Genomic DNA, 136,276 nt, shown 5'->3' with positions numbered 1-136,276 from the left:
ACCAGACCTGTTACATGGGATGATAATTAAATTATTACAGCAATGGGCTGATAGAAGAAGCAGGCTATGGGGCATGGCTGTACAGGTGGGAGAGGGACAGGAGCAGCAGGAATAGAGGCAGCAGGCAGGTTGACTCCCTGCAGCAGAATACTACATTTTTGCCTCGTCAGTCGCTTGTTGTGCCACCGTCTGATTCACATCAAACAACTGCAGAGTAGTGTTGTGCATGACCGTACCATTACCCAGGACCAGCTGCCTGATCTTGCTGTAGTCTCTGAGAATCTGAGTCCATCTTGTCAGAGGTTAACTGCCTGTTTTCTAGGGCTCTTAATGTTACAGAGTCTGACAAAGTTGGACTCTACGAGACGACAACAGTCTGGCCACTTGGCAGGGGATCCTGTTGATGCTCAGACACAACATGTCATGCTCTCCACACCTGGTTTAAATTCTTTTTTACAACACCTGAAGTGTCCTGTTGTCAGACACACGCAGTGCCATGCAGTGTATGCCACTCGCTGCTGGTGGCATACGCAGAAGGTTCTGCCACAGGGCTTTGATGGTGGTGGCCTGCTGGTTGCTCAGTGTTTGTCCAGTTTGAGTCCTCAGCCCCAGCAAATACTCTGCCAGGCTGTCCACTCGGTCCATCCCTGGGACACTGCGCTCATCTACACCCTGATAAATATAAGAGTACAGCAAAATCAAAAACACACAATATCACAGACAGACAAATAACACATCTGTCAGAGTGTAACTTCTCACAGCATCAGATTATTGTATTTCTGGATAAGAAAAATAACCTCATCATGATAACTGACCAGAGTAAACAGCAGGCGGCTGAAAAGAGGCCCCGCTTCCTCCCGAGCACCCTGACGCTGTAGATGTTGACACAGTGAAAAGGGTCCCCTGAGTGGCTGAAAGCAGTGAGGGGGGCTTCACTACCAGGGATGCAGCCTAACAGTCCTGGTTCATCTATGGAGGCCCTCCGGAGCCACAGCTGGAGATTCAGGCTGTTGCCTTCAGATGGTAACCACGTGATCAATAACTGTAGGTTAATTTGTTGTGTTTGGTCATTTAAAAGACATTCATTGTGTCACTATTTCCAGGATGATAATAATAATCATCATCATCATCATCATAAGCACAATAATGATATTAAGAAGAACTGCAAGAGAACATGCTCTAACATTATAACGTTACTGTAAGAACATTGAGGCTAATAAAACGTTAAGTTTATGTATTGTTCTTTGAGGAAAACCAGCATAAAGTCTAAATTTAACTTGACTGAAATCGCACGCTAATATGAGGGTTATAATTATGCGTCGCTCTATGTGATTTTATCTGAATCTACACAGACCAGGACAGTAATTAACAGCGACTCTCTCTGCACCGACGTGCACCAAGACAGTAACGTTATGCAACGGCATTAATGCCGATATAGCGCTCGTCATATAGCGTAACAGCGTAAAGAAGCTAGCTAGCTCGTCGTCAAAACCAAATAAGCGTAAAATAAGTTCGCCAGCAGCAGAAGCTCACCTCATTATGTCGGCGGATGAAACCTGAGAGCGGCAGAAGCGGACCGGGACACTTGAAGCGGCTTCAGCCGTAAACACCGCGGCCGGCTCCCGTTGCCGGGTTTATTTTCGTACTGGCCGGAAGCCGGCAGGGATTGGCCTCGGGGAAAGATGGAAATGGCGAGCCGCGATTGGCCGGGGGAAAAGATGGAAATGAGGCGCCGCGATTGGCCGTCGGCCGAAAGATGGAAATGGCGAGCCGCGATTGGCCGGGGGAAAAGATGGAAATGAGGCGCCGCGATTGGCCGCCGGCCGAAAGATGGAAATGAGGGCCCGCGATTGGCCGGGGGAAAAGATGGAAATGGCGAGCCGCGATTGGCCGTCCGGCGAAAGATGGAAATGGCGAGGCGCGATTGGCCCGCGAAAGATGGAAACGGGGAGAGGCGATTGGAGGAGGGGAGCCAGTCTGTCGGTCCCCGGGTAGGGTAGAAGCTGGGGAACAATAGTCTGTATGGCCGGGGGAAGAAGCGGAAAGAAGGGGAAGAAGGGGGAAGGAGGGGGGAAGAAGGGGGAAGGAGGAAAAGGAAGAAAAAGAGAGAAAAAAGGAGGAAATGAAGTGAAATGACAGTGATTATCGACTCTGTTGCCCGCCGGAAGTTATAGGAGTGAGTTTTTATGGTGATAGTTTGAGAAATACGTCCAAACGTGAATTTTTGCTGGCGTACAGTAGGGGGACTCTGGTTCCAAAGGTCGCCGGTTCAATCCCAACATGGACCATATCTCCACAAACCCAAACTCTTACAAAGTGTTATGAATCGTTCAAAAATCACTTAAAAATGAAACGCAAATAGGAACATGGGTTATTTTGAATAGCAACATTTGAGAACCACACATACACACATGTAACTTTGTGCGTTTTCTTTAGAAATAGATGCAATTTAAGGATACAATCTAATTAACAACTAATGGAATAAAGCACTGCAACAATGCAGCTGCCTTGTCTAGCTGACTGTACAATGTGGAACTACTTTTTGGTTCCTTTCTTGTTATTTCATTGTCTGCTTGAGTTTGCAAAAAGCTAAACTTTACCTGACTCCTGTTTTTACAGATATGTTTAGTAGAAATGATTTATTAGTCCTGCTGTAGAAATATACATTTTATTAGAAAATATACACCTTAATTCTCTCTCATGCACACAATTGTAACCATAACACACACACACACACACACAAAGAAATTAATGAAAGAAAATGTATAAATAAACTGAATACAAAGTATAATAATTAAAGCTAGAAAACACTGCTCTACAATATATATACTGCATATACTAAAACACAATATCGACAGACTTTGCCAGGAACACACAATATTTGTCAGTATATACAGTATGTTATTTCTGTAATGCTGACTTTCCTGAAATACCAGACCTGTTACATGGGATGATAATTAAATTATTACAGCAATGGGCTGATAGAAGAAGCAGGCTATGGGGCATGGCTGTACAGGTGGGAGAGGGACAGGAGCAGCAGGAATAGAGGCAGCAGGCAGGTTGACTCCCTGCAGCAGAATACTACATTTTTGCCTCGTCAGTCGCTTGTTGTGCCACCGTCTGATTCACATCAAACAACTGCAGAGTAGTGTTGTGCATGACCGTACCATTACCCAGGACCAGCTGCCTGATCTTGCTGTAGTCTCTGAGAATCTGAGTCCATCTTGTCAGAGGTTAACTGCCTGTTTTCTAGGGCTCTTAATGTTACAGAGTCTGACAAAGTTGGACTCTACGAGACGACAACAGTCTGGCCACTTGGCAGGGGATCCTGTTGATGCTCAGACACAACATGTCATGCTCTCCACACCTGGTTTAAATTCTTTTTTACAACACCTGAAGTGTCCTGTTGTCAGACACACGCAGTGCCATGCAGTGTATGCCACTCGCTGCTGGTGGCATACGCAGAAGGTTCTGCCACAGGGCTTTGATGGTGGTGGCCTGCTGGTTGCTCAGTGTTTGTCCAGTTTGAGTCCTCAGCCCCAGCAAATACTCTGCCAGGCTGTCCACTCGGTCCATCCCTGGGACACTGCGCTCATCTACACCCTGATAAATATAAGAGTACAGCAAAATCAAAAACACACAATATCACAGACAGACAAATAACACATCTGTCAGAGTGTAACTTCTCACAGCATCAGATTATTGTATTTCTGGATAAGAAAAATAACCTCATCATGATAACTGACCAGAGTAAACAGCAGGCGGCTGAAAAGAGGCCCCGCTTCCTCCCGAGCACCCTGACGCTGTAGATGTTGACACAGTGAAAAGGGTCCCCTGAGTGGCTGAAAGCAGTGAGGGGGGCTTCACTACCAGGGATGCAGCCTAACAGTCCTGGTTCATCTATGGAGGCCCTCCGGAGCCACAGCTGGAGATTCAGGCTGTTGCCTTCAGATGGTAACCACGTGATCAATAACTGTAGGTTAATTTGTTGTGTTTGGTCATTTAAAAGACATTCATTGTGTCACTATTTCCAGGATGATAATAATAATCATCATCATCATCATCATAAGCACAATAATGATATTAAGAAGAACTGCAAGAGAACATGCTCTAACATTATAACGTTACTGTAAGAACATTGAGGCTAATAAAACGTTAAGTTTATGTATTGTTCTTTGAGGAAAACCAGCATAAAGTCTAAATTTAACTTGACTGAAATCGCACGCTAATATGAGGGTTATAATTATGCGTCGCTCTATGTGATTTTATCTGAATCTACACAGACCAGGACAGTAATTAACAGCGACTCTCTCTGCACCGACGTGCACCAAGACAGTAACGTTATGCAACGGCATTAATGCCGATATAGCGCTCGTCATATAGCGTAACAGCGTAAAGAAGCTAGCTAGCTCGTCGTCAAAACCAAATAAGCGTAAAATAAGTTCGCCAGCAGCAGAAGCTCACCTCATTATGTCGGCGGATGAAACCTGAGAGCGGCAGAAGCGGACCGGGACACTTGAAGCGGCTTCAGCCGTAAACACCGCGGCCGGCTCCCGTTGCCGGGTTTATTTTCGTACTGGCCGGAAGCCGGCAGGGATTGGCCTCGGGGAAAGATGGAAATGGCGAGCCGCGATTGGCCGGGGGAAAAGATGGAAATGAGGCGCCGCGATTGGCCGTCGGCCGAAAGATGGAAATGGCGAGCCGCGATTGGCCGGGGGAAAAGATGGAAATGAGGCGCCGCGATTGGCCGCCGGCCGAAAGATGGAAATGAGGGCCCGCGATTGGCTGGGGGAAAAGATGGAAATGGCGAGCCGCGATTGGCCGTCCGGCGAAAGATGGAAATGGCGAGGCGCGATTGGCCCGCGAAAGATGGAAACGGGGAGAGGCGATTGGAGGAGGGGAGCCAGTCTGTCGGTCCCCGGGTAGGGTAGCGCCATGAGATTTCTTTAATACAGAAACACAAAGTTGGTATCCACAGTCTTCCTTTTAAAAGTGTAGTTTTCTGAAAGCTGCTGAAGCACGTACACTTCATTTCTGTAGTTTTAGCTTCTCTCATGCCGCAGCTCCTTCATGTGTATCACATACTTTATCAACAAAGCACTTAATGCCCCAAAACTGGCCTTAACCTCAATCACGAGCACGCAGGGAGCTCCCATTACTGTTGCCCTGATTTTGAAAGACATTAATATGGGGCAATATGACAGATGAATAAAAATAAACCATCTATTTGAGTGGGTAGCAGATGTTAGCTTCCTCGCTGCGTATTTGGCCCGTCTGTGTGTCTAAAAGTGGGCTGTACAGACCTGTCTCTTCAGAAAGTATTAAGCACTTCCACACTGCACAGTAGGAATCTGCCTATTTTCTTTAAGAAGTAAAGGTGTGCGTTTTTACTCAGCGTTAGCCAAATACACTTCATTTTAATAACTTTAAGTAGCATTAGCTAATGTATGCTATCAGTAGCCTGCTGGTATGGCTGTTAGCCAGCAAAGATGTTAGGCAAACTACTAAAAAATATCCAGAAGCGTTGAATCTGAGAGAAGCCATGGAGCAGTTTCTGCAATACTTTTACCCTGCTGTTTGCTGACCCACCTACTCTGATACAAGGAACAAGACATTTTCAATTGCCTGGAAATATTAGTTAGACGGTTAGCTAACTAATTTGGCTAACGTTAGCTAAAACTCCTTAGTTCACTTTAGCTAAAACTACCATCAGATAAGATAAAACTGTATTAATCCCACGCTGGGGAAATTAAATTGTTTCAGACAAGAATAAAAGAGATATTGAAAGATCAAAAAGACAATAAAAAAGCATACAGAGTAAAAATTGATTGTGTGTGTGTGTGTGTGTGTGCGTGTGTGTGTACATTATGTACAAGCGTATAAGACTACTATAGCCATAAAAATGCTATTGCCATATTAAATTGCACATGAGTCAGATATGGATAATGAGTACAGTGTTTTGTGCAGTTACACAGTTGAAAAATATATATATAAGAAGTTGCATTTAGCAGACATTATGGGGACATGCTGTATTTGACATGCTGTCTGCACTAGATTCCACACAGTAATTTTTTTACTAGTCGATTTTTTTTTACCACTGTAAATCACAGGCCGTGCAAATACCCAAACCTACATTACATTTTATTGGAGTTTTCTGGCTTTCCTTACATTCTGATATAATACTTTTTGTATGATAAGATACAGGTCATAAATAAGCTATTTGAACTCCTAATATTTGTGTAATTCCTGTTTGCTTTTCGTGTGGCGGAATCAAGCTTTAATTTATTGGACTGAAGATTTGACCAGCAAATGAAGTTGTAGTAAGATTCTGATCAAAGTCCTAAAGTTGCAGTCAATATGCGCCGCGGCTCGGTGCGCACACCTCTCCATGTGACCGCCGGTGTGAAACTCCACCTGTTGTTTGTGGACTACACAAAGGGCACTTTCACCCTCCAGCAGCACGTTCTGGGCCGCACAGCAGCGACACCCCTGCCGTGTGAATGGTGACAGCGGTCAGCAGGACAGAGGAGCTGTGCGTTCACACTTCCAGCGTTTTCATGGCTGGTTCTGCGCTTCTGTGGCAGGTTTGTCAGTCGTGATCATGGTTTGTTGTGGAGTGTTCAGGAACACAACGTGTGTTGTCAGTCAACAGGTGTGGGACATTTATGGGTGCGTGATTTTCCCCGCTGCTGGGGGTCTAACGTCTCACTGGAAGCTGGAAAGGTGAAGCGACTTTACGCGCAAGCTTTTCTCCGTATACGCAGCTGATCGGAGTGCCCGGAGGTGATTACTGCGCAGTGGGATGGAAGAGGAAATCAACAACGATTCCTTCCCAGATCTGAAAGAACTGGAAAACAAGGTTGGCAGGAAGACACCGGAAAGCCTTCTGATTTGGATGAGAGATGCTGCGGACTGCGAAGATGTTTGGAGGTCTGATGTGCTCGACAGGGAAGACCGCAGCTCTGCCTTCAGCGACAGCTTCTCTGACAAAATCAGCAACTTAAAACAAGAGATGGTAAAGATTCCCATTGTGTTCAATGGTTTAATATTCATATTATAGATACAGTGTGCTTGAAATGTACAAACTCCCTCTGCTTTGTACTGAGTTTATACTGTTGGAGTGCGTCTTGCGCATACCTGCGCATCTTTTCATATTTGGGCAATGCCACAACTTGCGCAGCCTGTTTCAGCAATCATTGCTCTGTTTATTCTGATCATGTGTTTTCCTTTTACCTGCAGAAACGTCAACACCACTGAGTTCCGTTCTGGTCCACTTCACCACTCATTTAAATGTCTAATGACAGACATTGTCACCTGTCTCTCCACCACACCCCTCACCTGGCCTCTCTTTCATTCTCCTCCAGTCATTTAACACATTCTGATGGGGTTGCTATACTCATTCCTCTGCATAACACTATTCCCTCATTCTTCTGTTTTTTTTTTTTTTGTTTGTTTTTTTTTTTGCTCTTTTCTTCTGCTTCATGCACTGTTGTCAGAGGGGCCTCACTACTCGGGCAGAATGACTGTCTGGGGGCCCCTGAGAGAGGTTAAGTGCTACAGTGAACATACATGCCTCTCTCAGCTCTCCCCATACATACAGCACACACACGCCAGTTCCCTTATTTACACCTGCATCATCCTTATCTACCCTAACTCCACGCTATTCTTGCAGAGGTGGCTGCGCTCTGCCGACGTGAGGATTCTTCGCCAGCTGGTGGCCGTGCATGAGGGGATCGAGGCCATGCGTTGGCTGATGGAGGAGCGGGATGCCTTAGCCAGCCGTGGCAGCAGCTTGACGGGCAGCCTGAGCAGCCTTGTGACTGTGGAGGAGCACGGGCCCTCCATGTCCCCCTGCAGGTACAGTACAGTGTCTAGTTTGGCAGCTGTACAGGAACCGGCTCTCTTTTTCATACAAACTAATATCAGATTATATGTCTGAAATGCATGAAAAAAGTAATAATAATACCAGGACTAAAATCTTTCCTTAGCTCCAACCACAATATTGGTTTAGTGGAGGTGAGCCTTCATTATAAGCATCTAAACTCAGTCAAAACAGTGCTAGCTCACATTTAGTTATCATATTTGACAAATTCATCAGTGTTCTAAATAGTTCTGTTCTAGTCTAAATAGTACCTGACTGAATTTTCTGGTTATGAAAAACGTGTGCCTTTCTTCATACAAACTGCTGTGAGAATACACGAACCAGAAGTCAAGTAACACCCTTGAACTTAAACTGAGATTTTCCTATCATGCCGGATGTAGATTTAAAGCATTTAAGTGTCAGGTCTCAGGCTTCATGCAGCTCAATATTTCTGCTGTTGCTCCCACAGAGAAAGCCTGAGTCCCACTCAGGGTTTGACTGAAACCGCTGGTGAGGAATCAGAAGATCACCTGCCACTCACTGACCATGGTGATTCAAACCACAACATGCTGAGCCCTGAGTCTACTAAAACAAGACCTCCTAGTCTTTCCACCTCCACATTTGAAGGCAGACATGATCAGGCATCGTCCAGTCCTGCAAGCGGTTTGGTTATTGCCAATTTACTAATGTCCCAACCACGGGACTCAGATGTAGCTCCGTTACAGGACATCAAATCCGGTGCTGACACCATCAGGAGAGCTCTGCTCAGATCAAACAGGGCAAGAAGAGCAGTAAAAGTGGATAATGATGCTGAACAGTCAGAGGGGACACGGGCAGAGACAGAGGTCCAAACTCAGGAGACTTTCAGAGCCTCTCAGAACAATACGATGGAAAAGGAAGAGAGTGCACCTAATATAGAGACAAATCTGCTAGGATATGATACTCAGTGGTGCTGGGTGGAGTCACAGGATGATGTGACGTTTCTATGATCTTCTATAAGCACAATTTTAATGTATGATCTTTGGTTTAAAGCTTTTACCCTCAACAGTTAACTGCCAGTAATACAGCAGGATTTAATACGCACTTTGACTTATGTATGAACAACGCTTAAAGATGAATGTGTCACTGTCTCAGTTTCCCTCCTCACTCTGTCAGTGCGTCTGGTCAGGATGTATGCCATCTGATAATGTTTTCCCCTTTACCTGTATATTTTAGGAATTCCACAAGAAAATCGACAAAATAAATAAATAAAATATTGCAAATGAAGGAAATCACAAATATGTACGAGCTCTTTTTAAAAAATATCCAGACATACAGTATTATGTCCTTGTCTAATATTTTTTTACACACTGGGAACTAGAATTTTAGAGAGACAGATCATGACTTTGAGAGACTTTGTTTTTTCAAGCAGTGGGCCTTCTTTTTTTCATTAGACTGCACTGAATTTCATTTGTCTGTCTTATTGTATTTATGAGACAAGAATGGTCATATTTTGTGCTCATTTCTCACATAATGTATTGTCTGGTCTCCATGCAATCTCTCATAATTGTGGATATACTGCAACAATAACCATGTGAGGATTTTAAAGATGATTTGTTCTGCCTTTGTTGTGCTTAAATTGTTATGCAATGGTGAGCCTAATATTCCTGCTGGTAATAAAGAAGACAAAAATACTCTTTATTCCTATCTCTCAACCTAAACAGCAGAGACGTATGAATGTGCCAAATTAATGCGTGTCTGTGTAAAGGTAACATGTCCTCACATGGGACAGTCCTAATCATGATGGCTACACATAGTAAAATTAAGGCACTTCAGCACTGTCTTGTGTTCCTGTGGGCCAGGATTGCATTACTTGTTTCTCTCAAGCTTTTCTTACAATGTTTAACATTATAATTAACAGAGATAAAAAACAATTGTTATGTCACTAAAATGCTATAATGACACAAATTTTGAATGCAATTTCAATTCGTTACAAATAGGCGTGTATAATGTTTAATGTTTCCGACAGACCGCAAAGGCAGCACACAACGTCTCTTGGAACGTCACGTATTTACATAGAAACCAGGAAGTGTACAGGTAGAATGATTTCCCCATAACGATAGATTAGTGTGACATTACGGGTAGATAAAGGACGATGTAATGGTTCAGACACTCGTAAAGGAAACATGGAATTTTGTTTTTTACGTGGTCTCCTTTTCGTCGCCCTGACGGCTTGGACATTCGGAGACGGTAAGTGTTTTCAGCCAAAGGGACGAAGTCGGAGGAAACTGGTGTTAGCATGTTTGCTAACTATCTCGACTTGCTAGTTTACCTGCATGCGAGAGACCTTCGCACTGTACAGTTGTCACGCGTTACTCTTACACTCACATGCACATTGTTAGAGAGGTATTTTGTCGGCCTTGTACGAGGTCACATCATGGATCTTTATACTATATATCATTCAACCATTCTGATAATTGGTTATTTCACTTTGTACAAGTCTAAATTTACACCACTCCGTAAAGAAACTGTGTTTGTGCACTTTCATACAGTGAAATCTTCCGCCCTACAGATGGACAGGTGACGTTTGTATCAGAGCTCTCATCCAAACCAGCTCAGAAGCTGTCAAAGTACGGCTGGTACGGCAACGCAAGGCTGCAGAGGTTTCATATACCAGAGGAAACTGCCATCGCTCGCTGGCTGTTCTCTGTCACCAAGGGCCACAGCTTCCACTGCGGACAGCACAACGTCACCATGTGAGATATATGAAGCTCTGCATCATGAAAACATCCCTGCTTGTTGTGATGGAAATGATCTTATTTCCTGTGAGAAACCTTTCTATAGAAGACGATGGGAAACACTTGTCTTTGTATTTCATAGTGAATAAGAAGAGGTTTACAGAGCAATCAGGTTTACAGCCCTGATCAAGTTTCAGCTAAAAGGACAGAGGTCATACACCAGAGATTTATATTAGAGGTCAGGGTTCAAGACTTTTATTTTATCCTGTCTTATTTAAATGCTGCTTTCAGTTTGTCATAACACCAAGCGGTACGGAGGTGTGTTGTCTCCTCTTATTCGAAACACTTGGTCAAATTAAACAGGAATGCGCGGTAAATAACACACAAAGTTCATCTGTCATTTCAGGTCACAGACAGAGTAAAAATATGGTAATATGATGACATTACACCAGTTATTTCAGTCTCTTCTACCCATGTGACTCTTCTTTGCCTCCTCTGCTCAGCCAGTTTCTCTGCTGAATCTTGTGCCAATACTCCTTTTGTTGGCTCTGAAGCATATTTTTCTCTCTTTTGCAGTCACATTCGATGGGGTGCCCCTCCAGTCATAAACCCAATAGGGTCGGTGTTTCCCAATGCAACGCTATGGAGCCCCTGTCTGTCTCTGATCCTACCAGTGACATCACACAGCTCCATAACCTTTAACCTCTCCAATCCCGCTCCTGGTGATTGGTACGTTGCTGCCCACTTGCCTGAAGATGATGGGCGCATAGAGCAGAAGGTTTGTGTAGACCTGAATACGGGACTTGTTTGTTACTGTCTGTTACTGTTGTTGCTGCTTTGAGTCTTTTTTTCCCGTTCCATTTCTGGCCACTGTCCTCATAAAATTGCTGCAGTTTTCATGAAGACCGTTTTTAGAGTTTGACACCAAGATTGATATCACCTGTCCATCCAGATTTGCCTGGATGTGTTAAATTTAATACCAACACAATGTCGCAATCTTCCAATCATGCTCTACTTAAAAACTTCCCTTTACCTCAACCTGTTTGTCCAGAGCAGCGGGTAGATGGATTGCCTCTTACCTAAAGTAGCTAAACTACATTCTTCTGCTTCTTGATCTTAGCCTCTGTTCAAATTGCACAATTGCTGTTGGTAGTGTAGCCTTATTTACCAATGGCTCACCTTGAAAGAACATTTCTATTTACATTTTTATGTTACACCTCTACATTATTATTTTTTTGTTAGTTTGCCAGTCACCTGTGAAACACTTTCAACTGTCTGTATGAATGGTGCCAGGCAAGGTTTGCTTGATTAACCAAAGAGAATTATGCGCCAGTATATTTACTGATATGACATTTTTCGTCTTTATCTGTTAGGGCTTTCCATCCTGCTCCTACTTCTTCCAGCCTCAGCTGTCAGTCAGGAGAGCGGTGGACACACCCACATTGCAGCAGGGCACATTCCTCCAACAGACTGCAGCCCCTGACAGACCTGCACGCCTTAAGTAAGAAGTGTCTGTCTTTTATTTCCTGTAATGCCATCCTTTGTTCTGTTGTATATTTTTCTCTATATATATAAGCACACCTAATTTATTCTCTCTGGCAGGTTGTATGTTCCAGAGTTTGCCTCTTCTCTCTCCGTGTCTGTGGCGGACTGTTCGTCAGGGGAGGGAGTAGACAGTGGAAACTGTTCACTGGTCCTCAGGCTTGGCTCCGTCTCTCTGCAGCATGGCCCAGTAACGGTGAACTGCTCAGGGACCGGCTGCTCTGCAGCTCTTTCTAACCCACCTTGGGACACCTGGTTACGAGTTGTCGTGGAGAGTAGCCTAGACAACCGTACCATCACCTTTAGTATCGTCTCAAACTACACAGGTGAACCCAGAAACGTGGTCACACAAGTGTCGCACATTCTAACACTGTTCATTACGTGTGTGTATCTTTTTTCTAATCTGTGTTTGTCTGCCTCAGTGGGATGCAAGCCAAAAAGTGTAGGCCTTACAGCGGATGATGACATCAGCAAGCTCCATGGCAACAGCAGCTATACCAACTCGACATCAGCAGGCAACAGCTCAGTGGTTACAGACGCAGTCGCCTTTAGCAACAAATCAGCATCTCTGTTAACACCGTTTTCGGCGTGTGTTTGGAGCATCCCTGTGCTGTACGAGGAGGTGGATGTTCTGTCGCTCCGATTCACTCCAGTCAATGGACCCAACGTCAGCGTTACACGCACACACGCCACGCTGCTCACCTACCCCCTGCACACACAAGCCACTGGTGGTACACTCAACCTACAGCTCACACTCAACACTGTGAGTACCACCCAGTTACTGCACACAGGCACAAACACTGATGCAGCGTCTGATCTGAAGCCTGTTAGAGTCAATTTAATTTCTGTTAACTCAAGAGTTGTGCATTTGAGCCTTTTTACCTTGATATGTGTGTGTTTGTGTGTGTGTGCAGACTAATGTTACCCTGGGGAACAGCAGCAGTGTGGTGGCCTGTCTCTCTCCCTGGGCTCCAGTCCTCGAACTCAACCACTCTCAACCTTGCCGCACAGGTAGCGCAGCTAACTGGAACGATTTATCCACACGGACACGGGGGAATCGATGCATTAAACACCTGCTGTAGCTTAATTAAACAGGCGACATCAAGACAGAATACCAAAAAATGGGGATTTAGAAATAATAATAAATGCTACCTTAGAAATGGGCAATAAATCCCACCACATGCATGAGGCCAGACATCAGCTAATTAACTCAGACAGTGTATTTTTATTCCAAGGCGTGCAGTGTAAAAAAGCTCTTTTGCAGGTGTATTACACCAGCTCAAGTTTATGGAATAAGACCGACAGCCCTTCACAGGTGTTTCCCTGCCCTCTGCCAAGTGCATGCTGGGATACATTCCAACTTTGCTATGACTCAGAAACTGTCACATGGATGTTTTAAAAAGCAATGAGGAAATAGGTGTTGTTTTGGAGTAGTATGTACTCTTGGACAAAAAATAACAAGAAAAATTACAATTGATATATAAAGGAATGAAACATGATATTTTCTGCTCTTGTATCAGATGCATATTGATCAGATATCTTGGAATTTCACTGATCTGCTCCCCGTCATTACCAGCAATACATAACTAAGCAGGAAACTTGACTTTGCATTGCGAAAATAAAATTTGGAGCCACTTCTTGTGTGTATCAACAGCTCTGTTTGGAGGATATGGTGTTCGTGTGAATGCCAGTGTTCCTAAAGCTGTGGTCAGGCTGCCTTTCCCTCAGTCAACAACATGGTACCTCACCCTGCAGCTCACGTGTAACAGGTAATCATACAACGCAGCAGTACGCACTCACAACATTTTGCATATTTAAAAAGCTTTGTTTGAAGCACCTCTCCATGGTTGTCTGTTTGAATTTGAGTTGGTCTGTGTTTTAAAAGCCTAATTTGGGTCACAGAGTTTCTAAATGGTGGGAATTGAAGTGCAAAATTGTAATCCACATTTAGAGGTCTCAGCATGTTGGCATTTATGAGCCATATCTGTCTTGTTCATTATTTTGTGTTTTCTAATAGCTTTATGTGTGTGTTCTTCTTGCAGCAGTGACTGTGGTAATACATCATTGGTGTCTGTGGTCCCAGAGGTGTTTATCAGTGCCTGCGTAGAGGACTGCGGGACATATGGTGAATGTAGACTTCTGAGATCCTACACCTACCTGTATGCTGCCTGTGTCTGCAAGGCTGGTAAGCGACTCTCTCTCTCTCACACACACACACACACACACACACACAAGGGTTGGTTAAGTTTTCACTTAACTAACTGCCTATGTTTTACTTTGGTTAAAATAATTGCATCACTGTATCTTTTGTTGTCATTATTGATGAATGTATGAATTAATTCATTTGGTTTCATTGTGTGTGTGTGTGTGTGTGTGTGTGTGTGTGTGTGTGTGTGTGTGCATGTGCACACAGGCTGGAGCGGTTGGGGCTGCACCGATGATTCGACAGCTCAGTCGTACCGTCGCCAGTTGATGGCAACCCTACTGCTCACGCTCAGTAATCTGTCCTTCCTGCCTGCCATCGTGGTGGCCATCAAACGCTGCTACATCACTGAGGCCTCCGTCTACCTCTTCACTATGTTCTTCTCCACGGTAACACACACAAACACACACACAAAAGCACATGTACATAGCTGTGCTTCTAGAGTACTGTTCATATTCTTTTTGACTGGGAAGGGAACTTTCAGGAAATCGAAACAAGGATCTCTTTTGTGTTTAACACAAAAACGTCCTCAATTTCACTAAAACATGTGAACATGAAAAAGAGTTCATGGGAGCTTAATGGGAGACGGAAACACCCTTTTAGAATAAGTACTGATGTAGCAAGCATTTAACTCACATGACTGTGAAGAGTATGCAAATCCAAACGCACTAAACATGGCTAGTAGCAGCGACCGGTACGTGTGGACTATACCGCCAACTTCTCACGACACTATGCTTTGCATAACCTAGTTTATTTACAACAAACAGTTCATTTTTTTTCTTTTTGTGGCATCTTAAAAGTTCGATTCACATTCATGTTACAGTTTTACCACTTTCAGGGCGTAAAATGCAGTTTTTTAATAATGTGAGTAAACCTTTCCCACTGCCAGTAGACAAGTTTTCTGGTGTGTCGCATTCAACATCACACCTGCCAACGTCAACATCATCACGCTGGAAAAGGACCAAACACGAGCGTGTCCACCTGGGTGTCATGTTTGAGCCGACAAATACCCATGACTACTGCAGAGCCATTTCACCCAGGAATGAATGTCGATTGTACCCTTTCCCACTGGTGACAAATGCCAGATGTTAATGGGTGTTGGTGGGTGTTTTTGTCCAGTGTGAAAGGGGCTTTAGATGGAAACAGGACTATTGTTCGAACGCTTGGGAGCTCAAGCCTAGCAAGTGTTTGCTTGGGTCAGCACCCTGTCAATGAGCCCAGGTGACCTGTCGAAAAAAAACCGATGCTCCTCTCGAGACTGTGAACACTGTCAGCCACAGATTTTAAGGCTGAGAATGTAGAGTTAATTTTGTTTTTATGAACCTATTGTATGTAACACAATAGCATATCAATTATGAAATAGGAATTTAATAATCAAGACTTTTGTAATCAACTAATAATGAATTTAAGATTAACTTAATTAGCTTAATTACTATCAATTGATCATATCTATCTATCCATACATATCTGATACATATCATCCCTGATAGATATGATCAATATGAAATAACTGATCATATCTATCTGGGATGCAGTTAACTGTTGACTCACTTTACTCACTTTTTGGTCACCATGGAAACATCTGTGTGTCTGTATGTCATTTGCTTTCTGAGCTTGTAATGTGAGAGTTAATTCCTACTTCTACTGACTGGAGGGGTGGACAGTTGTGTAGCATCACAGTGACTCGTCTTTATTCCATGTTTTTTCCTTCTTTTGGTATTCTAGTTCTACCATGCATGTGACCAGCCTGGCATAGCTGTCCTGTGTATAATGGACTACGATACCCTACAATACTGTGACTTCCTGGGGTCAGTCTGTTCCATCTGGGTCACCATCCTGTGCATGGCTCGCATCAAGGACACTTTCAAATATGTAAGAAGCTGCCTCTGTTTCTATAATACTATTATCACACGTTACTGAGGTTTAATATGATGTTTTAAGACTTGTTTAATATTGTTTTTTTTTTAATACCTGCAGACTCTGTTTATGCTCGGGGCTCTGCTCATAGCCATGTCAATGCAGCTGGACCGCAAAGGTCTGTGGAACCTGCTGGGCCCCGTCCTCTGTGCCATACTGTTCATGGTCACTGCCTGGGTGAGGCATATACCACAGTTGTAGATTAAAATCTTGGCAGTCACGTTTGCTGTTGCTGTGGTTTGCTGAATCCAGCCCTCTGTTGTCTGCAGGTGTACCGAGGGGTGCGGCGACGACACTGTTACCCGCCTTCTTGGAAACGCTGGGCCTTCTACCTGATCCCCGGGGCAATCTGCGCCCTGATCGGCGTGTGTTTGTACATTTTTGCCGAGACAGAGGACAATTACTACTACACGCACTCGCTGTGGCACATCCTGGTGGCCAGCTGCGTCGTGTTCCTGCTGCCGCCTAAGGAGAAGAACAGGGAGGCGCTGGGCTGGAGCAGGGGCTGGAGCTGGAACTGGAGCTGGAGACCACGGGTCTGCGGGTACACGCTCTGTCAGAGCAGCAAGGACGAACTCTACACTGTCACGTAGATGGAGCAGAGATTCTGTAAGGGAGCAAAGCAACTAGGCATTGATTGTTCAACAGCACTATAAGCATTCACATAAGGTAAAAAGACATACACGAACACAGGGTGTCGAAAGTCTTCAACTTTTGACACTTAATATCTTGAATTTAAAATCAAATTTAAACCTATATTCTCATAGGTCTACCATTTGCATGGTCAGATTTCACATTAGCTTGCAGACATCTTGAAATACACACACACACAAACAGCCCATTTAACCCTGCTGAAACCTCCAAGGTGATCCACTGCACCAGCTTCGGTGTGAACATCACAAACTTCAGGTAACACACCACCTGACCTTTGACCTCATGACCAGGAGTTTGTACATATTGTGTATGTACGTATTTTACTAGGCTAGGACATTAATGTTTATTAATATTTATAAGGAATAGCACTTTCTGGAACTCTTTTAAATCTTTATCGTTGAGTCTGCTATACAATTTCTAGCTGATGTAAACACTCCTCGTTCTTGTGCCCTCTTGTATTTTCATTTTGTCCACATGTGCTCGATTTCTATCCGCCAGGTGGTTTTAACAACCTTCAGAATAGTTTGACGAAACAATAAGAAGTCCACTTTTTAGCTTTGTTCTGGAACTTTCAATCATATAACATAACATGGTCTTCATCAGCAGAGGAGATTAGCTTTTGATCTTCAACATGTATCACTGCGGAACACAAAAGAATCAGAAACATCTAAGAGAACTATTTAAAACAATAAACTGCACTTTATGTTTTCACATCATGTCAACTTCAGCTTCTCAACTTTCCGCGGCGTTTCTGTGCAACACATTCTCAGCCAGCAGCCAACTGTAAGTCAGGGGCTTTTCGTCGAGAGTGCACGTTAATGGGTGGACGAATGAAAGCGTAACAGTTCGGGATACAGGTGCCTCCTTATTTCTTTGAAAGAAATCCACATAAAGTACTGTACATGACAGGATGTTGTGTTCATGTACAGATATATATGCAGCTTGTACTGATGGATGACTCAATGTCCTTCCTTTTCTTGTCTAGTCTCTGCTCTCTTTCTCCCACCCTGAAACCTTACCAGCTAACACTCATTCTGAAGCACTTTTATGATTAAAAAGCTGATTCCACTATGTAATGTACATAGCCCATATGTGTATGAATGGGCACTTTATGAATGTATATTCAAGTGACTGTGTCCAGTGCCTCCTCTTGTCTGTATCTTTCTGTGAATGCACTGTATGTACTGTATGATTGTGAGTAAATGTGTGTGTTTTGTCTCACTTTCCATGCATTTAAGGCATAGAGTTTATGTGTTGTCTATTTTGAAGTGTTCCATACTGTGGTGATTTTCTCATTGTGATTTTGCACACAGGTTCAAATTGAACGTTTCTGTCACACTTGCGTCGCCTTCCTTTCTTTGTTGAGATTTTTTTTTTGTGAGGGTGTGAATCACGCACTTCTTGTTAAGTGTGAGTATGAAGAGGCATTGTTCCACAACAACATACTGTAGCTGCCATTGCTTGTATGGATGAAGAAATGTAATGTTTCATGTAAAACATGATTTTACTTCCTTGTACTGGACAACTACCTTTCAATCTCTTAAAAAAACCAAACAGCATTTATCCCACCAAAAATAAATCATGTATAAAGAGAATTGTATCATGTTTTGTTTTTTTATTGCTTCTTATGCGGTCTCGTACTGTTTTTCTTCCCTCAGGCACTCACACTCTCACACACCAGCAGAGGATGGGGATCGGAGGGAAGAGGATTACCGTAATCCTCAGAAATATAGAAAGAGCTTGTTTGGAGTGTTGAAATACACATTCCACTGTGTGTGTGTGTGTGTGTGTGTGTGTGTGTGTACATAGCTTCCCTCCATTAGTAAATTTGATGGGCTCTCAGCTCACAAAGCTCTGCAAAGCTGACACACATCAGTGCTACAGATCACAACATCAAGCCTAACTGCTCATTGTTTCAGAATCAAAGCAGCACAGGCCAACGTATCCTGACAGGAAGTGCCCAGTATGAGTCAAGCTGTTCTGTTCAACATTTGAACTCACATGCAACTCAACACTTTATACAGCTCCTCAACAGTCACAGCAGATATTATACAACTGCTTTCACAGGTTGAGCAGTTCTCCTTATGGCATTCAAGATCTGTGGAGTGCCCCTTTAACCTGAATTGTCATCTAACAGGGACCCATACTCAGTAGAAGTGATGATATGTTATCAAAAGTCCTATTCATGTGGACCTTGAGTTGTTGAGACGTGCTGCATTTACAGCAGTGATTTCCAACCCAACCTGTTTAATTCTTCTAAATATCCTAATCTCAAATTCTAATTTTTTCGCGTTATGTCGTACTGAATAATCTCTTCAGCCCTCCGCTGTAAATAAATCACACTTGGGTTGAACTGCTCATAACTTTTGTTTGCACTCAATAACCTGAGATGAAGGGTAGACATGTGGTCATTTTTTGGCCCAAAAGGATGGAAAACCACTCATTCACAGGAAGTACGAGAACACAGCCAGTAGAGGGAGCCAGTCCAATAGGAGAAACTGCAGCTGCCACAGAACCAATGGAGGGAAGAAGGGAGGGAAATAAAACCTGAAAGGTCATTAGTTGGAGAACAAAGGTGTAAAAATGTTCAGAAACATTAGTGCAGGCAGAATGGCGCTGTAGGAAACAGATGTGAGCCGATGTAGCGGCTGGTTGATAATCTTCTGGCAGCAGCTGTGAGGTGGGCAGAGTTACTGAAGCTCTACATTTCACTGCTACAGTTTTCAGTGTAACTGTGTTTGATTCACTTTTGTCTGATGATAAATTCAGTTGCAGTTCATGTGGCAAACGTCTGGAGTTCATAAATGCTAAAATAAACCTTCAAAAGGTTTTGTGTTTAAAATAGACCTAAAGGCTAGAGAGAAACAGAACACATGAAAGAGAGAGAAGACAGAAACGAGGGGAGGCCAAAGGAGAAGTTTTAAATATAACAGCCTGATCACTGGTCCACACACACTCACAGTTTACCGCAGCATGCAGAGCTGAGAACACAACACAACACTGAATGCTGTTGTGACATTTTATTGGGATGAAACATGCTCGAGCAAAATTGACAGCAACCACTATCACACTGTGAAGCTCCAGCATGGAATGAACAAAACGAGCAAACTGTACGATGATCACAGACATGCTGAGGCTAATTCTTGACTAAATACATACTTTACATCTCTATTGCTCTATAAACAACTGGTTTTCCTAAGCCTGCTTATCAGAGACAGAGCTGATTCTTTAGCTGCTGAGGGAGAAATGAGGACTTGGGGTTTGGACTCAATATCAAGAACAACAGGACGGACTTTCTGGACTGAGATGGGATGTAGATGCAGGATGACTATGCAGCACTAAAAGCTCTTTTCTCTGCTGTTCACTGCTCAGGGAATAAAGTGCTGCTGAGGTACGCATTAACACCTGTGCTCTGAGAGGAAGCTCTAATGTGGAAATCCTAGCTCTGGTAATGTTGCAGCGGTGAAAGAAAAGCTCTGGCTTTCACACTGACAGCTTGGCTCGGCATCAGGCATGGGAGCCGGCTGCAGAGTTGGTACCTGCTTGCCTGGCCCCCTTGGCTTGTCCGTCTTCCTCCGTCGCCGGGGTGACAGTCTGAGCTGGGGAGGGGCTAGAGTGCCGCTGGCGTCTCATGAAGGGGAATACGCTGAGAGGAAGGAGCGTGATATTAGAGAATGACTGTATTAAAGTCAAACCAAAGTATGAGTGATAACTAATGTGAATTTTTACCTTTTCTTTGTCTCCTGGGGGACGACAGCTTTGGCCAGCATGTTCTTGTACAGGTCAGACTTAAGATATCTTGGGTAAGAGTCCTATATACACAAACACACACACAAATAGAATGGCATCACATAACTAATAACTGTCCTAATTACTGTCAGCCAACATTAAAAACTTTTTAATGTTGTCTGTTTTTAGTTTATGGAAGGGAAAAGACAAACATTTATGTGTTGACCAAAACAAAAAAAAACGTGCTTGATTCTCAATCCATCTGAATGGATGACATTTTTTCATTTATCTTTGGGGTTCTACACCTAGTTGCACACCACATGTGGTATCCCTTAGGGGTCAATACTGGGTCCACTGCTGTTCAGTCTGTAGAGTTTGCTTCTAGGTCACAAAATCCAGACACATAGTGCAAGTTATCATAGTTACACTGATAACACACAATTATACATATCCTACAAAAGTGAGACTCTTGTTATTGGTGTTACAACCCTGTGCAAATAATTTATCATTGATTTTTGTCGTCAAATGGTTTGACGACACTCTGACGCATTGACCAATGCCAGATTTGAGTTTGACTTTTGTTTCAAGAACAGCATCACCAACATCACAAAAACTGCCTTTTATCATCTAAAAATATGAGGCTTCTTGTCACAGACTGATGCAGACATGCATTCATCTCTCATGCTCTTGTCGGTTGGATGATTGTAATGCCTGTCAAGTCATCTAAATGCACACTGACTGAAAAATTCTGCACTGCATCACCATACAACAATAATGGACCTTTGACAACTTTTAACGCAGACTTGATAGTCCTTGTACAGAAAATGGTTGCACCATTTCTGATTTGTAGCAAAGGAGATAAAACATGCAAAACCACTGGTATGGTTGTGCAAGACATTCATCCTAGCATAGCAGATGAATGTCCGAAGGATGACATAGCAGATGAATGTCCGAAGGATGAAGTTGCAAGTGTAAAACTACAATGGCTCAGAGTTCAAACCTTCTTCATGAGAAAGTAGATGTGCATTTGTGCGTCGTCCATGACAAAACGATGTGGGTGTCTGATCCCCTCTAGAGTTTTATCCATCGTCTTACTGTCGATGTTGACCCACCGGGCAGCTCCAGGGGCCAGGAAATTTCTGAGTCACACACAGAAGAGTGGCTGTCATCTGGCAGTAACTACAAGCGTGTACTTCTGCATGTCCGTTTGTTTGCACACTTACTTGTAGATCTCTTCCACTTTCTCCACGATCTTGGAACTTTCTCCGTGTCTGACGTCCTCGCAGGCCTGCCAGAAACACAGGTTCTCCGCTGGCAGGGACAGACAGACGGAGACAGACGACGAGGTGTGTACGAGGTATGAAGACGATGCCAGAAAAAGTGACACATGCTGTAATTAGGGGGTATTTATAGCATGGCTGGCCTCTGCAGAGCACCTTAGCCAAGGGCAATATTTCATATGTATATGACTTACACCGTCCACCTTCCTCTATTGTATATCTCACTCTTAAATCTGTCTTGGACTTTCCTCTCTCCTCTCGGTTCTCCTTCCTTATCTACTCTTTCCATCCTCTCAGCTTACAAACTCATGAAAGTAATCTTGTTTTCCGCTGCCTCAACCCTCACATCTCTCACCGCTGGGATTGGAAAATGTCATTAGGGAAGATGATGATAATGAAATCTGAATAACAATTACACGTATCTTACTCTGGTCATTATTGTGATAAACTTCGCCATATGAATAATAATTCAGTTTGCAGCATTTCACTGCCACACGGCTGTGATTCAAACTGTAAAGCAGAAGTTTGCTTAGAGTAAAGATAAGAGGGTGGGACAGATATGGGATGTTCTGTGTTTGAATTGCTCACATCAAGCTGGACTCGGGTCCGATCATCAGGCCTGATCACTAAATGTTTTCACCCACATCAGATCTGATTCAGGACATGCACACACACACACACATAAAAGTATATGTCACTCCACCTTACCACTAAACTCTTTCTCCAGGTAGGTCATGAACTCCCGCCTCCCCATGGAGTCGCTGAGCAGCTCCATGAAGCTGAAGCTCCAGCGTTCCACTCGAAGACGTGTCGGTACAGGCACCCTGCTCACACAAACACACCAACAACAACACAGATCAGACACATGGGCATTCACATCGCACACTACAGTGATAACTTTAACTGGAACATTTTGATTTACGTGTCTAGAGATGCTTCCAAAGCTGAAACTAGCTAAATTATTCCTACAGTGGGGGCTGTATAGTTTGGATTGGTGATGTGTAACTGTGTTTATTTTCTCACACTTCTGCATTCATGGTCCAGTGTGCGGTGTCATCAGAGATCCAGGGGTTACTGGGAAGGGAGCCTTGCATGATGGGATCGTGGTTCAGGTACTGCTCACTGTATTTCACGAAACTGCACATCCATACACAAATGCAGTGGCATGCACACAAACACACAAACAGACACACAGACACACACACACACACACAGTATTATTGTATTAGTACTGCAGATCATAAGAGGTAATGGCCACTAATTCCAACTTCCCTCAGGAAGCATCCATTAGTGGCTCTTACAGTGGGAGCACTAAGCCTTATGTGCATGTGCGTGCTAGAGACATAGAGTTCGGTTCAGGCGGAGTCAAGTCCATTAGTCCTTGTGTGTGTTTACACGTGCATGTGCATGTGTGAGTGTGTCTATGTGCGTTTATCACACTGACACATACCCTTCTAGGCAGATTGAAGACTTTACACGATTTCTTCCAAGGGCCCTTCTACAGGTTTCAATCTGTAAACACAGACAAAGAGCTCATGTAAACACATATGTAATGTATAGTCAACATGCTTAAAGTGACAGTGTATAATTAAATATCATGTTTACCTCACTTTTGTAGTAGTCACTGTTCTAGTTCTGTTAAGGAAAAACAGTGTCACACAATTGCTGCATTATACATTCGTACAGTCATTTCAATAGCAGGCAGCTTTCCTGTGTCTATACACTCTCACCCATACAAACAATGGCTTTAAATATTAAAACAGGATGTATTCTGACAAATGAGGAGCATACAGTGTGTACTGGTTATATACTGGTCACAACATCATATATATTTAATTTTCATCACACGTGAATATTTCTCTGGATTGCTGTTAATTAGAAATAGTTCTACTCAGTCATAATGTCCACGTCACACAAGGGAAATGGCTTTCATGTAATGTCAGGGCCTCAAATTATAACCTCTATTTACTGCTATAAAAACATTGGACTATGCTGTCATTGTCACAGCTCACTCGGACACTTACTTCAAAACAATCCCAGCAGCAAGAAAGAGGGAATGCGACAAAACCAGGAGAGATGAGATAGATAGCAGACGTGTTATCACATTAGATTTGTTTCAGAGGAGGTCAAGAAACGTGATGATGTCACTGACCAGTGTAACGCGTGAGCTGAAGTTGTTGGGTCTCTCCAGACCCATGTCCAACACATTATGAGCCCCAGGCTGAGAAAACACACACACATACACACACAAATAAGTAAGTGTAATATGTTTGTCATTGAGTGTGTGTTTATGTGTGTGTGTGTGTTTGTGTGTGTGTGTGTGTGTGTGTGTGTGTGTGTGTTTGTGTGTGTGGGGGAGCACTTATCCTTCCTTGGGCTTTCCACTCCACTAGCTCTGACTTTTATTCTCGGGTTTCTCTTTCTTTTTCTCCATTCCCTCGTCCCTAATTCATAGGGACAAGACAAGATGGAGTCCTTCCTCCCTCACATTACCTCTACACCCGCCGCCCCCACCCTCAACATTTCCCTTCTGATCCTTGTCTCTGCCTGTCTGTCTGTCTATCTGTCAGATGCACTGCTGCTGTGTGTAGGAAACATAAAGAAAGTGGAATATGATGATAATTATTTTTCTCTCTGTGTGTTTCTCTTCCTCTCTGTCTTTCCCTGAGTCAGAGGCTTTTACCAGATGGGTTGAATATTTCATGTAGGAGGCAGGGGGGACTATGAGTGAACATCACTTAAATACTTCAACACACATTTCTATAGTTGTGTACTATGATCAAGCAAAGTCTAGTATAGTATAGTATTGCATTATATAGTAAAGTACAGTAAAATGTAGTATAGTGCAATATGGTATAATATACGTAGAATCACTTAACATAGTATAATATCATACAGAATAGAACAGTATAGTAGAATAAAGTGTTGTGCAATACAGTATACCATGTATAGTATAGTATAGCGTATATTCTATACCAGTATAGTATATTATTGAATAATGCAGGTAAACTGTAGTATAGTACAGTAAGGTATGATATATGTGGAATAGCATAACACAGTATAATATAATACAGTATAGAACAGTATAGTACAATAAAGTATAACGCAATATATATAGAATGAATACAACATATTATGGTGTTATATAATAAAATATGTAGTCTAATACAACACGGTAAAGAACACTTCAGTGTAGAACAGCATCATATATCATACTATAGTAGAGCACAGTATACTACAGTATAGTATAATACAGTATATATAGTGTAGGGTAGGGTGATGTGGTATAATACACAGTCTGATGCATCACAGCAGAACACAGTGCAGTGAACCTACCGGGGGTCTGTTGATGAGCCAGTAAGCCTGCTCCTGACACTCTAGCACAATGCGGTCGGCCTTCCTCCTCTGTTTGGACGCTCTACACATAAATCACACCATAAGTTTGCATGTGTGTGTTTGTGTGAGTGTGTGCAGGCGCTCATGTGCGTGTGAGCGTACCTGAGTTGCTCTCTGGCTTGCATCACCACAAAGTCCCAGGTGTGGTTAATCCTCTTGTGCAGCACGCTGTACCTCTCCTAAAAAGCATGGAGGGAAAAGACAAGGCGTGACTCAGAGCAGAAAGACCACACACACACACACACACACACACACACACACACACACACACACACACACACACACACACACACACACACAGAATAAAGTAATATTGACATACTGTAGGTCTGTTACTCCAGACTTACTGCTGCATAATGCATGATATACGCACACACATTTTCTCTGCGACTCATACAAATAGACACACACTTTCCTCACCTTTTCATATTCCATGAGTTCTCCTTGTTTTCTTATGTTCCTTTTAGCCAAATAGATCGCTGTTGAGATATAACAAGAACAAAAACAGTGAAGAAAACCCCGAGCTGCTGTAAATGCTTATCAGGATCCTTTGTAGCAGGTGATGTTTGGTAGTTTGTCAATTTTTATTGTGTGTTGCTGGATGATAAATGGTAGCTTTCCCTCACAATAAAATATATCATACATGAAGGGGTTTTACTAATGCTGACAATGCAGTTTGTTTTTGGCATTACCATAGTCCAGCTCCGAGGCAGGCCACCGGGTACTAGTCCAGAAGTAAGGAGTCTGAGGAAAAACGAGTGACATTTTTTAACCTTTCTGATGGAGGTTAATGGTGAGGCGGTGAAAAAGTGGCAGCAGAGAGTGGCAGATGGACGGGGGATTAGGAAGAGGGCAGATGGAGAGAGATGGAGAAAGGATGGATGGTGACAGATAGAAGGGGGCGGTTTGGTCGAAAGTGGCAGAGCGTTTCAAGTGAAAGGAGGCCAGTGTTTTTTTACAAGCAGGCAGCATGAACAAGCTCCACGAGGGACGCTCAACTTACCTGGAAGCGGTAGGGCGACTCATCAGGCCGTAGCACAAGCGATCTGGGCTCCTTGAGGGGGTAAATATAGCCGTATCTCACCAGCAGGCCGCCGACGTGCAGCGCCTCTGTTGAAAACACCACAGAAGAAGCTAACCACTAGACTGCCTCCCAGTTTCAGCTTCTTCCGGTGATTATCAGGGCTGTGAACTTAGAGACGTTCATCTGGCTTTTTGCTCAAGCTTAAACACCCGTAACACAGCCATGTTTCTGATGTATATTCATAGGGAGCATCATCATTTGTGGGAAAAAACAAGCTACACTAAGCCACAAGAAAGTACTCTTCACGAGGGCTAAAGTTCTCAAACTGAATGTGGAAAATAAATAATAATAATGAAATGAGTACCACAGGCTGTAATTTGTCATGCTTTTTCTGAATCAAACGCCTGCGCCCTGTCAGCTGTGCTCCAGTGATGAAATGCTTCATCAATCTTCAGTCGCTCCTCATTTGTTAAAGAGCCCCACTTTTATGACTGACAGCTCCCAAAAAAAGCTGTGTGATGCATTTTAATCAGCTCTTACTGCTCTCTCTCCCTCCCTTGCCGTCTGACTCCACTCTCTTACTTTAGACTGGCGGACTCCTTTTTTTTTTCCAGCCTCTAATTTAGTTCAGGTACGGTAAAGTCTCCTGAGGTGAAAACCTCCACACGGGCACTAATCAAACACAGACCATCAGGTGAGCTAATCAGACTCGGATCCTCTGGGGCTCACCCCATTCCTGTTTACTGGAAACAGCAGCCCCCACAATACACACACACATACACACACACACAAACACACACCACTACCACGTCAGCTTGAGAGGACACACCATATCCTGGCAACACACTAGCAACGCCACACACAACAAACTAGTTATAGTGAGAGGATAAAGCAGAGAATCCCAGCAAATATTCTCCCCATCATACACACACACACACACACACACACACACACACACACACACACACACAATATGTAGGTATCAGTTACTTACCCTCCTCGCAGATATTGTATTTCTGGATCAACCAGTCTATAATATCACGGCCTGAAGAAAAAAGAGAGAAAGGAGACGAGAGGACAAAACTTCCTCCCTCTGCTCTGCAAAGCACACACTATTCTCCAAAACTCACTGCTGCATTATGCATGACCTCCGGGACAAACACAAGCTGCAGTGTGCTTGTTCACACATGCACACACAAAGATGCTGATGCACACTGACATGAAGGGACACACACATGAGCGTGCGTGCACACACACACACCTGTCATGGCGTGTGGAATGACAGTGATAAGGAGCCTCTGGTTTCTCATCTTCACTCCCATGTCAGGGTCCTGCATGGCCACAATCACTTTCTCCATCTGGCAGGGAACACACACACAAATAGTGACACACACATCCACACAAGCAGATACACACAATATAGATAAACAGTAAAAACACACAAACATAAGTCAGAAATTGAGGAAAAATAATGCATTTATTAAATGATTAAATGTTGCACCGTTTGATAATTTGTTTTCTTCCTGGCACCCGTTCACGTGTATTGTATGTTTTCTGATTCACACAAGCTTCTATCAACAAAATAATCACATTATCAGAGCAAAGAAAAGGAGACAGAATCACAGCATCTTACCTTCCGGAAGCATGACATCTGCTCCCGGTGCCAGCCTCCTTTAGCCAGGGTGTTGATGGTCATCTTGCGGGCTGCTGGGGCTCACTCGACGGGACGTTGAAGTGCAGGACCGAAGTGGTGACGGGAGCGCGCCACGGAGGGTGCGCGCCTTCCTTTTCGTCCCACCGGGCCGTCCGGAGCCTGGAGGCAGCCCCGTCGCGGGAACGCGCATTTGACGATCGCCGTTTCAAAACGACAACCAAACGCACAGAAAACAACCACAATAGTGGCACTGACTATCCCATGTGTCAGCCCGTTATCCTAAAGCTTGATTGGCTATCTGATCAGTAAGGGGAGTGTCTGACGAGTGTTTTTGAATGTGCATTGTTTTCTTTTATGTTCCAAAAACACAAAGAACAATAGGAACATTGGTAGTCAGATCATTCAGAAGTAATCTATGTCTAGGGCTGTCCTATAAATGCAACCTTGGCGGGGATATGTGCTCTAACGAGTGCAATAAATACATCTTTTATTATTGATTATTTCATTTGTGTTTTTTCTAGAAAGACAAAATGTTTTTTTTTCTTTTGCTGGTGTTCGGTCTTTTCAAAGTGGTGTTTTAATTATATTAAATTCTATATATAGCATGCTCCTAATGACGGACTTAATGCATTTCCCAAAAGAAAAGTTGGGGTGAACATGTGTAACCACTAAGCCTGGTGAAATCGTTTTGACGCTCTAAGGGACTACCTTCCGATGCGCGTTCCCGCTACGGGGTGCCGTTCATAGCAGTGGTGCTTTTTACGGCACAACTTTGGCGCGCGCCTGTGTAGATTATAAGGGATTACAGAGTGGCAAAGTGATTTTCCATTTGATATACTTTTGTTACAGAAGCAAAAACAACAACTCTTCTATATCAGTACATTCTCAAAGGCATCACATCATACTGTATGTGAAATGTGATGAGGTCTAGAAACTCAGTTAAATAAGGTATTTTGTGACATGATACAAACCAATAATGCAGGTTTATAACGCAATGACAACTAATCACAAACTGAGCAGCATTACACTTTACAAACCAGACATTCAGATTTATAGTTTCCACTGACTGTACGTTAATAGCCTACTAAAAACATTTAGTTCATATAAAGAATATCAAACTAAATATTCAAGACTATTAAAAAGAAAGTAGATTATCATTTTCCGATTATCTAATACTGTGTGAGATAATACAAAGGTCTGAATGACGAAATTGAGGTTGTTGTTTGTTGGGTAAAATACTCTAACTTTCTACTATCAACTCAGTAAGTCAATACACAAGTCTTTGAATAAATAACAAACAAAAACGCGTTGTCCTTTATATAATTCTGACACAATAATACAATCTGTTTAAAATATCTAAAATTGAATTAATTGAAAAAACGGAAATGTAGAGGACTTACGAATGAATGTAACAATAGTTTTTCCTTTTCTGAAATTCTGCGTGACATAATACAAAGATGTCTTTTTAATTTTGGAAACCCTTTAGTTTCCAAAAAGGCGCATGCACAGACTCCACCACGTCTATGGCGATAGTTTTATCCCACGCAGGCTTCCGTAGCAGCAGGAAGTGGTTCCGTCGTTGTTTAGTGACTATTCACTAGTCTCATCACTGGCTCATTTCTTAAGCATATTAATAGATTTTTGCACAGGTAAGAACTTAACTGAATATATGTTTTTTCTTGAAAAGGCGGCTCAGATGATGGCTAATGCACTTAGACTTGCTGCGGAACAGAAAAGTCTTTTGAGCTAACCTTGCTAACCCTAGCTGTAAGCAGCACGAAGAACGAGTGGCGGAGGAGCTGGTCCACTTTAACAGTGTTGAGTTGCAGCGGTGAACCCACAGTTTGCAGCACTTCTCTAAGACGTAGCGTCAAAACTGGACTTTGTGATTGCTATTCTTGTGTTGGTGTCCACCATGCAGTCGTTTTTCTTCTTTCGTATATGGACAAGTTAACGGGCTGAGGATCAGTACATTGTTGTGCCATAGCTAGATGTATTATTGTAGTTTTCCTCTGCAGCATATGTGACACATGCCCAACAAATAATTCAACAAAGTCCACAACGACAAGTCCATGTCGCCTAAGTTCAGTGTTGGAAATCTCATTTATACCAACATTTTTGTGAAACAGGTCTTTAACCTGTCACCCAATAACAACACATTTAACTTGTAAGTTAAGTAAGCAGCTAATTTTTTAAATCATTTAAAGTTTATCAGATTTTGTATGGGTCTCTTCTAGGTGGTGATGGGTGACATTCGTCAGTCGTTGCTGCCTCGCGATGTGCTGAGTGCAGCCAAGGAGCTGCTGTATCACCTGGACATCTACATCTGTAACCTGGTACAGTCAGGACGGCAGCCTCCACAGGTCGACTCCAAAACCCTGGAGCTGGTGGAGGAGTTCATTCTGCATGCCCCCAAGGACAGAAATACCCCAGCCAGGGTATGGCGTGACCCTGAACTGCTCGGACACCAATATACAGAATATACACACCCGAACGTGGACTGCCATTAAAATGTCTGTTTTTCTTTCAGCGGATGAGCGCTCTCCAGGAGCTCCAGCTGCTGGAGATCATGTGCAGCTGTTTCCAGGAACAGAGCCGGGATACCGTCCGTCAGCTTATGTTCTCCGCACTCTTCAGTCTCCAAGGCAACCAGGCAGATGAAAGTCGCATGGCGCTGTTAGGCAAACTGGTCTCCATGGCTATCGCTGTGGGCAGGGTTCCTATCTTGGAATGCGCTGCTACCTGGTTGCAGGTGAGGATTCAAACAGTCACGTGTGTGTGTTTTTATATTCCTATGAGGCTAGTCCCATGAAGTATTTTTGTGAGTGCTTCTCTCTGTGTGTGTATATGTGTTTGTGTACTGTGGATGTATTGAACATGTGCCTCTGGATGTGTTGGTGCCTTGCAGAGAACCCACCGTGTGTACTGTGTGCGCCTGGCTCAGGTGTTAGTAGACGACTACTGTAGTATGGTGCCAGGCTCGGTGCCCACCCTGCAGAACATCCACAGCGCCAGTCCACGTTTCTGCTGCCAGTTCATCACTGCTGTCACCACCCTCTATGACCTCACCTCAGGTACTTTGGTTGGAGAGCACAAATGTCTATAAACATCTCACAACTGGGACCTCCTTAAAATGAATTTCGGCAGAAGGATTGCAAAAATCTTCTTTTTAAATGTCTGGAAATGTAAAATAACTTGGAATGCTTTCTCTCTCTTAGGGATGCACGATAACTGTTTTTAAAAACCGATACCGATAACCGATAACTTTCAGCTCCTAAAGGCTGATACCGATAACCGATAACACACACATATACCTAACATCATGACATCAATACCATGAACAAAACCAAAAACAGTTTTGACTCTTTAAATGAAGAGATATTTATTTTTCCAATGAAAAACTACTGGTAAGCCTCTCAAACATGTTCTTAAAGCTATCAAACAAACCTATTTGATATCTCACATCAATTTAAATAAGGTGCATTACTTACTGATATAAAAAATAAAAAGGCCCCTTGATCAGGATTACAAACTGAAAAAGTGTATTCCAGAAGTTTACAAATATATATATATATATATATATATATATATATATATATATATACATAGAAAATTAATGCACTGGCACAAGTTAGATTCAAACATTCCTATTTAAACAAATTGAAAAAGTGCATTCCTCAATGACAACAAAAATAATGCACAGTGCATATTGTACTGACAGAAGTTTGAAGACGGCACTCTTAAATACTCAATTCTGATTGGTCAATCGCGAAAATTCAGCGGTGTTCCTAACAGTCAGACTAAAGGGGCAATCCCTTAATGTACCAAGCTCAATAACAAATCGCCAGCTGATTTGAGTGGCATAATATGGAGCATTTCCGTACATTATTTTTAATTTGTTTGGAGAGGACCAAACACTTGGCTGGAGAATGATGTCCCCAGCAAAAAAGACGAGAAAAGTAAAGAACAAAGCTGGACCGACAGCAGGACCGATGTTAAGACACAAAAGACTTGAGGACGCAGAGATTGACCAGATTGAAGCCGACAGACACGAAAAAAACACCAAAAGAAACACAGCATGGACGATTGGTCTGCTAAAAGACTGCTGAGTGGAGACAAAACTGGAGACAGATTTTTTTATGTCTGACGCTGAAAGCAGAAATCAGCTGATGCAGGACTTTTATCCATCAGTCCGAAAAAATAGCGGTAAACCAAACTCTGTCTCCAGCTACATCTCTCTCAGGTCTGGGATATCCCATCACTTCTCCACATTTGACATGATTTCGCTGAATATCTTTAAAGAAATAAGTTTTCCTGCCTGCCGGCGCACAGTGAGAGGCGGTTGCTAGGCAACGTACGTGTTTTCTTTCAGAGCCGCTGCGCAGTGAGAGCGGTGACAGGCGAGAGTAGACTCATTTTTAAATCAATAAAATATGTTTTAATCAGTATTTTGTGTCACACTATTTAATGCTTTAGTAATAAGCCGTGTTCTAAGCGGGATAACGTATAGTGAGCAGTTTCCCACGGAGAAGCATCGCGTCGGGCTTCTACGTCATCCTGAAGGAAGATACATGATCCCTTACTTAGACTTATCTATATAAACAAACTGAAGAAGGGCAGTCCATAGTAAGTGAAGAACCATCACGTCCATGATTAAATCTTCAATAACCTGAGCCCGTGGGTCATCTTTGGCAAATTTCTTGGACTTTTCGAAAGCCTCACCGACGCGTAAGTCGCGTCTTTAGCGGGCCGGGCGTCCTCATACGCTTTCCAAACTCCGTCAAAGCGGTGGTCATGTTTCAGGCGACTGATCAGGTATTAAAGCTCGTGCAATTTCTCGCTCCTAGTGGAACTCGCTTGGATCATTTGTTACGAATAACCAGCGAACAATCTTCTTCAGAAACTTTAAAGAAGTCTGAACTCTGTTTTCATAAGCACGCTGTGCCGCATGCTGCATTCAAGGTGTAACGTACATTCCCCCGTTTCCTCGTTTGCCAGTCGTTCTTTTGGCCTATTTAAGTTCATGTTTCTATTTTTTGTGTGTAACATGTGAAAAAATACTGCAAATATTAATTCAAGTCAGCAACTAGCAAAATTATGACCGAGTTAATGAGTTGTTTTCTGGCATGAGGGGGTATTCTTGATTTTTCCCAGTGAGAGAGTTTTTCTGATTATGCCAACGTCACTTGAACGCAGCATTCACTGCAGGCCATTGGGGTCTCATAGTGGGAGCGAGGCACTGCCGTGCTGACAAAAACACATATGTGTCATCACACTGTGACATCACACACTGACATCACAGTGTGACATCACACAGTGACATCACACAGTGACATCAGAGATAACACAGTGACATCACATGCTGACATCACACGCTGACATCACATCACACGGTGACATCACACACTGACATCACAGTGTGACATCACACAGTGACATCAGAGATAACACAGTGACATCACTCAGTGACATCACACGGTGACATGACACGGTGACATCACACACTGACATCACACACTGACATCACACACGGTGACATCACACACGGTGACATCACACTGTGACATCACACACTGACATCACACACTGACTGTGTGACATCACACAGTGACATCACACAGTGACATCACACAGTGACATCACACAGTGACATCACACACTGAGACATCACATCACATCACACGGTGACATCACACAGTGACATCACACAGTGACATCACACGGTGACATCACATCACATCACACGGTGACATCACACAGTGACATCACACGGTGACATCACACACTGACATCACACACGGTGACATCACACACTGACATCACACACGGTGACATCACACAATGACATAACACACTGTGACATCACACACTGACAGTGTGACATCACACAGTGACATCAGAGATAACACAGTGACATGACACGGTGACATGACACGCTGAGACATCACATCACACGGTGACATCACACACTGACATCACACACGGTGACATCACACACTGACATCACACACTGTGACATCACACACTGACAGTGTGACATCACACAGTGACTTCAGAGATAACACAGTGACATGACACGGTGACATCACACACTGACATCACACACTGTGACATCACACACTGACAGTGTGACATCACACAGTGACTTCAGAGATAACACAGTGACATGACACGGTGACATCACACGGTGACATCACAAACTGACATCACACACTGACATCACACACTGTGACATCACACACTGACATCACACACTGTGACATCACACACTGAAATCACACTGTGACAGCTGGCCAAAACAACAACAAACGGCTGCGCGTCCACGAGTAAACGGCAACTGGTGGTGTTCTTGTGGACAATGTTCATTGATGACAACAGAGGAGGAATGCCTCTGTTGCTCAGAGTGGGACTTGTGGCCAGGAGATACGCGTTTGTTGTTGTTTGGCCCGCTGTTCCTCTCTCTGCCTCCGCATCCTCCTTTCAACTAGCTCCTCGTCCGTGTACTCCGGCTCAAAACGGTAAGGACATCCATCGTAAACAAAGTCATCGTCCACCACCTCAGAGTCGGAAAAATATTCATCCATTTTGTGAAAAATAACAGTGGCGAACTACAGCTAAACTAGCCGACAGCCGCAGAGTTAGCCGTGTTGTGGCTGGTTGCTCGCAGCGCGCGTCGCTCGAAAATGACATCATCCATGTTAGAGGTAGTTTCCTCGAGACGCTGTATATTGATAACATGCCACCAAGGGCTCAGAGGGGAATAGCATATCACAACAAAATATTGGAATATGAATGAGTTTCGCCGCAGATTATGCGTTTATAGAGGCTACGCACGGGTGCCCCGACTACTCGCATTATACGGATATACGCGCCGCTCCTCTCCAAATGCCACCAAAGTTGTCTGGGTGTCTAAATGGTCGTATTTATTGCTACAAATAAAGTCCAGGTTGTAAAAAACAAAGTTATCCTTTAATGTACCAAGCTCAATAACAAATCGCCAGCTGATTTGAGAGGCAAAATATGGAGCATTTTCCGTACATTATTTTTAATTTGTTTGGAGAGGACCAAACACTTGGCTGGAGAATGATGTCTCCAGCAAAAAAGACGAGAAAAGTAAAGAACAACGCTGGACCGACAGAAGGAGCGATATTAAGACACAAAAGACTTGAGGACGCAGAGGTTGACCAAAAACACATATGTTATCGGGGCTGTTCGTCATGATATCGGACTTATCGGAATGACATCATAATTTCCTGTTATCGGCCTGATAACTATCGGCCCGATAATTATCGTGCATCCCTACTCTCTCTAATTGTTCTGCATATATTTAATGTCATTTTAACAACGACTTTGTGTTTGTGTGTTTATGCGCGTGTGTGCTTTAGAGGAGCTCACTCCTCCTTTAGAACTCCTCCAGATGATCGCATCGTGGATCCAAGATGACCCTCGTCTGGTCCTAATCACCTTCCTGAACACGCCCCTCTCTGGCAGCCAGCCAATCAGCTCACTCGATGTCACGCCTTTAGGAGGGTTGATGCGCTGGTGTGTCAAAGCACCGCTGGCCTATAGGAGGGACAAAAAGCTGCCTTTGACCAATGGCACCACTGAGAGTGAGCCGGAGGTGGGGCCTCTTTTCTCTGCTCTCCATCTGAGTGTCCTGCAGGTTTGTAGCGTGTTAAGATATTTGCATACAGCGTACATTTACACGCAGTATACAAAACACCCCTAGTGTACACAGTGAAGATAACCAAGCCATTTTCCCATGCTGTTGTCCATCTCCTTCCAAATTAAGGTCTTCATGCTTTTGCCAAACGTACTAAATGAGAAGGGGCTTTTTGGGCGCCTGGCACTGCTGCAGATGGAGTCCCTGGCCACGCTGACCTCTGACCTCTCCAGGCTCTTGGACCAGGCTGACAAGCAGACACACACATCATCCTCCGATACACACGCACTGTCCCAGCTGACCCTAGACCGGCTGGCACAGGCCTTGCAGGTTGCCATGGCCAATGGAGCCCTGCTTTGCTCGAGAGGTAAGCTTGTGAAAAGGCGGAGATGGAAAGATAAAAGTGTCAAATAAGTTAAGTGGAATTAGATGCACATTTTAAGAAAAAATCCTGCCTTGTCCTTGGTTGACTCAAAGTACTCAGTAGCTGCATTATTGTCCCAGAGATTGGAAATTAATATATACTCATAGATATTCAGTGAATGTGCTCCATTTGTCTTTGTCAGTTTCTGCTATGCTGTCTACTAAAGACAATGAACTCAACGTCATTCAACGGCAAAGACTTAGAATTTCATGATATTACTGTACATAAAGCTGATATCTGTATCTTTTTAAATTACAGTTTTCATCTCTTGCACCACAGTGCTTCATTTATAATTTCATGTTATGACATATTTTACCTTTATCAAAAAATTACAGCTCCCTGTAATATTTCGATTAATTGTTCAGCCCTGGTCTTGGGATACATTATCTTTTTACAAGAGAGACCTCAATAAATCCTTCTGTCTGGTGGAGTATCATAAAACAAAGTGGCACTTCAACGGTATTTTGTGCTCTGTTTGCATTTTCATGAGCAAGCCTAATGGGATGACAGTTGCTATTGCATTTTCACTTTTTAAAAGGAATTGAAAATCAAATGAACAGCATCTCCACCTTCTTTGCTGGAGACCTGCAGGATCCAACAACGTGTGAAAAACCTTGAGCTTTAAGCACCGATAACTGATAAATTGGTTCGGTCACTTGTCATATGTCATCATGCTGTGGTGTCATGTCTGAGTGCTTATTTCATGCTGCCTTTTCTCTGCAGAAGACCTGAGAGCCATCTGTTCCCGCCTCCCACACAACAAGTAAGAACCATTACTATTCATGGCCCTTTCACCTTGTAACCATTTCCGCTGCTTACTTGGTTTCAGAGAGAACCATATAGTAGAAGAGTATGACTAGCACAGCATCAGGTTTTGGTTTATCTATGGAGAGAATAATCCCCACCCCCATGTGAAGAGCAAGCCTCTTTTGTGCCTTTGTCATACTGTGGACATTGCATGATGCTAGACTTAGGTCTAGTATAGTCATCAGGTAGTTTAACAGACTAAAATGAAATATTTTGAATTATTTTACATGGATTAAGTGGTGTAGTTAGGAACCAGTTTTGAAGCCAAACAATTTGAATTCCCTTGTAAGCCAGCCATGTGCAGCTCTCACTGCACTCATACATTCAGGTGGAGTTTTGATGGCTAATTTATTGTGGATGTGAGTCAACTCTCAGATATTTGTTGTGATGTACAACCCCAACTTTTGTCCAATCAGGGATGTAAATGTGCCTGACATGACTTGTATTTGATTTTTTTCTTCCTTCTCTCCTTCTTCTCTTTCTTCTCTTCATCATCTCTTCGTGTCCTTCCATCTTTCTCTCCAGTTTGCTGCAGTTGGTGTTGTCAGGCCCAGTTATGTACTACAACAACATCCACACCCCTCCGCTGGCCTTCAGTCCACACGCAGCTCACTCCCCCATCGCCTCGCACCCCACACACCCTGCACACGCCCCACACACACCTTTAGCCACCCACCCCTCCGCTCACCCTCAGTACCCCGCGCAGCCTTTCATTACGGGGATGCCATTCCCCTTCCGACCCAGCCACTAAAAGAATCCTGTTTGCAGATGTGAAGTTGTGCGTTTATGTGGGTGGATGTTGGGCAGTGCGGTTTTTCTTCTGCTTGTTGGTGTGCGTGAATTAATGTGCGAGTGATGTAATGTGTATTATGATGCGAAGCAGATTTGCTTTTACTAAAAGTCTGACATGTTTGTCCAATAAATATTTTTTTACCTCGCTCTTGGTGTTGTTCTTTATACTGACCACTTGTGGTCACTGTTGTCCCAGCTGCAAATACAGCTTTCAACTGTCACACATACATATTTCAGGGCTTTATTTGAATTATTGCAAAGTACAAGATGGCACAGGAACACTGCTGTAGGCTTATTTATGCTTTATGCAAATTGTATGTGCTGTACTCTATTTTTACCCTATCAACAAGAGCTCTTTCATGTGGAAAAATATATTGTTTGCATGGGTACAAACAGAATCATCTATGGTGGAATAAACCAAATTGCTTGTTAGAATTGGCACCAAGAAAGACTGCATTTAAATTGCAAAATGAATACACATAAAGGGAGATACAAAAAAGCTCCAGCAGACTTGATCCATGTCAGTGCAGGTAAACACACCACCACAGGGCTACATGACTGACACTGAGCAGAAAAGACAAATACCCAAAGGTACACTGTACACCTCTGTCCCAAACCAACGTGGGTCATTATGTAACCAGAGATGTCAGAGCCAAGCCCTGTGTTAGCTTGGCCCCTGTTATTAGACAGATAACATATCGGTCGTCTGCAGCACAGCAAAAAAAATATGTTCAGCCCTCCCCCGGGACCCCATCTGCCTTCATCCAGGATGAGAATTGCATCATCCACAGTGGTCTCTGCAGAGGGTCAGTGATCTCTACCTTTACTGCAACATTTAACACATTGCACAAACGTTTAGTACAAGCATAAATTAGTAAGGGTAGTTGGGTTTTGGGGATCCTAATGGACATGCATGTGTATACATCAATCTTTTTTACCTTACTTCCTCATGCTCTAACATTAGCTGGGAAGGGATTACTCATCCGAGAGATGTCTTTGTTTCCTCCGACACAGTATTGTTGCCATGATTAGCAGTTGCTACTTCCTCATGTGTTTTTATTAGAAATATCTCACGGTGGTGCAGCTGGAATTTCTTAATGACACCCTGGCCTGGAACAACTGTTCCAAGATCAGCTCAGATCACGGTATACATGTGACAGCATCTTGGATTCCAGCTGTCACTTTACATTGTCTCTCACAAGTGCACAGTAGGCGCTGTTGAAGGCTGATTGTTCTGTGTTCACGTAATGTAGACTGTACTGTCTGTGGTCACCCCCCTGCAGAGCTCATGGGTGGGACAGTGATAAGGATATCTGTTCTGGCACAGAAAAGCTGGAGTTACTGTTAGGCAGAGGGACGGTGGCAACAGATAATATTAGAGTGAAAAAGGCCGGATCGAGGATTGAGAGTGTGTGTTCATGCTGAGGAGAGTGTATGAGGTTTGGTCCCAAAAATCATACAGGAGCTGTCAGTGGTGAAATGTAACCAGCACATTTAGTCAAGCATGGTACTTAAGTACAAATCCGAGGTACTTGTACTTTACTTGTGTGTTTTCCGTTTTATGTTCCTTTATACTGCTCCTCCACTGCATCTCAGAGGCAAATGTACTTTTCACTACAGTTGCCTGACAGCTTGTCAGATTATAGTGTTTCATCCCCCTCCTGTCCAGTGAAAACCATGCGTATCCAAATGTGTTGATGATTAATTTGAATGTTTCTGATAAAACTGATGTAGTAAGTTTTCCTGTACGGGTTGAGAGAATTCTCCCACTTCTTTAGATAAATAGACTAAACGCCCGCTAAGAGTAGCTGTAAAATAAACACACTGAAAGCAGGTTTTTCTGAGCTCATGAACAGTGGGCTTTTTTTAGATACAAGACAGCGCTGATCTTACAGAATGTGGTGCATTGCTGTAGATTAAATTACCCAATATACCCAGTATATAAAGTTAAGGTTAAAATGAGCTCCACCTCAAATATCTACAGCAGTAAAGTGCATACACATTAATGCTGCAGCAATATTAATACAAAAACATCATATATAACACAGTAAAACACTGACATGGACCATTTTACTGAACAATGAGTACTTTTGCTGTTAACATGCTTTTATTTAAGTAAGGTTTTGAATGCAGGATTTTTACCTGGAGTAATTAGTTCTTTTACTTGAGTGAATGATATGAATACTGTTTTTACCAGTGGGGGCTGTTGGGTGGACTCCGGATTCTGTACAAAACACTGAATCATTTTTTACTTTCAGCCTAACATTTGAATGTTTTGTGGTCATATGTGGCTTTGACAGTGTGAACAAAGCTCACAGTATCTCAGTTAGTCTTCTACTGCACCTTGTATATGATCTTGCCAGTGTTCCATGAGACCAAATGTACTGGCCACAACTGGTTTTGTCTGCACGATTCTATGTAGTTATAAGTGGGTTCTGGAAGAAATCTTGGTTTGGGTGGGTCCACGTCCCCCTTGCAGGTGTGTGTTGTGGTTGCGTAGGACTGTCTGGGTCAGCAGCTGCAGAATCTTGGTTTCCTATAGAAAAAAAAAAACCTCTCAAGGCTGAACACCAATTGTGATTCACAAAGAACCCTATTTTCCAAGCTAACCCTAAACCAGATGGCTGAACTTTAATGTTGAGTCACTCTGAATTGCAGTCAATCATTAGCCTGTGATAATCGGCTCTGCTTGAGCATTTATCAGATGAATGTCACAATGAGGTTTTAAGCTTCGAGCGTGAAACCCTAAAACTGATTCATGCTCGAAATAACGTAAAGCAGAAATAGAGAAAATACAGAACTGATTTTCACCTACTCCTTCCCCTCTGTGTTGTGATTTTGCATAACTACAACACAGGTGTTCAGTGGTTTGTCGATTTATACTTCCTGTCATCAATGCAGTGAGAGGAAACAGCCTGAATAGTACCTGCAGTTTCAGAATGAACTGAGCATCTGTAGATTCAAAAGTATAAATTAGTGTTCGCAAAAGGAGGAGACATCAAAAAGATCAAGTAGAAAAAAGAGCCTCTTTCATCTGGAATTGTGCATCATGTAGCTGACTGTATTCTGCCAGTGAATATGTATACAGCATAAGGTGTCATTAGCAGGCTTGTTTCGTCAGATCCTACAACACAGAACTTCATCCATAAAGGATTTTAAGTCCAGCTGTGGTTGACGTTGATGCCAGCCTCATTTGCTTTTCTCAAACGAGGGATCACTGCCACTCAGTTTACATCCTGCAAAGCCTGATCTCATAATTGACTTCAGCTTGGGAACAAACAGACCTGAGTGTTAACTGTTGTTGAGGAGGACAGTTTTTAAGTGTGATTTAGCAGCATTATGGGAAACAGAAGACATTTCTCTCTCATCCAGTCCTTAGCTCCTTCATGAAACCGAAGACTTCTCAGTAGGTTTTATCAGCAGCGGGACATTTATTCTTTTATTGCATTATAGCTAAACTCATCCTGGTTTAAGCCTGGTCTAACCCTCTCTTACAAACTGTTTAATTTCCTTTTTTGTGTCATCATTTGTGGTTCATGGTGTGTTTTCGACAAGGCACAAGAGAGAGTATGCTAACGCGCTAACAGTGACGAGGCTAGCATGCTGTTCAGCAGGTAGCATTTGCCAGATTCGCTAGCTTCATTTAGCACGTAAGCATGTACACATTTGTTAGTTAGCACTAACCACAAAATACTTGCAAGGCTTTGGTCATAAACAAAAGTGAAAATTTTACCTGATAATGGCGCTAGAGAGAAGGTCAGTAAAATTTCACTGAATGAAACGTTTGAGCTGCTGGTGTCACAACATGAAAAGTCATCAATTTATCCTCTGGGGAGCCTGAAAATCTGTAGCAAATTTCACCACAATCCTTGGAACAGTTAGCCTGACTCACTGTAGACTGTGAATATAAAGTTGCTAGCCGCTGTTACCTTTTCCCTTGTGGGAACTTAGCCATTTTAATGCCTCACCTCCCCATGTGTAAACACCTGGGAGGATTGTGATTGGTTTACAGAAATACAAACACACCAGAGTGTTTTTATCCTATACCAGAATGATAATGGCTTCAGTCAGACCTTCCTCCAGCACTGCAGAAGTAGGTCTAGCTATGCAAGACTATTGAATAGTTGCACACTACAGTGCTGTACAGTCTCATGCAACCCAATACAACTGTTCTGCCATAAAGTCCACTGTGTCTATAATACTGAAATCCTGTTTAAACTATCTCAGATGTGCTAATTAAATTCTATATTTTAGTGCTGAGGTTGTCGCTGGTGATAGTGTTGCATGGGAGTGCATCACACCAAGAGGTGTTTTTAACATTCTGGCCCCATCATGTATGCCAACGCAGTCCGGTACAACACCATCACAAACAATGACCCCAATAAGAGACATATTGTCGAATTTACATGTTTCTGACAATCAGCAAAAACCTGGACTGAAGATAGATGTTATGGCAGGGCTGGTGTATTGGCCTGCATCAGCTTGTACAGGTGTAGCCTACCTCGTAAAGTGGCCGCTGAGTGTATTTCACTCTGAACTACATTGTATAGTGTGTGGGGCAGAGGAAAGGTCAGGATTCATCCTATTATAAGGAAGTCAGGACCTCCAAGTTCCTCAAAGATATTAACAGTTAACAGTATGACCTATTATCTAACATCTCTTTGTCAGAGTGGGACAAGCTTATTTCTTAGTTTATGTAGTCTACTTAGTTGGTTCCCTGTTAATATTTAGATAACGAATACATCTGGGCTTCTGCTTTGGGCTACGCTCAATAGTTAAATGAGAATGCAAAAACTTCTACTTCACGATATTTGTCAGTAAAATAGGATGTTTTCACATGTAAGGGGGGAACTAAAGTGTTGCATGAGGTGTTTCTTCAACGTTTCAGCACAGTGGTTTGGTCTTGCAGCCTCTCGAGTCTGTGTGTGCATACTGTACACATGCTTCTTAGTACATCTTAAAAAAAAAGTCTAGACATTTCCAGTGAAATTTCAGAACGACCTCAACGTTGTATTATCACTATTATTTCTGAGAAAACGTTTCCTCTGCTGTTTTTGCACAGCTGGAGTATTGTTACAGTGTCATGACTGGCAGCTACAGATATTGTGGGAATCTGTTAGCTTGCTGTGCTGCTCACCTCCAACACACTTGCCCGAGAGTTAACAATTCATCCAAGCAACACAGGCAAGGGCCACATTACATGTTGCTCAACGCCAGCATGATCACATCAGTGTCAAGTAATGACTGCACAGAAAGAGGAGACACTTAAATCTGCTGGAAGTCTCTATGGTGACTTTACATTCTTGGCCTGCGACGGCATGAAACTACAACAACGACTTGCTGTAAAAAATGTGGTTGAACTTTCAGAACTCTAAATTCTTGACCGTGAGATCGCTGTTTCTAAGAGAGGACAGAAATGAATTCCCATCATGTCCACTGGTTTGTTTAGCAGGAGATATACAGTGGCTTTATAAGTCTAATCTAACCTGTACGTTCTAAAAAAAACAGCAGACTTTACAGTGGCTGGCGTTGGATATAGAAAATATAGGTCTTCTAAACCATGTTGGCCCCCACTTAAAATGTGAAATGGGAAAGTGACCCAACATGTGGGAAAAAGATGCTGTGGGAAAATTATTAAAACCTGAGCTCAGACCCCCCCAATGACTGGTTTGCACAAAATACACGCTAGCGGCCAGGCAACAGGCATAAACATGTAATTACTGAAGATACCCAAAAGAGCAATTATAGAGACAGTAACACGGCCTTACTGAGGCTGTTTTGGTTAAATAATCAATAATTAAGAGCAGAGGTAAATGAAGGGGATTGCAAAAGCAGCTATCAAAAAACAAAAAGAAGCACCTGTCTACAAAGATTTACTAATAATTTACCACCACTGGCGACTGCTTTGCTCCTGCCCACCACAAATGCCCAATCACAGGGCTGTTGGTTTGTCAACCATGTCTGTATGAACATAACACTGAGTGTTATGATAACTAAATGATCAACATTGTCTCCACCTCTGCCTTCGCTCTAAATAATTTACCAGAGTGTCTGATCCAGGGTTTCCAAACTTTGCACTGTAAGCTTAAATTGCATACGAATGCATTACTTCTGAATATTAGAAAAAGGAGCCAGACAACTAAACTGGAAAAAATCTGTGTGTCTGACTTAGTCAGCACACTGGTGACCAAACTAAACAGGCCTGCACTTCCTTTCCTAGAGCTGATATTTTCACAGCTGCAGCATAAAGAAAACACTATTTTGTGGATTGTGGGGTCTGAAACGTTAACAGTCCTGGGCACGCGGGAGTTATGTTTGTTCTTATTTCAAGGTGAGCAGCAGATGGAAGACGCCGATCTGTCTGTGACACACTGGGGGGGGGGGGGGGTCATTCAAGGTAATCTAATCTATGACTGATGTGAACCACAGGCTTTTTAATAAGAAGTTTATTTATGAAATGCAACATAAATTGTTAAAGTCTCACTATTTTACTTTTTGATTTGCTCGATTTTTCTCACATGGTATGGCTGTAATATTCATATGGGCTTTATAGACTATATTTAAGACAAAGCTGTAAAAATAAATGCACAGCCCAAAGTGCAATATTTATCAAGAAATTTTGTGAAGAGTTATTAAGTGGTATACAGTGGAAATTATTCTGGAAGCTGAGAAAATGTTTACAGGTACTTTCCACCCCTGACAGTGACCTCAATTGAACTTTATGGTTTATGGTTTCTGTTTATCTCACATGGAGCAGTGTAGTTCTAATTACCCTAAAGCTTTGCTGCTGTGGTATGTTATCTTGTCGAATATATAACTACTTTACAAAAGCTTTCTTTTTCATTAGATTTGTGTAAACATAAGTGGCAAGGAAACGACCCTTCTGATACATATATAAACCACGTTAAGCAAGCGCGTTTAACCCTCACCCACAGCCGGTCGGTTGGCTACACAGGATCTCGCGATGGCCAAAGATTCGTTTGGCGCGAGAACCAGACGCTCTGTAGGGAAGTGACGTTCAAGCTACGCCTTTTGTCGACTCGTAGCCAATCCGATAGGTATAACTGCAGGCAGCGTGGTCAAGGGCACCGGCTGAAAGAGACCAGATAGCAAGGAAGCTGCACGGAGAGGGACCGCGTGTCAAAGACTGTCACAGAAGAAGTCAGAGAAGGTGAGACTTTTATCCATGACAGGAGGCTAAGTTAGCAACAATAGCTGAAACTGAGCTGGAGGGACGTTAGAGCGTGTTGTACTGAAATAACGTTCACTATGGTTACTTCAAAGACTGCTCTGTGGAAGGACACATGCCGTCGCTTTTCTTTAGGGAGTGTGTCAATGAATGCCAGAAATACTCTATTTGTACCATACCAATTTTACGTAAATTACCCTTGTGAGTGAAACACTAACGTTTTCGTGTGCTAGCATGTTCTACAAAGCATACAGCAGCGGAGGCGGTTACGCCACCTGTCACTTGTTTTAAGCCACGTTTCCGCTCTGCTTCGTTATCCTGTAGATGGGAATGAGTGTTCACTATGCCGGTTGTCACGTTGCCCACGCAACAAGGGCGCCATAATGAGGAAAGGCTGTAGTCACGTTCAGCAAGTCCTGCCGAGCTGAGTGATCTGCTCAGTGCTGCTGTTAAATACAGCTCCCACTCAGTGACCCGTCCTGCTCAGGGGTAACCGTGTCACTAGGTAGACATGACACTGTCCCTGATACTGACCTTGACAGGCAGCAATAGGCTGCTGCTCAGATAAGTTATCTTTACTGGAAGATTCATAACCATAAGCTCCTGTCTAGACGGTTTTCAAATAATAAAGGCTTCTGTGCAACATTTAGGTGGAGCTAAAAGGCGATTTGACGTGCAGCATGCCTGTCAGGGGACATTATGGTGTGCTATATGGTGGCAGGACAGGAACTAGATTTGCTTATGGATGAGTTGTCCCTAAGGCGATAGTGTGCTATTACTCATGACTGAAATATTCAGCATGCTGTTCAGACTAGCAGCAGGTGAACTTGACAAGCCTAACTGTCCCTTTTGCTGGAAAGCACCCTTGGTTATTGGCTGTCATTGCATTTCAAGTCACTGTAAAGCAGGTATAATTAGTTATTCTTTAGCACAGGAGTGATCAGAAGAGACCTGCTGGCTGTTTTAGTGGTATATCATACCTATTATTAAAGCCCAGCTCTGTCATAGTTCTGGTGGCGAGATTATCACTTCACGGCTGTGTTTTTATTATTCTTAATTTATTGTTTTTATTGTTGTATGTATTGGTGTTTTGTATGTGTGTTGTATGAGCATTTTCTATCTTTATGTCTATCTAGTCATTTTAGTGAGTTAGTCTTTAACTGTGTCTGCTACAAAGGTTTAAAGACATTCATACACCACAGTGGTGCCATCTGGCGGGTCCCTGTATATTCAGGTTGGACCCACTAATGAAAAACTGACCACCTGAACCTGCTTTATGGTTTTAAAATGGAAAAAAAAGACAAAGATGATTGCTGACAGGTCATTGTTGCCTCTGCAACTGCATTGATTGTGACTGAGTTGTTGCTCATGTCTATTAAATTAAGAATACGCTGCTGTTGTAGCAATACTTGTGCAGACCTAATAAATGGGATTTGCCTGCCTCACTGTTCTATTTCATTTTCCCATGAGCTAGTTGGAGCTTTTCCCCAGTGTGACTCTCACATGATTTGCCACTGCACAATGACTCCTACGCACCCCTGACCCCTCTCCCCTTCTCCTCTCATGCTCCCACTATCGTCTTCTCTTTTTCCCACCATTTCCTTTTCTCAGTTCTGTTCTCTGAAATCTGTAAGATGAGATAAAATTCTGATTTGTTGTTTTTCTTTTTTTTTCGTAGTATTAATAGTAGTACTAGGTGCGCTGACTAGTGGGGATTTTGGTCAGAGGAGAACATGTAGAATTAAACTGCTAAATAAAGAAAATGATCACATTTAATCAAGGTCTATATTCAACTGCATTAAGCAGTATAATTGTCTCTCAGAAGTGCATTTGTCTGTGAATTTATTTAAAGTAAACAGGCTACTTGAGTTATATGAGTAACTGCTGTATTTGGTGCACCACACTGGGGTGGGTTTAATTGAGGCAGGGGCTTTGAGCTGCAGGTTGTTCTATTGCTTTATATGATATCTATCATCTTTCGGTATGCTGTGTTAATGATTAGGGGGTTTTGTTCATTTTGTTTGTTTTTGCTCAGTAGACCACTAATTTTAAGCTGCTGTAACATTTTTAACATAAAATCAAAGCTCTTACTGTAACAAGAAGACTTGTTTTTTTATCAGTAAAATCACATCATACAATTTTATAAAATGTGTGTGACAGATTGTTCTTGCATGAGCTGAATTGCTTCTACAATGCCACGTTAGTAGGTAGTTTATCTTTTGCAGCAATTGCTGAGTCTACACATGAAGACAAACAAGGTATTAACAGCCTGACCATTTGCTGATTGCAAATGCCCCATAATGACAGTTATTATGTTATCAGTGCTATGGCAGGTGTATTTAAGGTTGCGCTGACTTGTAGTAATTTGGTAATGTTGTTGAAGGGATCATTGGTAAATGGCCATAACAGCAGTTTAAAATATGACTACATTTGATTGTTCATTAACAGTGGAATATTACGTGCATGTTCATGCTTGTCCTGTTGGTTCGATTAAGTTAATTCAGTGAATGAGTGTGATCGATTCAGTTACTGAATGAGGGAAGGGCATTTTCACCTCTAACTTCTTTGCCTCCTCTTGGTGACCCTCAGCTGAGTCCACAATGGTGTTGTAATGTTAGAACAAAGCTTTCCACAGCTTCAGTAACCTATTTATTAAGCAATGGTTCCTTTTTTTTCTTCTAAGGCATTTCTTCAGTTACTAAGAACACTATGAGGAAGCTACTTTTACAGCATGCTGGAATCAGAGGAATTCAACTTTTAAACACTGACAGCCATATTTAGTTTGTCGCCAGGCCTGTGAAGTCCTCTTTTTTGTGATGGTTGCGTTTTTCTTTGATTCAGCCTGAATTATTTTAAGAAAAAACATCCTGATAACAGGTGAGACTGGCAGGCTGTTCCACACCTTTTATTTTTTTGGCCTCCTCTACAAGTGCTCAGTGTGCAGATGAACTCTGTACAACATCGTTAAAGCTTCGGGGACTCATTTAGCATGACTGTCTAACAGGTCATGCCTGTGAGTGCAGTTTCCAGAAGGGCGTGACTAAACTAGGCTCTTACTATCTCTTCCACACATGTGTCTAAAAATTTTTCAATGGAGATACGAGTCTTGCCTCATAATCATGATTCAGAGACTCCTATAGGCAAATGTAGGCCTACAAGGACAGCACTTGCTGTCACGTTTTAGTGCAGTTTTCTTCAAATATGTTTTTTGCGTATGTGCCTGTACTTAACCATTCTTGATTTGTGTTCTGTTTCATATCACTAATATCTATAGGTCTCTCAACTGCAAGAGTAGCTAATCTGATTAAAGTATTAAGGCCCGGTATGTTTGGTATGTAAGATTATAGACATAGCTCTGCCCACCTTAGCGAGCAGTTAGCTTTACAGAGCAGCTAAGCCTGGTCTGAGTCCTTTTTTAAAGTCCATATTATTTAGGTTGTGTTAGCAAAGCGGCCTATGCACAATAAAAATGTGAGATGACTATTTTGTTTTTTTAGTTTGGGACTTTTATGTGTAATATACTGTGTTTTTAGTCGGGTTGTATAACCCCTCCAGGTTATAGAAGTCAAGGAGGACTGGGGCAGTCTGAGGTCAAGCCAGGTTCTAAAGTTAGCTGTACTTCATAATGTGTTTTGTGAGCTAAGCTATTGTATGGCCAGGTTCCAACATGTCCACGCCCTCATTGGCTTTATTGAAATACACTTGGAGTTCAAGGTTAGGCTTTTTATCTATGCTGTCTTGGAAGCATGCTGTTGGAGTGTAGCAAGGCCATGCTTTGGCCCTGCAAACTAGGACAAGCTTGCCTGCCTGCCTGATCGTTTGTGTCCTCTTGGCATTTGCCCACACAAGCTCTCCTCACGCAATGTCCAGTTTGGGATCTCTGTCCAGTGGAGCTTGTAAATTGGCCTGTAGGGGTTTATTAAGAGTTTTTCTCTGCCGTCAAGCTTCCCAGCACACATCATAGTCACTCCAGGCAACCTAAGTGTCTTTTTGTCTCTCATATTTAGTTTTAGTGTTAGTGTTTAGTTTTAGGTTTTTTATGACTTTGTTTACACTGACCAGGCAGTTACAGAATACATTGAACAGATGGTGCACACACAAAGTGAGCTAAATTTGACGTTCATGTTTTGGAGTGTGTGGTTTGTAATTGAGCCTACAGTCAATAAAGCGGCGTTTTATTCAGTCCAAAGTTCGGTCAGTGTAGTGATAGTTTAACCCCTGAGGCCATATACCTCTCACATACAAGTTGATTAAGAGCTTAACTCAGGGCTTGCAGGGTTGCTTGAGAACTTTTGGTCTGTTTTGTTCTTCTCTGAAGGTCAGACAGGGTAGGAGAGGTCATTGGGGCTCTTTCAGTCAAATGATTGTGTCTGCTCACTGGAACTGGGATTAGGGCTGGTGAAGAGTTGCTTTGCTTAAGAAGTTAATTGGTTGGTTTAAGGTGGCACTAAACAGAATACTTCTTGCTCATCATGTACTCTCCTTTGTTCAAGGATTTCACTATCATATAGTGACATATGAAAGTAATTTGCAATTGCTTTGAATGTGTAGGCCTCCTTTGGTTTGCACCTGTTTGGTGAAAATGATTGCTGCTGGCAAGAGTTTGAAAATATCATGAGTTGTTATGCAGCAGGCATTGGTATCTCCTGTCCGTCCAATGCATATTTAAGATTGTGTTTAAAAAAAAAAACTGAGTTGCTCCATGTGAGCAGAGTCCCCTGTCACCAAGATGTGGAGATGAGGCAAACAGGAACAATTCTCTGACCTGGTTATGTGGCCTTTTGTTGTCTATTTTTGATGCCCTGTTAACTGGTAGACAGCATTGTTCCTGCTCCATTTGTTGTAATTTTTTTTACATTTGTATTGTTCAGTGTGTATTGATGTAAAAACATAGTGTACCTTTGTACTTCGTCTATTGTTAATACCCTTTTTGTATGAGCCACATTTGAGCAAATGTGAAACCGGAAATGATGTCACTCTTATTTTTGTTTAGCAATGTTGTTCATTGAGTAATTTCAGAATGAGGCCTTCATGTCACTGCAGTAGAGTAGTCCACTGTGTTGTTTTTACAGGCCTGTGATTTAACAAGTGAACTTGCAGTGAAGAAGAGCTCACAGTTACAGTTTCCACTGTAGTCACATACACTGTCTACTACTAAACCACAGCTAAATTCTATGTAAGTTAATATAATAATTACATTGTATTATGAATTTAAAATGAATTTTCTTCATTATTTCTCAAAGGCAATCCTTAACCAGCTTTCAAAACAGCAGTAGAAGGCCATGAGGAGACTATGCATTGTCTAAGTGTCAAATATCAGTGAATCAATAGAAAATTCACTGTGGTGAGAAATTCTACACTGTAACATTGTTTCTCTCATAGCCTAATGTGCATTTATAATAGAAATGGCGATTCTTCTGATATATGTATAATAATAGGTATAAGAAACGGGGCAGAAATGTGTGATATATGAAAGTACAATAGTGTTAGTTATCATCAAATGTCTGTTTTATGGTAAATGCATTAAGAGATACAAGACTGAGCTTCCATAGCTGAGCACATGCATGGCTCTTATTCCACTGGTAGTGCATTGCAGTATTAAAGAAAATAAACAAAAGAGTTGCATTTCAGGTCTTGTTCCTCTGTTAAATTGAAACCTTGCTTTGCTTGGCTTGCCTTTTAAATCAAAGCTAGTGGGAAGCTAGTTATTCAGTTATTGTATTCTTCTGGCAATGGAGTTCACATGGAGGCATGGAATCTGTGTTGACCTGTACTGGACACTGGTCTTTTGTACCCAGAAACAGTGCTGCCTTTCTAGTTAGCAGCACAGGAAACCCCATGGATGTTTGGACAAGAGGTGGGACGTGTTCTTTGGACACCCCATTATTCCCAGAAGTGAAACAGTAACACACTGTACCCACTGTACAGAAATGAGACCTTTAAGTACATAAAACTGCACGTAATACATATCTGATGACTATAAAACACTCATCCCTTTGGAGACTTGAAAGGTGGCTGTTTAAAAAAAATTGTATTTTATTTATAACCATGAGGTCTACTGTGGTGATTGTTTCATACTCAAGACAGAGTCTGGGTTGTCATTTTTAAAAGCAAACTGACGACAACCATCAATCTCTCAGCCTGATGTGTCAGTAACAGATTTTCCATTTTTATTTCTGTTTTTAGAGTCCTGTGAAGCAGCAATGGACCAAGCAAGGTCAACAATATCCAAAATTGTGAGTATTGTAACGAGGATTACAACCTCAATCCTAAAATAACAAGGTTTGCCACAATAAATTATCCTCCCTTTATTACCGCTTCAGAAATGAGTGTTATTGTAACTGCCTGTGTTCCGTAATTGAATGTTTTTTCTTTTCATCTTGGGGAACAAATACTTATTATTTTACATCACCACCATGCAGTTAATGTTGCATATAATTTAAGCCTGGTAAGTTCATCCTTAGTTAGACAAGAGATGTGATTATTTTCTAATCACCGCAATGGACAAAAAAATGCACCACCTTCAAAAAAGGCATACTTTATAAAGGGTTTCTAAGGTATACTGCTATTGTTAAATAATATCTATAGATTAGTAATGATCTATTTAACACAACTTTGTTTGGTTGTGAACATTTTTGTAGTTAGTTTATTTTTGGCTGTCTTAAACTCATAATTCGAGTGAATTCAAGTTAATTCAATCAACTTTGACCACTTTGAATAAAGGGCCGCAGGCATTTGAACTAAAATCTATTTTGGTAATCTTGGCAATTGTTACAAATGTAGACTTATTGGATGTTTGGATTGGAAATCGTGGAAAAATTTGCATCCTTTACACTCTGTACACTTGATGGCTAGTCAATTTTTACCACATAAGAACCTACAGTCATTTTTTTAAAGCATTTTTTGAAGCCCAAGTAGTGTTGCAAGATAAAGTTACTTATCGTACACCCAATGGTTAACCTTTAACAAAGCACAAAGCACATAATCTAGAAAAACAACACAATCTCATGTGCCAAAAGAAATGTCCCTGCAGTAAGTCACATGCTAGCCAGAAGAACAAAGCAACTAATGCATGGAGGAGGAAAAGGGATTTTTCACAACCTGGCAACCCAAAAAGCTGGTCTTATTAATAATCAATTCAAGATTTCTTTATTGTCATTGAGCATGACATGTCAATGAAATTTGCATTGCAACCCCCATGTTAGAAGCAAGATAATAAAAAAGATAAGAAAGATTATAAAATAAAATTAAGATACTAGAATAAAATAATTAAGTATTAACAAAGGATTTCTTAACATTGGGAAGTCATTAGCTGTATTAGCAAGCATGGCTTATTAAAAAGTGGTACCAAAACTGTATTTCCTATGATGGAACATTTAGAAATTAACTTTTATACATTTACATCCATAATTCCTAATTCTGTGCCATCTCACGTGAGTAAGAATTGTAAAACACACTACAAAACCCCATTGGTCATAGATTCCAGCTTATGTCCTTCAATCATAAGTTCCAAAAAATATGTTCTTAACCAAGTAATAACCATATTTTCTCTTCATATCTGCATTGTTTTGTCATTACAGTTTAATGGAGAGCCACACTCCTACACACGTTTCAACCTGACCCAGAACATGGAAGGCGATAACAGCCAGGTGGAGATGAAGCTGTCGTCTGACATGGATGAGGAAGTTGGGGGAAATGGCGTTGGAGACCACCTCAATCACAACTCCAACCGCAAACCTTACATGGCTCAAAAGCTTGGCCGCACCCCCAAGAACCTCTGCTTCATGGCAGCCGCCACCCTCCTCATCTTCATCATCGGTAAGAGGGGGCTGTTGAATGCAGCAGCTGGCTTTCAGTCAAGTTTGGATCACTCTAAAATAACTTGTGGAGATCCTCAAGGATCATTCTGAGAACCACTACATTTTAAATATTTATTGGTTTTCTTATCAGGACAAAACAAATGCTGATGACACTCAGCTTTATGTGGCTGAGTCTCCTGATGACACAGGACCAGTTTGTGCTCTTTTTAGATGTATTTTAGATACAGGTGACTGGCTGATAGCTCAACCAGGATAAAACTGAAATAGTAGTTACAACTCCTGAGACTCTGAAAGACTTGGTTCCCTATGACTTACCACAAAGAGAGCCTGGTGTACGTAACTTAAAGGCCCATGTAGGGAACTGTCACCAGTTCTGCTTTTTATTATCTGAAAACCATAGCTCAGTTGTGGCCTTGTCTCTCAAGGTTTCCTAAAGTAACAGTCAGGCTTTGGCATGTGGTAGTCGATGCAGTGAAGTGTAATTTACTGGATGTGAGTCAAAGAAAGGTGGAATAAGGTATGCATTCTGTACAATACTGTCATATTCACTTGGTGGCATAGCATTTCAAAATGCTGACTGTTGGTTTAGGCAGTAACTTGATACCTTTAGCCTATCCCTGGATGTTTACTCTCTGCCTCTCTGTCTCTGGTTGTTTCTCATGTGAAACCACTGCTACCTTTAAGGGTACTTGATTGGCTATCTGGTTCATCGGAAGAAGGACTTGGCTCCAAGCTGTGCACCCTCCGTGCTCCCTGTTGAAGAACCTGTTCCCCACGAGACAGGTGCTGCCCCCCTCATGGACTGGGACGATGTGAAAAACCTCCTCGCTCAAAAACTCAGTCCATCCAAATTTGAAACTGTCTTCAGGTAAATATATGTCCCACACACTGCCTGTGGAATCTGATATGTAGTCTTGACTTATTTCCAAAATTGCTATTCTTGTAAAATGTATTTATTTTCCTGTTTTTCTTCTCTCTGTTTTCTTTTCTCGTGTTTTTTTCCCCTGTTCTAGTGAGTTTTCCAGTTCAAGCCATCGGGCCGGTTCTCCAGGTGATGATGATCTGGGTAACCAGGTACTCAGCAAGTTTAAAGAGAACGGCATGAACACCTGGACTGATGAGCACTTTGTTAAGGTTCAGGACGCCCCAGTTTCTGGCTACAATAGATTTGTTTTCAAGAATGGGAATGAGGAGCGTCCAAATGGATTCCTGTCCTACAGTGCCAATGGAACAGTAAAGGTAATGTACAAGCTAAATTAAGAAGAGAACTTTTTAAAATTAAATAGAGAAAATTCACAACTTTTTTTTTCTGGTTCAGGGTGCTGTCTTGTATGCACATTACGGGCAGGAAAGTGACTTCAGGATGCTGCGGGATAAGAACATCAATCTGAGCGACAGAGTCATTTTGGTCAGAGCTGGTAGGATCACCTTTGCTGAGAAGGTGGGTGTTTGTAGTAAAAATTGCAGTTATGCAACTCCCTATTTACACATTCTTTTGTTAGTGACAGTCGTAGTTGATGAGCTGTAGTGAAGAGTTTTGCTTTTTTCTTTTTTCTTCATGCATCCCTTTTAATTACCTTCTCCTCTCCCCCTTTTTCCTTACAGGTAGCCAATGCTGCCAAAATGAATGCCTCTGCTGTGCTGATCTACCCAGACCCCGACGATTACTCTATAGAAGCAGACATTCAGCTCTTTGGACATGTGAGTGTGGACCATTTAGAAGTAATGCTTGCAACCCACTGGGGAAATGTCCATATTTAGTCTGGTCAGGCTACTGATGATATGAAATACATCAGCTACAACTTTAAAGGTACCTTTTGGAGTTTTGGACCACTGCTGGTGCCATAGAGGAACTTATGGATGACTGGTTTCATGTTTTGTTTCCATAAGAGGAAGCACATTGCTTACTTTTATGAATTATCCGCATCGCTTCTGCAGTGAATTTTATCTTGGTGCTCTGCAAAAAAAGAAATACAAAGTAAAGGAAAGTGCATCAGTAGTTCTGGCAGTCCGGTTATCAGTGAATTTGTTTTTGAGAACAATTAACAGACAATTGAAAACTCCCCAGGAGACTTTTGAAATAAATAAATAAATAAATAAATAACTCCCAAAGTAAATGCCATTAAAGCAACAATAATACTTCAGCAGGAATATTTGATTTTCAGTAAGCATATTCTTCGGTATAAGAATGCAGAAGTCAATGCGCAAATTGTATGTAGGCCTTTTTCATATAATTTTCTTACTTTCAAATTTAGAAGCTTGAGGGTAATTCTCCAGCCTGCTGGGAAGATTAATCTGGGACACAAAAGCATTCAAAATGTCAATCATGTCTAATCATAGCTGCTCTGCAAACTTGGTAAAAATTATTTTCAATTTAACCTTCCTCTGTCATTTTCCCACAGGTCCACAAGGGTTCAGGGGATCCCTACACCCCAGGCTTCCCCTCCTTCAACCACACCCAGTTTCCACCTGTCCAGTCTTCAGGCCTGCCAAACATCTTGGCTCAGACGATCACAGCACGCATGGCTGCCAGCATTCTCAGGTAAGGCTCACATAAGCTGTATACCAACCGAAACAAGGCTCTTAAAAAGAGAAAGATTATCGTAAATGCAATGCCTTGTGTGTCATTTTCAAATATTCCTCTTGCACTGTAATTGCCTACTACAGTTTGCTCTCTAGTAGCTTACAAAGCGTTAATGTTTACTGTCTGCGTCCCACAGGCAGCTTGGGGGTCAGAGTGTGCCGGAAGGGTGGAGAGGCATCAACAGACTTGGAGAAGAGAGCGACGTAATTACTGTGGATGTCAACAACGTTCTTACTGAGAAGAGGATAAATAATGTCTTTGGGGTCATCAAAGGCTTTGTGGATGCAGGTACAAGGAGATGTTGATTTAACATCTACTGTGATCAGGAATTCAGTGTAGTTAAACCGAATACGAGCGATAAATGTCTTCTCAATGTCTTTTTTGTAAATTTTAGACCGGTATGTGGTTATCGGTGCCCAAAGGGATGCTTGGGGTCCAGGTTTTGCCACGTCAACCGTCGGCACCAGCGCCCTCGTTGAGCTGGCTCGTTCCATCTCCGACATGGTGAAGAATGGTAAGTCTCACGTGGCAGCCATAGGATATGCTTAGCCAGAATCTGAGTATTTTCTTTGTATTCAGGACACTGCTCTTTTTGTTAATGTGCTTTTTCTTATTCCCTCGACAGATGGATTCAAGCCAAGGAGAAGCATTGTGTTTGCTAGCTGGAGTGCTGGAGAATATGGGAGTGTTGGCGCCACTGAGTGGTTGGAGGTGAGAATTACATGATTCCTTTTTTGTAAAGGTTTTCCCATCTGCATTTTTCTTGAGCATCAGCTTCCACGCAGTCATAATTCTGATGGTGTTCAATCTTAATATTCTTATTTTTTTTCTTTATCCAGGGCTATCTTTCTTCTCTGAACATGAAAGCCTTCTCCTACATCAACTTGGATGGAATTGTAGCAGGTATTTACTTAAGGTTTCATGCTAAACTCGTGATTAAAGTTATATTTAATGCCTTTCTATACCTACAATATGACGCTATATGTGACTTTCAGAATGACTGAATAGAAATCTTCTTTTCCAGGTCGGAATGCATTTAAAGTAGCAGGCAGTCCCTTGATGCACAGCCTGATCGAGAGTGCTCTGAATGAGGTAAATCCACAGCTGGGGGACTTTCACTGGCTCTGACTCTGAAGCACATTTAATACAAGCCTGCAGAGTTGACAGTAGTTAAATACTATCGATTGGTTTTTGAACATTAAAATATAACATAAAATAAAATTGTCTTCCCCTTAGGTGAACTCTCTAAACAAGGCTGAGTCTCTGTCTTTGCAGTTTGCAAAGGGCAACTGGCAAACAAACATGTAAGTCCGACCAGGCTGCTGGTGCAGTCACATCCGCCGTGTCTAGTCAGTGTTTATACATCACCATGACATCCAAACTTTTCTCACCAGCATTTCTCATAGCTGGAATGTCTAGGATAGCTGTCATTCTCACGTTTGGCGAATGTTCACTGCCTAATCTTCTTTTTCCAAACATTGACCTACCATGAAAGAAAGCACAGCTGAAGCTTCGTTTTGCTTGTGTTTATTTTCCAGGTTGGAGCCTCTGAAGTTGGATAATGCTGCGTATCCTTTCCTGGCCTTTTCTGGCATTCCCTCAGTCTCATTCAGATTCACCTCTGGTAGTTCAGTAAGTCATCACAATATACCAAATACCAAAATTGTTTTTTGAGCCCATATCTATGACCCAGGACAACTTTGTACAGTGAGCCATTGCGTTCAAGCTTGGTTCCTTCTGGGCTGTATCTTTCCGAACTGTCATTCTCAACACATCTTGGCTTTCCCTCTCAGGAGTACCCGTTCTTTGGCACAATGCTGGACACCCGGGACAAACTGAACTCAGCCACGTCTCATCAGGTTCCTCAGCTGGCTGAAATAGCGACCCGGTTCGCAGGTCACATCGTGCTGAGGCTGGTCCATGATCATCTGCTGAGGATGGACGTGATGAAGTACGACAAGATAATACGTTCTCACGTGGGTCGGATCAATGGCAAAGTTAAAGATATTCGGAGGGTGAGTGCTCAGTTGTTTTCTTGCTGACTTGGATTGAACTTGGAGAAGTTGTTGGGGTGGTTGCTAAAAAGAGTCTGCATGTTCCTGGTTTCATGTCTGTTTGCATAGAGATGAAGAATCAGTGAATGTATTTAAGTCCCCATTGAACTTCTAGCTTTGCAAATTAACCAGCTTACCTGTTTTGGTGTAATTGCTACTTCATGTAACCACAGACGTGGCCAGAAGAAGCACATCCCTTTAGTTGTTTATTCAGAACACTAAATTCCACTTGTGGATGCGATGTGTGCTTCCAGCTGCAGCCCCAGCTGTTTCCCAAGGCCCTGACAGTGCAGTGGTTGATCTTGGCCTCTGGCTCATACAGCCGCGCTTCTCGCAACCTGGTACTAGACATCCAGAACAGCGACTTGGACGACATCGAGATGTGCCGCATCATTAATGACCGCATCATGGCGGTAAGACCTCCACAGTTAGGAGTACATCTATTAGATGAGTGCAAAAATAATGTTTTTGATGCATATTCTGCGGATATGCACACCTGTTCAGTCCTTAACATGCCTGAATTATTTTATGAGCTTTACACTCTTGCTTTTAAAGGCCCTGAAAACCAATTTTCTTAATCAGTGTCTCACTATGAGCAACAGGTATCCGACATGAACACACTATTTTCAAAGTAACAACAGTTTTCACATGAGCTATGTCTTTATTTGGGTGGGGCTGTTGGAAAAAGGTGCCACTTATTTCATTGCACCAATCAGAATTTAGCAACATTTGACTCAAAATGGGATGACATTTGTGAGGTTGTTTGATCATTTTGCCAGGTCACTTACAATCAAATGTAATTGACAAAATTTGATTGTTTTAGTCTTGCTTAAGACATCAGGAGGAAAGATAAAGTTATATATCATAGCACTGAAGCTGTATTTAGAAAAGAAATGGCTCGTTTGAAAAAAGTGGATTTTGAAGCTTTGGAAATTAGCAGTGGCCTGCACTTTATGAAGAATCCAAACTTTTTTTTTTGAGATAATTAAAGAAAAATTGTCACAATCATCAAAGCAGAACAATAATCTAGTGACCTCAAAGAAAGCTTTTGAATGTCCTTCTTTCCATCATCCCGCGTTCCTCTTCATGTTTCTGTAGGTGGAAAGGAACTTCCTGTCGCCCTATACGTCCCCCAGAGAGAGGCCCTTCCGCCACATCCTGCTGGGCTCCGGCCCCCACACTCTCGAGGCTCTGTCCAACCACCTCGACGCCTTCAGGACTGACCACCCCGAGGCAGACGCCGACCTGTTCCACAACCAGTTTGCCCTGGCGACCTGGACCATTCAGGGCTGTGCCAACTCACTAGCAGGGGACATCTGGTCTTTGGATAATGAAATCTAAAAAGTAATCTCCCCCCTCCTCCCTTGTTCGTGGTTTGGCCCTCGTATCACATCTGGCAGTGTGGAAACCAGTAGGCTATGATGATTAATCAACAGTCACAATTGCAGTTTAAAAAAAAAAAATTAACTTAAGGTGATTGAGGAAATGATAAATGTGGAGCTGTTTCTAAATGTATTCCAACATCACAGTCATCACCTCTGATCCATCATTTTCAACATCTCAGTCATAAGTTGCCTCATCTCTGTTCTTTCTGAAATTCTCCATAAAGCCAAACATCACTGATATAATGTACTTAAGCCTTCCGCCTTAACAAAAATACAGTTTAGACGGTCGTTCTTTTTTTCCCGACTTTGGAAGGAAAAAGAATTTCATAGTTTTAACATGTGGTGCTTAAATACTGCGTTTTGAATACTTTGGTGCTAGTAACGACTACCGTCACACGGCCATGTCATGTGGCAGTATGACTTAAATTGATGTTACCCTACAATTGAGTTGAATGTAGTGAAAGTGACGCTTTTTCAGCACAGTACCAGGTCACGATCACATGAAATGCTGCGTGAGCTCAGATTAATAAAACACAAACAGGGAAGTATGATGTAATAAGCTAAGGACTTTCCATTTGTTTACCATAATTACTACAAATCAAAACTGCTGGTGTTTCCACTGCTGCTGGAGACTGGTGATCAAACCTGAGCTGGTTTATGTTGGTAGCTATAATTTCATACTGTGCTGAAATCTGCTGCTCCACTCATTGTCAGAGATTCAGAAGTTGCTGAAAAGGGCAGAAGATTCATAAACAGTGCAGCCGTTGTGCTGCACAGAACGCACCTCGAGGTACATTTTGGACAATCAGCTGTCGTTACTCTGCACCGTTTAATACTTGTGCTGCCTTAGTCTTTTGAGAAAAGTCCGAATTGCACACAACAACAAAATAAAAACACTTGAATTGGTTAATTACCTGAATCGTCTACATCCTGACATGAGAGGAAATCTGAGCAAGCCTTTCAAAAACCAAGGGAGAAGGTCTCTAATCATGTCGCACTGAAACAGAAATCGTACGTCTATTTATTGTGTTATTTATTTATCAGTGGCAGGGTTCACTATAAATAGTTTTTTAATTGCCTTTTATAAAAAAACAATGTATAATTATCGGAAGCAGTGCCTTCCATAATTATGACAGTTATACTGTCGAATTGACAAAAGCAGCATCTGCTAAAAAGAAGTGTACATGTTGACCGACGGCCAGTACTGGACAAACCACACGACTCTGAGGTCATGGTTTTTATTCCTCCTAACTGACACTGGATTGGTCCTTTAGGCAAGACCAGCTCACACAGCACACCTTGGAAAATATTTACTGATAACTGGCTGCCTGTCAGTACCGGTCCCTTGGTCCATGCACACTTCTCGTCCTGACGGCATTATCGGGAGCAGTGTCTTCCATAATGTGGAAAAAAAGAAGGTAGTTTTTGCCTACCGGCGTGTGTCCATATCGGAGGCAGTGCCCTCCATATTTCACTGTAGGGGTGGTTGTTTTTATTATCGGGAACAGTGTTTCCCATAATGTGTATATATACAGTACATTGCTACACCATGCACATGTTGCCCGTGTCTTTAGATCCTTTCTGTATGTTTCCATGCTGATGTACTCTGTAGTTTCCTCTAAGGCCTGCAGCTTCTGTCCACAGATCTGACAGATACTGATGAGTTTTACAAACCCGATTCCAGGAAAGCCAGGAAGCAGCGTAAAACAACTGAAACAGATTGTGATAGCTTGCTTATCCTTTTTGACAAATACTCAATTGAAAACAGTACGAAGACAATACACTTAATGTTTTACCTCATCAGCTTCATTGACTTTTTTGTAAATATCTGCTTATTCTGAATTTGATGCAGCAACACGTTTCAAACAAGTTGAGACAGGAGCAACAAAAGACTGGGGAAGCTGTGAAAACATGTCCCGTCTGTTTCCTCAGTGAGGCAAAGAAGCTGCAGGTCTTTAACTTCTCATTTTAATCAAATGCTGATAACGTGTCGTCTTCGGGCCTTATATGCAGCTGATATGGAAGGTCTTTTGCTTTAAAGAAAAAAATGTTACAAACACGTTGGGGACCACTGGTTACAGCAGTGTGGTCCAGTATTTCCAGTAAAGATCATCACTCTGCAAAGTGGGTTTTTGTTTTAAAATGATTGTCAGTGTGAAAGTACATTCTGCCTTCTATTTTGTTGTGTTCATTCATTCTTGTTTGAGATTTCCTTTGTGCCTTTCTTGTTTCGTGACTGCATTATAGAGCTGAGTTCCTACATACAGTACAGTACTTAAAGAAGTTTTGGATGTATATTTGTTTTTTAGTTTTGACATTTCTGTATTTTTATTTTTTTTTTTTGCTCCTGTTGTCTGCTAGAATCAAGTTACTGGTTTAAAAGCCTGTTATGCTACAACACCATTTAGATAAAACTACGGGAAAATTGGATATATTTGTGATTTAAAAATGACACAGTGAATGGTAAAGTAGTTGGTATGGTCCTCCTTTAGCTAATCTAACTCTGGTCACTCACTGTTTTTATTGATTTTTATTATGAGAAACCACCAACCAAGTCTGCGTGTTTAAACTAATATGCTGGCCTGTAATGAGGCACGAGCTGGTGGTTGCATTTCTAATATTGGCATCTTGTGGAGAACTCTCAAAAGTCAAAACTGTCTTTATGAGGATGCAGACGTAGGAATTGATCTGCAAATTTGGTCTTTGGTGAGCTTTCAGCATTTTTACAATGTGGGTGAAGAATATGCTTGGAAATTGTTAAAATAAAGCTTTTTTTTCTCAAACTGTACACATGTTTGCTAAGCTTTATGTTTTCGTTGCTGCAATAAACAATCACATCACAACTGCTGAGTCCTGGTATGATTCTTAGTTCATGCTGTCAAGCTTTACTCCTCTTTTAGAGTTACATGACTGTAGGCTATGAAAAACGTTGATAGATGTGTTTCATGTAAATGAAAAGTTCAAATCATCTCAGAGTAACTTTTTGGTCATGCACACATCCTAACACTGTCCATATTGAAATCCATGCAATTTTGCTTATAATGAACAATTCCCTCTAAGAATAGCATCATCAATGCAAAAATAACATTCTGAAATTCATTATTTTAGACATCTGCGTTAAGTTGGTTCACAGAAGCAACAAAGTCCACCTGTTACTTCGCCTGGATGTCTGAGCTCCACTGTGCAGTTTGACATCAGAAGGTTTTTTTTTTTGCACTTTAATCTGCTGACTGCAGGAAAGTTTCTCTGCTCACCTGAAATCTTAGCTGTGTATGTAAAGTTTTGAAGCCCATCATGGTTCAATATGCAACTGACACTAGTGTGATAGGGAAACATGAAGCCTCCAGTGCACATAGAGTCAGAGTTCAGTGAAGCTGGAACACCTTGTGTTGAGATTATTTTCATATTTGCAGATTCTGGACATTTCAATAAGGAAGAAGGACTAGATGCGATTTACAGAAGTCACACACTCAAATAACTGTTGAAGGCAAAGTATTTCTACGTTTTTTAAAAGCACATCTAGAAGTTGCTGTTTTTCACAGGTGACACCTGTCCAGCCAGATGCAGACCCCTTTACTGCAGGACCTGACCAGCGAAATCTGGAGAACAATAGTTGTCGTGACAAGCTTTGACCAGATGATGGAGACAAAGTAAACCATATTTTTTACAAAATTTTAAACTTTTCTCCAACTGTTCCATTTAGCCTCTCACTTTAGTATGGTTATCCATGAAGTGAAGCTTTGGATTCAAGTAGGACACTCCCAAACCTCTTCCTGTCAAAACTCTGAAAGAGCTTTTGTAAGGGGAATTATTTACCATAAAATATCATCCTTTGTACTTCATCTTGAATTGGAATACCATTAATAACTAATTAATTCTGCAGAAACAGACAAGACAGGAAACAGAAACAAAACCCACGATTTTAAATGACATCTGTGAATATATGTCACAAACTAACCACTGATCTTATCTGCAGAAGCAGAAGTCAGCAAGTGTCGTAATATGGTGGCATGTTCCTTTAAGAGTGGGCTGACAGCCTGAATATGTACCAAAAGATATGAGAAAAGCAAGATATCTCACTCCGCTGCTGATTCCTCAGCAAACAACAACGCGAGGAGTGGTGGGGGAAATGCAGACCACAATCTGTCTTAGTTATAAATAAAACAATGGGCACACATATAAATGTGAACAGCGGACCTGTGAAGGACTCACCAGTTAAGCACGGGAATGAGACAGACAAGCAAACCACCTCACAGCTATGAGACCAGTGAGGAAATGTACATCAACACCGTGTGAAGCACTGTGCAAAATCTGCAAAGAAATCTGAATATTGATCTCTCTTGTCGTGTGGCAGGAAGAAATATCTGATGACTGTGTGTCTCACTGACTGGATGTGCCCCAAAGTTGCATTAGCTTTACTTAAACTTTTGTTGTTTTTACCTACAGGCTGATGAATCAGTCAACTGCCACAATGATGCTTACCCAGCTTTAACCTTGATTGTGTAACTATGTCTAAATGATCAGTTTTATATTTTTTATTAGGTTTTTGCAATTGTAAATAAATAAATGAAATGAAGTGAACAATTCAATCTTGCAATAAAGTACAAAAAAACATTTCTATTAATTACACTCAGATATGTTTTATGTAAAATGAAAGGCTTCATTTTAAAGCTTAGGAATCAAGCCTAGTAAATACTTCAACTGACTACATTTGCAGTAAATGCATTTGCAGACATGAAAAAGCGCACAAACAAGAGTTTTCCCTGGAGTGACGCCTCTTCGCGCGCACAGACGATCTTCGTGCCGCACAAAGACAGCAAAGAAGTGACGCCAGCAACCTCGCGGCTCAAACCAGGACCGTGTTTTCTACCAGGGCTCGTGTGCAAGTGAACCAACCAGCGCAGGCTGCAGCAAACTTTACCCAGCGCCAGCCTCAGACCCCGCGGAGCGCTCCGCTGCTCCGCATGTCAGGGAACTAGTAGCCGGTTTGTTGGAGCGGCCAAAACACACCGGAGCAGGAGGTGACAGCAAGTGACAGGAGCTGAGAGTGACAGGTAGGCGCACTCACCGGAGACACGTATGTGACACACAGCAGACATAGTCAGACTTTTATCATTTCCGTCTCACAGTGTTAGCTCTATCAAAGACAGCGTTAGCTAGCACAGGAGATGCTAATTTTCAATTCGGCCACTTGTCACAGTCGTTGCATGTGCTGAATGCTGTCCGGCGGACAGGCAGGCGGTGTCGGCCAGGCTGCTGAGTCTGGCCGCTGTGCTGCGCTCTGGTGAGTCGGTTACGGGTCAAGTTTTGGCGCACATTTGCCACTGTTACACACATTTATTCATTCATTTTTGAATTAATTCCGCAGGACAACCTGAGGTGGCTACATGGCAACACTTAAAGTTCAAAATAAGATAAAAAACTAAATGAAAGGTTTAAATAAATAAAAAAAATCACAACAAAATGAAACTGAGAATCAGTTTTTAGCAGTCTTCTGTCAGATTGAAGCATTTGGTTTAAAAATAAATAAAATTGGCAACGGCTCTGACTTTAAAATGTGGATAGACCTGCGACGATTAATCGATTAATCAATTAGTTGCCAACTATGAAAGTAATCGGCAGCTATTTTGATAATTGATGAATCAGTTTGAGTCATTTTTAACTATTCAGCTAAAAAAAAACTCAGCTACTGAATATCTTCGGGCTTCTTCTCTCCTTTATGACATTAAACTGAATATCTTTGAGTTGTGGACAAAACAAGACATTTGAGGGCTTCATCCTGGGTTTTGGTAAACACTGATCAAGATTTTTTGCCATTTTGTGATATCTGGTAGACCAGACAACTAAATGATTAATTGGAAAAATAGTTGACAGTCAAAATAATTGTTAGTTGCAGACTTAAATGTGGGTGTTTGGTGCAGGCGGCGGTCTGTAGCATGAAATGGTTTTACCTGCAGGCTCACCTGCAAACCTTTCAGTGTTCTGCTCTTTGCTTTAAAAGGATTTCTCTCACTGGATTTAATGGACCAGCCACTCACATGAATAGCCAGGCAGTTGCATGTGTTCCTCCACCTGTGCTCAAAGAGAAATTTCAACACCTGGAAACACAGAGGGGGAGGGGACACCACTAATCTGTACTACCTGGGTGTGAGGAAGTGGACAAGATGCTTGTCCAATCATGTTCATTGTGGGCGTCGCCGTTTAAAAACTACCCTATCAGGTTCGACGTTTGCTTCAGATTGTACAAAAACAGCCAACAGCATGACACTTCATGGGGCAGCTGGTTTCGAAATGCAAGCCGGCTTGAATTTTCAGTGTTTTCCAAAGGATTCTGTGTCTCAGCAGCTGTCATCAAAAGGACACGCGCACAGAAATTATGGTAAGTTGCTGCATTTATCCTTATTGTTACATGAAGACAACATCATTTCTGAAGTGGACTTATTAGAGTTCAGTTTACCTGTAAGCGAAGCTAACATGGCTAACATTAGCCTGGCCTACTGTGTGCTAACTGGTTCCTGCAGCTCTCAAAAGTTTCCCAATCATACATGTCCAGCTTTGCAGACTGAGACTCTAATGAGGCCATTTTGGAAGGTTAAATGTTTTCCAGCTTTTTCCACTTGTATTTTGCACAATTTTTAATCTCTGTTTTCTTGTCTACAACTCAGATCTAAAGGATCCCAAGTCAGCACTTCAGTCTCAGTTTTTTGACCAGTTTTAACGAGTAGACCCCTCCTGAGGATACTGAGGGGAGGATTTTGAAAGACTTGGATGTTTGTGATGCTGTGGGATGGATGCAGTGCAGGTTCATGACCAGAACCTAGATTCAGAGATAATGTGATCTGGATTTAGAGAGGGAGTGGCCTTCAAATAGCTGGAGCTGAATAACGCAGTAAGTGCTCCTGTGATGCAGACTGAAAATACATGTTTTAATTTCCAACAGCTGGATAATTAATGAAACAGTTGCTTAATTGTCTTTGAAGGAGCCAAACGAGGAAAACTGCTGGCTGAAGAGGATCTCCAGGAACTTCCTGCAGGTTAAACTGAGACCAACAAAGTCCCGACACCTGCTTCTGACTCATCCTTCTGCCTTTAATGATGAATGAATTCACGTCTTATCACCTCACTTCTTCACCACTGGACGCCTCCACCTTTGCAGGCTTCAGCCTTCCCTCCAGTCATGTTGCTTGCTTGTTGGTTTGCAGTATTTGTACTGACTTGTGTGACGTGTAAATACATCATGTGTTATGTAGATTTGTACATGAAAAAAAAAACCAATTAAAATCAAGAAAATGATTCATGTGCCTATTGTCCTTTTTAATTAAGTCATGTAACAAGTCTGTTATATTCAACATTTTGTAATTAGTCCATTAACACTAATACTGACTATTTATTTTAAATTAATTTATTAAAGAGCTAGGTGAGCATAAAGGAGGAGTATTCAGTTGCTTGCGGACACTGAAACAACCCGCCGTGCTGCCTACTCATTCATAAATTAGCCCATATTTAATCCTATTGGTAAAACAGGAGTCACAGCAGATGGCTGCTGTGGGCTGGAGCTGGCCCATATATTTCTTACTGGTTTGCCAGTTTATTAGACTGCATGGCAGGAAGGAGCCAATGGGTGAGAGCTGCTGGTACTGCCTTTTGTAAAGGATTTTGTTATTCAAGCGTCGCCTTCCGATGGTGCTGCCTTTAACTTAACGAACCTGAGATGGACCCACATGAAGTTGTGAAGCAGCTGAAGAGCGGTCGTGTCTCTGCGCCCTCTCACCTGCTCAAACAGGGAGCTGGAAAGACAAGCAACAAAATACTCTGCTTTAATTAGGCAGTTTCATAAAAGACATTTTGATATGTCACAGCAAGAACAGCACCGGAGTAAAGGATGACATTAATGACCTAATATATATAATAATAACCTGTCATGGTGTACTGGGAAGCTTATAGAGAATAGATTAATCATTAATATTACTATGAAGAGTCAAAATATCTGCTGTGAAATAAAGTAGAATTTCAAAGTTAAAGCACCACAAGATCTACAAACCAATCTAACTGTACTTCACCTGCTGGTGTAACTCAAAACAGGCTTACACAGTGAATACTGTTAAACTGCTGCTTTTAAAATGTGGAATTTTACTTGATTTTATGGCCTCTATGGACTCTAATTTCTAATTTCTATTTTTAACTTTATTTTATTACTACTGTGCAGTGGGTTTTGTTTTCCACCAAATCCGTTCCCTGAACTCTATTTTCAACCTGAATTTTGTTTTATTCTTACTATTATTATCACATGGGATTTATTCTACGTTACTTTCCTTTAATCATGGTATTCTATCCCTGATTTATGCATCTTTATCATATTTTTGCTGTTATTATCAATGAGTTTTATTCTCCATCTTATTTTACATTCATTTTTTTATCTCTCTTTTTTTGTTCATTCTTTTTTTTTTAAGTGAGGCACTTGGTGCATGTGATTTCTATGTCCTTTGAGCTGCATTTTTTGTCTGAAAGGTGCTATAAAAATAAAAGTAAATAAATTAATAATATTAATAATGACAATGATTATATTACTGTTAGTATAAACCAGGGCTCGGCACCCTTACCACTCAAAAAGCCATCTGCACATCAGGGCTGTCACCTTGATCTTTACACAGGATCGTAAGCTGTCATCTGTGAGGCGTGCGCGATGTTTGTTTTAAAAATGAACAAACTAAAATAAAATGCATTTTAATTAAACACTCATTAATTATGAGTGTCTAATTAAACACAGAGAGCTGCATCAGAGGGATGAAAGAGCCGCATGCGGCTCCGGAGCTGCGGGTTGCTGACCTGGTATAATCCTTCATATATCTAGGCTGTGACATTTTGGACAAATACTCAATATATGACACACCTGACCTGTGAAGTTAGAATTACATACTGTACAATAAAACACAAAAGTTTATATGAAGACAAATGGAGAACTAATATGAATGCAGAGATATTTCTGATTAGTGCAGAATAATCATCATCACGAGGGGAATTCTTTTAGTAAATTGAATTAGTTAAATAAGATCATCAAGCATCCTCTGACCCTTGAGTTTGACCCTCAGTGTAGTTGTGTATTCTATATGATAAAATGTTATCCACACACACACACATTTTTTTGAAGCTGCAGAACAAAAAAGTTCTCACCCAAGAAATCAGATTACTCAGGATGAATAAAATACCTGCAGGTAAAGAAAACATGTGTTTGACGTCAGGTTCCACACACACACACACACACACCTGTTACATCATACACACACTGCCCACTTGCCGTAGTAGCGCTCATTATCTGTAGATCTCTGAGCAATGCTCATAGTTTTATGCTTGGCATTACGTAACCCATTTGCACATAACTGATGTTTTATTGGTACAGTTAACCTTTATGGTTGCTGGTGTTTGAGTGTAAAACCAGGTTGACCCACTGTCTTCCGACAGAGTAAAGTCCAGGTGAGTATCGTTCAGGAGACTGTCGATAAATGAATCATCGGGTCTGTGCGATATGTTCGTTTGTATGTTTATATTCATGGATCAAAACTTAAATCTGAATTAAGCGTGGCGTTGTTGTCCGCCTGTTTTCCATCCTTGCATTGCTTCAGTCTGCTGCACGCTCTGGAGAACGGATGATGATGCTACGAGATACGTAGGATGTGATGTTCCTGTGATGTGGCTGAAATTGGGTCTTCAGATCTTGTTCTGAATGGAAAGATTTGTCATCCCATTCACACCACATCCATCACTACAACATGAAACTTTTTAATGGTTCTTGATGAGAGTGACATACATGTTTTAGAAAAGTGGCTTGTTTCCTCTCAGTTTCCTGTTGTATTGTAATCTGTGATCTTATTACTTGCAGGATGTTCCAGTAGTTAGTAAGCTAGCAGGATGAGGCTGACAGTCATATGACATAAATGCAGTTAAACACGTTTACTGACACAAAGTCGGTCATGCTCTCCTCACTAAAGACTTAGTGACAGACAGACAGGCCGTGACTGTATGACTGGTAGTGATTTTACGCTTTACGTAAAGGGTCAACAGCTGGATTCTGTTGGTGTTTTGGGGGCTAACGCAGGGTCACATGAGACACAGGCTTGTATGTTTTGATGCATTTTGTTTGTTTGGATGTCATTTTAGATTTATAATATAGTTTCATTTTGCCATATTCAGTCCAAGCTACGCCCAGTGCAGTTGCCCAACTTACACCTGTAGCATCTTTAAAACACTTAAACTTATACAGAAGTTAAATGATTGGACCTTTGATTGTTTTATTACCTCTAATGTTAAAGGTTTGGCTCTCTCAGATTATACACACACACACACAAATCACTGACAGTTGTGGTGTCCGGCCTTGCTGATTGTTTAGGTTGTAATTTGCCCAGATATCCACGTACCTGCTGAGAACAGTTGTCTCTGGAACTACTGACTACTCAAAGTATATTAATTATGGAAAAAATACTGAGAAAGTGCTCATCTTACACTTATTTGATAGCACCAGGCTGGTTTGTGTTCTGTGCAACAGTACTCCTAAAGAGTCTTTATATTATATTTACAGTACATTTCTTTCCTGTGACTACAAGATTGAGCCCACTGGCTGCTATTTGATGAGCTTTAGTTTGCAGATTATTACTGGAATTAAGCAAGAAAACTTGATTGATGGAGGAGAAATTTGAGGTGCAGTTACAATGAACACATTGTTGCTTCCTGCTTTATATGTTGACCCTGCCTAAATATCAATAGGTGTTATTAAATTAAAGCCAAACATGGGACAAATGAAGCATTAGACAGGGAGGAAACAATGTAGGTACCAGGGTGCCTCCTCGTCCTAAGGGTCTTTGATAAATATGATAGATAGGACTCTACTGCCTGAGAGGTTTAAAGATGTTGTAATGTAAAACTGTTATTTCAGTCTAAATGCAGGTGATTGGACATAAAATGGATGGAGAGGAAGTGCAATACTGCCTTCATACCCAGCGAGCAGTCAGCAATATGGAAGTCAAATATGGGCAGCGCCTACTCCCTAGCAGGATGTCACAATCTGCAGTGTTGCACCACCTTCCTGCATAAGAAAACCAAACATTTGCAAACACTTAAAGAGTCAGAGCATTCGTAGCTGTAGTTTATATTGCAGGTCAGAAATTAAGAATTAGAGTTTGTGATATGAATATGAATGAATATGTTGTCTTTGGGCTGTAACTAATCACTATGACACCAAACCTGTATTAATACGCAGCTGAAAATAGTCCCCTACAAATGACTGAGTAACATTTGAAAAAAAAAAGTGTCCAGCTGTAAAAATGAAGGAGCCTTTTTTAAAATTGACACTCTACATTTGTGACCCATACAGACCAACACCAGCACTGAAGCTCTCACTGTGTCTGTCTGATATATTGATGATGTTACATTGTGATTCATTGTGCTTTTCTGACCACAATGTCACTCATACCTCCTACTATACCTACAGTGTGTGTGTGTGCATGTGTGTGGGAGACACAATAGAGAGAGTACTGTACTGGATTTCCTGCACTATGTCGTCTGTATGTGAGAGAAGATCGTGTTTCACTCCTCTCACCTCTTCATCGTGTCTTCCTCGCAGCAGCTTTGTCCTCTGGAGGAATTAGAGTTGGCCTGGCCTCTGTTAGTTCATCTCTCATTACCATAGCAGCCTGATCAGGAGAGTATTATCATTCAGTGTCTGTGGAAACATTATCAAAACAAGATGAGTTCTGTCACTAGAGTTACTCAGAGTTAAATATATTACACATGTATATTAGGTTTTATTTCCATAGGAAGCGAGTGTCATGTGTACCCGATATGCTGGTATACAAATTAGAAAGCACAAAGACAGGGGCCATTGTCAGTGCTCAAGAGGTCCTGGTAAGCGTAACACTTTTTTTTGAGTGGTGCCATGTTGACCTCATGAGTGGGGGAAGGCAGCATGAATGAAAGACTTTTCTGTTGACAGTGGAGTGCGTGAATCAGCAGTGACTCTGCTGTAGAGGAGACAGGAGAGGTGGGCTTTCTGTTCAGCCTGACCAGTCCTGGTTAATTATGAGCTTCTTTAAGAGCACAGGGAGCGAGGAGACCGGAGGAGGAGCTTTATGTGCTCATATTGTTTTAGCTATGCCGTATCTTGTACAGGTGATCCTGAACACTTTGTGGTGAACTGCTGTCAGTGTCAGTACGTTTACTGCAGTTAGACGGGGACCAAACGTTGCTTCCGGCCTCATTTGCAACATGTGAGCTTGACACAGAATGTAAATGTTGTCTGCTAGTGGCTGACTGCTGATGAGGTAGCTTAGTTATATATTGGATTATTCCTTGACAGCCCCACTGATGATTAGAGGATTAAGTAGTGTTTATCTTGGTGGTGGTGTGAGAGAGAAAGTCAGGGGGTCGTCAAAGTCGCCATTATTATTTGCTTTTCTCGTACATTTGTGTTTTCAGTGGCCTCTGTCCTTGGCTGTGTTTGTGCACTTTATTTCTGGCCTTTCTTACACTCTCTAGGGGCTGGGTGGTGTTTGTGTGTTCTAATGTGCCAGGGTGGGGGCTCCAGCCATAAACTACCTTCTCCTCCCTGCCCTGCCCACTGACAGAGTTGTGTAACAAAAATGTAAAAACCACCGGGTCGTGTTATGTCGCCCTCTGGCATGTTTCCGATGGTCGTCAATGAAAAAGATGCAGCTTGCTGTTTTAGCCTGAGCCAGTAATGTGTGAATAGTGCCGATAGTGTCGATAGATGAACGACATCCTGGTGGTGATTTGTCGCTTAAAAGCTGGCAGATTGTTGAGTGTGTGTGTGTTTGTTTATAGTTCAAGCCTATGAGCCTGTATGTGATTGGTGTTACTGTCCTGCGTGCTCATGTTTCACCGTGCACAGTTACATACGTAGTCTTTCTTTCCTCCCAGACAAAGGCCTCATTTGTGGAGCGTGTACAGGGAGGAAGAATAGCTTGGTGTTTCTCCTTGTTGTGAGCTTCTCCTCTGACACTGTAGGCTCCAGTCAGCTACTTTACTAGGCGGTGGGTGGACTGTGTCCTCGTGTGTCTGTGTGAATTGCATTGATTCATTCATACTGCCCTCTCCTGCACAGGGCCCCTCAGGCATTCCTACCACAGCCCCCAGACCTGGTTTGGAACAATGTCAAGTCAATTCACATCAAGCATTGGAAGTTGCTTCCGGTTGTAGCCGACTGTAGGTTATAGATTCAGCAGAGTGCAGTGAAACAGAGTTTCATGCTCTTCTGAATTTGTGTTTTCAGGATTTGTATGAAATGATGTGTGATCTTGAGCTGTGCTCCGAGGTGATCGTACTGTAGCTTAATCAAAAATATCAGATTCATCTGACCAGAGTCGGTTTTGCAATGGTGCCATTATGAGAGAGTTACTCATCTCTGTGGTTTCCTCAGTCCAGGTGTTTCCAGCAGTCTGTTTGGTCATGTTCATTAACTGTGCGTGGGTGGATGGCTGCTGCTGAAATGTTGGCTTTCACTTCGTTTCACTAGCTGTTAAGTTTAACTTGCCTGGAAATATGAAGCAAAAAATAGAAAAAAACGACTAGCAGGCATTCAGCTAAAAGATGAGACTTGCATAAAGGTGGTTGATTTTATGTAGTCATCCAAAAACATAATGGTGTTTATAGTATGTTGAGAAAATGTCATCTACATGAAGATCATCATTAAGTGCAGCATGTTTACAGTACTCTAAAGTATTAGACCTGCCAGCCATTCAACTTATTTATTTATCTTGTGCTTTCTGTTTCTTCACGTTTCCAGACTGCTGTCCTGTTTCCAAAGTACAGCCTGTGCCTATTAGCAGACTGAGTGTTTAAGCTGAGTGTGTGTCTACAGTCGTTTTCTTTTGAAACCCTGTAAACCTCTGCAGGGTCCTGGCTCTGACTCATTCTCTCATCATGATATTAGGTCTCTGCGGGTGCACAAAGGCCCAAGGGTGCTCACTTTCAGCCACTCAGGACAGGGGAGACACCTGTGTAAAGGTGTCTGTCTGCCTCATGCTGTCGTCTGCAGACTGAATACAGCAGATCTGCACTCAGAGGTGATTAGGCAAAGCTCTGTGTAATGCTTTATGGAAGGAAAGTGATGATATTTTGACCCCATTAGATTACAATCTGACATTTTCTTTGTTGTTTTTTTCAGGCAAGTCCTGAAGCATACTTCTGGGTTTGTGTTGACCAATGGATGAGGATGAAATCATGTGAATGCGTGCTAGCCTCGCAGCGTCACGGACTTGTAGCTGGGCAAAATCTCACCTCAATGGACTGGGGGCCTCGTCTGCACGCGGTTGACCTTCTGTCATCAACCTGAGAGGAGCATCTACGGTGTGAGAGCGGACGCTGGACTCGGACCAGGAGAGAACACCAGGTAAGCAGATCATACCTGCTCTATGTTCTGTGTGACAGACAGCAGCGCTGTATCGAAGCCGTTCTGTTTGCAGCCGGGTGTGACCGCGCGCTGCGCATGTGTTTGCCGTAGCGCACGCTGGTTAAACACACACACGCTCGAGTTTGGTTGCGTATCTGAAAGTTTATCTGCCACGCTTTCTGTTTGTTCTGCTGTCTCGGTGTGTGTGAGCTATGCAGACATGAGATCATGCCAAACAGTGACTGTGCTCTCCTCAGAGCGGGGAGGTCCACTGACCAGCTCATTGTATGTCTGAATGGGAACTATTCACCTTTGAAATGTGGAGCAAATACCGGGGGTGATGTCATCTTGGCTCACACTGTTGGTTTTTGTGAGTGTGTGTGTGTGAGTTAAAGATAACATGGCAGGATGATGAGGGAAAAGAGGAAAAAAAAAAATCTTTTCATCGTGCACGTTTTTATGGTCTGCTCGCTGATACACACTTAAAAACAGAGGAGGGGATGTGGGTGACCATTTCCTGCTTCATCCGACTTGTGTTTGTGTATCCAGATGGGAATCTGTCACGTCCCACATTCGTTTTATTTTCTGTTTGTGAGACACAGTCACCGAACAACAATCCCAAACTGGTGAGGTAGAGTAGGAGGAAGTCACACTGGTGGCTCTCATAGAAACCCCTCTGTTCGCCAGGCACAAACAGACCCACGCACAGGCAGCCAGACGCCCAGACAGGTGTCTGCGAGCCGCGGTACGCAGAGAAATCATCACCAGGAGTTGAGATGGAGGAGAAAGTGCGAGGAACGGGCTGCGGGATTGTACAGTATGTGTGCCTGTGACTGTAGGAGCTGAGCCAACATGCCTTTGTGTGCGAGTGGGTGCACTCACTGACACTTTGTATATGCTTTTGTTTTGTGAAACCACACGAATCACCGACCGCCGCCCCTGGCTGGCTGTTCACATGTCAGACGCAGACCATCGGTGTTGCGCTGTGGACATCGCAGGTGGAGCGGCAGCCGTGTTAAAGGTGCTTATTTCTCAGTGCTGTTAATGTCAGGCCAGGCGTGTCTCAGTATGTGTATTTACCAGCTGCTAAATTATGTACTTTCCAGATGAAGATTTTTACATACAAAACATCAATTTATAAAATGAGTGATTGTTATATATCAAACAGCCCATATTTAAATTGAATGCAGGTCTTTTTCGTGTGTGTTGTTCGACCCACTGTGAGTGGATTGACTGATCAAATGTTAGAGAACTTTAGGTTTCACCGGCTGTGATGACCTGAAGGTAAAAATGTAGTTAGGTGTCGATGATAAAAAGGGAGAGAACATTTTGTTCCATTGTCACCGGCGGTGCTCCAAGAATGAATCCGTGCTTCCTAGAAAACTAGCGATTGGGTTACTTGTTACTGGGGGTTTAAATAAAAAAAAGTGATAGTGGGAGGAAAGGTCAACAGAGGAAGTATGAGGATGGAGGGAAAGGCACTGAAAGGGAGTCGGGGAGTGGAGAGGAAGCTCCCAGAATAGCAGAAGAGACCAGTGAGTGTGCTTTTTGTGGAGGGTGTCTCTGAATGCTTGGAGGGCCTTGGGGGCCCAGACTGACAGAGGAGAACTTGGAGGAAAGGGAGCCTCTGGGAGTCAAAGAGTGTGTGTGTGTGTGTGTGCGTGGGTGTGAGAGAGAGGACAGTGTTATTTTAACCCTGAACTTACATCCGGCTGTCACACCCCCTCCCACCGCTGCTCCAGTCTGCCTCCTCAATCAATCTACCTGCAGACCAGTTGTCACACGCCTCACTGTCGTTTTCACTCCTCCAGCTTTCCTCTCCTTTCACCTTCAGCTGTTTTTTCCTTCATTATCCTTTCTCTTTTTTTCTCGTCCTGTGCACAGATACACAGGTATTGCGTTACCAGCCCCCCTGAGGACTGGCGTGCTGCATGGCGCTTCCGGGTGTATTGTATGTTCCCTGTGTTGTTAACGCATCAGGTTTCCTGATGAAGTGACCCTGTAATAGATCACCTTGTGACACTGGCTACTCGCAGCTACGGGGTAGAAGACTAGAGCGTCCCATAGCTGCCTCCAGCTGCTTTTACACCTGAAAGACAAACCTCAGAACACTGACCTTTATTTTCATGCGATTAGACACACTGGTGCACACAGTGTATCGTCTACTTCTGGTGTCACTTATTTATGAGCTCTGCACCTCTGGCAGGATTCATCTCTGGTTTTATTCAAATTGTCTCTTTAAAGGGGAATTTTGGGGCATCTGGTGGCTTCGTAGTTAGAGACATGCAGCGTATAACCACAACGTCCTGGTTTAAAGCGGGGGACCTTTATTGACACATCACATGTCTCCATCTGCATTTCCTGTCTGTATCTTGAGATATTGAGATATTTCTCAGTCAGGGTGTTTTTAAATATCTTTAAAGCTATTTCAGCACACTGATGCAAAGATCCAACACTGTTGCCAGACTGTCCTGCTCTAGTCGAGCAGGAAGTCGATCTGCTTGGAAAGCTGCAGGAGGCTCACGCTCCTCGCCTCAATCAATGTATTTATCATGACAGATAGTCTTAATGGGCAAAGCTACGAGAGTCACGCCCAGGTTGAAAGATCCGCTTTTAGTGCATCCATGGTTCACACCGGAAATGATGATAGAGTTCAGAGTTCACACACAGCTCGACACCGCGCAGCACAGTTGTATTTCTGGGTTACAGGCTGTGTGTTTGTCTGATAATGTTGAGGAACAAATCATAATGGAGACAGATGAGTCTCACTGACTTGTGTTTGTGAGGCCGTTGAGTTCCTGTGTCTGAATGACTGAACTCAGTTCAGTTTGTTGTTTAATCTGATTGTTGTTGTGTGTTTTTCTGAAGGAAAGGAAGGCCTCGTTTTGTGTTTCATTTGATAAGCTGTATTTTCATTCCTTATCATTTTATCCTCTCTTTGTTTCACACACACACACACACACACACACACACACCATAGTCTTTGGTTGTATGTGTGTGTGTGTTGTTGTCTCTCTTATCTGCTGTTACTCTGCTCAATTACTCACTCCTTCTGGGGAACCGGGGACCAGAAGAGCAGCTTACATATTGACCAGACACACACACACACACACACACACGCACACCACTGTAGACAGTGATGGTGCAATTTTGCAGTTTGTCTTGCAGGTCTGTGACAGAGCCCATATCACCGCCTACACACACACACACACACACACACACACTTGAACACTTACTGTACCACTGCTTTACATGTGAAGAAAAAAAAACATATTGACCCTTTTTGTGTTAGAGGCAGGTGCAGTGAACAGAGAATTAGATGAGTCTAACAATTAAACACACATTTGAACTTACTACAGTGGTAGATGAGATCTTTTTTCATCAGGATTTTTAATGCACACAGAGTTTGCCACAGATGTTGTAATGCTCTAGTCCTGCTTAAAATGCCATTTGTCAGGCCGTTCCTGAGGCCGTGCTGAGTGTGCAGGTAGAGGTTGTTCAGCCGGCATTTCACTTCTTCTCTTTGCCAGACTGAATGATGAACAGCACACTTCTACATATGGACATCAGTCCAAGGGAGAGGTTTCTGCTTTGTCCAAAAATAGCAGAGACAGACTGCTGACAGACATTATAGAGAATTATTAACATCTAACCTGGAGTCCTTTTGAGCAGTAGTCTGCAGCCTTTTCCAATCTCTGCTCAGTGACTTAAATTTTCGATAATGAAAAGCCCAATATGTTCGATGTATGATTTCAAACACACACTGGTTGAGTCAGATAAGTTCTGAGTCAGAAAACGAGTGTTTAACACCTGCCTCATAACCATGAATTTAAACTGCTTTCAATGTGACTTCTTCCTCTGACTGCCTCACACTGCCCCCATGTGGCCAGATGGAGAAGATATATAGCTCCTACAGTCAACACATATCCAAAGCAGTTAAGCTACAGATAGTGAATCAGGTACTTATTGGCCGAGACAACATGGTTGAAATCATTGTTATTAATAAGCATTTTTTGTAGCTATATATAACGGCGTGTCAAATGTATGGAAAATCTTGTTTAAAATAACAATATATATTTAATACAGTGAAATTAAAAATTACTAAAGTCATCGCCGATGTAAAACCAGAACTTCAACAACAAAGTGAGCTAATTTCTAATTAAAATTTGCTCAGAGTCAGTTTTGATCAGCAGTGAAACCGTAGCACAACACGTCTACATTTCCATGATGAAAAAGTTGACAGATGATAATATTGATTGATATAATGTTACTGCCCTCGATCCTCGTACAGTTTACACTGAAGAAACCATAGCTGGGATTCTGGTCAGCATGTGAGCTGAGGGTGAGTTAGTACGTTCATTGTGTCACTTCAATGTCACACACCACACACACACACACACACACACACAGACACCTGGCATGATGTATGAGCAGGCACCCAGATGGCAGTGAAACACAGGGAGCTGTAGCTTCTGATGATTTGCATGCCTCATCACCTGTGACCTTGGCACCAATGCACACTCACAGATTAAGAGAGACAGCGGGACCCTCGTCCTATCCTCTCGTCCCCCTTATTTTGTGCTGCGCCACCCTGCATGGCCTGGCGTAGATCACCCTCTTATCCCCCACCCGTTTAGCGTGCAGGGACAGAGGAAAGCCAACACCACACACACTCACGTGCCCCTTCAACACTTCCCAGAAAGCCAGCGTGAGAGCTGGGGATTATTAGCATGGAGGTCTGTGTGTCTCTCGCTCTCTGTCACATTCACACAAACACACACGTATGCTCTCGTTGTCTCTTCATCTCTCTCTCTCGCACTCCTCTGTCCTCGGTGGATTTGTTCGGCGTGCCTGTCCACCTCTGATTCAGCCGAAGTGGAAATCTTTCTGGGAAAGGGGTGATGAGGGAGGATTTGTTGAGGATAATATTTCTCCTGACAGCTCAGTGTGACATACTGTATGTTCTATGTTAAGTGGAAGCCATTAGGACGTTTGACTCTGTGCCCAACCATGATTGATCCCAACTGAGCCGGCTGGGTTGGGGACGAGCCGTCGTTCAGCCACATGCTTTTCGTTCGGTTTACAGTTTTAGACCGAGTGCTTGAAGCTGTACGTAGTGCTTTTTAACTCTTGATAAGAAGACGACCAACATGAAAAATGCTCCATATCATGATTAACTGAGTAGATAAATTGATAAAACAGTTGATCTAAAAAGTGCTGATCTTTATTTGCCCAGCTGAGATCTGGTGTGTTTTATGTTTTTTTTTGTTTTAGATTTTAACTGGACGACATGAAGTAGCCTGAAGAAGAAAAGAGAATTTGTGCAATCTGTCCTCTCGGTGAAATAGAAAATGTACTAATAATTCAAACATTGCTTATCATTGTTTATATGTTTGGTACATAGCGATAGAAGAAAAATGAAAGAAAATGAGTGAGGTGGAAGCAAAGGTTTCCAGATTGGTTTCAGCCCAGGCGAGCTGCAGTTCATGGTCAGGGTCTTAACACTTCAGCCATGGGGACCCCTCCTTAATTAGGTGAGTCAGCAAGTCATGGTCAGCCCTTAAACCCCCGTGGTCACCAGAGTCTTTTAGTCTTTTTAGATTTTTAAGTCTGGACAACAAAGCACGAAGGTTGAAGACGTTTTTCACAAACTAAACATGTACGTTAAACTGGCAATTGACATGTTTTTTGCTACAGACATGAAATAGGTTTTAATTGCACAGTTTACTGGCTGCAGAATAATGACACCATCATCGTTTGGAAAAAAATGCAGTGTGTGCGCTGCTACTCTGAGGAATCCACTTGTGTTGTGACAGCGACGCCCACAGTTATACCACTGTGAAATGCTGGGGGAGGAAAAGTTGTCTCTTTCCGCTTGAAATCGTTGCTTCTTTCTTGGAAAAAGAAGTTGGATTAATCTGTAGATATCACCTTGGGCTCTGGGAAACTGTAATATGGATTTTTTGAGTATTTTTTTACTACTAGATTAATGGAAAAAGGGTAAAATTCACTGACACTTTATTAATAGTGAAATAATTGGTGTTGCAATCGATTATTCTGTTCCTTTTTGTTTTTAAAGAATCGTTTACAGTATAAAATATCAGATAAAATATCAGAAAATATGAAAAATGGCAGTCACAATTTTCCACAGCTCAAATGAATTTGAATTGAATTTACGTTGATACAAAAAACAAGAAAGGATGCAAATGTTCATACTTGAGAAGTATTTGGCATTTGACCTCGATAAATGACTTAAAAGATTCATTAAATGTAGGAGTAGTTGGCGTGATTGGCCTCCTCTTTGTCACCATGCAAGTGAAGATTTTCTGATTTGAATTATTTTCCAGATGTGAGGCAGCAGCAGCGTCACATTTGTACTTGAAAATCTTATGAAGGTGTTTCGGCACATGTTGAGGGTTTAGGGAGAGGAAAGAGGTTTATTGTTTGACTGACAGCTCGTGGGTCGACAGTCGGGGTTTAGCCCACCGGCGTTGAAGGTGAAGGTGAAAATACAGGCAGAACAGAGATGCTGAAGGAGTCAGTCCACACCCTGACCACAGCTACGTCAGCTGACTCGCTGGCCGATTACGTTTTTAACTGTGTGGACGTTTTCCCGGGAGCGCTGACCTCAGCACAGCAGCAGAGTCACCGGTCCATCTTAACGTCTCTCTTCATATCATAGAGCAGTCACTCATCTCGTAACACGTCCGGCATTTTTCACCCTCAGTGAGGTGAAGTCATCGTCCACATCAACAAGATTTGATCTCTGACTGGAAGCTGTTAGTGGGTGTTCCCACTGTGACCTATAAGAAGAAAGATTTCTTCTTCATGGGTGCTTTTAAGTGTTGGGGGCCACAGTTGTTGTAAAGAGGTTTCATGTGGAGTCCCACCAGAAACAGGTCTGTTACCCACTGTCAGTTCATTTGATGTTTAGAAGTTTGACTGCTCTAAGTGATTTTTTACTACTAGAATATTATTAATATGTGTTTTCCTTTACCAAGAAAATCTGGAAAAATTGTTTTCTACAAAGTGGACATAGAGGACGGGCTGGACAGACTTGATGGGCTCTTGGAGAGTAGAGGGCCTCCTTCAGACTTGGGTCAGTATGATGCATCTAGCCCGAGTCTTATTTTCAATTTGAGAAGGGGATTTAACGTATAGCTGTTGGTTTACTAGTTACTGGGAGCTTGTAAAAACAGATGTGTAATGTTTCCTGTGGCTCTGGAGGCGCTCTGTCAAATATGAGAATATAATCATGATAATGGCGTGGCAGTTATCTCAGCTCGGGCCTTTTCTCACAAAATCTGCATCACAAACTGGGGGAGTGCAGTTTGAACGATGGGTCTAATGATAAATGCATTACAGGAAGAGATCCAGTGATACAGTCAGCTGTATGTCTATAGCCTACACTGTATGTCAGCTCCTGCTGCATCGATTTTGACCGTTTCATACGGCCGCAACTAATGAGAATGTCCATTATCAATTAATTTGCCAATTATTTCCTCAATTAATCAGTGGATTGAAGGATATTCACTTCACAATGATATAGCAGTGAAAAACTGTACATTCTCACATCGGAGAGGCTGGAACCAGAGGACAAAACCTCTGGTTTAAATCAATTATCAAAACAGCTGCTGATTAAGTTTCTGTTGATTGGCTAATCATTAACCGACCGTTCATTGCAGCTCTGCTGTTCTTTGTTTGACCTGTGCCAAGTGAATTGCCAACTGTATGGAAGTGCAGTTCTAAATATCTGGAGATGTACAGAAAATCAGTATAATACAGTGTAGGCTATAGACACATTTGACTTTAACTGGGGTTAGTCTTTTTATTATGTTTTGCATAACTATAGTGGAATATTTATTGTCTTTTATTTTCTCATTGAAAACAGCATAATCCTGTCTGTCAATGGAAAAATTGATGACTAGAACTAATTCATACTTTATTTCACAATTAACGCGTTGATTTATTTTATCAGATATTCAATCAAGTAGTTTAGAATCTGATAATAAAAAAACATCTGAAGTGATCAAAGACACACACACACACACACACACACACACACATATAGATATAGATGAAGTACAACATAGCTGGAGACGAGGCTGTTCTGTCCAGTTACTACCTTGATTATATTTCCACCCTTCAAGCTCCACATCAGTAGTAGACATCAGGGATTTCGTCCAGCTCCTGTTCAAAAGCTTACTGCTGCCCCCAGAGCCTGTGGCCTACCCACCAACGGTCGTAAAGAGACAGGAGGGACCCCCGAGTCCCAGTCCTTTTAGTCTTTAAGGGCTCCAAACGGTCTCTTAAAGGGCGGCTCTAAACGGCGTGCGATGTTTGTGCTGGGAACGTGGTGCCGTTACACCCACAGCCTGTCTGCTCTGCTTCTCGGTGCTCTCCATCACGGGGACAGAGAAGGCGTTTACGTGTTTTAACAGGCTCGGCTTTACCTTCCCCCTGACGCAAGATGGCTGACAAATGAAGCCTCTGGGGTCAAAGGTCGAAACCACAGTATTTGGTTATTAAAGGGGTTTTCCAGGTTTCTGGGGCAGACTGTGTGAAATGTGGTGTGTAATGGAAGCAGAGAGGTCGGAGGTGAAGGTGTGGCTCTCTCTGAGCGATATCATATGTTTAAAGACATAGTGAACATGACAAAAAGTATTACGTGAGAATAAGAAAAAGGTCATTCTTACAGACCTTAAGAATGAGGTCTGTAAAAAAAGAGATTAAAAGAAACTGTGCATTGCTAGGATGTCTGCAGTTGGAAATTCGGGCATTACAGTAGCATGTGATAGCAATGTAGGGAATAAGCTTATATTTATATTTCCCTTTTTACACTTTGAGTTGAAGGCAGACTCAATTAGGAAGAGAAAGATTAGATGACAGCATTGATAAATAAATTCAAATTTCTGACCAAAGTTGTGGAAGAAATTTCCACTGAATTTTTGTCTTGTATGGAGTCTGTTGCACTGAAGGATAGAAGATGAAATGGCATCCTATCTGGGCAGATGTATAGTACAGACAACTCTGCATGCAAAATATGGAAGGAAGTTACACAAGAGATAGAAAATATGGAAGCTCACAGATACAGGAACATGTCAACATACTTCCTGTGACTCTGTGAACGTCCACATATTCAGCATTTATCTCATCCGACGTCCGATTGTCTTCTTTAGCCTTTCTTTTGTAAACATTTATTCTACCTTCTTCTGCCTTGTGGTGTTCTTTTACTGTAAGCCTTTCCCCTCTGCTCTGGTCAACCACACAGTCTGTAATGGAGCGTGTTAACTTCATCAGGGGGAGGTGGTGGGGAGCAGTGACCCCCACATGACACCACAGCTACCTACTACTGTAGGTGTTGGAGGTGTGTACTCAGAGATCTGATCCGACCAATGAGAGAGGGAGAGAGGAGGGGAACAGCTCACCCCAGAGACCAGAAAACATACATGCATATAATAACCAGAGAGGAAAGGAGGGCTCAGCCTGTAAGAATTCACTGGTTCATGTAAAGGCTTATTTATGGCAGAGGGAATTTGATTGTGATTGTTGAAACTGCCCTCAACGCGTACAGATATAATCAACATTATGGCCGCTGGTTAGTGCAGAGATGCAGGCCTCTGTGCCGCTCTGTGTGTCTGCACGCGAGCACAGTGTCTTCGTGTGTCAGTTTTGTAGAATTATTTGTGCACTGATGCGTGCGCATGTGCCTTTGTGTGGAGGTGAGTGCGTGTTTGTGTGTTTACGGTGCGATGTTGCGTGCCGCTTACACGTGTGACAGCCGGCCTCCAGAGGGGCAGATCCAACAACAGAGGAGAGGAGAGGCGAAGGAACAAGAGCAAAAGGCGAATGTTGCTCAGTGGGCTGCGAATAACCGGCCTGAGGACATCAACAGGACTGGACTCAGAGAGAGGGAGAAGAAAAGGGCGGTGGGGAACCAGAGGAGAGGCACAAATGAGATCAGAGGAGGGAAAAGAGGAGAAGGCAAGTGTTTAGGATATGAAAAGGGGAGGATAAAGAGTGAGTGGACTGAGGGGTGGAGACGAGAACTGTGCGCTGCTGTCATTTACAGGTGTTAAAGATTGGCTCAGTGGTTAGACTGCAATGCTGCTAGTCACACTACGACTTGGGAAAGACCAGGAGGTAGTGTCATGCACCTGCACCTGCACACACACACACACACACACACACACACACACACACACACACACACACATTGTTCTTTTATGCTATTTTCTCCTGCATCCAGATGTCCACTCAGCAAGGATCCAGATGGCCTAGATACCCTCTCTATAGTGGAGAGGTGCTTTTGACAAACACACACACAAACACACACAAAGCAGCATGGCCGTGTTTTTCTCCCTCTCACAGGGAGGATTAACTCTACTCATTAGGCCTCCCCCCGCCTCTCGTCACCATCCATCCTCCCCCTCCCTCCCCATGTCGGCTTGCCTCGCCGCCATTGGTCGCTTCTGTCAGGACCACCGCTGACTGGATCTCCACGACTACAGGACACAGGGGAGCGGGGAGGGGGTGGAATGGGTTGATGTTGCCACGGTAATAGAGGAGGGCGACCACTCACCAAATCATCGAGCCGGAGCTGAAATGGAAAAAAAAAAAATCAAGTGGATGGGGTGCGGAAATCGGGTTAGAGGGTGAGGGACTGAGAGGAGGAGAGGAGGGGGAAAACAATAACAACAACAGCGAGGGATTAGGCATCGAGCGAGCAATCAGGAAGTCTGTTTAGGACAAACCAGCGTTAAAAATCCTCTCAGACTTTAGCCGTGATCGTCAGAGCTGAGCTGCCAGTCCGATTGGACAGCTGCTCAAGATCTGTGGGGCGGGGGGGGATAGAGGCACACACACAAAGGAAGGATGCAATAAGACAGGTGAAAAATGAAAAACAGCTCCTGTACGATCTCTCCCGCTGGCTGCTGTGATGTGTCACTCCCGGCAACGAGTGAGAGGAGGTAAGCAGGCCGGAGCGATGCCTGAGGCACAGAAATAGAAAGAGAGCGAGAGAGAGAGAGAGAGGATATGAAGAGCATGCGTCAGCACTAAGGCAAAGCCAACAAGAGAGCAGGAGAGAGAGAGAGAGACAGCAGAGATGAGCGAGGTGGAGGGCGAGGTGGAGCGAGCGAGAGAGAGATTGAGGGTAGAGATGATTACCGTGGTGTGAGATGGGGCGACAGAAATAGAGCCCGCCGGATCTGTCACCTCCAGTGCCACACCTTGGCCGCATCATCGCACCGCTCCATCCTGACTGCAGCAGCTTCTACACATGGGATTTCCCGGTCTAGGAGGACAATAAGGATCAATAAACGATCAGTTCCAAAAGCTCGGGGGCTTCCTGAAGACCTAAGCCACCGACACAGGAAACAGACAAACGGTGCGTCTTTTTAAAAGAGGCAGATTGTCTTCTGTTTTGCTTCAGAAGAGGAGGAGTCCCTGCCTGCACACAACAATGCAAAAAGAGGGAGTATCATCATTCTGCATCAAGAGCTATCGGCTGCAGCTTTCCAGAGGAATGCACTACTGAAACCTATTTCCATAAAGATAAGCACCTGTGTTTTTTCCAGACGGGTCAGTCGGTGAACACTGTTGTCACTGTGTGAACATGAGGAACTCATTGTCTGGCCAGTTTCTAGGAAAGCTGACTCTCCCTTAATGAGGAAGACAATGAAGGTGGGAGTACTGGAGGCGGCAGCGTCGTTAGTTGAATGATTAGAAATAATGTGCTCAGCTATCTGAAATAATGCAGCGCTCCACTGTGCGTGACATGCAGAATACTGTACTTGTCTCCCTAATGACAGCAGAGACCTCGCAGCAGGCTGACTGACCGACTGACTGACTGAGTGAGTGGGTTTGCTCACTGACTGGAGCTGTGGCTATTTGAGGACTCTGAGGACACGTTGCCTCGGGCAGGTGCCGGCCGGGTGCTGGAGCCCCACCATGGGGGAGACGGCAGAGTACCAGAGGCTGCAGGAAACGACAGAGTCTGATTACCAACGCCTGCCCAGCGATGATGAAGAGGTAGACCTCTGCAGTTTCTTTCATTATAGTAGCGATCATGCCACACGGCTGTAGACAAACATGGATGGCACGCCAACAGTGAGCCGCAGTTTCAGCAGGTATTGTGGATCCTGTTGAGGGAAAATTAAACGGTGTGAGATGATGTAAGGCTTTGTTGAGGTGGTTGCTTTTTAGTTCTTACCGAACTAAAAATTAATTTTAAATTGACAGTAATGGATTATGGTTCCCAATGCACTGATGCACATTCACAATGTCTTTGTTCTGGAAGATGTGCAGATATGTATCTTTTAGTGGCAGTAACCTAAGCAACAGTGTTGCACCTTTACGGTGTGAGCGGATGTTGTTTTGGGTGTGTGTTTTTGTAAGAAAAAGAAGATTTTCACATCACAGGCAGCTGTTCTCTGACCGAATGGCACTCAGGGAGATGCACTGTTATTGTCTGAATTGAGTCTGTCGGTGATCTTTCGAGATGAGAGTCAAGATTCGTTTTCACAGAAGACATTTTGTCGTTTCACAGAAAGTGTGAATAATCAAATGAATCTTGGCTGAATTCCATTTAGCTGCTGGTTCACTGTCACACTGTCATGGTTTGCTGCAACACTTAAACAGATCAGATCCATCGCTAATGTTGTTAGTAACACCTGTGCTCCAAATCAAAATGTCTCCTGGGAAAAAAAAATGACTGTGTAAGTGTATTTCGGCATCATAGATCCATAGAAGAGCTCATTCATCTGTCGCACAGAAGCAGCTCTTTTGCACTCGTATGTCACCGTCACCCTCCTCAACCAGCACACACTCATGCACACACACCACACAGCCCTTCTCGCCCACACACAAGGCCGGCCCCTGTGTGCGCCGAGTAACTGAATGCAGCGCCATGAGGTCATTGATGAAGTGCTGCTGAATGAGCTTGGTGACAGGCAAAGTATGACATTTTATACCCTCCCACCTCTTCCGCAAACCCCCACGTCCTCTCACAAACCCTGTGATGTGCTGTCTGGCCCCCACCGCTCTTTGGGCTTCCTGAAATCTGTATTAGGTACCACACTGTAGGGAGGCAAGCGGACCATAAATGTGGCAAAGAGAGAAAAGTTTCACAGTTGAGATCCGAAAAGTACTCGTCAGTACAGTAAACTGGCCAGACCGATATTTTGGCCGATTTTAGCTTTTTGGAAACACACCGTATCGCCGTATGCTGGCCGGTAAGTAACATGAAGTTGCAGCACAGTACTGCCAAACCAGGTTTCAGATCATTCAGAAATACCGTCACCATTACAGAATTTGTCCACTAAGGAGCGAGTTGTTATTTCAGCTGGGAAAAGTTCCACTCAGCACATATTGTGGCCACAACAATAATGACAAAAGAAAGAAAAACACATCTATCGGATCCATATCATGTGCTCGTGCTAAAAGAAAGAAAATACTATCTGCCGTTATATCGTTATCAGCTTCTTTTAAAACGTACAAATACTGATACTGATAATGAACAGTATCGGCCTCAAAAATCCAGCATTGGTCAGATTGTAATGGATACTGTTTCTTTTGTTTGGTTTGCACAAGATTCCTGAATATGCTGACATGAAAATGTAAAGGCCAGTGTGTGGCTGCTTGTGTGTGAGTGACAGTAATAACCAGACTGTTGTGAAATGTATAATGTTGATGTCTGAAGCTTATGGATTTTTGAGCTGTGGTATCATACCTCACTACAGTGTCTGTCAAGTACCAAAGCTGACACGTCACATCTTCTGTGGCTGGGCTGTTTGTGATTCATTCATTTCCCAGTTTGAGGGTGGATATATTGTGTTGTTTAGGCAAATGTCATGTATGGCAGCTTGTGTTTAGAGCGCAAAGATTAAGGAGTTTGTCTTTTTTGTAAGAGAAAAAAAGGAGGTTGCAGAAAAAACATTTATATTCCCTCAACGTAAGGATAAAAATGTTGCTTTTCAACGGCTAGCAAAACTCTGCAATATCATGCGATTTCAGACGACACCCAGCCCTTCTCTCACCCAGTGTGTACGAGGAAACTCCACAGCCCTGACCCTGCACAGGATAAACCAGTATAAAAAACAGCCGGGCGGGTGAATGTGGAGATCTGTGCAACAGTTTAAACACCATGAATGTGGACTGTGTGCCGCGTTCAGGGTCTGTGTGCTAGGTCAGCGGAGTTAAGCCGGTGGACGCTGCAGCTGTCCTGGTCGCTGCGGGATGAATCAGATCAGTCTACTTCTACAGCTGCAGCTTGGTGCTGAATACAGCGGTTTTCTGGTTTTAACACACACAAGCCTAACACACTGACTGCATGCAGCCATCTCCATCAGTAAGGCAGACAGAGAGAACGATGTGTGAGAGAGGAGAGGAGCTCACAGACGGCCAAAGACAATCGGGAGAGGTCAGAGTTTACAAATGCACATTGTTTTACCAGAGCAACCATTTTATCCTAAAGCGAGATCTATTTCTCATATGAGGGGATTAGCGAGCATCAACCAGCACCACGTCGTTGAGCAGCTGCTGTATTCTTTAAAGTGGGAACAATACATATTTTCCATTTATCTCAACGTAACACTCACTGTTCTAGATTTTTGCCTCAGATGCCGTTGACTGTCTGCAGGAGGTCAATCCTGACATTTGACCGACATTTGTCACTCGCACCCTCCTTTCCCCTCTTAACCAGCTTTAGGGGATCACAGAGGAGATGGCTCAGGACGGAGGCCACGTTAGGAGGTATTAGCGGGGGTTTGTTTTGGTTGTCTGGCATTATGAATATTAGGCCAAGCTGCCAAAAAGGGACACATATGCTCTGTGTTCGCCTGGAAGCAGTCTGTTTGAATCCCAAACATTTTTTTTTTCATTCCCACTGTCGGTTCTCGTTAGCGCCCACCACCGCGCGGCACCTCCTCCTCTCCTGACTCCGTGAACGATGAGGTGGATGGTGAGGGGATTTAAGGAGAACGTACAGGCCGGACTCTGGCAGAGGGTTACTATCTGTGAGATCAGGAATGACTCACCTCTGTCTGTCTGTGCATGCATGCCTCCGTCAGAGGTATCGTCAGTGTGTGTGCGTGTGCGTGTGTGTGTGGATATGTTGCTTGCGCAGTTGTAAAAGGGATTAATGATGTTTGTTCTAGTCCTCCTTCCCTCTGCTCTGCCGGTTTTTGGCACCCAGCACCAAACCGCAGATTCATGTTTTGCCACCAAAAGGTTGCGACTTATTTTAGAAATGCACTGGCAGCGCGTCCGCCAATCCACTAAGCTATCTTAATCCCCAACACTGTACGTCAGTGGGAATCCAGCCGATGTGAGCGCATGCCTCTGCGTGCCTGTGTCTGTGTACAGTGAGCATCATATTACAGAATCAAGATAAATGTGTGTGTGTGCGTGTGTGTATTGCAGCGCTCACAATGCAGACCTCACACAGCGCTTTGTTCTTCATAATCTTATTAGCCAGCAAGCCACTAATTTGATGTCAATTCATGATTGTACACTCTACACGGTCAGACATTTAACTTGGGCTTCACAGTAATTAGCATCCTTTTCACATTCCAGTTGCACAGCTATTGAATCATGCTACTGTGTGTGTGTGTGTGTGTGTGTGTACACGCGAGAAAGAGATGAGAGCCAGATATGAGCAGCCGGACCGGCCTGCAGTCGCTGCTTCATTGTAAGTGTGAGGGACCGAGCCGGTCTGACAGAAGAGACGCAGTTCAACAACAGAAACAAACCACTTTAACTTGAAAATTGACATATTCAACAGTTCAAAGGTCAAAGTGATCAAAGCTCAGGGTAGCTTCGTTCGAACTGAGCTAGAGGCACGGACATTTACATGCACATTGGCATCCTGGTTTTGATCATTTTTGGTATATATGTTTACATGGAACAAGGCAGAGAAAGATTAGAAACCTAGACAGGGTGTTTACATGGCACAGGAACCTGGTTTCTGTCTGAGCGCTCCAGCTTGCATATCTCCAAACTGGCATAAGTGCTCATACAGGTCTCTGAAACCAGGATATTGAGTTTATTATGCAACTCCTATCCAGGATACTCTTATGCATGTAAACACACTCAGGTGATAGCTTGAGGTTTCTTACATTTTTCAGCTGACTGGTTTAATCCTGTTTCCCTTCACGTCAGTATGAATACATTGCGATCCACATAGCAATCATCTCCTCCACCCAGCTGAACGCTCCATCATAAGACTGGTGCTACCTAGTGGTGTCACAGTGCAGCTGCAGGTCAATTTATTTCACAAATTTTCACTTTTTTCACTGTGTGTAATGCTTACAGTCACGGTACACTTTATTTTTTACACACTGCCATTTGCTGTAGATATTCTTTTTTGTGCAATACTTTTCATTACTACTGTTTGCTATTTTGCTATTTTATTATTATGTATATATTTTTTTTACTGCTCGCTATTTTGATATTTTATTATGTATAGTTTGTTCTTTATAGTCTTATTTCACAATTTTTCATTTATTTCACTGTGTGTAATGCTGCTGCTGCACTGCAATTTCCCAACTTGGGATAAATAAAGTCTATCTATCCATCTATCTATCTATCCATCAATCCATCCATCCATCCATCCATCTATCCATCAGAATTTAGGAAGTTCAGAGTAGGTGTGTGAATACAAACACAACACTTTGTTCAGCTTCTACACTGTCAGCTGCAGATGAACCCTTAGTCAACACACACACACACCTGTGTGCTGTTTTAAATGGTTGTTCTGGAAAAGCCTTATTTTCACTTGTGTTCACATTTTAAACTCAAGAATCAGTTACAGGCTCTTTGTCCAGCCGCTGATTTGAAGGAATGGGGGCTATTTTAAATCATCTGTTTCACAGTCATGCCAGTTACATAACTGTTCTTATACTTAAGCAAACATTATTTTCCGACTTGTCATTGCAATAAATTTGACTTTGCTGTGACCCGTTCCTTCCTGAAGCATGTTAGCCAATTTATGGTTAAAAAGAGCGGAGATCATGTGGATTTCAGGGAGTTTTTATGCCTTTAATGGCATAACCCACTTCAGGGAGTTGGGTTTCCAGCCCCTGTGTGTGTGTGTGACTGTGTGTGTGTGTGTGCACGCATGTGTGTGGGGGAAGAGAGGTAGGGCGGGGAAGGGTCTTTGCTTTTTCCCCTCCCTCATGTCCTGTCACATCCTGTGTGCTTGATGATTCATGATGTCACATCTGCATCTGAGTGACGCAGTGAGAATGACACAAGTGGCCGAAGGAGGCCAGGAGGAATCCACACTTAAACCCTTGAAATAATGGACAGAAAGGACAAGAAGAATAAAAGGTGTAGAGTGTCGAGGCTGTTGACCTTTAGGAGGCCTGCTGGCAATGCAACGCACTGCGTGTGAGGGAGTGTTAGAGCAGCGTAGCAGTGCGTGTCTTTGTGATTTAACCTCACCTCGCCAGTGTGGATGGAAAGGCTCAGTGGTTCACATGCGAGGATGGAGCGAGGGTCACCACTTTGTGAACACGTGATCGGATAAAGGATGTTACTACATGGGCTCAGAAACACTTTGTGAAACTTCTGCCAGTAAACACAGTTTGTTTGCAAATGATTGCATTCTGTTTTATTACCTTATAAAAAATTTATGTCCGCTTCACCATTTTTGTTCCTGAATTTCCTACTTTCATCATAGACGTGACTTTTCACCAAGGTTTTTTGTTTTCTGCCAGTGAAAACTCGATCAGACTCGTATAAACTTGAGCAAAAGAAATTCGGTTAATGATTGTAACTGTCATGTTTATGATGACAGTTTGATTAGAGTGTGTCACTGAGACAGATCAAATGTATGCAATGTTCGTAGATCATTAGTATAAATCGCTTATGATCTTCAGAGAAATGCTACCCTCAGATTTTTTGAATGACTTCATAGTAAATCAGATAACTGAGAGTATGCTGCTCGTCTTGTTGTGAATGGAGACACACTGACACACCAGCAGACTCATAAACAAAACCGTAGAGCACAGCACCACCTCTGCTGTCTTTTATTAGAGTCAGACATTTTATGACAACATCCCTGTGTTGTTGTTGTTTTTCGCTTTCCTTCCTCTCCGTGACTCCACCGCCTGCTCACCTCCCTTCCTTCCTCTAGTAAACTCAAATCTTCCTAATTGAAAGCAGAGGAGGGAGAGACAGAGGGAGAAAAACATCCAAAGTGAGAAGCGAAAGGCCAAGTCAAATGCCGAATAGCTTGATTAACTGGCAACGAGCAAAGAAAAGCAACGTGCAGAGAGAACAAAACCCTGTGAAATTAGAAAACCCGAAGCTTAATGGTGTTTGGCAGGAGACAGAATGAGAGGGGGCTCGCTGCTACTGAGGGTCTGAAAAGCAGCTGGTAAGGGTTTGTTTATAGTCAGCAGAGGGGGAGAGAGATAACATTTTTGGAGGATTAGAGGCAGGAAATAAAAGGCAGCACCAAATAAAGAAGAAAATGCAACGGCTTGGCCAGACCCTGCGGATGGAAGGAGGGAGGGGAGCAGAGTGAAAAAGAGGGGATTAATGAAGGAGTGAAGGGTTGGGAGGAGAAGGGTGAGGTTAGAGACGTCTATGCTGCAGCGGTGAAAGACAGAATAGACGTCACTGAGACAGAAAAGGAGTGGGGGAGTTGACTGAGGTCAGGTGGGCAGCCCCTGTTAAGATAACTGTTTTAAGTTGTAAGTTGAAGCATTAGTCACCCACTGACAGACATCTACTGCCTTTGTGATTTATCCTCACCAGCCAGCAGGCTCCTGTTTGTCCTACTGCAAAGCCGAGAGGAGTGGATTCAGTCTGCAAAGATACACAGAGGGTTTATATTTACACTGCAGTACTTTAAAAGTCTAGATCGCAGTTGTGTGAAGAGCTGCAGATGTTTTCATTTTTGTTTTCCCCATTAGCTGGCTGATCATTCAGTCTGTAAAATGTTACAGTCAATAGAGAAGCTGTTGTACTTTCCTAAAGCCAAGTACACGTCTTCAAATCGATCCAGTAATCGTTTCAGTCTCAGTTGTGCGGTTTGTGCTTGAACGAGGTTGTTCACAGATCATTCATGTGATGCACAGGTTGTCACGGTTATTGGCTCTTGACAGAGTGACACATTGAGAAATTTCATGGGGACCATAGGTTATGAAACGTCTGTAATTTTGTGGCTGTAAACAGTCCCCAGAGTGTTGACCAGTGGACTATCACAAGTTCATTTTCAGTTCCAGTGGCAGTCAAACTAAAAACCCCAAAAGTGAAATTTCTCCACCGTGGTGAATTTTAAGATAAGCAGGCAGGAGAAGCAGAGGGGGAAAAAGTGGATGTGCATTTGTGTGTGTGTGTGTGTGTGTATGTGTGTGTGTGTGTGTGTGATTGGGGGGTTGCATCACAGGAAACAAGCCCTCCATCCTGCAGTTGAATGTGACCCCTTGGCCCTGGATCAAATGCTCCTCCGGACGGAATACCATGAAGCCTCTGTCCTCTGCACCACGCACTGCTCTGCACTGCACGGACCGTCTGACTGACTGCAGGAGGGGAAGGAGGTGGGGTGGGGAGCTCGGAGAGATAGAGTGAACAGTGGAGCAGGGAAAAGAACTGCAGGAGGAAGGTAGGAAAAGGGGGACAAGGGGGGAGAAAGTGGGATAAGAAGGGAGGAGAAACAACTGAGTAAAGATCAAGTCAGAGGAGCGAGATGATAAAAACACTAAGACAGACAAACACACATTATTGTTCTGTGAAACCAGCCAGACGCACATCGTGTTGCACCCTAAAATGTGAAACCAGACACACTCACTCGCTCTGGCTCTCACGTCTGTGCTGCCTGCCTGACTGGCGAGCGAATGAATCGGGGAGAAGTCGCTCCTATTTTTAGCCCCACGCTCGATGGAAGGATGGAAAAGCAAACAGACAGTAGCTGCACGCGCATAGACAGAGAAAGAGAGAGAGAGAGTCTCTCTGTGTGTGTGTGTGTGTGTGTGTGAGAGAGAGAGAGAGAGAGATAGGGAGAAAGAGGGAGTGAAAGGAAGGGAGGAAGGAGGAGTGACTTATTTGTGAAGTTCTGCAAGTTTGGATGACTGGCTCACTGCTGTCTGAGGAGGACACATGGCTGGACCGGGCACAGGGCAAAGCTTGGTGGCTTTCTCTGCTGCAAACAGCGGCTCCTAATCACTCTTACAGCCTTTCTTTCCCACACATCATAAGACCTCTTCTGCACACTCAAGTGCTACATGAATGCCTCTTTGCCTTCTTAGGGGAGCTGAAGCTAAAGAAGGGGCTTACAGGACGATTGCCCCGCCATGGAATGTTGTAGATTTGCGTGCAGAGTCGTAGGAAGCTTTTCTTCCCCCTCTCGGGTTCGCAGCTGCGGGTCCGGATCCCAGGAGTGCGTGCGCTTCTTTGGAGATCGGGGACGTCAAACTGGGAGGACCATGGCTCCGGTTGTGGTTTAAAAGACAAGCAGCCACCTCTGGACATTTAAAACACGCACGCACTTTTACATTTTACTTTTTTATTGTTTGCACCTACATTCATCCAGACGAAGGAATTCAGGATGCGACGCTTTGACAAGCTGAAAAAGTCCTTCCCCTTCTTGGCTCACTTTCATGTATATCGAGTAAGTCTGGCTGTCTGACTCTCCCTGGTCTGCTGAGGGCTTTTATTATTTGGACAGATGACATGGATAGCTGTAACTATAGTCAGGATGTGTGTCAGGATCATGTGGTCTACCCAGATGTTTGAATATAGCATTTGTATCATGAATATGGTATGGTGTGTGTGTGTGTGTGTGAGCGTGTGCATGCGTGTGTGTGTGTGTTTGTGTGCATGTGTGTGTGTGTGTGCGTGCGTGCGCACACTCTCCAGCTGGACTGAGGCCGTCCTCTGGGAGGGTTGTGTTATTGCAGCAGGATGTTAGAGCAGAACAGATCTGATACAGGACGTGGCTTTAGCCAGGAGGTGTGTGTGTGTGTGTGTTTTGTGTGTGTGTGAGTGTGTGTGTGTGTGTGTGTGTGTGAGAGAGAGAGTATGTGCATTTCTCCACCACCATGAGGAATGAGTTCAGGCCAGAGGCATTTCTCAGCAGGGACATCATGTTGTTTCTCTGCTTCCCTCTTTCCACTGTCTTGTTGTTTGTGTCTCTTTCTTTTCACTTAGTTTGTCATATGTACTTGCAGTAAACGTCAACTTTTAATGTTTTTTTTGTAACTGAGAACCAATTAGGCTACGTGGCTTGTTTTGTAGCATTTCATGTTCCTTTCAAAGAAACACACGTTTTTAGAAATGTGGGGGTATTCGAGCACTAACACTGGACTTCTGGCCCTGGTTGGATTCCTTCGAGTCCTGCCACAAATCACACTCACTGGTTTGAACGTAGTGCTCCTCTTCATCTCATTACAGGAGAGGTCAAGACAGGCACCTGGGAGAAAGATGTTTTAAGACAACGTAACAAAGGAATGGAGAGCGGCTCACCATTTTTCTCCTCTGAAAATGTCATTCGGTTGTGTTGGATCGTGACAATATACATATGATATAAACCGCCATTAGTGAATGTATGACAGCTTATTTCTGTGCAGCACCTGTCTCCAGAAAAGTGTAAAACATAATATATATATGCCAGTCTAATGAGTTTTGAAAATTATTTAGCAAGCTGACAGAGAAATATGACACAGGGGCTTAAGCACCTTGATTTTGACCCCTCATGCCTCAGATGTGACACTGTCATGGAAGGAGGCCCAAGAGGAAGCTGCCTTACGTCTTTGGCACGGTGCAGTGAAGTAACACTTACATGCTGACTGCCAGACTTGGTGGATGATGGTGGAGATGGTGTACGGCCCAAAGAGGAGTATGTGATTCATGCAAAAATGTTTCTTTCGTGGACGCAAGAGAAAAAAAACTGTGGTGGAAAACTTAAAGTTTAAGCTGTACTGCGGATCAAATAAACGCCACATGGTAGGAGAGAACTGGGCACAGCTTAGCGCAGTAGTGGACCAGCCAAACAGACCGCTGTATCGTCTTTCTCAGGGTAAGGTTCAGGCATGATGCAGCAAAATGCAAAATATGGAGATGGATTCTAATGACTGCAGCTGTGGTTACACCTAAAGCCACAGGCACCACAGGCATTCAGTGTGACCTGCATTTCTATAAAGTGGATCTTACAGGTCATTATCTTATACTGGTGCAGGTAAACAAGGGGCTCGCTGTGCCCGCTTTACTCCTCAAGCTAACATCAAAGACTCACAGGGAGCATTTGAACAGAAAGAAGCTCAGACTATTTTCAATTGGCCGGTCTGAGTGGGCTCGGCCTCCCGCTGACTCTGAGAGCCAAAGCTGCATGTTTGGATGTTGCTAAAGAGATATCAGCTGACCCACTTTTATGTGCATTGCAATGAATTCGTATCAGGATAAAGACATCTGGCGTAACCATTGGGGGATTGAGCCTTCCCAGCAGATCAGTCAGACCTCACATCAGAACTTCATGGGAAAAACAGGACCGCTCACTTTGTTGAATCCCTCCATTGAAAATTCACTGTAGAAACATGCTGTCATGGCCCGACATTAGGTGTGTATTTGTGTGAGACAGAAAGTCACCCTCTATCTCCAGAGGTCACAGTCATTAAGCAATAGGAAGTGGCCTCTAACCAACCCATTAAGAAGTTTAAATGACAGAGAGGAGGCTGTGACCCCGCTGACACTTTCCTCTGGACCTTGTAACCTTGTCTCAGCCGGCACAGGAAGTTCCTCATTCACACAGTCTAATTACTGCTCAGTGCAGTGACCCCTACGCCCCAGAGCATCCAGCCTTAAGGTCTCCCTGTCAACCTCTGCAGATTAGGAATGTTTGTCATTTTTGTGTGTGGATTAGGTCGGTTTTTGGGCTCACTTCCCCCGTTGACACTGCGAATGAGACTGTGGCTTAGTGTGAGCAGGTGTAACTGAGGAGTAGATGAGCTCTTGTTGTGGTTCTTTACTGCCTTTACTCTCATCTGAGCTCCATCATCTTGACTAAGAGCCCCATGAAGAAGCCCATCAGGACTTAAGATGAATCTCACCCAAAGTTTGTGCTGCTTGCAGCTTGTTCCATTAAGTAGACAGTGATGGATGATGTTTTAAGCTGGGGTGGTGTGTTGTGACGTTGAAGATTGATGGTCTGACTCAGGGTCTTATGGAGGGACGTAGTACGGTATACATATTGTGGTCAGATTGTTTAGGAGCCTCCCGTTTGTCTTTGCTGACACTTATGGACACCAGATGTGCATCATTCATCTCACGTATCTGCCCCAAATACTGGCATTTCTTTATCAATCTATTTGGATGTCATTTGAGTATTTTGAAGAAGACTAATACTAAGTGGTACATTAACAGCACATTGACACAGGATGTGTGTAATCAATGTCTGCTTGAAACCTTTTAAGTAGAATTAGTGCACAGTTGGTTTTTTTTGGCCTGCTGACAAGCGGCTGATGCTATATTTGGCCTCTTTCCCTCCATGTCCTTGTTTATGTAATGTCAGTTTGGGAAACCCAGTCTGCACTGTGTGTGTGTGTTTGGCGTGTATAGGCATATTTATGACTACCCGTACACTGTGTAGACTCTGATGTAAATGTCTGAGCCTCTAAGCAGGTATTTCAGTGTGCTGTAAACAATTACTGGCGAGCACAGTGGATCTGGACTCAGTTTCCTCTCTTTTTTTAGCAGAGAAGAATAGTTTGATTGTTGCTCAGTGACTTTGCGGCCGTATTTTGCAGGTTTGAGACCAAGCTTTGAGGCAAACGTTGATTGAATATTGAATGTTTTAAACTCAGTTTCCTGTGTTTTCCTTTGCGTGTGTTTTGCAGAAACTGGGCAGTAGCATGCAGTGTGAGGAAGGCACAGAATGGCTGCTGGAGCTGCTGATGGAGGTGCAGTTGCAGCAGTACTTCTTACGGATCCGCGATGACCTTAACGTCACGCGGCTGTCACACTTCGACTACGTCAAGAATGAAGACCTGGAGAAGATCGGCATGGGTCGACCTGGTGAGAAACTGTCTGTGTGTGTATACTAAAGAAAAATATTAGTTTGTCACCTTCCTCTTTCCTTTTTAGCCACGCTAGCGGCATGGCAGTGTTTGTCAGTTTTGTACAGACATTCATGCTTCCTGGAGGATGAATCATACTGACTTTGATGATCCTCTGACTTTTGACTATGACTATAATGGTAATCCTGTAAATTTTACAATACCACTTTGTCCAATTCTTCGGTTTATGAGCAAATACCTACAAAATGAATGGCATTCCCATCAGCCTCAGCTGCGTAGCAAATGTTAGCATGCTATCATGCTAAACTAAGATGGTGAACATGGTTACCATTATACCTGTTAGCATTAGCGTGTTAGCTTTTTCATTGTGTGCAAATTAGAATGTTGCCTAAAGACTGTAGATGTTAACGTTAGCATTTAGCTCAAAGCACTGGTACGCCATTCCAGAGGTGCTAGCATGGCTGTAGATTATTAGGTTTGATTGTACCTATCATCTCTTTCAAGATCAGAAATGGACAGACAGAGTACTGATCTTCACCTGTGGTTTGGTTTGTTTTTTCAGTTATTACTTTGATAGATAAGCGTGGTCATTTGGTCTCTTCAGCTGCTCTCTCATCTCTGATTGGATGACATGCCATCAAGCGCGCCTCGAGAGTGGCAGAGTCACCCAATCTTTCTAATGCAGCTGTAGTCTCTGTCCCATATATGTCATTTTCATCCATTAATTATAGACCATAGAGAGATTAAAAGATAAGTTTAATGTCATTCCAATTTTCTCTTTGCCTTTGTATGACTGTATAAGGGGATATTCTACATCCATATATAGCCTGAAGTACTACATTTGTCTGCAGTAATGACAGTGTGTCATTTGGCTCACCCTCAGCATAGCTGGAACAAATCCTTTATCACTAATACCCCTAATATCGTTTTAAAGCCACAACTGGTAATTAGGCACAATAGGAAGGGACATTGAAGTGCCAAGTCTTTTGTGTGTGTGTGTGTGTGTGTGTGTGAAGGGTATGGCAGCAGTAATGTTTGAAATCCTGTTACTGAAGCCCTCAGGGCATCGGCTATCGTGCCGCTTAAGACTAATTACACCCACTTCTCCTGCTCATATATTCACTCACATCTTTCCCCTCCACTCAGCTCGCTGCTCTCCACGCTCTCCACCTTTTCTTCTTTCTCGTATTTGCTGTTCTTTTTTTATACTTTATCTCCAGTCTCTTCTCATATACTGTATAGTATGTGCATGTCCTCTTCTCACCCCTTCTCCCATCCACTGTTTGTGTTTCTTCTTTATCCCCTTTTATATTAAAGATGGTTATTTTCTTTCAGTTGTGGGAGACTACTTGAAAATCAACATTCAGCATATCGTCTGTAACTATCCTACAACACAAAGCAAAGGAGGCAGCTGCAGTCCTGATCAGTTTCTCTTTTTTCTTGTATTCTTTTGATAAAGGACAGCGACGACTGTGGGAGGCTGTGAAAAGGAGGAAAGCCATGTGCAAACGCAAGTCCTGGATGAGCAAGGTGACAGACATAGACAGACACAACACACACACACACACACGCGGAGGATTCATTATGGTACATGGTATGCTTAACATTATGTCGCAACAGTGGCGTCTGTCTGTCTGTGTGTCACACTGTGGACAAAAGAGCTTATGAACAATACATGGTAGAAGCTTAACACTTTGACCACGGTTTTTACTCACTGTATAGCTGATATGATAAGGTTGCATCATCAGTTGTTTACGTGGAGACAAATATATTAACTTAGATACCTTGTAAAATGCAACCTTTACCATGGTGATGTCTGTCAGTCTGATCCCAGTCTGCTGTTAAGGGAACTCAATACTGCTGTGGCATTAAATCAGGACATAAAATTCTAATTTCCAGCAGCAAAGGGCTTTGGTGGTGGTGGTCGTGGAGTGTGAGTGGCGGAGCTGTGTTTAAGTCTTTGAACCAAGTCTGAGTCATTACTCAGTTTTTTTGGCCCATCAGTGCTTAGTATGAAAATTACAAGATCACACTAAATACTGCTTTTCTAATGGACACAGGGTTATATGCAAGTAAAGATCATCTGCATGTGTCAGATACTTTGGTGAGAACACTTAAAACAAAGGTGCAACTGTGCAAAAAGCCCCATGATGAGTTTCTGTCTACATTTTAGTGTGTCTGTACGTCAGTGCTCTTGGTTTTGATCTGACCACATCTCTGCTCAGTCACTCCGAAACCAGGATCAGGGCTGATCCTGAACGTGACCAACATTTCAGCAAAAGCTGTAATAATAATGCAGCTTACTCCTGAGGGATCAGACTTGAAGCTGCTTTACTAGTGAAAAAAATGAGCATAACTGCGAGTCAAGCTTTCAGTAAAAGTCAGCTCTTATCAGTAAGACTCAGCTGTTGTTGACTAAACCTAATTTTTGTTGTGTTATTTGCCGTTCAGTTGACTCACTATGCTTAACATTATAACTAATGAACACATTTTAGAAACTTTTCAGCATGAGTTCAGTAAACTTTTTAAGGCTGTGGTCACTCATATTTTAATATTGAGACAACTTTATATTTTTTACAGTGTAGAGCCATTTCTATACTGACAGCCCTGCTGCATGCACATAACTGAACCAATGAGCTAAATGCATGTTTTTAATTTTAAATATCAGAAGAATACAGATAGTGTTCATCGATGTTCATTTGGAGAGCTGGACACACAGGCGTGTGTCGTGATGGACAAAACCTTTAGAAGTAAATGCAAGGTCCTGAAAGCCAAATGGTAATTAGCTGCACACGCAGACATATTGTGCTGTAATGAACTCAACTAACAAGGTTTGACTCTGAGGATTATGAAGCTGAGTGTCTTGGTTGTGTGTACAAGACGCATGAGCCATTGCACACGTGTAACTGTAACTGTAATTTTAAGCAGTCTTTTCAGAGGTTATGATCATTTATGCAACATTTACACAAAAGCATAATTCCTGAAGCAGCAGGCAGCCACCCTCTCTGTGTCTTGTTTAGACAGGGTGAATGCCATAAAAATTGGTTATTTCAAATCAATCATACAATAGACAAATGCAAACATATGAATAACTAGAAAGGCACTCGGAGAGGACAGACCTCTGCCAAAGCAAATCGTCTTCTATAATATGCAAATCTGCAAGGGCAGACTTCACAGTCAGTCTTATTGCTTGTTCTTGTGAAGGTTGAACAGAGGAGAGGAAACTACTGAGCTAGGATTTAGAGCTTTCTACATTTTATTCTGGTGCCAGGAGCAGCAACTGAAAGTGTGCGTTTTAGAGATGCTGTGTGCATCCTGGTGATGTTACTAATTCTTTGTGACAGGTGGAAGAATTGCAAAAGGCAAAACTACACACAATACTGATTCTTCAGTAACAGACAGTCGAGTCTCACAGCGGACAAGTCCAAGTTGAGTTGCAAAGTCCTCATTTTTGTGACTGGAGTCCAAGTCTCCAGCTCTGGTGAATGGTCACATAGTGCTAACATAATGTCGAGGTGTTGCTTGTGTGTGTGACAGACGCTCCTGGCTTTACAGACCGTACTACGTGTGTGAAGGTCTGTGGTGATTATGAAAGAGGTCTCAGTGATTTGTGGAGTGGGTCTGTGACTTCAAAAGAAAAAACACATCTGGAATATCCTCTACATACGCTTACACATCTGTAGAGAACATTCCTGCAGAGAACAAGACAGCATGACCCTTCACATGAGAACAAGCACGTCCACATTCACACACACACACACACACACACACACCAGTGAAGTCAAGTCACAAGAGTTGGTGACACACAGATTCAGAGCGTGCTGCATTCACAGAAATGTTGTCTCATGAAGCATAAAGTTTCTCCCTTAAAGAGACACGACCACATCTGCCTGCTGCTCATTCACTTTCTTTAAATGAGAGCTGAAAGATAAAAGGTAGAAAATCAAAAGACCCATGCTCATAATAAGTCTGATACACCTACACACATAAAGCTCAGTGGAACGAGGTGTGTAAAGGAACACTGAGCAGACGTTGCCAGTGCTGTGTGTGTGTGTGTGTGTGTGTGTGTGTGTGTGTGTGTGTATTGGCTGTTCTCACTGGAAGTCGTGGTGCCTAGAGGATGGTGCTTGTCGTCTATAATTACACCTGTCTGTTTCCCCCTCTGGCACCATCCTCAGCTAGAGTAATCTGCTTCCTCAGCCCCCTGTGTGTATGTGTGTGCGTGCGTGCATGCGTGTGTGTGTGCGTGTGTGTGCTGCGCCGCCATAGTCAGAATCTTCTGAATGTCGAGCCTCCTATTTGAAACCCACTTACCACACAGTGACCACAGAGATGTGGTGTTTTTAAAAAAGGTCTGCAGCATTATGTCATGTCTGGTCCACTGTGAATGTGAAACCACACACCGCTCGCTACTGTTTATATCTGGCCAGTCAAATATGTTTGGCACTGGGGATTCATTGACACCTCTTATTCACTGACGATACCGTTTCTGAGCACTGACCTTTGTTTAACAGCCAATAATGAGTTCACACTGGTTTCATTCACTCATTCACTGAACTTATTGCTTGGATCGTTAAATATTACCTTCTTTTACCTGGTATGGGATTTGATGTAGCTTGATATCGTTTTCCCTCAGCATCTGACAGCAGATCCAGTTTCTGTGTGTTCTTATTTTGGTAAACTGTCTTTTTTTAAGGCCTCAACAAAATAAAAGTTTCCCTTAATGCTCTGCACAGCACACACATTGTATGGGTTCAAAATTAGGGGAATGGAATGCTCTTAAGGATACACACACACACACACACACACACACACACACACACATGGACACAGAAACATTCAGGTCACTTAATCTAATAGTGCTTCTTAATGAGGGCTTCCTAACAGCCAAGTCATTCCTGCTGTGTTGTCAGCGCTTAAGCCAACGGGCAGGAAGTTCCTCTCATAATGATAATGTGTGTGTGTGTGTGTGTGTGTGTGTGTGTGTATTCACGCGCGCATGTGGCCATGTATTACTCATGTTGTGGGGACATAAATCTGTAAACACAGTCACATTGTGGGGACTCGCCATCTTTATGGGGGCAAACGCAGGTCCCTGCACTGTAAATCATTACATTTTAGGGTGAAGACAGAGAAGAAGAAGGTTAGGGTCAGGGTTAGGATTCAGGTTGGGCAAGTTATGGTTATGGTGTGTGTGTGTGTGTGTGTGTGTGTACGCACTAACCAATTTCAGTTTCAGACCCTCACAGGGCTGTTGAGGGTTAAGACTTGGTCTTAAGGGTTAGGGTCAGGGTTAGGCATTTAGTCCTGATGGTTAGGGTTAGGGGCTCGGGAATGTCAGTGGGGGTCCTGTTTGTGTGTTGGGTGTAGACAGGCTGCCAGATAAAAGCTGAGGGATCGCTGTTTGGTGGTGGTGGTGGCACTCGTCTGACTTCTGGATGCAGGCCAGAGCTTGACTCGTCTTTCCAACCACAGTCTCCTCACAACGTACACATACACCACATGGCTGGACTAGCATTTACGACAGGAGAAGAAGAAGAGGTTAGGAGGACGAGGCTCAGTGTTTATGCAGAATGATGAATTGTGCTTTGAAGTTTCAGCACCTACAGTGGATTTAGTGGCTCTGAGGGACTTGCAGAAGGGGACACATCCATTAAAACTAAACACACAGGGGCGACAAGGTCGACACTGGGTCTGTTATTGGTCTGCCCTCCTACTATAAATCTTTTCTTTCCTGTGTGTAATCCAGGGCTTTGCTCACCTCCTCGCACAGCCAGCTTCATTCTGTCTTTCTCTTCTTCTGTTCCTATCTAGGTGTTTAGCGGCAAGCGCCCAGACGGAGGAGACTTCCCCCAGCAGGGCCAGCCGGCCTCCTCCTTTCGTAAGATGTCTCCCACGCCTCCGCTGGGCCTGGGGGAAGGAGTCCTGACCACACAGCCCGGTGGTGGCGGCAGCGGTGCTCCTCTTGACGGGCAGCAGCAGGCTCTGACCTGCCTCATCCCAGAGAAGGATCTGACGCTGTTCGAGAAGCTTGGAGACGGCTCCTTCGGGGTAGTGAAGAGAGGAGAGTGGCTGACGCCGGCAGGGAAGGTGGTGAGTACACCTGCACTTCACATCGATTCAGTTCTCTGAATAAGCATAAAAAATTAAAGCGAGAACTGGGCCACAATCATGCTTCTGCAGTTCTTTTCTTCTTTGCATTTTGTGCTGATGTAGGCATGAATAAAAACAGGTGCATGAATCTGTGTGCTCACACTGCCTCTACCATGGAAAGAGCACTGAAAGGCTGATGAACACAGCTGAAGTCTCTGTGCTTGTTTCCAGCTGAACGTAGCTGTGAAGTGTCTGAAGACAGATGTGCTCAGCCAGCCCGACGCTCTGGAGGACTTCATCTGTGAGGTCAACGCCATGCACTCCCTGGACCATCAGAACCTCATCCGCCTCTACGGTGTGGTGCTCACACACCCGATGAAGATGGTAGTGGACACACAGAAACGCACACACGCAGGGAGCACAGATATACAGACATACACGCACAGGTGTACATCAGTCACTCTCTTTTTCTTGACTTCCCTGCACTCTCACCCCCATGCACACAGACTTAACACAAATGTCCCTCTCAGGCACTCTCTCAGCAAGCTTCATGACCTGTTTAAATCAGGGCAGGCACCTTAAGGCCTTTGTCATGACTGAAGAAAGTGATGGAGGAAAGAAGGGAGACAGGAAGGGAGGAGGACTAAAATAAGAGCTGACATTTCAGCCTTGTTGTTTTCATCCCTCTGCTGCCCTCTAGTCATTTCCTCTGGTGTGTTTTTGCCAGATGCTTTTTGGACGATGTTCAGGTTGCGTTCTCCTTTTTCTCTTGTACATGTGTCTTCCTCCTAATCTCATTCCTTTTCCTCCTTTCATATTCAAATCACACCTCTCCTTCTCTTCTGCGTCGTCTATTCCTCTTTCCTTTTGCTTGTTGGTCCGTGTTGCTCTTTTCACCCACCCTCTCTCCCTCTTTCCCCATGTTGTGAAGGTGACTGAGCTCGCTCCCCTGGGTTCTCTGTTGGAGCGTCTGCGATGTGTCCGTCCTCAGGGCCCCGTGCTGATCCACACTCTGTGTCAGTATGCGGTGCAGGTGGCCTGTGGCATGGCCTATCTGGAGCAGAGGAGGTTCATCCACAGGGACCTGGCAGCCAGGTGGGAGACAGAGAACTTCTTTTAGACGATTTAATACGTTTTCACAGCCATAAAATGTTGTGAAGATGGTTTTAAGGAGGGTGTATTCTTCACATTCTCCATGAAACTTATTTTTCTTTCAGGATTTGTTTTTTATGGTGAATTATATAGATTGCTTCTCCTCCACCCAGAAATTTACAGGCCATTACAGGGAGACTTGGCCCAAAAGCTACATGAGTCACCGGTTGGATGGCTGCACTGGGTGGTCTGGGCTATTAGCCTTGCACAAATTCGTCACTTTCACTTTACTGTTGACACGATTTAGATGCTTGAGAAAATCTTAATGGCTGGCAAAAATGAGTCATTTTCCCAGTTGAAGCTGTGATAAAATGGTAATGACTACACACGGCTGTTGCAGTATGCCAAACACTAAGAAGATTTCTCATGCTGTGGTTTTAAAAGCTGGACCTTTGAAATGAATGTCCTGCTGATTTTATAACCCAGGAGACAGCAAACCTTATTCTCGATACATTGCAGGTTTATTTGATACCTTCACTTAAAACCTGCTATAGTTATTCATGGTTACTCACACTGTGTAATAGTGTAAAGTGTAATATAGCTGCATGGCACATGAGCTGTATTTTCTATGATTGGGTCACATTCTGAACTGTTCTTCAGAAAGGACCATTTCTTTTTCTTAATTCTGTTTCCTCCTAGTAGGGGTGTGATTATTCACCAAAACCATAACAGGATTAAAATTTCACGTTTAAAGTCAAATTCTGGTGATTCTTGGAGCATCTGTACTACACACTCACATCTGTGAACTTGTGAGTGTGTTGATGCCACCTAAGTAAAACATTGAGCCCAAGTTAGGATTTAAGATTATACGATGAACAGCTGCACCCCAATTTCCCAAAATGCTCCTTTGCACTGCAGTGTTACAAAAGGGTGTAGTGACTGTTTCTGAGGTCACACAGAACTGTAGAACAAGCATGTATGTTTAGATGTAATATGTAATGTTACAGGAAGTTGTTGAATATTTGACCGTCTCTCCTTAGGAACATCCTGCTGGCCTCAGCTCACAGGGTGAAGATCGGTGACTTCGGCCTGATGAGGGCGCTGCCTAACAACCACGAGCACTATGTTATGCAGGAGCATCGAAAAGTCCCCTTTGCATGGTGGGTGGACTGAGAGCAGCACAATAACCAGAGCTGTCCTTGGATGCAGTCCAGGGATGGATATGAGTGGTTTTAGGGGTTAGGGTGGGAACCTGATTTATTTCATTGCACAAAGTTTCCACAGATAAATCTGATTGGTCACAGCCGCATTCCAGCCATGCTGATAATTCTTATAAAACAATGCTTGCTGGGCTTTTTTTTTCTTTCCAAGATACTGAGTCAGTCAAGCAGCTAGCAATCGTTCTTTCTACTTTTTTCATTCATATGCATGCATGATTTTAGTTTTTAGTCAATTTTAAAGAATAATGTTTTTAATATTTGAATATATTGTGTGTGGGCGTGCATTACCTTTGGTCAGACTTGAAGACAACTGATTCAGTGTACAGTCCATGTTGAATTTTTTTGTCCGTCCTGCTGCAGGTGTGCCCCAGAGAGTCTAAAGACTAGAACCTTCTCCCACGCTACAGACACATGGATGTTTGGAGTCACTCTGTGGGAGATGTTCACGCATGGCCAGGAGCCTTGGCTGGGCCTGAATGGGAGCCAGGTAAAAACTCAATAAAAACATATACTGTGTGTATGCAAAAACATCTTGAGGCTAAGGTTTTCTCTTTTGTGAAAAAAAAAACTAGATCCTGCACAAGATTGATAAAGAAGGTGAACGCCTCCCTAAGCCTGAAGACTGTCCGCAAGATATCTATAATGTCATGCTGCAGTGTTGGGCCCAGAAACCGGACGACAGACCTACGTTTGTCGCCCTGCGTGAGTTCCTGCTTGAGGTACGAAGACTGTCTTTTTTTGTAGCCACAGGGGTCTACCCAGGGTGTTAAATATGAGGGTTTTTTGAGCTTTGTTTTTTTCAAGTTAACAGTGTCTATTCCATAGCTCCCCGTTTGCATGCAAGTCCACCAAACAAAAGACACTTGGTGGTACTCTTGACACCTCTGGTGCTGAGAGGCCAAAGTTCTCTCAGAAATCCAACATCCTATAAATAGACATTTAGCTCCACCTTGTGGGGGTACTGCAAAGTACATGCAGCTTGGCCAACATGGCCCACTCATTAAAGTTTGCTGTGTTCAAATTTACTTTGGTATCTCATAAGATAAGATAATATAAGATAAGATAAACTTTATTAATCCCCAGCTGGGGAAATTTAGTGCTACAGGCAGCATCAATAACAATAGCAAATTGCAAAGGCAATGGAAAATAAAAAATACAAAATAAGAAGTTGAATATGTATATGTACATTTTGTGTAAAAGACTAATTAAGTACAGTATTTGCTCTATTGTACAGTATATATATATATATCAGTGTTTATATGTGTATATATATATATCTATATATATATATGTGTATATGTATATGTGTGTGTGTGTGTGTGTATTTTATGTGTTTTTGTGTGTTTTACAGACCATGCCTACAGACATGTGTGCTCTGCAGGACTTCGACGAGCCTGACAAACTCCACATCCAGATCAATGATGTCATCACCATCATAGAGGGGAGGTGGGTGTGATAAGTGTCTTAGACTTTGAACAAGAGGCCTTTGTCTAAATCTGTCGCTTTAACAATACTGTTTAAACGGTCTACAGCTCTCTCCCAGTGATCTTGTAGAGCTTTTGACTCTATGAAAGATATTGGATTTCTATTAAACTAGATGAATTGAATTGTAATAAAACTATGAAGGTCCTTTAGAATAATTCGGTGTGGTGCGTCCCTGCAGATGACTCCATGTCAACAGCTGTGGTTGGTCTTGTTTCATCCTCAGTATTTCCATCTTTCAGGGCTGAGAACTACTGGTGGCGAGGTCAAAACAAACGGACGCTTAAGGTGGGACAGTTCCCCAGAAACGTGGTGACATCAGTCGCAGGTTTGTCAGCTCACGACATCAGCCGGCCGCTCAAGAACAGCTTCATCCACACAGGACACGGGGACTCTAACCCTCATCGCTGCTGGGGCTTCCCTGACAGGATTGACGAGTAAGGAGCTGCTTGTGTTTGTTAAGCTTTGCTCTTTTAGTAGAAGTTTTTCACATGGTTTAATGTCTCTTCATAACTTTATAAATGTGTATCATGATTATGCCTTATGTTGGAAGTTGGTCATTTAAAATCATCTGATCGGGTTTTTCTGAGTTGTAGTAATGCACTCTCACCAACAGATGGTGGTAGCACAATAGCACATGCAACATAAAAACACAGGTTAGTTAGATTCAATATTTTGGCATTTACTGTATTTAAGTCTGTCCCTCTCTTTCCTCCAGTTTGTACCTCGGGAACCCCATGGATCCCCCTGATGTTCTTGGTGTAGACCTCAGTGGTGCTCGGCCCACACAGCTACCGGGACGAGCTAGAAGTGAGTAAAAGAGATGCAAATAAAGACTTAAACTAGGCCATAATGATGACCACTCTGACTGACAAAATGCTTAGCATTTAGCTCATGAGCTAAAAGTTCAAGCTGGAACAGGGTTGGTGCTCTGCAATTTTGATCATATACAGTGGCAGACACCCCTGGTCAAAATTTCTATCACTGTCAGTAGTCAAGTGAGTAGAAGGAGTAATCTCCAGAAGTCATAAAGTTAAAGATGAAGCATCCTCTTCAACATTTTAAGCAAGATTAATGCACTATTGTTGTTTTGAGGGGAAAAAAGGAGCACCATGCAGAGATTTGAGCTTTCTGATAACTTTCAGACCTTAATTAACTTGTTAGGGCTGTGGCTTGTTCGTCATCATCAAAGGCTGAGTGCACAAGTGATGCAAATTTCAAAGCTTTAGAAATACTGTGACTCCTCAGTCCCAACAATCAGTTGCTATGGGCTCCTTTAGGCAGCTTCCTAGAAGTCTAAAAATTAAATTAATTGATGCCAACAAAGCAGGAAAAGAATATAAGAAGACACTGTGCAGCACCACCTGCACAAATATGAGCTTCATGGAAGAGTCATCAGAGGGAAACTTTCCTGCGTCCTCACCACAAAATTTGTTCGCCAAGGAACATCTAAACAAACCTGATGTATTTTAAAGTTAGAGTTTAAGTCCTGTGGACTGATGAAGTTAAAATAGAACCTTTTGGCCACAATGAGCAAAGTTATGTTCAGAGAAAAAGGGTGCAGACTTTCATGAAAAGAACACCTCTCCTACTGTCAAACAGGGGGTGGATCGATCATGCTTTGGGCTTGTGTTACAGCCAGTGAGACGGGACACATTTCACTGGTAGAGGGAAGAATGGAGTCAATTAAATACCGACAAATTCTGAAAGCAAAACATCACACTGCCTGTAAAAAAGCCGAAGATGAAAAGAGTATGGCTTCTACAGGAAGGATAATAATTCTACAGGATAATGCTCCTAAACACACCTCAAAATCCACAATGGACGACTCCGAGAGACACAAACTGAAGGTTTTTGCAGTGGCCCTCACAGTCAATCAAAACATCAGCTGTGGATTGACCTGAAAAGAGCAGCGAAAACAGGGGTGACCATGCAGGGTGCTCTTTTATTTTTATGCTATTTGAAACTGTAAAAGAAGGAAGTAAAAAGTTATCTTGCTTAAAATGTTGGAGAAATGTGTTTTCAGAAACTTTATGCTGTTTGGCCTTTTCCTGTCACTGTACATTAACTGCATGTTCATATTCACATTCTGATAAAAAGAAAAAAAAGAATATATATGTAGAATATTTCTGAGCTGATCATAATTTAAACTATAGATCTGTTTTACCTCTGTGACTGTAAACATCACTGACCTCTTAATAACTGAGATTTGATCGTTACAATTATGAAATAATCAAATTCTACATTTTACAGAGATGGGTTTAAATTTGAAGGTCATGACAGTGCAGCTCTTGGTTTGGAAAAACCAAACAGCTTGCTTTTTATTGTTCTTAACACAGCTTATGTATTCTGTCATTTGCTTCCTGTTTCTTTCGCCTAATCTTTTTTTTCTTTGCTGCTGTCTTTGTTTCTCTCTGTTTCTCCTTTGCGGTGGCGGGATATGCTTTTATTTGTCCAGAGGAGCCTCCTCCTCGCCCTCCTCAACCAGCAGTGTTAATCAAGAGTAAGTCTGGTTTCCCTCAGCAGCTCCTCACCCATTGCTCCTGCCCTCTTTGTTCTCTCCTAGCTCCACTCCTCAAAGGTACATCCCATACTTTTTTGTCTCTCCTTTTGTTTGTCTTTGCAGTGATTCTGTCGTCTACTTTCACTTCCTCTCTTAACATCGCTGTTTCTCCGTCTTTCCACGCTTGCGTCCCTCTAACAGGTGTGCAGTGTCCTTGCTGTGCACTGTAGGACTAACTTCAACCAGGAGACTTTTTTGGAGTGGAGTGTGTCTTGTATTTGTGGTGTGAAGTGACCTTAAAGAGCATCAGTGTCATCAGTCTCTGAAATTAGTTTTCAGTGAAGTAATGAATGTCCTGTGTGTTTTTGTCTCCAGAGCCTTGCTATGATCCAGTAAACGATGACGAGGATCTGACTTCAGCAGGACTAAAAAGATTATCGCTTCGGAAAACGGGTTCTGTCAAAGGCTTAAAACTTAAACCAGCTGCGTGGGTCTCTGCCTCCAAGCAGGGGACTGGCCGGCCCTTAGGCTCAGGCTACAACCCCAACAGTGAAGTGTCCCTCATTGACTTTGGGGAGGAGTTTCCCCCATCCACACCCTCCCCCTCCCCTGTGGTTGAAATTCAAATTCCTTCACTGGCAAAGCTTGCTTTGGAAGCGGAGAACATCCTGGACCGGACTCCGCCTCAGAGTCCGTGTAGATCCTTGCCTCGCCCCCTTCACCCTACGCCTGTTGTGGACTGGGATGCCCGGCCGTTGCCCCCAACCCCAGCCTATGACGATGTAGCCCAAGACGAAGACGATATGGAGGTACGGTAGGAGGTGTTACAGCACATTTCTGTCGATGTTTATGTCCTGTTGTCATAACACCTACATCCATAACAGTTACAAACCTTCTTTCTCCACAAAGGTGAGCTCCATCAACAGCTCGGAGCAGCAGCAGCATGAGGAGGAGCAGAGTGATGTCCATTGTCCGGATGAGGCTCCCTCCCCTGGACAGAAGGTGGAGGGTGAGGCTCTCGTCTCCAGGGGCCCAGACAGACCAGGCCTAGAGGACAACCTCTTTCTCCCCAGCAGGCAGGGACAGGGCCTGTCCACCTCCTTCTCCCAGTCAGCGGAGATCTTCCAAGAACTCCAGCAGGAGTGCATGAGAAGGCTTAATGTACCGACAGGAAGTTCTGCCCAGGTCTCAGCCTCGTGTCCCCAGACTCCACAGACCCAGCAGGAACACCAGCAGAGTGTCCTCTCCTCCATTGAGGACAAACCCCAGATCCCCCCACGGGTCCCCATACCCCCTCGCCCCATTAAAAGAGGAGACTACACATCTGCTCGCTGGTCAAGGGATCTCTCCCTGTCACCGACACTAGCTGACACCACAGAGGACATTTCAGGCCCAGGCCAGGACAGACCACCTCAGATCCCTCCCCGGGACCCTTTGTCCCAGCCAGGGTCCAGGACTCCCAGCCCCATGGGCCTGGTGGTGGGCTCCCCTCAGCAGAGGGTCTACTCTGTCAGCCCCACCACCATGCAGGCCCCACTTACCTCCTGCCCCTCCACACACACCTATGGCTCCTACCTCTCCACCTCTCCAGGTAAACTCATGCCTACCACACACAGCTTTGCCTCAGATCCTAAATATGCTGCACCCAAAGTGATCCAGGCGCAGGGGAAGGACGCCACCAGCAAGGGCCCATGTATCCTCCCCATCGTCCGTGATGGACGGAAAGTTAGTAACACCCACTATTACCTTCTACCAGAGAGGCCTCCATACCTCGATCGCTATGACCGTTTCTTCAGGGAGGCGGAGAGCCTGCCTGCCGGCGGCGCGGAGGAAAGGCATGTACGGCAACCTAATACCGCCACTGTCAGACCCATGGTGGTCAGCAGCCAGACTCTCCAGGGACACACCCAGGGACAGGGGCTCATGCAGCCAGGCGAGCTGAAGGCTAATTTCTCCTCCAACAATAACAGCAGTCTGGGTGGGCCCCGGTCAGGGATGAAGACATCAGTTAGTCTCCCTCGCGTCTGTTCAGATGGGCTGACAGCAGCGGTGGTCTCTGCCTCCTGCACCAGGACAGACGGAGGAGGGAGCTCCGCTGACAGGGTGAGAATGGTAAGGTCACAGATATTTGGATTGCCCTTGCAAATTCTCATTGGAAATGTGCTGAAAGATGTTATTTCTTCCTTCAACAATTAAAGTGCCTGAAGTTCTCTCACTTTCTCTTTCATAAAAGATGTGAAACCCCTGCAGTTGGATACTTTACCTGCAGTACATTTTACCTCATGTCCTCCTTAATACCCCTTTGATTGCTTTTTTGTAAATAAGATAAAAACAGTACAGTCCTGAAATAAACTAAATATCCATCTGTTCTTAGTTTCATATCACGAGCATCATTATCAAATATCAGTGCAAAGTTCTGGGTAAACCCGTAGGATTGTTCTGATAAGTAATAATAAGACTGTAATATAATACAGTGTGGTGTATATTTGATACATGACTTGCTTGACTCCTCTCTATTGAAACTTATGTATTTTCTCATAGTTAATGCAATTTTTGAGTGCTGCTTTAAAACAAAGACATTATAGTGTACAGTATATTACATTTGTGAATACACTGAACACAAGGGGGCAACAGAAGGTCATTTTTGTTGGTTGTCCATAGCTTGAAGGCAAACTTGTGTGTATGTGCGAATGTGTGTTTCCCTTTCCCTCAGAGACTGAGAGCAAGAGTGAGCAATTTGCAATTTCTGGCACATACAGCAGCAGCTTTTAACGGCTGAAATCTGTAAGAATTGAACTGATTACCTCCCTGTGCAACTTCAAATCATTATCAGAACCAAATTATGATTGATCTGTAGCAGCAGAATAGCATTTTCGAACTACAGCTGAGCTTATGAAGGCCGATAAATGAGACTAATTAAACTGGAAGTTATATGTGAATCTATTTTCTGTACAAAACGTGGTAGGATACTCTCTTGTTTTTCAATCACAATGAAAAAGCAACTTCTCATAACGTATTTAAAATATGCCAGCATTCTGTGGAGACAGAGGACACATTCATTCCTTTGAATTGAATTGAACAGATTGGGAAGCAGCATTTGTTTTTGTTTTTTTTTTTACTGGCCAATTGATCCTGACACCAATTGAACCTGATTGAGCTGGAGTCCGAAACACTGCAAAACACCAAAGGCTCTACATCGATCAGGCACTTGGCATTTTGTAATGGATACTGAGATCTGTGGCCGCACACGAGGTGCAGAGAGAGTGTGGGACCATATATAACCTGAACTGCAGAGTTCAAGGCAAGACGTAGACGTGCACCACACATTTACTAGCTGTAGTTGTTTAAACAGTACAGCAGTGTAAGTAAAGATATAAAATCCATGATTATGCTGCTGCAAAGTCCCATCACAGGCAGGGACACAGTGTCAGTGTGATCTTGTTGAAATTAGATTGGCTTAAGGTGGATTTGGATAAATATAATTAGTAGAACTCAGACAACTTCAGTTTGGGAAGAGATAGACTGTTCGAAAAGCCTCATCAAATCCAGTCAAGCTTAAATCTCAGCACTTGGATTCCTATCAGCTTTTCCAGGTGAAGCTGAAAGTAAACAATAGAGCTTGGTTGAGGGCCAAAAACAGCAAAAAAAAAAAAAAATCTTTTCAAGTAGAAAATTCTTACTTCATTGTCAGATATGAATGCTAAATTGATGCAGATGATTTCATCTCCAAAAACTACCCAGTCGTGCCTGCGGGTGCTCCTGAGGTACAGTAAGCGCTGGCAGTACTGGGGAATGTGGGTGTCGTTGGATGCTGCAGAGACTAACACTGTCGATGCTGTGTGATTCAGGTGCAGGAGGCAGTTCATGGTGTGACAATAGAGGAGTGCCAAGCTGCCCTCCAGAACCACAACTGGAATGTCCAGAAAGCTGTGCATTATCTTAAGGTGAGAGCATTTACTGGTAAAGCTTAATGCACTGCAGTCACGCTCATACTGTGATTCTGTAGTAATCACAATAGTAAACAAGGTGATCAGACAAGTTGTCATCATAAATAATACAGTAAGTTAAATAATTAAAATGAGGTGTAAAAAGAAATATAAAGTTTTATATTGTTTCTTGAACCGTCAATCAGAGAAAACCTCCAATTAATTGATTTAATAAATTAAGCCTTAATTAGTTTGACTCTGCTTTTTATCTTTTACCAGCCCATTTTATTTCCAACACTTCCAACAACATTTCCCATTTCCCTCCTGCTTCCATGATAATGAGCTGGGCGTGCCCATGTGTAATGCCCAAAGCAGTGATTGGTTCAGGGTGTGCTTGTGTGTGTGCTTGTGTGTGCTTGTGTGTGTGCTTGTGTGTGCGTGTGTGTGTGTGTGTGTGTGTGTGTGCGGGCGTGTGTGCGGGCGTGTGTGCGGCTATAGCTAGCTTAACTGAAACAGCTGGTTTCCAAACATGCTGAGCCCCAGCCTTTCCTGCTAGCCATGTAGCTAAAGCTAACTTTTCATTTATTATATCAACTAATGAAGGTAAAAGAGAAAAAATAATAGAAAGCTTCTGCTTGTAGGTTTCTTTTTACACCTCATTTAAATGATTTTACTAGTAGTACTATTTATTTTGTATTCAGTTATACTTTTGGTACAAGTGATAGCCTTTAACTGCCTTAAAATGTTTTTTTTTTTCATCATATTAAAAAAACTGTGAAATGGCTTTGACATGGAATAAATAGCTGCAGACAAAGTCAGGAGCAAATAAAAACAGGAGTCTCATACTGTTAAAAAGAGTAGCTGTAAGAAAGGAGAACTGAGTTTGCGAAAAAAAACAAAAAGAAAGTAAGACCAACAAACAGTTCATGGTTGTAGTCCATCACAATAAAAGACCCTCTGAAGTGCACGATTATGTTGCAGCAGTGCAGCTACTAAAAGAGACCCAGAGCCCTCAGTAGTAAACACTGCTGTGCTGCACAGGGGTCCTCAGAGATCCACTTCATCACATCTCACGGCTGGCCTTTTCTCTAATACAGTTTTTTTTATACGGGACATAACTGCAAACAGTAAAACAGTCATTTAGTCAAGTTCCTGATTGCCATTTTTACTTTATGGGCAGCAGCTTTGTTGAACCTCAAGGGAAAATCAGGTCAGTGCTGCAATGAGCCGACTATAAATAAAAAAACATATAGACACTGATGTGTGTACAGCAGCGTTCGGCAGCCTCTGAGCCGCCTGTTGGGGGCCACTGTGGCAAGATGTATTCGTATGACAGTGGGCACGAGGGAACGCTTGAGTTCTCCTTAATGGTGGCTGCAAAGTTTAGAGGATGAATAAAAATGCACCCCAAAGGTCTCAGACTCACTCCGAGCAACAGAAGTGTGTTGGAGCAAGACACTGACTGAAATGATGCCACATTACGCTTACTGGTGCTGCAATCACCCTCACCTGAAGGAGTAAAGACAATGAATTCATACAGTATCTGACCCTGTGACCCTGCCGTAATGTCTTCTCCCGCCCTAACTGCTGGCTTCTTTGGACACTTGTTCTGATCTTTGTTTGTTATCTGACTCTCTGCAGGTGGAGCAGCTCTTCTGTTTGGGTCTGAGGAGCAGGTCAGAGTGTCTCAAGCTGCTGGAGATGTGTGACTGGAACCTGGAGGTGGCCAGCACTCAGATGTTAGATAACTATGGATCCACAACCAGACAGAGGTGCTGTACTCTTTAGCTTTGTTTGCTCAGCTTTGGTCATAACTGCCCATATAGAATCAATAAATGGACTGTACTATCATGCCACGCTTAATATTTTTACCTCATGAAGCACCCAGAGCCTCTCGTCCTCTTTTAAAACTCTATTTAGTCTTGCATCAGTGGCACTTTGTCTGTCATCGTGACAGTAATGCTCCGTAAGCGCATGTTTGGACATTGTTTCTGGAAATTGAATCCACTCACTCGTGACCTCCGCTCCACATGCTTACATGAGGTCAATTTGGTCGCATCTGTCTTTGGAAAACAGACCATTAAAATCTGCTTCCTAGCTGGGCTTAACTGCTGGAGATTTCCCCTCCTCCAAATATGAATTACTGCAAGTGACTTGGCAAAGTTAACAGCAGATGTATACAGTCGGCAGAAAGGGAGCAGTGTGATGCAATGAGAATGCTGGTGTGCTAATGTGTGTGTCTTAATGAGGCTAAGAATCATGTTTGGCTGCTAGACTGAGAGAGTTTTCCGCTTCGATGAGATTTTCTGCAGAGAAATATATATTTATTATGAAAACGGTCTTAAAAGCTTGAACAATTTAATGCGTCTCTCACATTAAACGCCTCAAAAGTGGAAGTCTCTCTTGCAAGACAACGTAAATGTCATTCAAGTTAATCATATCTTTATTTTAGGAGGATTTAGCATTTCATCCCATGATTTTTTCAATCTAATCTAAAGCCTCTGTCTATTTGCAGACGGTGACGGAAAATCTCAAGCTGCTGAGCTCTGATTGGAACTTCATCCTCAGTAAAACATCATCAGAGGAGGCGAATCTGCTCCTGACCCTTCCTGTTTTTGCTTCAGACACACCTCCAATCAGAACAGTGTACCTGACTGTGGAAGAATCAAGCACATTCTCCCTGACCGAGCACAGAAAGATACCAAACATGAAGTTTGGCTCCATTCACGCTCAACACGGACGAAGGAATTTAGTCCGGGGGCAAAAAGATGAAAGATGTGTTTGTTGCACTCGTTAAGAAATTGCAGACCACCATCCACCATCTTTTTAAAGATGATCACAGACAAAAATGACACTGTACTTGTTTCATTGGGTCAGTGTGTCACCCTAAGGGTTCCCACAGTGTCACAGATCCTGTCTGCTACAGTGCTCAGTCAGATCCCTCACTGCCACAAATACACTGTCAACCAAATGCACACACACTTCTTCATAATCTCTTCTTTCACCCTAACCCTTTAAAGAAAAAGGAATCTGAAGAGGCTAAAAGAAGATAAATAGCACAATAGACACAGTAGCACTTCCAAAAAGGTTCATGCTTTGCCACAAGGTTATTACGTTTTGTCAGAGTTTGCCAAGTAGTTCAGTTTGACTGAAACCTGGTCTCTCGTTTAGTGAGTCAGAATGGAGCCTGAGGACCGTACAGTGTATGTGTAGATAGTTCGTTAAAGGTCAACCTCCTGTATTGGCGACTGTCGCGCCACTTAAAAGTAATTGTTTTGAAGACCGTCACATTGTACCACAACAAAATACAAAGCTAATATTTAATTGGCTGTCCAGGCCATGTTGTACAGGAAATAAATTGGCCTGTTTACAGTTGTGAAGTGGGTTGGGGATATGATCATGCTGCTGAACGCCTTTGGAGTGGAGGAAAAATGTGCAGAAAAGAATACTGCTGCAAAAGACGTCTCTGCAATGGCAGAAAATGCTCATCTTCAATAATTTGTTTAATACATTTTACAGTTTGGCGAAGGACGTTAGTCAGCATTGACGCAGTGCTGCGGTCTCTGTGCTACGAGTTAAAGGTCAAAGAGGTCCAGTGTTGACTTGAATCCACAGAATGAATAGAAAAAGAAGAGTTTGTCCAAGATTCACCTCTTTTACAGACTACAAAACTAATTTATGTTCAAAGGAAATACAGAATCTACCATTTATAAAGAGACATTTATGTATTTGTGAAAAAAATATTGATATATTCTTTTAATATATTTTGAACACAAGGCTCAGAGACGAGAGGAGACTGTTGTGTCTCTTCCTGGGCCGGGCCATTTGTTAAATGACTTCAATGCGTCACTCCTTGACTTAATTGCTCATCTGTGACTTCGCACACGTGGCTCCAGGACAAAAGGGCCACGACGTCAGTGGAAACTTCCTACAGCCCAGATATACAGTCGTCCTTTTGTATTCCTTCCCTCTAAGCACTTTGTCCACACAGAACTCCTGTGCATCAGCTGAAAACTCCTGCCAGCTCGGTGTTTTCTGCCCGCGTCCAGACTGCACTGGCAGCTAATAACAGCAGCGTTCTGAAATTTGCCCCTAGGCACAAATCTCGTCCCATAATCATCACTTAAAACCACAATAGTGATATTTTGGTCAGCAGCTTTAGGGGCCATAACTTAAAACTGGGAGGACTTGTCGGCTCTGGGTGAGCTCACTCACTGCTGGATGGGACGGTACATCTTCTGACTGGGTATTGTCACTGTAGAGCCCCTCAGCAGGGAATGGTTCAAAACTCAGTTAACATAGCAAGCTTTTGGGCATGTCTGGCTTTTGTTCTCCCGTTTTATAGAGGATGTGAGGAACTGACTAAAAGGAAGGAAATAAAAGGCCTCCCACATGCTTTGACTTTGTAAATTCACTTTCATGCATCCAAACAGATGTCAGAACACAATACTTTACAGGCAGTTTATGGTCAACACATATGATCCCTGTGGTGCTTCTCTTTATACAAAAGCCTCTCTGCCAGCTGGCAATCATCTATTTAAATTACAGTACAAATGTGTATATCCACATGTAGACGCTGGCTTTGCTCCAGACCCTCCAGACCCTCCAGACCCTCCGTATGTCCACAAACAGCCCAGCGTGCGACCCCTCTGAGCACAATCTGTTTAGGCAGAAACTTCAAATGGCCTCGTATGGAACCACAGCAAGCCTGCTATCTGTCTGGGCACATTAAGGGTTTTTTGTTCCTTTTTTTTTGTAATCCTGTTTGGAATATATTTATAAAGCATACACAGGACTGATTTTGGATGACAGCCTCCATTAAAAGCTTTCTCCCGTGTGCAATAAGGCTGCTGTAGAACCTGTAACCTCCCAGTCTGTCCATCCATCAGTGCCATCCAGCTGTGTAAAAAGAGCTTTCTTCTCTGTCGCGATGTATCCCGGTCACTGAACGCACAGGATGAAAAGTATGAAATATTTTGGTTACTACGGTTTTCCTCCCCAGAGTAGGATGGAGTTGTTCTTAATCACTGATCCAGAGTCAGTTTTGCCGCTTCTCCCTCTGGTGTGCCGTGGCGACGCCGGTGGTTGAGCGGTGCATAGGAACGGCTTGATGTGAGCGGTGCGTCCACGGTCTGTTCATGTGTCGTTTGTCTTATACCAAGCTGCTGTAGTCGTATTGAAGGACTGAAGTGAACCTTGTGGTGTTTTGATCAACATTCTCCTGTTGTGGTGTTGAGACTCTGATGTTAGAAAACTCTGTTCAGTTCTGTTTAGTCTTTGTTTGCCAGACCTGTTTCTTCAGAAACTGTCTGCTGTTTTAAGTCATTCATGTTGTTTTTTTTTGCTGGTTTTCCTTCAACCCTTCTTGCCATTTCTTCCTCATTTGTATGTATTTGCTTCCCACAATGTGTTTTATTTTAAATGCCTCCTGTACAGTTGGTTTTCATTGTTTCTCTCCTCCTGGGTTGATGGAAATGTTCAAGAGAAGTTCATGCTGCCGAATTTATAAATGTATTTTTTATTAAAGAATTAATTATTTTTTACCTCTTCTGTTTATTCATCTTTTTTTGGTTGTGTTGTCTTTGAAATATCGAGTGCTGCTTAAAGGACATCGTCACGCTTTGTTTTTCTAAATGAAGTCATGTTCCACACCATGGTCAGATGCGTAAGGTGATTAAGATGAGACAAATACTACATTCATTAACATGTACAAGTATTTTAATGGACACTGAAATGTTTCAGTCACAAGAATCACAGGAAGCGTCTAGAGCAGAAATCTGATTTGTGACCCCCCCCTTACACTTTGCATTAAAATGTGTTTTGAGCGATCGGATTGCAATCAGATAACGCTCGACCTCATGAAAGTCGGGCTGTAAATGGACCCAAGATGCGCTGAGGGCGGATTGTGATCGATTGGCCAAACCACCTCCGGTAAATGCAATTGCATTTTCAATCCACACACAACAGCTGCGTGGGCGGACATAAAACTCGTCTCTAGGTACCGAATGGTTGTGATCCTCCTCTCCAACTCTGGCCGAGCAAAGTGCGTGTCTCTTCTGGACAACAGCGGTCACAGACTCAGAAAACTAAAATTTGATGGCGATGGCAGCATTTTTCTCTGCTTCTGTCTTCAGCGTTCCAGTCGTTGCAGAAGGTTTCTTCCCCGCTACATTCAAAAATGAGTCTGTACAAAAGCACAGCTTCAGGGATGGCTGCCATATTTTTTTGGTTAGTTTATTTGGGCCCACACCAACGAGAAGAAGGTGGACATAGCGATCTCACTGTGGACGCCGGAGACACACATTGATACCAGGTGGAAATGTAATCAGGTTAAATCATATATACAGTAGATACAGTCTGCATCTAAGATACATTTTAATTAAGGTGCAAAGGGCGTCTGTTTACATGACGCTCACCAGGTTTTGTGTTTAAATTGCCATCAAATGTGTAATGATTAAAGAGATGATGAGAAATTTCTTAATTGATTCGACTCATTTATCAAGCAACTAAGAGTCTGTCGCCACGCTAGTGTAGCTTGTCCTTAAGCTTTGTGGTCCTTGGCGATGTTTACCTGCTGATGTGTAGAGGCTACAGTAAAATGCTGAATTCAGACTACACACTATTCTTGTCTGATGTAGTGGATTAACATTTATGGAGGCTACCATTGTAGTTTAGCATGTTAGCATGCTAACATTGAGGCAGATGGGAGTGTTATTAGTTTTGTAGGAATTGAATCATAATGTGTTGGACGAAGAAAACTTTGACTGGATGATTATGCAAGACGAAAAGTTAAGTGATCTCCAGGGTGGTTACTTACTCCTGTGGGGACATTAAAGTCTGTAACAAATTTCACACCAATCCATCCGACAGTTCTTCAAATGTTTTAGTCTGAAATAATAAACATCAACCTATCGGTGGTGCGAAACAAAAAGTCAAAAAACAAGCAGAGTCATTAGGATTCATCTCCCGGGGAATGTCCGCACATAATTTCATGGCAATTCATTCGATATTTGTCGAGCTATAACAACGCTCTATCCCTAGAGCCTCTCCACTAGTGAGGCTAAAAATGACAAACAGCGTCTCCAATAACGATTTGCTGTCTTTATTTGTTGATCTTCATCTTTGCAAATTGGATGTTTTTGGGATTTCAGCTGCTGTTCACAACATGCAATTTAAAGACGTCACCTTGGTCCCAGGGAACTTGAGATTGGTACTTTTCACCATTTTTAGATGAAATGATTCAGAGTTGAAACAAAAATAACAACAGAACACATTGAACTGTGGTGAAAATCCCTGTGAAATGTGTTCATATAACCAGCTGTGCTGCGTTCAGTGGATTGTGTAACAGTGAGTAAATAAGAGGACATCCGGCTTTCCTTCCGCCAGCCCTCATGGCCTTCATTGTGTGCGATGTGGCAGAGCGATCTGAATCAATTAGGCCGTGTTTGTGTTCGTGATCATCGATGTCCCGACGACGTGAGACCTTGATCCCGTTGAGAAAATAAAGCCCAGACCTTGCATGTGTCGACCGTATTGATCCTCGCTGCACACACATATATTGACCTCATAATGTTCATATCGTCTGCAGCAGCGGCAGAGCACTTCATGGTCCATAGTTCATAAATTGTTTCAGATGTGTTAGGACCTAAATGAGCATATCACACACTCATTTGTTTATTGATGATACAGTTGGAATCCTAATCATGAAAAATGTCTCTGCGTCAATAAAACATAAAACTTTATCACTGAATGAAATTGGCCAAAGACGGGAAAGTGACAACAGTCACACAAACACAGATGATCTTATTCCCCCTCCCCCATCATTCACCATCTTTCATCCCCCGGCTTTACTGCTGGACCCGGGGAACTTCTGCTTTCTAATGAGGGACTCAGTAGGCATTCATCTTAGCGGTGTGTTTGTGTGTGTACAGTATCATTACTCAGATCCTGGGCAAATTATTAATGCCTGTTGTTCCGGTTGTTTTGGGCACTAGAGCAGTGGGCTCACAGGGATCCCCAGAGAAATTATTCTGCTCTTTGCCAAATAGACGAGGGTAAATAAAGTGGGAAGAGAGACAAAGCAAAAGCAGGAGGAGAGCTGCCAAGAAAGCACAGAGGAGCAGATAAGAGCGTACCTTGTGCCGGCTGGAAAAGAAATCCTCCGCATATATATTTATATATGTGTGTACCTGTCTACGTTTGCTTTATAGAATATGACTTCGATATCTCTCTTTGCAGTTTTTTTTCACTTTTACTTTATTTTTTTTTATTTTTCTGAGGAAGGTATATTTTCCCCCACGTCTTTTCCCTTCCTCGCCATCGCCTTTGTTGTTCCGAGCTGAAACTTTAGCTCGGAGCACAGGCACAACCCTGCGCGATGCAGCAGAGAAAGCCGGAGTGATGGCGGGGTGACGGCGGAGAGGGGGGGGCACGGGAGAGGCTTTTGAGAAGCCTGAGAAGAAGGAGAATCACAAAAGAGAGGGAGGGATTGGTAACTGGACTGAGAGCGATGTGGTGCTGTGCTACAGTACATGCATCTCCTCAATCTCTCCTCCTCTTCCTCACTACCTCCATCAATATAAATAATCACTGATCGCTGAAATGAATATTATTTCCATATGATTTGTCTCCATGCAGTTAAGGCTGGGCAGTGGGGCTGAAATTAACATCACAATTTTAAATGCCAATATTTTTCATACTGCATGTATGAAAGACTCTTTGATGATCGTGAATCATGGCGTGTTTTTAAGCTGCGTGTAGGTTTAATGGCCACTTGGGGGCAGCAAAAACCACCTGAAATGCAACATTTACATTTATCACCCTCTTTAAACTGAGATTGCTAACAGTTACAGTTAACAAACATTAAGAAGATACATGAAAACATTCATTTGGAATTGTTTATGGTTGAGTGTACACAGATTTTATAGGTCTGCTTTGGTCTCCGCCAACTCTTGAGGAAATAGCTCCACTCCACCAGCTAGTCGCTAACTTTGTCTGTCTGCCGCTTGATGCTGGGCAGCAGTGGTGTGTAGTACACCTATGGACAGATCTTTGGCACCGATCAGTCAGCAGCTCCAAACAGCAACCCGGCCAAGTGACGCCTCAACTGACTGTGAGGAGCAGTCGCTGTGCTCGTTGTGAAGGCAGCCTTTGGTCCAGTGTGCCTGTGTGCTTGCTATTATTGAATTATCTGACCTTAACGAGCAAATGGACTTGCACTCCATCTCTAAACTCCACCTTCTTAACTATTCATTACCTTGTTTCAACATTACCTTGTTTCAACATGTGCCGCCCCAGCCTCGCCCGTCATAACCCGTACCATTAACTTCTACTGAAATGAATATAAGCCCTAAAAACATGACATGATGCAATCATAGATATTCTGCGGAGCGTGTCCTATCAGCTGACATAACGAGACACGAACGAGTGAACGTCAGCTGTGAAATGTTTAGAGAGCCGGGCTGTTATTGGGCTTATGAATGACTGTCTGACTGTTATATTGGTACATTATGTGCATGTTCCCTCCGCTGACCTCCACTCATGGATGTAATTGGATTTCTGGAAGTGCCGATACACGTGCATACGCAGATATATATTCTGCAGAGCAGGTGCTCGTGTGAAATGTGCAACAGCGTTAGGTTATAGGTGAAGAAAGGGTGTGACGTTATTATCGCACGACAGCTGCAGGATGAAGGAAACGCAGACACACATTTCTGCTGCAGAATTCAATGTCGGTGAATGCAAATTAAACAGGAGCGCACTTCAGCAGTGCAAATTATACAATTTGTTTCTGTATTAAAACCTCAGAGATTTTGAACTACTTCCAAATGTTCCAGTACTGTTATAAACATGTGGTGTATGTGTGTGCAGAGAGCCCTGTCTCTGACATATTCTGGTTATATGCAACTAATTAGCAACAGCAAATATGTTATACAGGATTCCGCTGTCACAGTGCTGCGCCTTCCACTCCGACCACCCTGCGACTCCACCCCGGTATGCAAAATGTGGTGTTTCAGTTCACCCAAACAAATGTTGACTCTGAACATAATCCACGCAGCCATTACGTTTATCAGCACATCGTAATTGTGACTGCAAATGAGCTGTATCACACCATAAGATGTAGGAGACGGGGTTGATGGAGAACAGACTGTCTCCTCTGCATTAAACTTTGATGACCTCTTTGAATATAAAAAGGATGAGAAAGACTTTAGAGACACAGCCACACAGAGGCAGTTCTGGGCATGTGACAGGGACGTGATATAAGAAGTTACCTACAGGGTAAAAAGAAAAAGTAAGCCTTAACTCTCTAAATAAGCTCCAAGTAATGACTTTAAACCTCCGCGATTTTAAACCCTGAAGCGAGCTGCTGAGCGACACATATGAGGAGCTACAGTAAGTTGAGACTGCAGTACAAACACAAACTCCCAATAATTTAGAGGTTTGAGGAAGACAGTAGCTGACGAACCTGAAGCTGCCGTGTGTGAGCCTCTCTCATCGCCGCCTCGGGCCGTCTCCCTCTGGGTCGCTGCACTTAAAGTTGAGATACTGCATGGCTTCTGCTCTCTCGGTGTTCACCTGCTGAGAAGACACACAGGTAGATCCCAGTCAGGTTTATTCCCCAATAGCCAGCCCCTGGCCCAGTGCCATAATTACTGTAATACTGGGTTAAACTTCTCCACTAATTGCTTTCCAAATCTGTTGTACTTCTTGCTCTTAAAGGACCAGTGTGTAGGATTTAGTGGCATCTAGTGGTGAGGTTATAGACTGCAATCAACTGAATTTATTGCCTCCTGTCAGCGTGTAGGAGAACCCATGGTGGCAGCAAAACTCAGGTAAAGAGGTCTTCTCTAGAGCCAGCGTTGGGTTTGTCTGTTCTGGGCTACTGTAGAAACATGGCAATGCAACATGGACACTGTGAGAGAGGACCTGCTCCCTCTGTAGATATAAAGAGCTCATTCTAAGGTAATGAAAACACAATGATTCACATTTTCAGGTGATTATACACAACGAAAACACAGTTATGAATATTAAATACCATTTCTGCCAATAGATCCCCCTGAATCCTGCACACTGGACCTTTAAAGCTGCTCTCTGTCACATTTAAAGCTCACTAATTAAAGTATTCAAATGTAAAACTACAAAGCAGAGAAGGCTTTAGTGACTGTAAACAAAACGGCAAAACCTAAAGTTAAGGTTAAGGTAAATTTGGAGGCAAAGGAACGGTGTACTGTGTGTATCCTCAAGGCTTAAAAACAATGAACGCTTTTTTCCTTCGTCATAAAATGCTTGCAAATCCAATATCTGTAACGTTTCTGAGTCTACGTTGTTTACATGCTATTTGATGGCACACAGTCTTCTCTGCCCCTGGCCTTCATAGAGTAGCTTTAAGCTTTTTAGTTGTAACGGAAGATAGAGCAAACAAAGGAGCTCGCTGACTCAAGGAGGAGAGGCTGATGGTACATTTGGCTTTATAAACAGTAGCTTTAATAAAATGACTGGAGTCTGGCCAAAGGACCAGTCATTTCTCACATATTCAAAGTTGCTGGTAGCAATAATGTTGTTGATTATCATAATTATTATTCTACTTCTAATTGCTCAGCAGGGAACGCAGACAATGAGCGACTGCACTTACGGTGAAAAAACTGCAACAGGACTTTCAAATATTTACGACTGTCAGTTTCCTGAATAATGAGACAATGAATCTGCGATGTTTTGTATGAACTCCCTCTCTCCTGACCGTCTACTCACGCATTTTGTGTATTTCGTGCATTTCTGACACCTCCACCGCTCTATGAATACAATCTGAAAACAAAAGAACGATACCCGGACACACAGGGCATGAATCAAACTGAATCACTGATGTTCAAACATTTAAATGTGATTTGTATTCCAGGGTTTGCTGGCTGCATTTTAGTGCTGTCTGCCAGCAGAGGCAGATGAGCAAACTCATTTGTTTGGACGCCGTGTTTGTGTGTGTGTGTGTGTGTGTGTGTGTGTGTGTGCAGAGAAAGTAGAAAGTAACTGCTGCCGATCATCCCTTGTTCGCTCTGCCTCTTTCATCAAATCCCTCCTTTTCCTGTCTCACCTCTCATTACTCCTCTCCTCTGTCATCTTTAAACAGCACCACACCCACCCACACCCGCACACGCATGTCCTTAAATCCTATAAACGCTCCTGGGGCAGACATACACAGCACCCTGGCTGAGTGCCACAAACTGTGAAAACCACAGCGAGTCTGAAATTTAAGACTTCCTGTCGTCAGTTAACACGGGAGGCTTGCTGGCACGCCTGTCACCTGGAGGCTCACGGTGCCGAAAGCGTAACGATTGATTCCAGAACTACACGTCTGTGACGGGAGCATGTTTTCTTACGTCTTGATGCTAAAATGATGTATGTAGAGAGAAAGCTGTGGGAGAAAATGGCAAGCTTAAGACAAACTTTTAAGAAGCGTTTACAGCTCCTCTCTGCTCTGGTGCCAGGCCACACTCCCTCTAGTCTAACCCAGCACAACACACACACACTGAAAAATCTGGAAGGATCTCAAAAATGCATTAAATGTAAACTGCAATTGTGCGAAAACTATGCTATCAAGAAAAAAAAACCTGTCCAAATAAAGTCCTAGATCTCAGAACCCACATGGAAGTGTGGAAATGCAGAGTGGTCTCAAAGTGGGGTCAGTCCTGGGCACTCGCAACAATTTTGCATTTATTTGGAGAAATATTGTTGCTAAGAAAAAGTCATTTCATCAGCCAAACTTCATCGACTGTGTGACTACAACATTCATGTAATGATGTCGCTGCATCCTGGTATATCATCTGAAATCTGAAAAATCGATGAAGACTCCCGTGGATACAATGCTAATGCTAATCCGATGCTTTTACAAAACTCGAGTCGAGCACAGCCCTGAGTCCATCTGCTCACTCATACCTTCATATGGAAAGTCCATTCAAACCTTAAAATGTTTCACATCCTTTGGACATTATGGGATGGGTTAAACTTTTCATTCCCAATCAGACTAATTAGACCGCTTCCCCATTTTCCAACCCTTCATATGCCGTCCAGCCAGCGATGCAGTTTAGCTCCCGTCTCTCATCTTACACGATTTCTTCATCGATCCCACACAGATGTTTTGCCACAAATTGTGTACAACTTGTATTTTTTCATTCCGTTCATTTACTGCTCGCTATAAAGTTGGTTACGTCACTAGGTGATCACATTGATGCTAACAAGGCTAATCTCATTGGCTGGCATGGTCACATATTGTAGAAAAATAATTGTAGTTTTTATTTTTTATTTTTCATTTCATAAACTCTTTTTAAATGTTGTATTTGGTGAATCTCACAGGCTCCTCGTGATGATAAGGTTGTGAACAGAAGTTATTTTCAGATCTCGATAGCTAGAATACAAATATTTGTAACTTAGTAATTTTGTTATATGTTGTATGAGAAGAAAATGTGATTAACTTGGAAAACAGTCCAGATACATTATATTATGTAAACAGCACATTTGAATAATTTGCATTTATGTTTTTATTCATATTTGTAAGAGACGTTTATTGTGGAATTCAAAATAACAGCAACAAGGCCTCCTGTCCCGTTTGTCTTCTATCCTGTTTCACAGGTAATCATCAGCTCCTGGGACCTGCGACATCTTTTATACCCTTTTCTGCTAATTCGTAGCTTAAACCAGAATCTTTGTTTAAACTTAAAATATCCCACATCTTTCATAAAGCCAACATCAACATCCAGCATTCACTCCACAACTGGTCAGAAATTACCCTCTTTGGTTATAATTGATGTTGAATAAACTTTGGATTTCCAACCATAACTGACACTGAACCGATATTGATTCAACCCTCCTCGACCAACATCCACATTTTAGCTGATTCAATGTTGAAAAAAAATCTATTAAAATATTGAATCAACTTTTTGTTCTTTGACATATTTTAGAAAGACATTAGGAAGGCAAGGCGTTTATAAGAAGTCAATGTTCTGCATTTAAAGCAAGTTTTCTCCTGGAAAACACACCTGACGAGTTTGAAATGAAGAAATCCGACATCCCCACAAAGCTGCAGGTGGTCCAAACTGGTAACACACACTACACAATAAACCATGTGTTGTCCCCACATTCTGGTATTATCAGCTTGTTAAATATGACCTTTGCATATGTTTTAATATAACTAATAAAACCCCAGGCCACAGCGGCGGGTACTCTGTGATACATGGCACACCTGTACCAGGTGGGCCGACTGAGACACCCCCCCCATAATTTTTGAATATTGTCCCGTTTGCAGCCAAGTTTAACCAGCAAGCTTGCAAACTAGAAAGTGAGCTTGTTAGCTGGAACTGCGGGTCAGAATCTACTATTTGGAGAGTTTTTCCCCCTCTGAAAGGAGGAGTACATGGTCCAGCACAGAGAAAATGAAGCCACACCAGGAAGCTATTGTGCCGGCTGGCCTGCAGGGAACATGTTCGCGTGTTTGTGGCTAGCTGCAGCGCCTCACCAACTAACTCTGCGAGCGGTCACACAAAGACGCACAGATTAATTTCTTTGTGCCAGTTTCTTTCTTTCTTTCCTAGAAAGAAAGACAATTTAATCTATATCCGAGTAATTGTTTTTCTTCCAGACTGAACGGCACATTACATGAGCACATACTGAAATGTCAGCAATGTAAAAATTCAGAGCTTTCGTCAAGCTCCACATGTTCGACTCATGAGACCACGACACCTGTTCCCTTTAATCCAATCATTCCTCTCGGGAAGCCCTCAAAACCGCCTGATTAATCTGCAGCCTGTCAAAACCCTTTTTATTCAACAAGTCATTACTACCCGAGTCCGTCCGTGTTTCTATTGACTGCGTCATCTCAGCTATCCTTATCTGGCATCTGCTCCTCCCCTTTATCGGTTGCTCTTGTTCCAAGTGATGAGATACACTAGAAGGCCTTTAACATCCCAACAGAGCATGTTGGACCACGTCACAGATTTCACTTTCAGTTAAATATGTATGGATGTGGCTGCACATCTCATCCGAGGCTGTCCAGCTGACTGCGTATGGATCACCAACATCAAACCCTTGAGGAGAGAGGAAAGGAGAGGTATCCCCTGAGGAGCTGGGAGCAGGATACTTCCAGGCCTAATCAGTTCACAGTCCGCCCTCTGGATCAACCATCCCTCCCTGCAGCTGCACCTACAGAACATGTAGGCAACACACACATGCAGAAACACACAGCCAGCTCCCATGTGAAGAGGAAGCTATAGGTTGTAAAGTATCACACGCAGTTTTTCTACATTTTTTTATGATACTGAAGGTAACACCTCTGTATAAAGTACATAGCATAGCATCTTATGCAACATCAGCAAGGCTTCATTTCACCGTTGGGATGGACGATGGGATGGGACGGATATTTCAGACACAAATCATCTTGAGTAACTCCAGTCCAACCAAGGGAAATTAATTGCTGCCTATATTATGTTCACTGGCAACATTTTTTTTTTAAATTTCAGTCCAAGCAGTGTGACATCCTTTAAGCACCAACGTAAAGCTGGAGGGTTTTGTTTCTTGTAAACAGATAAAAATTCCTTTTATGTCCCGATGTGTGCATCCTTGAGCTCTGACAAACACAATGAATGAAGCGCTCTCTCATAACACATTTGCAAAGGCGATTTTTTGTCTTCTTCTGTGCCTTACTGCAGCATGTCGGCGTGTCTTGGCGGGTCAAACACTCTCCTGCCCACCATGATTCTAGTGGTCAAAAGCTCCAAAGCCCACCTTTAACAGCAGCTGAGCACTTCTTCCTCCATTGATGTAGACGTGTGCTCCAGGGTGTGTCGGCTGTGCACAAAGTGAATATGTTATCGTAAAAGTTTTTAGCAGTTCTCAGCTATGTTCATCATGAACTTTTCTGTATGGACAGTAGATTACAAAACACAATCCTGTGGCATTATGTTTACAACAAAACACATTTACTCTTACAATTCATTCATTTTTTAGGAGGAAAAGGTTGCAGAAAAGCTCTTTATAATGATTACGATGATGGTGACGACGTTGATGAGCAGCAGGACGTCAAGTGTTTTTGCCTCGTCGGCTTCCTTTTCTATGGATTATGACTAGTGCTGCATCCTCTCTTACATGGATCTCTCCTTCATTTCATTTCTATCAATGTTGGCGATGGAATATCTCATTTGATGTGTTAGCTTGCCATGCACCAGGTTTTTCAAAATCAATGAAAAAAAAACTTCAAATAAGAGCAATTTAAAGGGAGAGGAAAGAAGACGAAGCAGAGAGGAAAAAGGAAAAGTCAGATTTGTCTTACAAGAAGCAGACCCGTGTTGACAAAAAAATCTTTGACTTGTCAAACCCATATATCCGTTTAACGAAGTGTGAGTGAGTTGTCTGAGGGAGAAAAAAAAGTGTGGGCGACCTGGCAGAAAAAGTTGCAGAGAAAGTACATTCAAGTGGAAAATTTCCCCGAGAAGTGCAGCTGTTCTGTCTTTGCCTATAGATACAGTACGTACTGCGGAGCACGGTGTGTTGGTGTTTGAGCTGATACGTTCCTTCACGACCGTGGGACGATCCAGGTTCCATCCGGCTCGCCTGCCTCCTCTCGCTCTCTCATCGCTCTGGTGCATTTCTTCTCTTGCCCTCTCCACCTTCCCTCCTGTCAGCTCCGTTCAGTGTTTTACCCAGCAGCCCCGGGCATCCCTGACGGCTGTTCACAGCACTAATGGGGCACTGAGAGAGAGAGAGAGGGACAGAGGAAGAGAGCGGCGACTGGGTTTTGAGTAGTGTGCTAAAACAGAGAGGCTGATCGATTCCCGGGCCCCATGGCCGAGGCGGCACGCTGTACACACAGCAGGTGATACCTGTCAGCACTAGTTTTTCCCTGCAAGTGTGTCAAGCGCCCGATTGACCCGATCGCCCGGACAGAGTTCATCAAGACAACTGAAACTCATGTTGGTTGCAACTTTTACTTTGGTGTTGCGGTGGATTTTTGCATTGTAATGTAGAGTGTGCATGTTCGTTTAGCCTTCCAACAGGAGTCAAAGAGCAGTTTGGCTGCGTCAGTGATCTATAGGCACCAAAGCGTAAAGACTGTGTGTCGTTTGGGGGGGCGGTGTTATCAGTTAAGGAAAATGCACAAAATAACACCCATAAATACACGATGCAATCCCACTTGAAGTCCACACCTGCCTGGTTTATGTGTGTGTGACAAGTGTAATGCGACTTTTACAGAGCTATTTCAAATTAAAGTGATATGACATCGCTGCAGGCGGACAATAATTTTGCCTGACCGTATATGTGCCGCAGGCAACCACAGTGAAATACCACTGCAACAATGTGATGCAAACCATGATAAAGCACAGCGCAGATAAACAAACGCAGAACTGCTGCATCAGTCCCCGGCGTCTGTTCTTCACTCCTCGCCATTGTAGAAGTTCCCTGGAGAGTAATTGTTTGACAAAGTTAAATAGTTTTCTTTTCAGATGAGAAAGGGATGCTGTGGAGACTAGTAATTGCAGATATGAGTTTTACAGTGTGTCCTATTCTCCGTCCTGCTCTGTTCAACTGAGTTGGGAGTTGGTTGATTGGTTTGTGGAATTTCATTTGCCGTTAATAAAACTCGACTGTGCAATCTATTCTATCTGAAGAAGCAATACACTTAACAAGTAGCATCTGCTTCGTTCTGCACACTCCCCGATATTCAGCGGAAAATATGTGCATGTTGACAAAACTCAGACAGTTTGCAGGCTCGGAAAAGCCGGCTGAATCATCTCGTACACCATCACATTTAGTTTCACCATCTGGCCTTTTAACCTATTTCCATTTCTGTGTGTAACAACAAAATACCAATTAGCCCGAGTGGGAAATTTGTGATTGATTGATGTGTTTCTCTGGCATTCAAGCAGCTGGGGATGTGCTGGATTATTGAATAGGACCGCCTGTCCTATCGAGGGGCTCTCCAGATGACAGGGGGGAGCACACCATCAGGATCAAAACAGCTTGCCATGATCTGGACCAGCATAAACAGGAGGAAAAGCGCTGCTGTGGCATTAACATTACGATTATCTTCAGCACCTGGTTACAAGTGTGCAGCTGGAGGCCCTCATTCATCCATCCAGTGGCAGCAAACTGAGCTAGGTGGAGCACCCATCCTTCTCCTGAGACATCTACTGCAGCTATTCCTGGGGCACCCAGAGGTGCTCCAACGCAGGCTGAGATGTGTATCCTCCAGCATATTCTGGGTCTGCCCCGTGGTCTCCTCCCAGTTAGGTGGGAGGAGGAGCGGCGGTTCTACTCCTAGCTCCCTCCAGATCCAGCTCCTGCCCTTGTCTTTGAGGGTAAACACAGTGAGGGAAACTCAAATCACACAAAGCTCTTGGTCATAGGTGAGGTTTAGAACATAAATCGACCAGTTTAGAGCTTCATCTTCACGCTCTGCTTCTGCCTCACCGTGACAGTCCGGTAAAGCATCCACATTTGAGCCACCACTGCAGTAATCCGCCTTTTGCGCCATCATACCCCAAGATACTTAAAGTCCTTTACCAGGAGCAGACTCACTCCTAACCCAGAGGGAGCAATCTACCGCTTTCCAGCAGAGTCCCAAGGACCCAGACTTGGGGGTGCTGACCCTCGTTCCTGCTGCTTCACAGTCAGCTGCAAAATGTCCTAGTGCATACTGGAGGCAACTGAACCAGCTGAACCACATCACATTTAAATCTACTCAATTGAAAACAGCACAGAGACAAAATATTCAATGTTTGACCTGATCAGCTTCATTGACTTTTGTAAATATTCGCTTATTCTGAATATAATGCAGCAACATGTTTCAAACAAGTTGGTTCAGGACCAACAAAAGACTGGGAAAGTTGTGGAACGCTCCAAAAACTGTCTAAACAGGTTGATTGGTAACAGGTGATAGTATCATGATTGGGTATGAAAGGCTCAGTTGTTCACAAGCGAGGATGGAGCGAGGTTCACCACTCTGTGAACACATGATTGCATAAAGGATGTTACTGAACTGGAAAACTGCTAGTAAACAGTTTGTATGAAAATGATAGATGGCACTTGCTCTACTTGCTTGAAATAAAATAATAACAGCACTGGTATCCATGTTCCCACACTACCCCCCACAAGATATCCCAGACGCCATCAAAGGCTGCAAGTCCACAAAGCACTTGTTGTGGATGAGCAAGCTCCCATGACTCCTCCAGGGTCCCTTTAAGGGGAGATGCTGGCAGCTCCATAACCAAGATTTAATACCGTTCCTTGCTCAACCACGTCATGAGCTTTCCCAAAGAGACTGAGCACTGTGATACCCTGATAGTTGCAGCACACCCTGAGGGGCCCTTTTTTGACAAGACTAGGTTGAAGCATGGTATAAGGCTGGACTACGGTCGTTGTGTTACACTGTGGCCAGATTGTTACAGGGATAGTCAGTAGTTGTGTCTGTAATGGGAATTCATGGGTAGTAAATGTTCATCTGTGATTTTCTGTAGTGCCCCCAGCAGTATTTGTTCTTCAAGTGTAGTCAAGTAGCATATCACATGACATGGTTAAGCTTTGTTTGAGTCCAAAAAATGCGAGAACAATACTTTCCACTCATGTCTGATTTGAAGGAAAACTAATTATAATTAGCGCTTTCCTAATTATCTGTTAACTCCTCGTTTCATTCGTTTCAATCTGCTGGATGTCTAATTCCTCTCTGACTCGCTCTGCACTGAGTGTTTTGTCAGGCTGGTTTGGGTTGCTGGAGCTGTTTTCTCGATGCTAAACTGCTCCGTGACCGTTGTCTCCTCTTCTCACAGCAGCAGGTTTCATGTTGTTCTCGGGTTTCATTTCCTCATGGTGAATCTCAGGTATCGTCGTCTCTGTGCCATCCGGGCACATGTGATGTACTGCGAGGAGACTTTTGAAGTGGGTGTGTGTTGTGTGTGTGGACCAGTGGTGCGAGGACCACATCCTGCTTCGCCATTACCCACTAACAGTAACCTTAGAGGACGAAATCTATATGAAACTGAAGCATTTTATCATATTTCCAACCCATTTTAGATCCACTTCCATATGACCAAAGCCGTGATGGCTGTGTTGCCATGGATACTATGCTCACGTGGGAGCAGCTACAGTAATGAAATTGATGAATTTATTGCTTATCAGACCACAAATGAGAATTAGCTAGCTAGCGTGCTATTTCCTGTATGTTTGGAGTCTGGTGTTGAATAATGGCAAGCTTTAATTCTGAAGGACTGAGTTAACAGTCTGAGTAATAAATATCCAGGCTGTATTGTGTGTTGCTTGGAAAATAGCCATATGGGGCACTGAATTTGATGAATTTACTGTGTATCAGACCACAAATGAGACAAGAATGAACTAGCTGGCGTTGATTTGACAGCAACTGAAGGGACATAATGGGAGCGCAGTCGACAAGGCTTTCATCAAACATAAGTGGCCGTGGTTTCATCTAAAGTGGGCTGGAAAAATGATGTGAAACAAAATGTTAGTTGCGTACCACAACTCCTGGCTCTATGAGTCCAGGCACAGCCCTCTAAGCTGTGGGACCAACCACTTCCTCCAAAGTCTCTAGTCCTGCGTGAATATATAGAATTCATATAATAGAATCTGGAGTTATGGTGCATAACAACCGTTGGCACCTATTTACCTACTTATTCTGAAAGAGTGATGGCCAGTGAGGAAACTCAAGCAACCAGTGGTGTAACCTCATCACTCACTCAGTCAGGTGAGATGCAGGGAGAAAGTTGTTCACATTTAAAAGTAAGATTTTAGGTATAAAATCACTTTAATCACTCTTTCTCTTGTTGTGGAAATTGTTGATAATTCTATTGTTATATTATATTGTCACCTCCTAATTGTTGTTAGTTTTGCTCTGATTATATTCTGGGCATTATCAAATGTTGCATTTGCTTTCTGTCTCCTAAAAGCTGGTCCTTTCTGTCCATAAAGTGCACTGCAGGCCATGTCTATACTTTCTGTTCTGTTGCCCTCCTCTGTAGTTGTTCATGAGAGCTAAAATCTGTGTTATCTGGTGCTTTTAGAGGCGCTTTGATAATCTTAGTGCTTAAACATCAGAAACTGGGCCCAGGTCAGCCTGGGTCTGCAGGCTGCACAGTTCTGCTTTGTTCTGCAGTCCTCTGTTCATGACAGAAATAAATGGACAGATGGCAGAGCAGAAACAGGCCAGTGAGGATCAGCCACAGCGGCGAGGCAAGATGTCGCATTAGCTTTGTTCTCTTTTTGTGGGTTATAATTTACTCCGATGCAGCAGCCAAAAGAGTAATTTGGGGTTATTAAGAATTTACATTTCACATTAAACAAGAGGGAAGAGCAGTTTAATGAGGACGATATTGGCCATTACTTCGTAATAGAGACAAAGTTTGAAAGGAAACGCAGCAGTATCAGCGGCGTTCATCTTTTATTACAAGCCTCAATGGTATCTGCATCTTGGAACGATTGGATATAGGAGTGTGTGTGTGTGTGTGTGTGTGTGTGTGTGTGTGTGCGTGTGCAATATGGACTTTCAATTAGAAATTAAAACTCTACAAAATGGTGCACATCAGTGGGAAATGTAGCTAAGTACATGTACTCAAGTACTGCATTTAAGTACATTTTAATGTACTTGTACTTCACTAAAGCATTTCCATTTTATGCACCTTTGCACGTTGTTTTTACTCCACTATATAATTCTGACAGCTATTGACGAGTTAGTTTTCAGATTACCGATCTTTAATACTCTTCCTGTAGAGTGAAAATCATGCATCTCCACATGAGGTTTTTTGCTAAACTGAAGGATGGGTTGAGAAAATCCTGCTGCTCCTGAAGCACAATAAACTGTTTAAAAACCTTTTTGGATGAGCTGTACAATGCAGCATCACAACGCTGAAAACAGACTGTTTTTCTTTGTCTTTTAGAGATACCTGGTTCATATGACAACAAACATGATGGTTTTATAGAACATGGTGCATTGCAATAGATTATTCTATTCAACACTATATAAAGGTAGTCAAATCAACTCAACTTTAAACAATTACAGTAGTTACATTCTGCACATTAATGCAGCAGGAATATTAATCCAAAAACATCAGATATACACCTCAAACTGATCAGACATCAGTCTGAAACACAGGGAGACGTTCAGAACAGAGAACATCTAGAACAACATATGACGCAAATAAAGTCTGAATTCAGTGTTGCCAATAAAGTTTCATGAAGTTCCTTTTTGTAGTCTACCATGTCTGAACAAAAGTTCAAAACTAGTCTTGACATTCTTCAGTGGTGTAAAATTCAAACTAATTTTCAGTGAAATGATAATAAATCATGGTACATTCATATTTCAATGTAAATGGATTCTACCTCGCCACCATGGTAACAAATACAGCATCAGAGGGAAGGGGCGTGATCCTGACCAGAACTTCCAGTCCAAAGAGATTTTCGCGGAGTAAGGACACTCTTTATGCTTCAACACAGAATTGCTTTCTCATCTGCAGCTATTTCACAATTCAGCAGCTCGGCTTTTACCCAGAGATAAGCAGCACAGCGCGTGCTAATGTTTTCAGAGGAGGCATAAACTCACACAAGCAGCTCCACAGCGGCAAATCAAAAAAAGAGTGTAACATTTACATAGTTATCACCTACTTAGCCATGACTGCATTTTAAAGCACAGCTATCTGTTTTGGGGTTCATAATGCAGACACACACGTCTCTACAGTGCTGTTTCATGGCAGCTATGCTATTTTAAGTCTACCTCGCTGTATTTTTGATTGTTGATCAGCGCTTGTGTTAAGTATATCACAACACTCTCTGAATTTTACTACATCAGTTTGTCTCTGAAGTCA

General features: G+C 42.9%; 6 protein-coding genes and 2 long non-coding RNA genes across 17 annotated transcripts; 5 read left to right on the top strand and 3 right to left on the bottom strand.

The window, feature by feature from the left end:
- Window positions 1-614: 614 nt before the first annotated feature.
- Window positions 615-1,622, bottom strand: LOC121615565. Its single transcript, XR_006007263.1, has 3 exons — window positions 1,534-1,622; window positions 816-1,014; window positions 615-672 (listed from the first exon to the last, which is right to left on the bottom strand). It is a non-coding gene; the product is annotated as an uncharacterized LOC121615565 (long non-coding RNA).
- Window positions 1,623-3,545: 1,923 nt separating this feature from the next.
- Window positions 3,546-4,553, bottom strand: LOC121615570. The gene is made up of 3 exons (XR_006007264.1): window positions 4,465-4,553; window positions 3,747-3,945; window positions 3,546-3,603 (listed from the first exon to the last, which is right to left on the bottom strand). It is a non-coding gene; the product is annotated as an uncharacterized LOC121615570 (long non-coding RNA).
- Window positions 4,554-6,448: 1,895 nt separating this feature from the next.
- On the top strand, window positions 6,449-9,528 carry LOC121615377 (leucine rich adaptor protein 1-like). Of its 6 annotated transcripts, none has more exons than XR_006007260.1 (4): window positions 6,449-7,015; window positions 7,240-7,257; window positions 7,673-7,857; window positions 8,331-9,528. XR_006007260.1 is itself a non-coding variant. In XM_041949715.1 (4 exons), the coding sequence occupies exons 2-4, from the start codon at window positions 6,803-6,805 to the stop codon at window positions 8,848-8,850; spliced, it is 918 nt and encodes a 305-aa protein (XP_041805649.1). In that variant the 5' UTR covers window positions 6,456-6,584; window positions 6,765-6,802; the 3' UTR covers window positions 8,851-9,528. The 6 variants fall into 6 exon arrangements, 5 of the variants coding, with proteins under 5 accessions (XP_041805648.1, XP_041805646.1, XP_041805645.1 ...); XM_041949715.1 differs by lacking the exon at window positions 7,240-7,257 and having other exon boundaries at window positions 6,456-6,584; window positions 6,765-7,015; XM_041949714.1 differs by lacking the exon at window positions 7,240-7,257.
- Window positions 9,529-9,932: 404 nt separating this feature from the next.
- Window positions 9,933-18,482, top strand: pgap6 (post-glycosylphosphatidylinositol attachment to proteins 6). Its single transcript, XM_041949982.1, has 13 exons — window positions 9,933-10,090; window positions 10,413-10,596; window positions 11,155-11,356; window positions 11,952-12,079; window positions 12,181-12,446; window positions 12,543-12,883; window positions 13,035-13,131; window positions 13,775-13,889; window positions 14,163-14,305; window positions 14,534-14,712; window positions 16,049-16,195; window positions 16,301-16,417; window positions 16,510-18,482. The coding sequence occupies exons 1-13, from the start codon at window positions 10,027-10,029 to the stop codon at window positions 16,831-16,833; spliced, it is 2,307 nt and encodes a 768-aa protein (XP_041805916.1). The 5' UTR covers window positions 9,933-10,026; the 3' UTR covers window positions 16,834-18,482.
- Window positions 18,483-20,155: 1,673 nt separating this feature from the next.
- Window positions 20,156-28,062, bottom strand: rgs11 (regulator of G protein signaling 11). Its single transcript, XM_041949419.1, has 17 exons — window positions 27,957-28,062; window positions 27,585-27,681; window positions 27,318-27,368; window positions 26,303-26,409; window positions 25,992-26,043; window positions 25,720-25,778; window positions 25,402-25,478; window positions 25,240-25,321; window positions 24,056-24,124; window positions 23,509-23,532; window positions 23,354-23,415; window positions 22,927-23,040; window positions 22,612-22,727; window positions 21,847-21,934; window positions 21,624-21,762; window positions 20,624-20,706; window positions 20,156-20,540 (listed from the first exon to the last, which is right to left on the bottom strand). Exons 1-17 carry the CDS (start codon window positions 28,017-28,019, stop codon window positions 20,402-20,404), a joined length of 1,422 nt encoding a protein of 473 aa, XP_041805353.1. The 5' UTR covers window positions 28,020-28,062; the 3' UTR covers window positions 20,156-20,401.
- Window positions 28,063-29,540: 1,478 nt separating this feature from the next.
- c12h7orf26 (chromosome 12 C7orf26 homolog) lies at window positions 29,541-37,803 on the top strand. The gene is made up of 8 exons (XM_041949670.1): window positions 29,541-29,626; window positions 30,215-30,415; window positions 30,508-30,729; window positions 30,886-31,051; window positions 35,363-35,640; window positions 35,770-36,007; window positions 36,788-36,827; window positions 37,397-37,803. The coding sequence occupies exons 2-8, from the start codon at window positions 30,221-30,223 to the stop codon at window positions 37,620-37,622; spliced, it is 1,365 nt and encodes a 454-aa protein (XP_041805604.1). The 5' UTR covers window positions 29,541-29,626; window positions 30,215-30,220; the 3' UTR covers window positions 37,623-37,803.
- A 6,924-nt stretch (window positions 37,804-44,727) lies between these two features.
- Window positions 44,728-61,532, top strand: LOC121615283 (transferrin receptor protein 1-like). Its single transcript, XM_041949573.1, has 18 exons — window positions 44,728-44,834; window positions 51,039-51,088; window positions 52,433-52,670; window positions 53,357-53,540; window positions 53,686-53,911; window positions 53,991-54,113; window positions 54,278-54,373; window positions 55,075-55,214; window positions 55,393-55,544; window positions 55,651-55,770; window positions 55,882-55,967; window positions 56,096-56,159; window positions 56,281-56,348; window positions 56,493-56,560; window positions 56,795-56,888; window positions 57,050-57,271; window positions 57,565-57,723; window positions 58,409-61,532. The coding sequence occupies exons 2-18, from the start codon at window positions 51,056-51,058 to the stop codon at window positions 58,649-58,651; spliced, it is 2,316 nt and encodes a 771-aa protein (XP_041805507.1). The 5' UTR covers window positions 44,728-44,834; window positions 51,039-51,055; the 3' UTR covers window positions 58,652-61,532.
- A 2,030-nt stretch (window positions 61,533-63,562) lies between these two features.
- tnk2b (tyrosine kinase, non-receptor, 2b) lies at window positions 63,563-118,923 on the top strand. 5 transcript variants are annotated; one of them, XM_041948747.1, is made up of 19 exons: window positions 63,563-63,749; window positions 72,635-72,767; window positions 72,869-73,093; window positions 96,934-97,111; window positions 98,573-98,643; window positions 102,928-103,206; window positions 103,438-103,590; window positions 104,138-104,301; window positions 105,339-105,458; window positions 105,879-106,005; window positions 106,091-106,237; window positions 106,870-106,964; window positions 107,243-107,437; window positions 107,719-107,810; window positions 109,879-110,312; window positions 110,413-111,615; window positions 113,352-113,447; window positions 115,071-115,201; window positions 115,945-118,923. In XM_041948747.1, exons 4-19 carry the CDS (start codon window positions 96,949-96,951, stop codon window positions 115,949-115,951), a joined length of 3,477 nt encoding a protein of 1,158 aa, XP_041804681.1. In that variant the 5' UTR covers window positions 63,563-63,749; window positions 72,635-72,767; window positions 72,869-73,093; window positions 96,934-96,948; the 3' UTR covers window positions 115,952-118,923. The 5 variants fall into 5 exon arrangements, with proteins under 5 accessions (XP_041804681.1, XP_041804683.1, XP_041804679.1 ...); XM_041948749.1 differs by lacking the exon at window positions 72,635-72,767; XM_041948745.1 differs by lacking the exons at window positions 63,563-63,749; window positions 72,635-72,767; window positions 72,869-73,093 and adding an exon at window positions 85,012-85,126.
- The last annotated feature ends 17,353 nt before the right edge of the window (window positions 118,924-136,276 follow it).

This window comes from Chelmon rostratus, chromosome 12, assembly GCF_017976325.1.
Source record: "Chelmon rostratus isolate fCheRos1 chromosome 12, fCheRos1.pri, whole genome shotgun sequence".
NCBI lineage: Eukaryota > Metazoa > Chordata > Actinopteri > Chaetodontiformes > Chaetodontidae > Chelmon > Chelmon rostratus.
Note: the sequence above shows the minus strand (reverse complement) of the source record. Positions and strands in the feature narration are given on the sequence as shown.

Coding starts and splice junctions, on each gene's coding strand:
- pgap6 (XM_041949982.1), top strand. CDS start 10,027: ATGGAATTTTGTTTTTTACGTGGTCTCCTTTTCGTCGCCCTGACGGCT. Junction 10,597..11,154: donor GGACAGCACAACGTCACCAT/GTGAGATATATG, acceptor TCTCTTTTGCAG/TCACATTCGATGGGGTGCCC. Junction 13,132..13,774: donor CTCTCAACCTTGCCGCACAG/GTAGCGCAGCTA, acceptor GTGTATCAACAG/CTCTGTTTGGAGGATATGGT.
- LOC121615377 (XM_041949712.1), top strand. CDS start 7,382: ATGGGGTTGCTATACTCATTCCTCTGCATAACACTATTCCCTCATTCT. Junction 7,858..8,330: donor CCCTCCATGTCCCCCTGCAG/GTACAGTACAGT, acceptor TTGCTCCCACAG/AGAAAGCCTGAGTCCCACTC.
- c12h7orf26 (XM_041949670.1), top strand. CDS start 30,221: ATGGGTGACATTCGTCAGTCGTTGCTGCCTCGCGATGTGCTGAGTGCA. Junction 30,416..30,507: donor ACAGAAATACCCCAGCCAGG/GTATGGCGTGAC, acceptor TTTTTCTTTCAG/CGGATGAGCGCTCTCCAGGA. Junction 36,008..36,787: donor AGCCCTGCTTTGCTCGAGAG/GTAAGCTTGTGA, acceptor TTTTCTCTGCAG/AAGACCTGAGAGCCATCTGT.
- LOC121615283 (XM_041949573.1), top strand. CDS start 51,056: ATGGACCAAGCAAGGTCAACAATATCCAAAATT. Junction 53,541..53,685: donor AAATTTGAAACTGTCTTCAG/GTAAATATATGT, acceptor CCCCTGTTCTAG/TGAGTTTTCCAGTTCAAGCC. Junction 57,724..58,408: donor TTAATGACCGCATCATGGCG/GTAAGACCTCCA, acceptor ATGTTTCTGTAG/GTGGAAAGGAACTTCCTGTC.
- tnk2b (XM_041948745.1), top strand. CDS start 85,046: ATGGGGGAGACGGCAGAGTACCAGAGGCTGCAGGAAACGACAGAGTCT. Junction 103,207..103,437: donor TGACGCCGGCAGGGAAGGTG/GTGAGTACACCT, acceptor GCTTGTTTCCAG/CTGAACGTAGCTGTGAAGTG. Junction 110,313..110,412: donor AAGACGAAGACGATATGGAG/GTACGGTAGGAG, acceptor TTCTCCACAAAG/GTGAGCTCCATCAACAGCTC.
- rgs11 (XM_041949419.1), bottom strand. CDS start 28,019: ATGACCATCAACACCCTGGCTAAAGGAGGCTGGCACCGGGAGCAGATG. Junction 27,682..27,956: donor AGATGTCATGCTTCCGGAAG/GTAAGATGCTGT, acceptor GTTCCCTGCCAG/ATGGAGAAAGTGATTGTGGC. Junction 23,416..23,508: donor GTGACTACTACAAAAGTGAG/GTAAACATGATA, acceptor CTGTGTTTACAG/ATTGAAACCTGTAGAAGGGC.